The sequence below is a fragment of the Accipiter gentilis genome, chromosome 32 (assembly GCF_929443795.1).
Source record: "Accipiter gentilis chromosome 32, bAccGen1.1, whole genome shotgun sequence".
Lineage (NCBI taxonomy): Eukaryota > Metazoa > Chordata > Aves > Accipitriformes > Accipitridae > Astur > Astur gentilis.
The window spans coordinates 8,611,648-8,755,826 of record NC_064911.1 but is presented as its reverse complement, the minus strand read 5'-3'; the positions used below and the strand labels follow the sequence as shown (position 1 = coordinate 8,755,826).

General features: G+C 42.3%; 2 protein-coding genes across 6 annotated transcripts; one reads left to right on the top strand and one right to left on the bottom strand.

The window, feature by feature from the left end:
- Nucleotides 1–42,982: 42,982 nt before the first annotated feature.
- UMODL1 (uromodulin like 1) lies at nt 42,983–119,845 on the bottom strand. Of its 4 annotated transcripts, XM_049835204.1 has the most exons (23): nt 97,652–97,872; nt 96,375–96,452; nt 92,619–92,861; nt 83,513–83,674; nt 82,997–83,103; nt 80,849–81,041; nt 79,788–79,928; nt 78,876–78,995; nt 76,889–77,143; nt 75,348–75,460; nt 73,161–73,380; nt 70,542–70,679; nt 69,385–70,119; nt 66,118–66,230; nt 59,310–59,523; nt 58,026–58,163; nt 55,933–56,390; nt 55,119–55,261; nt 53,710–53,946; nt 52,680–52,839; nt 49,515–49,599; nt 46,581–46,788; nt 42,983–44,961 (listed from the first exon to the last, which is right to left on the bottom strand). In XM_049835204.1, the coding sequence occupies exons 1-22, from the start codon at nt 97,725–97,727 to the stop codon at nt 46,601–46,603; spliced, it is 4,317 nt and encodes a 1,438-aa protein (XP_049691161.1). In that variant the 5' UTR covers nt 97,728–97,872; the 3' UTR covers nt 42,983–44,961; nt 46,581–46,600. The 4 variants fall into 4 exon arrangements, with proteins under 4 accessions (XP_049691161.1, XP_049691162.1, XP_049691163.1 ...); XM_049835205.1 differs by lacking the exon at nt 82,997–83,103 and having other exon boundaries at nt 83,513–83,664; XM_049835206.1 differs by lacking the exons at nt 96,375–96,452; nt 97,652–97,872 and adding an exon at nt 94,065–94,105.
- On the top strand, nt 119,507–139,758 carry ZBTB21 (zinc finger and BTB domain containing 21). Of its 2 annotated transcripts, XR_007510315.1 has the most exons (3): nt 119,507–119,596; nt 131,017–136,356; nt 137,469–139,757. XR_007510315.1 is itself a non-coding variant. In XM_049835207.1 (2 exons), exon 2 carries the CDS (start codon nt 131,030–131,032, stop codon nt 134,204–134,206), a length of 3,177 nt encoding a protein of 1,058 aa, XP_049691164.1. In that variant the 5' UTR covers nt 119,507–119,596; nt 131,017–131,029; the 3' UTR covers nt 134,207–139,758. The 2 variants fall into 2 exon arrangements, 1 of the variants encoding a protein (XP_049691164.1); XM_049835207.1 differs by having other exon boundaries at nt 131,017–139,758.
- The last annotated feature ends 4,421 nt before the right edge of the window (nt 139,759–144,179 follow it).

Below are 144,179 nucleotides of genomic sequence, written 5' to 3'. Positions count from 1 at the left end.
TAAGATGGCTTCACCCTTCTGCTTAACCAGGGTCCTCAGCAAGGTTCCTCCAGGACCCATACTGTAGCACAGGAAAGGAGGTATAGAAAAAATTAACACTGGCTGCACCCAGAGGACAGCAGAGTTGCTTATGCACCACCACTCTGCTGAGGTCCTTTGTGGGCTGATGTCCCACAACATGCTCCAGTTCTGGACACCTCCTGTGCCAACTAACCGTAACGCAATCCACAAAGAGAAAGGGCCTGAACTGTCTGGGGGGCATGAGCCAGGGCCTCAGCATCACAGGATATTCAGTGCCTCAACACAAATGCTGAGCATAGGCATACAGACAAATTACACAAGCACAGGGAGAACTGGTTTGAGATGAAATACGTAAATCCTATGGAAAATACGCACAGCAATATATTGCCCTTTATCACTTGTTCAACACCATGTTCCAAGCAGAAAAAATACACCACAGGAGAAACAGACTGTAACTTCACCAGGACTGCAGCTAAAAGTGGTGAAAAGAGATAAAGGCCATTTCTCTTCATTGCTCTGAAGCACAAGGTCTGGTCCAATGCTACAGGATCCTTCAGGTTGCTTTTAGCAGACTCTACTCTGGGATTATCAAGAGCAAGGCAAAATGCCGCTATATGACACACCTATGCCCCACTGTGTTGGGCTGACCCTGGCTGGACACCAGTTGCCCACCAAAGCCAATCTCACTCCCCTCCTCAGCTGGACAGGGGAGAGAAAATATAACATAAAGCTCGTGGGTCGAGATAAAGACAGGGGGAGATCACTTGCCAATTACCATCACAGGAAAAACAGACTCGACTTGGGGAAATTAGTTTCCTTTATTACCAATCAAATCAGAGTAATATAACGAGAAATAAAACTAAATGTTAAAACACCTTCTCCCCACCCCTCCCTTCTTCCTGGGCACAACTCCACTCCCGAATTCTCTACCTCCTACCCCCCCAGCAGTGCAGGGGGATGGGGAATGGGGGTTACAGTCCCACGTTGCCTTTGCCGCTTCTCCCTCCTCAGGGCAGGACTCCTCACACTCTTCCTCTGCTCCAGCGTGGGGTCCCTCCCACAGGAGACAGTCCTCCATGAACTGCTCCAGCGTGGGTCCTTTCCACGGTGTGCAGTCCTTTAGGAGCACACTGCTCCAAAGTGGGTCCCCCACAGGGTCACAAGTCCTGCCAGAAAACCTGCTCCAGCATGGGCTCCTCTCTCCATGGGGCCACAGCTCCTGCCAGGAGCCTACTCCAGCGTGGGCTTCCCACGGGGTCACAGCCTCCTTCGGGCATCCACCTGCTCCGGCGTGGGACCCTCCCTGGGCTGCAGGTGGAGATCTGCTCCACCATGGACCTCCCTGGGCTGCAGGGGGACAGCCTGCCTCACCAGGGTCTTCCCCACGGGCTGCAGGGGAATCTCTGCTCTGGCACCTGGAGCATCTCCTCCCCTCCTTCTGCACTGACCTGGGGGTCTGCAGGGTTGTTTCTCTCACATATTCTCACTCCTCTTTTCTCCGGCTGCAGTTGCTGTTGCACAGCAACTTTTTCCCCTGTTATCCCAGAGGCACTACCACCATTACTGATGGACTTGGCCTTGGCCGGCAGCAGGTCTGTCTTGGAGCCGGCTGGCATTAGCTCTGTTGGACACAGGGGAAGCTTCCAGCAGCTTCTCACAGAAGCCGCTCCTGTAACTTCCCCCTGCTACCAAAACCTTGCCATGCAAACCAATCATTTTTCACAGGCAAAAATAGCTGAGTAAAATACTTCGGCCCAAATTTACCTTTTGTCTCCCTTCCCCCATCTAGTAATATGTTACGGCTATGCAATTACTGATTTCCTATTAAACCACACCTGTATTTAGCATGCTATACATTTGTCGCATAAAGGCATAAAGATTTCTTCATAGCCCAACAATTAAAGAAACTAACCTTGAATTCAGAGCCTCCAGATCAAATTCCTGCTCCACCAGAGACTCCTACAGCAAGTCCATATAGCCCAGATCTATCCCACTTCCCTTCAGACTCCTAACCAACCCACATATGCTAGAATACTAATTGCCCTATGCTCACTCTGCAGTCACTGGAGAGAAAGAAGCATCTTCATGTGGTGATAAAAATCTCAGGTGAGGTGAATCACCCTTGGCCAAGTGATAAAGCCCAACAGGATGACCCTGGGCTCAGCTATGTATGCAGGTGACCTGCCATAGGTACTAAGATCAGTCACTCCGTTGGCTTTGTCATCTAAATATGAGAGAGTATTGAGCAGTTTGGATCCTGTCTCTCTTTATAGGCAATGGTTAGGAATCATTGCAATACCTAGAGTGGATAGTCTGAACAGAAGTTTCTCTGTGCCTCACTCTACCACATGTACAATGGGGAAAATTCCCCACTCCATACCTGAGACCAGTGTTAAATGGATGATTCACTGGAGGTTGTTAGAAGCTCAGGAATTTAGTGATGGGGATTGGGAAGGAGAATGTAGAGTTATCTGAATTTAATATAAACAATTAACATAAAGTTTTAAGACAAATATATTAATTTTTCCCCTTACCCAAAATATGTAAATGAAACTGATGGCTTATATTATAAGTCCTTGTAGACAAAATTTTCCAGGAGTCCTTTAGGTTCAACCAAATATTTAGCCCATCTTTTCTTCATATAGATATAAACTAACATTATCAGAAGAATCAGCATAAATGCACTCCAAGTAAAACTCCAAGGACAATCACTGCCACTTTCCAGCTGGAATTTTTTCCAGTTGATGACTGAGCAGGCAGAGCTGGAAATATAAAACACATTTTAGAAATATTAGTTAGAAACAGTAAAAAGTAGGTGTAAGAAAGCTTGGAGCCCTAAGTGACAGCTGCATTTTACTGTTTGCCAGCTTTGAAACTTTTGAATATTATTAAAAATATTTTTGTATGTAGTAAAGATCTGTGAACTAGAAAATTTTATGGACCTCTCTCTCTCTCTGAAGGTCCTTGTGATCTATTGGTGACATCCATAATCAGCAGCTCTGAGGATTTGCTTGGTGGAAAGTATCTGGAAGGTTCTGGGAGGAGAGAACTCCAGTCTGTACCTCAACAAAAGATCACTCCAAGGTGTGAAAAAGGGCCATGAAATGTAGGTGTACGTAATTTAACCCTCACAGTCCTCCTTATACTTCCTCAAGCAACTTTGTGAAGTTAACCAGGACCTGGTCTGTCAGCTCTACTCACACCTACCCATATCTTGCTCCATGAGACAGTCTACTGAACCCAAAATCTCTAAACTGATATGCCAAAACCAGGAGGCTTCCTGATTGACAGATAAGGCAATGAAAGGCCTGTAGCAGATGTAAGCATACCTCATCTCTGTGGTAAAGATGCATGTATTAATGGTAGAAAGGCACATATACTAAATTATGGTGCTAGCCAGCATTTTACAAAGAAAGGGTATTAATTGGGGAATAAGGAGCATCTGTGTTGCATGAAGAGCCCCCAACTCATAGGAGTTCAAGGCAATAAGCACATTATCTCTACCATGAGCATGACAGATGCTGTATTTTGGATTAATATCCTTCTGTACTATTTCTACTTCCCCTCTCAGCCTCTCTGCAGTACTTTATGTTGCTAAATCCACACCACCTCTGGCCATGGAAGCAAGGGCCAAAGGTTTTCAAGGTTTGTCCAGCAGAAGACGTGAACCCTTCCATCACATCTCTATCCAGAGAGAAGTATTGCAGATGCCACTACAGAGGAAACCACCTTATCCCCTTCTCCACTGAAAGCCAATTTTTTAGGATCAGCATGGAGTTTACAAAGGTGATACACACTGCAACAAGAAGCTCACCTAGCCCTCCTTCTATGTGAAGAGAACCCATCTTTTGAGTCTGGCACTGCGTATGTGTTGTGGGTCTTTAAAATAGATCCATAATCTACATGATATCTGGACTATCTGTTCTGTGAATGTTTAAACAGGTTATCTGAAATACTTGAATCTCTTGAAAGAAAGATGTTGATTTATTAGCTTTTGTGAAGAGCAGGAGATCTGACACTTTAATCCTCACACCATCACAAAGAAGCTGTTTCAATATCACTTACTTTGTACAGTTACTTCAGTTTGGTCGCCAAACTTGCTCTTTAATATTTGACTTAAGTATGCCTGCATAACATCCACATCAATGGGCTCTTGTTTTTGCAGTAGAGAAGTAAAATAAGCAATCACACTCCCAGGTCTGAATCCAAGCATAATGATATCAAAGTCGTTATCTTGCAGTTTAATGCGCATTTCTCTAACAACCTGTGTGAATTGAAATTGATACTGGTTCCATGTGTCAGTCAATTGAGGCAGAGCAGGAATGCACTCATCATACACACATCAGCATACACACATCAGGATATTCATGTTCTGCACTTCTCATTCATTCAGGGTAATTGCTTTGGAATAACAAATAAATGAATAATGACAGTAATTTTTGTCTATACCACTAAAAAAACTTACTGAAGGAGGATTCTGGAACAATGCATGGTCTGTGGTTGAAAATATGACATCAAAGTTTGACTTCCCAAGCAGTAATCTGTTTAACTAGTTATCAGTGAATAATGCATTGAAACTAGTTATTCTCTTCCACTGGCTACAAACCCATATGGGACCCCACCTGTGCAAAATTTGGAATCTACAGAGTGCACATAACATTTCTAAAGTTATCTTCAGTGTCCCCTACCTTTTTTAACATGTACAACTAAACTTCAAGCATGGTCATGCACACACTACCAGTGCAGAACTTGGCATTAGAGGTTTAGAACAGATAAAATGTTTTTGTCACCGAATTATCAAAATCATGATGTTACAGAATAACTATGCAAAGAGACAAGGGTCTGATTTGACTCTCAATCATTCTGGCATAAATTAAGTGTAATCTCATTACACCAATTGGAATGATTTCAGGTTTACACTGATGTCTCCAAAAGTACAGGCTTGCCCAGCGCTTTCATGTGGATATAGAGCAAGAACAAGCAGTCCTCCCTTCTAAGTAAAACTGATTGAAACATTTCTGTCAGGACTAATCTTTACAGCAAATTAGGTGTTTGATTCAACCCACTAAGAAAAAGGTATCTTCTTGCTGTGGATAAATACGATATTTTACCTGAAATGTCTGAAAGATTACTTTTTTCATAGATGATAATGTACCTTGTTTGAGTCACTGCTCAGTTGTCTACCTCCATCCTTCTCTGTAGGATAAACCCCCACCCCAAACTACAGGTCGTCTTAAGTTCTCTGGCCATAAACTCCAAAAATGCTTTTCTTTTCCTCACCACAATGAGCAGTCTACATCAGAAACTTGGCCTATGCAGGCAAAAGTGTAAAATTTGAAAACTACGACTACAGTGTGGTAGTACTGTGGAATTTAAAAGAAATAGCTCAACATTCAAATTGTAAAAAAAAAGTCCAACACAGAAATTGACTACGTTTTTAGTCATGTTAGTACACCTTTCTTTGATTTTGCCATTTTTTAAAGAAAAGTATGATAACAGTCATGCTGACATGTTGCACAAGGCCTGAGTAAAAGCTTATTAAAAGACAGTAAAGGGATTCCTGTTGCATTCAGTCAGGTTGGAGGAAGCCTTTTAAATTCACTAAAGTAAATTTTCTATCCATGAAATGGAGATGATAGCAGGCATAAGACAAGGTTACCTCTGTGTTGGCATTGTGAGAACAAATTAATTACTGCTTATGAAATCTGTGCAGATTCTTAGCTAAAAAGTATGATAATCACACTAAAAATAGTTTTCTATGTTAGGTATTTAAAAGCGGTCTACCCCAATCTTGCAGTAGTTTTACCTTTCCAACAGGCTTATATATATCAGGATTCCTGAGAGGTGTGTAAATTATCAGTCCTTTTCTTTAAGTACCTGATAAAGACAGCTGAGCAGCAGGCTGCTGCTTCTGCATTCCAGCCTTACTAGGTTCACCCACTGTCTCTAAGTTTCCACTTTCCCTCTTCAGCTCCACCCTGATATAGACCCCTCAATACTTTCTCCAGTCCTGCAACCGCTGCTGTGGAGCAAATTGGCAATGATCTGGACTAACGGTACACACTTGTAAAGGTACCGTATTTCCAAATGTGTGTTGAAATGTTATTTTTGAGTACTATTCTTTTTCCATCTCCACAGGCATCTGTTTAGCAAGGTGGGAGAAAATAAACAGAATGGGATGTTCCTTGTGCTTATAAAAAGAGAATTTTAAAGTGCCTTCCACTAAATACCTTACATTTGAGGACAACTCAGAAAACATACCCCCCCTTGTTGGACAACATGCTTTCTGTCCTTTGGTCAAGACAGTTCTCGTGCTTCCTATACTGTTTTATTGAGGAGGGATTATCTTCTTCTCCTGTCACAATCTTGATAAAATAATGAATCTAGGAGACTAATGTTGCTAATCACAAAACTTTTCTTAGTTCATTCATGATGACAAAGAAGATTGCAGGAACTTACTTCTGTTTTGATACTTTCTGACATTGTTTTGTAGCCTTCACTATCAGAGTTATAAAGCGTCTGATTAAATGTCTGGCTTTTTAACAAAACACTGCAGGCAAATGCTTGGTAATCTGGGGGGAAAAAAAAAAAAGAAAAAAAAAAAGAAACAATTAGGTGAATTCCAGGATGTCACTCCACAATTTCTTTCTGGACTTTATTATCTCATGTATTTATAATATTCATTGATAAAAACAGAAACTAATCAAATAATAAGAAAGCGTATCATGTGTCTAATGCACTGGCTTCTGAACCTTCAGAGTCGAATCTCTTCCTTTTCAAATTTGTCAGCCATCACAATCCTCACAACTTGTTCGTCATTCCTATATTATTCAGGGTGCACTTTACTCCCTAATTCAAGAGCCACTCTCCCATGGATTTCAGCAGAAGCAAGATCAGTCTATTAGATTTTGCAAGGCACTATGTTTAAACTCTCCTGAGTAGGTGGATGAGCCTGGAGCCAAAAGTATATTTTGCACAGAAAAGTCCAGACTAAAAACAGAGCTGGAAGCTGACGCTGAAGTTTGATGAAGGCAGCTTCCTTATCAAAGTGTGAACTTCAGATGCTATGTGAATTGACATAATAAAGCAGATGGCAAAATACTCATGAAAGATACTCTATTGTAAAATAATACCCCATAGTTATGAATAAACAAATTTTAAAATTCTATAAAACTTACATGAGCATACAATATATTTTAAGTCAGGACAGCCAGTATTTTGTGGCAAGCAAAACTCAGTTCTGTTGAAACAGGAAACAGGATCTGTAAAATAAATTTAAAAAATCAAAATAATTGTGTCTGTGCATGCATGATTGTTGCTAGTAAGAAAATGATGACATAGGTGAAAGTATTTAATCGTGGCCAAGGAATCACCTAAGCAGCAGTTCCTTTTGCCCAGTGAGACTTTAGAACTGCAGATTATAAAAATGAAACGTATCAAAAGAGAGGCAGGTGGTGGGTGTGTAGGTGGTATTTGAGAACTTTACTGAAATAATGTTGAGAATTCTAATTTCTTATGAGAGTTAAAGATATAGGTTGAGCTGTTATGTGCTTGTACAACTTAGGTAAACTAGATAGAGTTTTCAGAAGTAAAAGTCACCTGCAATTTCATTTGAAAACAATATGCATCATGGAGTCTCAAAACCTCAGTAGGCTTGTCTGGACTGGCTAATCTGAATAATTTATAATGGGTTGAAACAGTAGTAAAGGGTGGTACTGAATTTTTATACAGGTAGCTTATTGGGTATAGCTCTAATTCTCACAGAATTGAACGTAATCTTTAACTCCACATAAAATTCAGATGACTTAGTCTTTATTACTCCTTTTAATTAGCTCACAAACACGTTTCTGGTAGGGCAGATGACTTCAGATTACAAAAGGAAACAAAACATCTTTTTTTTTTTTAAATAGGGAAACTAATAAATGAAAGCCAGTGGACTGAAGTATCAAAAGATTTAAATGGAAGTTATGATGAGAATTCCTTGGCTCTGTGGTCCTAAAGCCTGATATAGAGGGTAAGTCCATAAGAAGGAACCCCACATTTAACTTCTAGAATAATTGCTGTACAAGGATTTTGAGAATAATCAGGCAATCCACTAGAGAACTGAAAAAAGGGTTGCAACAAAGAGTTATATTTTAGAGGTCAAGAAAAGCTGACAGAAGGTAACAATTGCCAAAAGTCAAGTTACATCCTTCAAAATATTAAAAGAAATCATGAACATTTTCTCAGCCACTGAGAAAGTATGATAAAGGACAATACAGTTTTATCAGAAGTGGATCATGCCAAAATAACCTAGTAGCTTCCTTCAACAAGCTGACTTTCAGACCTCTTCCAATGATAGAAAAGCAATACTATACACTGCCGAGTAGTAAATTTTTAGTGGTAGAAGATTTGTCTAAAGGAATTGGCTAATGGGGAGATGGCAATGGGTAGCTTTAGAAGAAGAAACCTTGCTTTAGAGGGATATTACCTGTAGTGTTCCTTGAGAATCAGTCCAGGTGTAGAACTTGTTCAACATTTCCATTATAGATCTTGTCAGAAAACGCAGGAGTTTGCTCGTAAAATTTGTTGATGGCACAAAGTTAGTAGGTGTCATTAACACAGGGGAGAATTGAGATATCTTCCAGAAAGAATTGGATGAAACTAAGGCTGGAGCAGCAGCGCTGGGATGACATTCCCTGAAAGTTGTGCCTTTGGGGTTTAATAATAAAAATGTCCTCTCTAACCTGGCAGCACAAGCATTGAAGAAAAAAGGACTTCAGTGCCTGAGCTGATCACAGCTGTGATGCAGCTATGAAAAAAGCATGTGTTGTCATGATGCATAGTTCAATACATTTCCAGTAAAGATGGGAATACTAGTGATACGGTAAGAGCACTGGTACAACCTTGACTGGATGGCTGTGTGTAATCCCAGTTACCCACATTCAAGAAGGGTGACTTCTGTTTCAAAGAAATGAAGAGATGAGTCATGGGGGCCTTCAAAGCAGAGAAGAATTCTTCTTAGGAAAGGAAACTAGAAAAGAATGGCTTGTCCAGTCTAGCAAACTAAAGGGTGAGAGCACTGTCTGCAGAGAAGTTTATAATTATATCAGGGAGGGAGAGCACAATATGAGAAAAGGAAGAAAGGGGAGTATTTAAGCTAGAAGGCAATGTTAGCACATGTGCCGGTTTTGACTGGGATAGAGTTAATTTTCTTCATAGTAGCTAGTATGAGGCTATGTTTTGGATCTGTGCTGAAAACAGTGCTTATAACACAGGGATGTTTTAGTTATTGCTAAGCAATGCTTACACAGAGTCAAAGCCTTTTCTGCTCCGTTCCTCACCCCCCCCCCCCCCCAACCAGCGAGGAGGCTGGGGGGGCACAAGAAGTTGGGTGGGGACCCAGCTGGGACAGCTGACCCCAACTGACCCAAGGGATATTCCAGACCATAGGACGTCATGCTCGGCATATAACACTGGGGGAAGAAGAAGGAAGGGGGGGGGGGGACGTTCAGAGTGATGGTGTTTGTCTTCTCAAGTAACTGTTACACGTGATGAAGCCCTGCTTTCCTGGAGATGGCTGAACACCTGCCTGCCCATGGGAAGTGGGGAATTCATTCCTTGTTTTGCTTTGCTTGTGTGCACGGCTTTTGCTTTACCTATTAAACTGTACCTCAACCGACCAGTTTTCTCACCTTTACCCTTCTGATTCTCTCCCCCATCCCACTGTGAGGAAGGTGAGTCAGCAGCTGTGTGGTGCTTAGTTGCTGGCTGGGGTTAAACCATGACAGCACAAAAAGCAAATGAATATGGGTTTTCCATGGATACTTTTAGGCTGGCAATCTGATATATGTTTTTAGAACATCAGAGCATTGCAGTTCCAGAACTGCTTTTTATTTGAAATAGCAGAGGGAAAATGCACCTAAGGACTCTCAAGATGGCTTAGAAATGAGTTGATGAGAACCCTCTATATTTTTTACCTTATAACTACATAGCTATACTTAACAGACCACTTGTGGTAAACCTTGTTAAGAGGCAGGTATGGATCTCAGGCTCAGTCCTGCTCTAAGGGCACTATATAACTTTTGAGTGGTCAGAGGTGGGCAGAGGAAGATTTCTCAAGAAAAGCAAGTTCCTGTCTGCCTGCAACAATTTTGCAGAGGTACCCATGACGTTATGACTACCAGTGCACAGACATTTAAACTAAGAAGGTCCTGTTGAATGCCCTGGATGCTAAAATGTTTGATCTAGGTTATATGTACAGACCCAAAATGGCTCATAAGGAGGACAACGTCACCTGGGAGGCCCTGTACATGATATGAAAAGTTTAGTCAAAAGCATTTGGCTGAGGGAAAGTATGTAAGCATCCAGGAGTATATACTTCACAAAAGATACTTTGCAGGTGTATCTGAAATTTTGAGAATAAATATGGCATTTGTTCTACTTTTTACGCTTTAGTACAGTGATACAATTAAACAATCTGTCTTAATGTCTATACGCTAGGATGAAATTAAAAAGATAACAGTGGCAATTAAGGACTGCCTGCATTCACAAAAGCATGTACAACTTAAACTTCATATTACTAGAATATTTCCTGTTAAATTTACAACCAAAATACCCTGACGTTTGTATAGAATTACCTGGTTCAACAATACATCAAGGTCAGAAATTTTACAGATTAAGCACTTACCCTTGCAAACTCCTGTTTAATCCAAGTAGTCCTATCCAAGTAAGGGGATGAGTCAGATAAATAAAGACAACTTACAGGAATAATGGTCTATGAAATCAAATCCAAATCATATTGTAAAAAGATATTCTGAGAGTATATTCATTAAAAAGAAATAACAGGATGATCGAGGAAATACCTGTTCGGACACTAGCTGAAGTCCAGCCATTCTCAGCACAAGGTAATACTGCCACAGATATTGTGTATAAATGACTGGGAAGTAAATGTTTAAACACAGTTTTTGTCTCTTTCGTAGTTGTTTTATATATCTCCTGGTTTCCATCCATGAGGAAGACAGTGTAGAGGCTGCCTTTCCTGCCACCAGTCCAGCTGAACTGTATTGCTTCCCTAGTCACATTCTGAACTTTGATGGACACTGGCACTGCAAAGTAAAAAAGTGTCATACAGCTGAGGGCAGTTCATTTCACTTCTGCAATTCTACACATTTAATATTGAAGCAAAAAAATACAAATTAAAGCAATATAATTTTTTTCTACTTTTCTTAGGGCTGATTTTAGCCTTTCACCTCATTCTCCCACAAAAGCAGAAATAAACTGTTTGCTCTATAGATGTTAATCATACATTAATGTACTTTATTTGGTGGCTCCAAAACACAAATGGGTGACATTCTACTTGCTTCTATTCTTTCTCACCGCAGGCAAGACAGCTGCTCTGATGGGTGTTCTGAGGTGGACTGCTATTTGACCCATACTGATATCATCAGGAAGATGGATTACTAAAATGCCACCAGGAAACCATAAGTTCAGAGCAGTAGATAGGCATGTAATAAATGTGCTTCATAATAACATTAAGAAAAATCACCTAACACAGTGGTTTATCACTGGAGGCAGGCACCCAGTGGAACTGTATGGGGTCCAGGAGGGCTTTACTGAGGTGTAGAACATGCCTTGATTGATATTTGTATAATTATGTATTTTCAGTGGTTCTCTCAGGCTTGCCTTTCTGGAATTATATCCAGAGATTCTTGTAGGCCCCCTTTAGGTACTGGAAGGCTGCTATAAGGTCTCCCTGGAGCCTTCTCTTCTCCAGGCTGAACAACCCCAACTCTCTCAGCCTGTCTTCATAGGAGAGGTGCTCCAGCCCTCTGATCATCTTTGTGGCCCTCCTCTGGACTCACTCCCACAGGTCCATGTCCTTCTTATGTTGGGGGCCCCAGAGCTGAATGTAGTACTCCAGGTGGGATCTCACCAGAGTGAAGTAGAGGGGCAGAATCACCTCCCTTGACCACTCCTGGTCACGCTTATTTAGATGCAGCCCAGGATACGGTTGGCTTTCTGGGCTGCAGATGCACATTGCTAGGTCATGTTCGGCTTCTTGTCAACCAACACCCCCAAGTCTTTCTCCTCAGGGCTGCTCTCAAACCACTCATCGCCCAGCCTGTATTTGTGCTTGGGATTGCCCTGACCCATGGGCAGGACCTTGCACTTGGCCTTGTTGAACTTCATGAGGTTTGCATGGGCCCACCTCTCAAGCCTGTCAAGGTCCCTCGGGATGGCATCCCTTCCCTCCAGAGTGTTGATTGCACCACACAGCTTGGTGTCATCAGCAGTCTTGCTGAGGGTGCACTCAATCCCACTGTCCACATCGCTGACAAAGATTTTAAAGAGCGCCAGCCCCAATACTGACCCCTGCCTGAGGAATGCCACTCCTCACTGGTCTCCACTTGGACATTGAGCCATTGTGAAAGACCAAGTTACACCTTATCATGCATGTGCATATCTCCTATTGAATTCTATGAGAGCACTATGACTCCAAATCAGGGTAGGATTAATCCCTTAGATTTCCATTCAAACTAGGAGAATACTATTATGTTCTAAAAATGGAAATCATATCCCCAATTATTATTTTTTTTTGGTGCAGAATAGAAAACGGCTGCATTCTCTTCTTTTCCATCTTTGCTTTTCTTTTTTATCCATTAAAAAATGATGAAAGATTCATTAGTGCGTATTCTTTGAAGTTGGCAGATAGCCACTTGGCCAAAATTGAAGACAGGCTAGAAGAGAATTACAATTGAAACAAGCAAGAACTGAGTTAGCACAAATAAATTTGATGGAATTCTTCCAAGGAAAGAACTGCCTCTAATATTTCATAAAAGGGAATTTTGAAATTCAAATAAACAGCAACAATTAAAGTTCCCACTAACATAACTTTAAGTATGCAACTTAACTACACAGCATTTTGCCTGTGACACTCCACAGTGCATAACCACAAGGTGTGCCATTTCGAATACAACTGCAGATGGGAGCTGCAGCTTTTGAGGAATGTAGGCAGATGCAGTGATTCATATTCTTGGATTAAATTCCCAGCTTAAAAGACATATTGTAAAAAGTTAAAATTCTGACTGAAAATAGCAAAAGTAAATTATACTGAATTCTTCCAACAATAGGGAAAATGAAATTCAGTATCATGTATTAAAATACTCACAGCAAGTTCCAGTAAAAGAGGAATTAACAGATGTCGATTTCCTAAAATTTGTTATGGATTGGGTCACCAACAACGTGGCAGGGTGGAAAAGGGACGTCTTGGCATTAGGCTCAGCCGTCGTGCCGCTCCCCCGGTTCGCGGTGGGACTTTCTCCTTTGCCGGGAGGAGTCGTGGCACGGCCAGCCCCAGAGGCTGTGCCTGTGGCAGGCGAGGGGCTCCCTGTGGAATTCGAAGCGGTCCCCACCACCGTGACCTTCCCCTGCGTGCGGGGTCTGGAGGGGACCCACGCCGCCTGCGTCTCCACACTGCCAGCCAGCGTGGACGAAAGGCTGGCCTCGGTGGTGTCTGAGGCGGGGGACACGCTGGAGGCAGAAGCCGGCGGGTCAGGGCTGGGCACGCCGGGAGCTGGGCCGTGCGTCATGGCCTCTGCCGTCACAGCGCCCGACCCGACGCTCCTAACACCAGGAGTGGAGGATGCAGGAGTCGTAGATGAGGGGGATGTGGAGGCCAACCCCGCCTCAGCAGTGCCGCTGGTGCTGCTTGGCTGGGGGCCGCCAGCGGCAGCTGAGGAGGCCGCAGGAGAGGAGGAGGAGGAGGAGGAGGAGGAGGAGCGGCTCGTCGCTGCCCAGCTGGGCCTGAGAGACGGGGAGTCAGCACTGACACGCGCTGTGCCCACGCCGGTGGCAGTGGCGTCGAGACTCGTCGTTGGGAAGGCGGGTCTCGTCGCCTCACTCCCGGCAGACACGCTGACTGAGCTGCCTTCCCGAGTTGGTGTGGTGGTGGGCGCAGTGTCCGTTCTCCCTTCTCGGCCCGCCATCCCCATCGTGGAGCGCGTCGCCGGTGATGTGGCAGGGAGGGAAAGGGACCTCGTCGCCTCGCTCCCGGCAGACACACCGGTTGAGCTGCCTTCCCAAGTTGGTGTGGTGGTGGGCGCGGTACCCGTCCTCCCTTCTCTACCCGCCATCCCCATCGTGGAGCGCGTCGCCGGTGATGTGGCAGCGAGGGAAATGGATGTCTCGGTGTTGGGCTCAGTCATAAAAGTATTTGAGCTGTGTGCAGTTCTGGTGTCTTGCTCTCTGCTCGTAGACCCTTTTATGGGGTTCTTAGTGTTGGTACTCAGCGTGCTTGTTCTTTTTGTCAATGCCATTACAGGCTCTGTACCAGTTACCATTTTAGAAATGTGGGTTGTGGATATTTGGCCTGTAATTATATAAAGTACTTTAATACTCTACTAAGTATAACTTTGTTATTGTGTGAAGACTTCATTTGTCTTTCTCATCTTATTTTTTCTTCCTTTCCTTCCTCATTTTCAGTTACATACTTTCTTTGACATTCCTTAACTACCACAAGATATCTATGCTACTTCCTCTTTCATTTGCATAGATTTAAGGAGCTATTTACCTTACTGGTTTCCTGATAATAAATTTTTTTCTGTGTCATTTTAGAGATCTAAATTACCTTATTATACGCTTTGCTGTTGCTAGTCCACATAGTCTTCAATTTCCTATGTTCTTTTCTTCCTCTAAATATGATTTCTTGTACACTTAGGGACATGGTTTAGGGGTGGACTTGGCAGTGTTAGGTTTATGGTTCAACTTGATGATCTTAAAGGTTTTTTCCAACCTAAATAATTCCATGATTCTAGGATGTCTCTAAACTAAAAATGTCTAGAGAATTAAAAAGGAAAATTAATAATTTTTTCAGCATCATTTTCTCCAGGGGTGTTTGTGTATATTTTATTGTTTCCATTTCTTTATTTTGCAAGGCAGTTATGTCTTTCTGATTTACTGGCTGTCAGGCAGGAGAGAAAGCCTGTTCTGTGCATGTCTTTATGTCTGTGATGTCCTACATCATAATAACCATGGGAGAAAATACATTGCTTTCCTGTGTATGCCTGTATCTCCAAGAATAAATAAATCATAACTACTTAAGTTCACAAGTATGAAGATGACAACATTTCTAACACTCCCGAAATTTCTTTAAAGGGAAAATCAAATCCTTTTTCCATTGTGATTAAATACTCTGGCTAATTTGGGCTCATTTCATTTACTTGCTCAAGTAATTTAACCTTGATTTTGAGGAGTGGTCTTGTTCTAAGTAAAACCACAGACATAGTCTTCTGCCTCATGTTAATATTACTCCTTAGCAACACATAGTTATTTTCCTGGGTCTTTGGTTTTGGCTGTATAAAACTTAAAGAATTCTCAGAAAGGGTATACTGGAGTAGCTCTATCAAATTCTTAAGAACCACATTAATTAACTTCTTTTGACTCTACTTAGCTGTAAAACCAAGGTGGTATTTTCATATCATTCAGTGTATACATAAAAGCTTATAATGTAACAATACATATTTTACAAAATTCCTCCTACAGACTGATATGTTTTCTGCATCCCAATACAGCTTGAATTGTAAGACGCTGTGCTTATATCCTTTGGATTATTAACAGGAAGCACTGATCACTCAAGAAACTTATACTCATCTGCATTGAATGACATGAAACTAGACAGTAAGAATAAAATAATGCAGCCCTCTGAATTTCTAGCTGTTATTTCAAAAAACTTGCAGTACAGTGAGAACACAGCATAACTAATACAACCTAGTCCATGCCTTCTTATGAGTCTTTTCCTAAAGAGTCTCTCAGGGGGAGAAAAATTGGCAAAATAGATCATTCATTGGTCTCATAACTAAGCTTAAGGCTAAAAAAAGTCATAAAATCTGGTCAGACACTGCACATTTCATCTTTTAGATGAGAGTTTTCCAAGTACTTTTATCCCCTTACAGCTTTATGTCCCTAATAAAATACCTGCTAAAATACTACACATTCAAGAGTAATAAAAAAAAAATTAATTAACTGTAAATATTGCATGTTACTGCATTTTATATTGATTTTTAGCCATCCAGCCCCCCTCCGCCCCCTGCCCCAGATTATAATTTCAAATGTATCTCAAGGACATCCTTTAAATATATAGCAATGGTAAATAATCAAATAGAGTTTAACTTACATAGAAAAAAAAAGAAAATAAAACGCCAAAGGTAGTTCCATGTCCCCATGTTGAGTTTTCACCTCCTTGCAATACTCTTCCCCTTTGTGAAACTGGCATTTTGAATTGAAGACTTCAGTAATTTAAACAGAGGTGGGGCTGCATTGTTACATCTTAGCCTCAGCTAATCCCTCACACAGGTGGGATCACAGCCAATGTAACTAAATTCTCACACCTGACCTGTACTATAATAAATTCCAAAGTTTTCTGTTGAAGTATGCTTGCTTTTGTTGAATGCAACAAAGTCTGAATGTGATCCAAAGGCTAGTGAGTCAAGAGGAAACATAGACAGAATTCAGTGAGCAGTGCATCACACCTGAACATCTTTTTGTTCAGGCTATTCAATAAGCAGAATAATTTAACAATCTTAGGCCTGGATAATGCATGGCTAAGATACAGAACTGAGGAGCCTTGAGTCCAAAAGTCTTGCCCTAATCAGGAGATACAACTTTTTTCCTCCACATTTTCCTGTATTTTTAATTATTTAGAAGTAAATGTTTAAGTATTCAGTTCTAACTTGTATTTTTATTGTATTAGAATTGCAAATTGCTAGAAATTTGCCAAACAGACATCAGCCTTTGGTTCTCCAATACTGTAAACAGGCTGGAGTGGTTGTAAATCTCTGCCACTTCTCCTCTTTGAACTAGCTGGTAAATACTGGATAACCAGGCCTTTCATTCTTCCCTGAGTTTATCCACATTTTCTTTAGCAGGTAAGCTCCTCCTAACTATAGGCAGTTGACACGGACAGTCACTGCTGGTGGCCTGCCTTGGGTCACAGTTTTACCCCAATGATACCATACCCACCTATCTTCTTTTCGGTGATGAATCATTATAGAAATCCCAGGCTTCTGTGTGCCTGTGGGCTCAACAATGACTTAAACATTTACATTATGTCATATTTGTAATAACCTTTCCTGCCTGCGGTTTATGCTGATAAAAGTCTTTATTAAATCATTTTCAATGAGATTTTTTTCAGCCACAATGCGTGCAGAAGAATGCTGCTGAACAGACAGAGCACTTTTCGTCCTTTGCAAAGGGAAAGGGCTCCCTCGTACTCTGCAGCACACTGGGAGTTAATACCTGCCTCGCTGGAGGATGCTACTAGTGCTGGCACAGCAAGAGCAGTGAAAGTACTTAAATTTCCTGCAGTCCCTGTCTGGAGTGGAGTGGGGAAGAGTGGAGCAGAGTAAGGCCAGAAGAAGGAAGACCATTATTGATCTGAACTTTTTTCAAGTTTTTTATAGGTATGCCAAGACCTGGCATATCTATAACTACATAAATTCTAGATTTTGCTCCAGCAGTTATGTCTTCTAAAATAGCTTTCATTTTGGTTTTATTTTGACAGGGAAGTAAGATGAAGGCAAATTGTCCTTGAAATGAACCCAGGAAAGAGTATTGCTGTTCTCTGGTGTGAGGTAGCAGGTTTCAGCTTTGTGCCTTGTTTGATGTAGGAACTCCTGATGCAGTCAGATGTTTTCTTAGTAATCACTCGTTTACAGCTTTAACTGAAATGCTTAAAGAATGTATAAGAGCTATTTCCTCTTGCATAAACCATTGGAAATTCCATCTTCCTTTTACTGAGGAGGCCAGTGTCTTCAGGCTCCTCTCTCTCTTGGACTCCCGTTAGCCTAACACCAGTCTTTCACTCATACTCAGCTTGGGCACTTCTGGTGGTACCGTTCCACAGAGGAGGGTAGTGTTTGGACCTAATCCCCTCCCATGACCTCTGCGGGTCCTACTTATCTGTGAACAATGTATGAGCATCAATGCTCTTGCAAACTAGAGCCTTCTGCCCCTATCAAGGAAAAGGCAGGATATGCCACTCCCTACCTTTCTTAACCAGGATCATCTTCTATGAAATGACCAGCATAGAAAATTGGCTGCAAAGTCTATTAAGTCAGGTCAACTACCTGAGAAGAAGCACCACTGATTTTTAGTGTACAATGACACTCAACTTGTATGAAAGAAGTCCTTTATGAACCAAAAGAACAAACCAAGTTCAGATTTAGTAGTATAAGCCCATTTTTACTAACATACAGCAAAAGACATATTAACGTTAAAAAAACAAAACACAAAACAAACTTCTCTTTTTTTCAGGGGAATAGATACAGCAGAGTGGCTGCTTGTTAAGTTACAGCCTGTTGCTAGAGCTGAGGTTCAGTTAAGCAGCTTTTAGGCAGCCTCAATTCCACAGTGCCTCTTTTTACACCTTTGACAGTTTATGCCCCGAAAGCAAATGAACTTCTAATTCAGCTTGCCATATGTTTTACCATAAAAGTTGTTTTCTAGCAAATGCAGAACAAGTTTTACCACAAGCCTTAAAGATATGAGAGTTCACAGCATGAAACTGGTGACCCTACCCAAATTTTTTAAATGCCTTTTGACTCATCTCACCAACCTATAAACTCAAGATTTGACTGACTACTTACTTCTTGCATATGTCTCTCACAACTTGTGAGGAAACTCAGGTTACACCTAGAGGTAGGAGGTGAAGATACACAAGGAAATAAGAAGACTGAAATGCCATATAGTTCACTTGTTAAAACCTTGGCATTCCTTTGGGTTGCTCAAAGACCCTGGACTTTATATTGCAAAAAAAATCCTTTAAGATACTAAATTCCATCTGCTTAAGAATATGTTGGTAAAAACCTATATTTAGCAAGGCCTTAGCTTCTCCAAAAAAAAAAAGGCAAAGCTAAAAGAAATACAGACGGCAGCTGAACTGGCAAAGGCAGTATCTTCTATTAGGTCAAAGAATACAATGGGGAGGAAAACAAAACTCTTGTGGGCATCTAAGGACCTCAGCCAAATTGAATCACAAGCACCAGATATTGGGGAGAAATGCTAGTTACTTCACAGCTGAAAGATAAACAACGCATTTTGAGGTACTCGATTTTCTAATGCTCCCTTCTGCCAGCCATCACCAAACACTTCCAGGCTCTCACTTTCCCATTTATTAGTCAAAGACAGAATTTCTTGGGGAAATCACAATTGAGGGGAAGAGGATAATTCTGTTTTTAACTTCTTTTATTGTGTTGTAGTACCAAACTAACATATCTAAGAACCTCCAAAAACATAGAAGTACTGTCAGTAAGATGTGTATTGCTCTGTGGGTGCTGGGAGTGAAAGAAAAAGGATTTTTTAGGTAGGAACTGTATTTTCAACATATATAAGAATGTCTGTGAGGCCACATAGCTGTCATTGTTAAAAATAAAAATCTGTTCCACCATCTTCTCAGAATAATACAAAAGGAGCTCTCTAATCCACCTGTTGCCATACAGTAATGCCTGTAAATGAAACAGCCTTAGTTAGAAGCAGGATGTACCTGCACTGTCACAAAGTGCAGCCACAATATGGATTTCAGACATTCAAACCCTCACATCTTCTACAGTCACAAAAGGTTTTTGCTGGAGGGATAGATTTATTTTTTTATTTTTTTTTTTTTTTTAATACTAGCTGTGGATCAGTGACATTCCCAGCTGACATTCTGTATCATTTACAACTACACTTGTGTAAGAAGTGCCCTATCATTGAATTTTCTCTTCAGTTACTTAATGTGTGAACCTCATTTCAGAGAGTTCAGCCCACTTGAACAATGCAAAGCTGCATTATTCAGTGGAAATCTCTGGGTTTGTTCCAATATAAGCCTATCATATATTAACTCAGGACTGTCTCTTAGTTTTTATTTTATGTTTGTTTTCTCATTAATCATGAACAGAAGTGAGGTTCTTCCTTCTCCAAAACTGCTTCCAGAAGAACTACCTGCTCATTTTGTAATATCAGTGTCAGAGAGAATTATTTTTTTTAAAGAACTCTCCTGTTTGCAACTGCTTCAGGCATTTCTAATTCAGCATGATTCCAAAGAGCACAGATATGATATGTATTTTCTACTGGTCACTAAAGTCCAAAAACATTCAAAGCATATGGATTTAAATGTGCACTCAAAACTAACTGGCCATAAGGCTTTAAATTGTTCCAGAGAAAAAATAATGCTGAGGAGCATGAAAAGTTAATCAGATATAAGCAAATTAGATGGTATTAGCATGAGGCATTCAAAGAGGATAAGCTGTCTTGGCCAGAGACCTAAACACTACACCGTGTTCCAACAGGGTCCCTGCTCCCACATCATCCATACTGAAGACCTGATTGAAACAAGCTGAATTTCTCCCTTGCCTCTTCACATTTGGTGAGAAAGCAATCTGAGGGAGTGTCCTGGTTTTGGCTGGGATAGAGTTAATTTTCTTTCTAGTAGCTGGTATAGTGTTATGTTTTGGGTTCAGTATGAGAAGAATGTTGATAACACACTGATGTTTTTAGCTGTTGCTAAGTAGTGTTTAGACTAAGAAGTCAAGGATTTTTCAGCTTCTCATGCCCAGCCAGCAAGAAGGCTGGAGGGGCACAAGAAATTGGGAGGGGACACAGCCAAGACAGCTGACCCAAACTGGCCAAAGGGGTATTCCACACCATGTGGTGTCATGCCCAGTATATAAACTGGGAGGAGCTGGCTGGGGCGGGGGGGAAGCAGATTGCTGCTCGGGAACTGACTGGGCATCTGTCAGTGGGTGGTGAGCAATTGCGTTGTGCATCACTTGTTTTGTATATTCCAATTCTTTTATTATTATTATTATTGTCATTTTATTATTGTTATTATTATCATTATTATTTTCCTCCTTTCTGTCCTATTAAGCTGTTCTTATCTCAGCCCACGAGTTTTACTTTTTTTCCTGATTCTCTCCCCTATCCCACTGGGTGGGGGGGAAATGAGCGAGTGGCTGCGTGGTGTTTAGTTGCTGGCTGGGGTTAAACCATGACAGGGAGGTACAGGAGTATTCCTGTCCCTCACCCCGATAGGAAACCAGTGTACAGGGGGCATTTCATGGAGTATGGGAACCATGTAGCTCCCCCACTATAGATATCATGCACATAGGTACTGAGATAACTGTGAGAAGCTACTTGCTTTTTAGCACACCACGTGAGCTAAACCAAAGTGTTCTGAAAAAAATTTTCAGTCTTAAGGAAACTTTTGATTGCATTAAGGCTGAATGGTCTGGGTTTGACTTTTATCTGAGTTCAAACACTTTGATTTCCTGACTGTATTAAATCACAATGTTATCTAAAATGCAAAATTATAAAGGCAAAATAAAGCCTATTTGATAGTATTTTGGAAAGAAGTGTTCTAATAATTTGTCCCTGGTTATTTCAGTTAAATCAGTGTACATCTCAGGGAGAGTTTCTTTTCACATAAACAGATATTTTTTTTCAACAGTTCTGTTCTCAAGCCAGCAAAAAAGAGTTAAAGACTTCAATGAAGCAGGTTTTTGCCAGGGACTCTTCTATGTTGATTGTTTTCTTTTACATAATTTAGGTAATGACTATGCAAGGAAACCTTGCTCCATCTTAGGTTACCCTTTTTGATACCTACACACCTTTCATTAGAAGGCATTAACTTTGCTACAAAACAGTCAAGAGAATACCACCACAGCCAGGGTCAGGATTCCAGCCTTCCCTCTCCTTTTTCCTCAAGAGCTGTGATTAGCTTCACGTAGCTGTACAGAAGGCACAAGGCCAAGGTTTTACAGAAAAGCAGTCTGTTTTTCTAGAAATGGGAAGTGTAAAAGAAAAGGAAGTGCCAAAAGATCACCATTAACACAAATATTGCTAAATAGAAGCTACGGACTGCTCCTGGACCCCAAGACCAGAGACAACAGCTGGCTCAAAATTACACTGCTTAGAGGTCATCCCTCTAAAGCAGGTTTGTCTTGGAGACAACCAGGGAGTGAACTAACAGAGTACTGTGAAAGATCAGAGGTTTGCTGAGTTGACTCTCTCTGTGGCCCACTTTTATTTAGAAGCATAGGTGTCACTGGTAAGAATGTGCTATCTCTTTTTGTTCAGAGAAGACATTTGTGGAAGCTTTCCTCTGATTTTTGCAGGGAGAAGCCCCAATCATGCTTTTTCCATTGTCTCACTGACATGTGCAAGATCTAGAAGATTTCAGGACCAGAATCAGAAGATGAGACCATCATGAATAAACATACTCATGCTAAGGGTATGTGGGGATCTCTTTTGGCTGAGGACTAACTGCTGTGTTAAATAAGTGATTTCTTTCCAAGAATTCACTCTATACTTTTGGCTTAACCAACTGTGTGTAGCAGCTGAATATTCACTGTTTGAACACCCTTGGAATTCATCTGAGCTCTTACAGTCTGGGTTGGATTCCCCTGTACAAATAGCACAAGGACCATGGAGCTGCTCCCTGCTAAACATTCAGGTGGAGTGACTGACACTGTATTTCTCACTAGTCCAGCCTGTAGAGGAACACACAGGCTGTTAAGTTTAAATTTACTTTCACTAGTTTAATTCTTTTGCAAAGAATTATTACTTTTGCTCAGTAGCAACAAGACAGCTACAGCCTTTTTTTCTAGACAGGTAGCCCTTATATAGAATCATCCCAGAGAAAGTCTGTGCTGCTCTTTCCTCCTTAAATACAGTAAGTAAATGAAGGCATAGATCAGGTAAACGAGCACATAATGAACATCTTCAAAGGAGTGAGCATATACAAAAATGAGATAATGTGATTCATATATATATTATAAATATTATATGCATTATAACATGCGTTACCCTGAAGGTGTGCACAACATCTATATAAATATGCAGTATGACTCTCCCACCCCTCTGCCTATCCTCAGCACCACAACAGAATGTCAATGCCAATTACTACAATTAGTGACAAAGTCAATTCCATGAGTACGTGGATTATTGAATGCTTCCAGTGCTTTTTTACTCCCTATGAAATAACAGTCCCAAGCTTTGTAGATTTTAAAAAAAATTAATTACCTGTAATGACTGCTCAATGTACCTGGCATGGCAGCACAATCCCTTTTTTGTACTCCAGAGCTACACAAAAAATGACCCTATGCAACACAGGTGCGAGAAGAAGAAGTCGATGACATTTGTGAATAGGGTGCAGATAGCTTAGAGCCTTGGCTTGCTACCATCCCAATCAGGATAGCCAATTTTTTAGTGCTCTGCATAAGTTTGTGAAGGAAGATTTAGCTTAAGGAATGACTTTTGATTTGCCTGTGATGTTGCTCTGGGGCAACTCAAAGCCATCATATTCCTTTCTAGGTTAATATAACTGCAAAGCAAGGGCAGTTAGGCTTTAGCTATTCACACCTGTTCCAACATTATTTGTGAGGAACAGTTTGGCAAATCAGATATGGCAACAACAAGGTCTTAGCTGGAATGCAAATTACTCTACAGGGGCCTGCCAGAATGAATGGGAGGAGGATGGGACCCATATCCTTGTTTTGTTCAGTTTCAGGATTGAATATAATGGAAGGCTCTGTTTCCTTGTTATTATCTTCCTCTGTAGACTCCAGCAGGAGATCAATGACTAAGATTTGTCCCCTGCTGTTATTTCTTTGTGTCTCAGTTCTTTAGAATTTCCTTTTCTTTCCTCACTTTCTTTAATTTGGTCTGATTTGCTCTCCAGAGATATATTAATTTAATAAATTTCTAGCCTACCTTCTGACTTTGAAGACCTTCTCCTTCACCAGCCTTATCTGTCCATAGCTTTCAAAATACTTATGTAATAAGCTGGCATCTTTATCTAGCAAGGATATTCCCAGAAATGAAGGAATATTATTCTAAGCAAATTTAGCTAATGATCCTTCTTTAAAGCATCGATTCTTTAAAAAAAAAAAAAACAAACAAACAAAAAAAACCCAAACAAACAAACAAAAAAAAAAACAAAAAAAAAAACCCAAAACAAACTTCAAATTCCTATATAAGCCTTGCAAAGGAAATAAGCCTGAGAACGTGCAAACCAAACATCAGACACAATACCTGAAACTTTTCTTCAGATTGTGTATTTGAATCTATTTATGGCTACAGACCTCCTCTTGAATCCCTATTTAAGTGTTTTGCTGCTTTTTGAAACTTTGGTAGTTTAGCAGAAATACTGAATGCCCTGTGCTCACTGTTATTGCTATGACTTTGAAAAGTCATACCAGTTTACTGATAATGCTATAGCCACTTCAGGGATCTAGATAACCGGCATGGCAACACATAGCTGAAAGTGAGGATCACAGCTTAGCAAGGCCCTGGAGTGACTAAGTACAGAGGAAAGGCCATAAGCACATGTTTACAATCAAGCAGGTACTGCTGGATTACAGTTTAACACAGACATGAGTGAGGAAAACATTTCAGGCGTAGAGTGCACAGGATAACAAGACTATCTATGATCACTAGCAAATAAAAAGAATAAACGTTGGCAAAGTCATTTGACTTCAATGACTAAGGATTGTGAAACACAGCCTTAACGTTTGCATCTCTGTATCACCTGCCATTTGAGATTTTCAGAACATTTTACAAACACGATTTGCCTACATTTCATACTGCATCTGCCCTAAGCGTTTTTCTAAGCTTCATTTCCCTGATTTTAGTAATAGAGAAACTGAGTGGTTAGACATCTGGCTCAAAGTACTTACACAAAAGAGCTCCTGAAGGGTATGAATACAGCTACTTAGAGGCTAGAAATCTGTCCATTTCTGCCCGGGATAGTTTTCAAGTGAATGACTGCAGCAGAGCAATTGGTACTGTGAGAGGTGAGGACCCGGTATATTGAAATGTCAAACACTTGGAAAACTTTCTATTTCCCTGAAGAAAGCTTAAAAGCCAAATAAATTTAAGTGATTAAACAATGTGAGGATATGTTTATTTACTTCTACAATAGGAATGAAAGTTGGGGAAAGCTGTAGGTAGAAATTTTTACTATGTGGTAGGTGAATGGAAATAGAGAAGCTTTAGGAATAATGCTATATTCCTATATTAAGAGAACCCCCTGTTTAGGTTTGTGAAAAAAGCGGCACCACTTCCTTAAGATGTATGTTACAGTCATGGTGTGAAACCAGCCATTCCACTGAATGCATTCAAATTTTGGACATTTCATTAAATGACTGACAACACAGAAACTGTGTTACAGTATGTACTAGAATCTGCCTCTCTCAGGCATTTTATGTAATATGAGGATGGCATTCCTGTTAGTCCTGGTATGAACCTTGGCTTTACAGGCATCTTGTTGCACTGAGTGGACAGAGGAATTCTTTGCAGGACATTGCCTGACATACAAATTTCATTCCAGACCCCATAATTTCTGATCAGATATGGGTAGAGACAAGCCCCTAGACTCCCATTATCAGATTACAATGGATGATACCATAACAAAGCTAGCAGTATGTGAGCTCTGCCCCTGTGCAGGAAGACTGATTACTGAAGTGTCTGACTTCAGTTCGCCCTCAGCAAAGTCATCCCAAAGGGTAGTGGTAAAATGGGATTAAAATGAGAGCTCCTGGCTTTCAGAGAGCGCTTAGCCACTCTTGAATTATTTTTTCTCTTCATGAAGCAGCTTTTCTGGCATTTATTTCTCCAGCAAGGAAAGTAGGGAAAATTCAGATATTGATGGCAGATCCCTCTAACAGTCATCTTTCAAGACAAGGTTTCCTTCAGGATCCCCTTCAAGTTCCAAAAGTTGCACCTGAGCCAGACAGTTCACTGGTTTGCGCATCCAGAGCCAGGGTATCACTGCAGGCCCTGGATGTTAGAAGAGCACTGTCCTTTGGTCACTCAACAGAAACCCGCTTGAGGATCTTCATGGCTGTTTGTGTCCATGCTGATACTGATCTCTATATTCAGACCATCAAACTGGATGATAGACTCACTTGCTATGAAATCACTGAGCTGAATCAATAATCAGCAGTCATGGCACATTGCAGAAGAGGTCAGGATACTTTTGTGGCCTCGTTGTAGAAGCTCGCAACCATGTACAAGTGTAGCACAGACAGTTAAACTTTTAGTTCATCTTACCCAGTAGTGCAACATTTCAGAGCTGTATCAATGTGACTTAATATTTGATAGAAAGTTCTCGCAATTGCCTTTCACTAAAGACTCTGAGATGCACTCCTTCTCTCCAGATGGATTAAAAAGGGAGTGCTGTACCTATAGTGTGAATGAATCCGAAATGCTCCCTCAAGCCCAGAAGCTGCTGAAATAAGAAAGCCTCAGTGCTAAGGTCTTCATGGCGTATGTGTCCTTACAGTATACAAGTACATAGGAAATATATAAATATATGCACACATGAAATATAAACCACAAAGAACACTAGCTGTGGATAAGTAACTTCTTTTTCTATGATATGACATATTACTATATAAGACGTATTACTGTATGTCTTAAAAAATAAACATAAATCATTTTTAGATCAGTGATTGGGTATTTTGCCTAATTCTTATTTCTTCCACTGTCACTTTTTACACTGAAATCTCTTTGGAGAAGGGACAGTCATGTCCTACAAAGTCTCAGCACCAAGCGCAATGATTCCACAGCCAATCTGGCCTCCCTGCTCTACTGTAACACAGATTATTAAAAACATTTGTTTAGCATTTCTATCAAACTTTTTTTCTAGTTACTGTTGAAGATGCAAAAAACCCTGTGAACTCAGTCTCAAGAAGTGAAAACTGGCTGCACAAACCAGATGATTCTGAATTAGTCTTGCAACAAGCTGCTGACAGCTCTCTGTTCAGCTCTGCTAAGACAGGTGGGGAAAATTACACTGATGGGTGAGGTGAAACGGAAGGGTGAGACAAGACCAGGAAGGAGCCTTTCATTCATTGTATAATCCTGAGTGCACACCTCACTTTGCAGTGCTAACAGTGAGGTCAAAACTGCCTTCTAACCTCTGCTTATCCTGTTAGTGACTCAAAGCACGTGAAAAAAATTTACAGGGAAAGGTTTACATCCAAGTGTAAAAGAAAATTACACACCCAGGGTATTTAAAGAAATACAATAGTATCATTGCAGATCAGTGTTTGGTTTTTCTTCAGTACATTCTTTTCTCCTTGCTCCTGGAGCTGAGACATGTGTAAGAGTCTCATGGCATAGCTTGACAGCAGGATTGTTGAGGGCTTTTCCCATCATCCATTACTATGGTGGCGTGTTGTGGCTGACTGCACTTCACGGGCACGAGGTACACACGAGGGAGGAAGGAAAGGACCAGGACTACGCTACCTGAGAGGAAGCTTGAGAAGAAACCACGGCCCAGTCACAGCCCAACTCCTCCAAGCACAAGAGGGTAGATCTCAGCTAGGGACAAAACATGCCCCACTGGCATGTTCAGACGACATGTGTTTTCTAGAAAGTGATAGACAGCAAGTCAAAGTCATTCTCTATCTCCTTCCTCTAAGTGTTAAGATCTTGAGACCAGTCACCAAGCTAAAAGGTATCACAGCACCGTACGAGGACAAAACCCTGGAGCTATGCCTGAGTGCTAAAATTTGTCTTGGCTCTGGTCACATTATAAGCACTTTGTTTTGTACTCTGATGTGCAGCATTGTTTCCCTCTCCAAAATGTTGCTCCTGTAAAACCCCTTCTCATGGCAGCGCATGCAGGAAGTCGGGCTTTGAGTCACTGTCCCAGCTGGTTGCAGGGGACCAGATCAGTTCCCAGGACTAGCAGATCTCTTGGTAGGCAGGCAAAACAATCCCCAGGCTTAGGTAAGCAGCACAGGAGGCCTCCACGAGGTCAGGCTGGCAAAGAGATTCAGTTGACCAAGCATTTAGGCATGAGCTCTGCAACTCCGGAACAGAAGTCTGCACACTAGACATACTGTGTTCTGGGCTGACATACTCACACACAGACTTCAGCACTTGTCTCAGAAGTCTCAGACCTGTATAGCCACCTCTCCTAGTGAGCAGAAACCTCACTGGGGACAGTGAAGGAGTCACAAGTGCACTGGAGTATGCTACGGGTTTGCACAAACCTTTGTTGAACGCTCGTCCCAGGCCCAGCTTCAGTGTCCTGGACCAACTTCATCAATATTTTGTCTCCCTGCCCTCCTGTATCACCAGTCCTTTAGATATGTGTTCTTTGGGAGAGGAGTTACCTGATATTTTGTACCTACACTGTGCCTCTACCTTCCATAACATAATGCTCCTTTGGGAGTGGTGGATTGCAGTGTGCTGTTATCACTGTCCTAGCTCATCCAATTAATTACATAAAGAGGGCAGGTGAAGGGGGAGTTTGTGCAGTCCCAGGTAAGCAGTTTGAACTGCCAAGACTTAAAAACACAAATGTGAGGCTCCTCTTCAAAAAACAGCAACGAAGAGGATCAAGAGAACTTCAGGCTGGTGGGCTGCATTTCAGTTTCTGGGAAGTATATGGAGCAAATCCCCCTGAAAATCTTTTATTCCAGACATATGAAAGTAAAGAAAGTGATTGGGAACAGCCAGCGTGGATTTACTGATCACAAACTGTGATCAGACCTGGCCAGCCTGACCATGCCTTCTATGATGAGATGTCTGGCTCTGCAGACAGGGAGAGAAGAGCAAATGTCATTAACCTGAGCCTCAGCAAGGCTTTTGACAATTTCTTCCACAGCATCATTGTATCCAGCCTGGGGACAGATGGACTAGATGGGTCGAGACAAGCAACTGTTTCCTCTAATTGGAAGTTGTGAGGCAGTGGTAGGAGTCTTGTGTTCAGTTTTGGAACTTGCAAATACAGAAGAGATATTGTGAGACTGAAGCAAGACCAGCAAAGGGTTACCAAGAGAGTTAAAAGGCTGTGCACATGACATTTTAGGGCTTGAGAGTGTCCCTTGTCAATAGGCACAAGAGTCCTCTCAACAGTCTGCCAATAAGTTAGTTCTGAGTATAATACGTTCACACACTGTCCCAGGGTGCTTTCCCCACAGCTCTGTTAGACAGTGCTTTGGTTTGGGTGCTTCAGACGGGGCAAGGGAGATGGAAACTGTCATCTTGTGCTGCTGGAAGACACTGGCCTGGTCCATGCTTTATTCTTGTACTGGCAAATGATGTTATCTCAAGGTGTCCCTTTTTTAACCAAAAGAGGTGTACCCGGATAGCCTACAGTGAAAGTGTGGTTAGATGAACATGAAGGTGGCTTAAGCTGGAAAAGCTTACTGTCCTTTCCTATACAGATCACTAATTCCAGTTTGAGTGCATCCTGGACAGGGCACTTCTGCTTTCACTACTCCAATACAAAGAAAGATGACAGTACTATTATATAGAAAAAGGGCATTTTTGTGTTTAGGGAAGCCTTAGTGGGTGTCTTCACTGACCATCAAAAGTTCTGGGAACTGGGTGATTGCTATTCAGAAACAACTATGTGGCTTCTACTGTTTCCCAGACACTGTTACTCTCCATCTGGACATGTTTTTGTGAGATCCGCTCTCCTTTCCTTCCTCCCTGTTCCCCCAGGTTCACCTGTGACTGACATCAGAGTGGAAGTCATGCCTACTCACACAAAGAGCCTATGAGAAGAGAGGTCAGCAGCACAAAGATCAGGTATGACCTAGCAAAAAAATTGTCTATTTTTCTGGATCAGTCAGTGCATGCGTGAGTTGAACTTATAAATGTGTACTCATATTTCTTCTTTATTTGTACAGTAATTGTCTGTTTGATTTGGTGTGTTAAAACAGATAGTGTTAATCCACAGTGACACTGTTTAGTCCACGCTGATTTGTGTTCCTGTTTACATACAAATTTATTCTTTACAGGACAGTTAGCTGTCTATATCTACAGACATGCTCCTGGTTTTTCTTGTTTGCTGTGTAATAGCACTAGGAAGCAACACTTTCCCAAACCCTATTTGACTCATGTCACCTGAAATTAAGAGTTATTAATACTGCTGCCAATCCAGAAATAGAGGAGGGTGGGAGGGGATGGGGTGATTAGAGGTTCATTTTCTGACTGGAAAAGCATGTTTTCTTTCTTAGGCTGGTCTTCCTTCTGCTAAGTTATTTATGCAAAGACATCCTCTCATAGGATCCCAGAAAGGACCCACTTTTATGCCATGAAGCCTGAGATTTGACTCATTTTGGTTAGCTCCCCAAACTCCCTTAACATCCCAAAGCTTTCCCCCTTTCCTCCAAGTAAGTAAAATCTTCACTTGTCCAAGTGTCTCTCTGTGGATAAGAGAACAAAACCATGGAGAGTTTTGGTAAGACTTACCATCCAAACTGGTTTCTTGCCACCGTGGGTGGGTTCATTTGGCTGGTGTAGTGAATTTACCTGCTACACTCCAGCCTTGCTAGAAGCTCAGTATTCTAGTTTTTCAAAGTATTTTCAGCCAAACTATTGCTGGCTGAAGGGGGAGAGGAGTCTGTCCACCCCCAGAGAAAGGGGGGGGAAGACAGGAAAGGGGAGAGCTTTGAATGAGGAATTAAAAAGCAGTTTTCAATAGTGATGCAATAACACAGCAAGATACCTCAAAAAGGTAGAACTATAAATGCATTCCAGTTTTAATTGAGAAAGTTCCTGCTCACCTTCTAGCTGCTCAAAACTGGAAAAAAATGAACGGGTGTAGGACAGATCTAACAACACACCTAATCTTGATGTTGGCTCACTCATACCTCTCCTTGGTTTGTTCTCCTAACCTGAGGAAATTCCCTGTTACAATGTGAGTAGACAGTTAAGAGCTTTGCCAGATGGTTATCAACAGAGAAGTGGAACTATAAAATGAGTCATTTCATCATCTCTAAAGATCAGTGACAAATAAATGTTTTATTGCATATAAATATGGGAACATGCAAAGTACATGCTCATCCGCATACACGAATGCAGTAGTTCGAAGAGCTAAAATATTGCATACATGCATCAGGCCTCAAACCCTCTTTAAGCCATGAGATGCTTTCCAGAGAGGTCACAGCCAGATGATCAGGAAATACATTCAAGAGCATGGCAGAGGCAAAGTTATATGAAGGAAGGCTCACACTACCCCTGCCCTCCAAAATCTGGGCCTTCATTTCTACTAGAGGTCATACTGTGTGCTACAGAGGGCTGCATTTCCTCTTTGATTTCAACCCATCTGACCATAAATGCTTAAATCATGCCACTGGCTGCAGTAAGAGAAGAGCTATTTGAGTGACTTAAAGCTATAGAATAGGATCTGTATTATAGATGCCGTTTCCACTTGAAGAAGCATAGAAATGATTCAGTATCCAGTTCTGTAAAGAAGATATGGCCTTTGATCTGAATGGCATTGTATAGAATGTGTTATTTGCCACAGGACAAAAAAAAAAAAGAGAAAGCCATAATAGGCATTGTGCATTTATCAGGTGAAAGTACACAGCTAGCAGTAACAAACTGCTAACAACTAAATTATGATATCTGTTGCTATTTTAACAGGAGAGGTTGCGAAACATGAGTGAGAAAATTCTTTCCTGAGGTCAGAACCACCAGCACAGACTTAAGAGGCAGTTACAGATCAGGCAGCTAGGGAAAAAAGCTCTTTACATGTTTTGTGTGTGAGCTCTGTATCACACATGGATTATCAATAATGAGTTTCTTGTGCATGGCTCTGCAAATTTCTTTGACAGCTAAAACCACACATTGAGAATTTACATATATCTGTAGTACAAAAGAATATGACATATATTGTGCACTAATAAATGCACCCTGCCAAGACATGCTAAGTCATTAAGTTTTAAAGTATTATATTTTCTGGCAGATTTTAAGTAGTTTGTATTGAAAATATTAAACATATTCACAACAGAAAAAACAATTTTTTGTTCACCTGTAAAGAATGTCGTAACCTGTGGTTTTCTTAGCATCTATGTCTAGCACCTGTTCAGCAATACAGGAATATATATGCAGGGGCTAAGCACCTCCTGGGTTCTGAGTTAATGTAAAGCTTGTCAGAACACTCACTGTTTCCCTGTCAGCAATTACCAAGTGAGCTTTAGAGGCAACTGGCACTGGTTTTGACAGTCTTCTTCCATGTCTTTTTAGGATTAATTAGCAAACATCTCATTAAGAGTGTGCCCCATTTTTCCAGGCCATACAAAGGCAGAGCAGATAGTGCCTTTCTAATAAGTATACATGTATCTAGCAGACAGAGATTTTAGTAGGTGTGCAGCTTTCTCACAAGTAGAAGTTTGATGATCTTTAAGGTCCCTTCCAACCCAAACCATTCTATGATTCTATGAAGTACAATTCTTCCATACTCAGCCTTGGTGACTGTTAAGTTTAATGCAAAAAGTGGCTCAGTTAGAAATGGGAAGATCAACTTCTCCAACAAAGGTCTGCTTTGCTTAGTATTAAATGTTACAATATTTATATTAATTAATTTATCCACCATCCATATCCTATAGTCAGGAAATAAAATTAAAACATGCATTGATGAATATATTTGGGGCATGGTTTCAAACTACTTTGAACAGTTAGTTAGATTTTGTCTTCTGCTTAGCAGATAAACAGGAATAAAGCACCAGATCACTAGAAAGTTCTCACTACAGAATGACTACTGCAGTGAGAATGAAACAATACTTTCATTTCAGATACTGAACAGCTTCCACCTTCTGCTGGGAAGGAAAATTTATCAGTGCAAAATCACATGACAAGGAAGTAATGTGACAAAACCACTTTCTCCACACATAACTCATCGCTGGCTTAGCTTAGCATGTGTAGTACAGTTGTGTCCCCCTTGATTTTGTAATTATGAAATCTGGAAAAGAAAAGGAAGCAAATGACTTTGCAATGTTACACAGTACGGCAAGAATTAAACATAAGGGTAAGAAAGATATGAGCTTTAGAGCTTGTTTATGCTCCTGCTGATATAAAGGGGAAATTTAAATGCTTTCCACACCAGCCTTTCTCAGCTGAAGAGATTTATGTTGCTAATGCAAGGTTACTACTTTAACAGCCCCACCAATCTTTAACTACAACTTTGGGTCAATGCAGCCTCAGAGATGTCCCCTTACTAACTTCTTTTAAACATGGTTGTTAGCGTACCCTGCAAGTGGGATTAGTCACAGGTGATTAAGAACCATAATCACTGTCTCGTCCTCGTCTGGCCACTTTCTATGAAAAACAGCACAATCAGCTGCAATTAGAGACCCCAGGGCCTGCATGCTGAGTGGATGTGGGATCCTCATACTAAGTGCTAATGCAGATAATCAAACTGCAAGAAGGGCAGGACCTCATACCAGTTTGTTCATATTACTTGGCTGCAGGCTCTCAGCCCGGCTCAGCATATCAGCTCCTCGCATTTTCCTCTGAAGGGACTGCAGAGGGTACTTAAGACCTGCCAGAGGTAGTACAGTGAGATTTACCCTGTCAGCGATGCATACGTATATTTTAGGACTTGTGGCTATAATGCCAAACAGCTGGGCAGTCTACATCTGCTACTTCATAACGAGCACTGGTAAAATCTGTCCCTGGAATGAAGAAGTTGTTGTCGAAGTAAGGGGACGTAAGGTACAAAATCCCACGTAGAATCCCATACTGTAAATTTCACGTTTCTGTGGGCAAGCGCCTGGCAAGGTGCAGCATTCCTGGTGGAGCAGATGGTTGAAAAGAGAAACCCTTGAGTCCAGGGGGAACCTCACAGACCTCCAAGGCTTCCCCTGCCCTGCCTGCGGTCTCGGGCCTCTCCCCATCCCTGCCTCTCCACGAGCTGAGCGATTCCTGCTACAAAACCCTCACCACGCTTCTCCTCCATTGGCCCTGCTTCCTGCAAGGGGGGAGATCCCCCAAAATGTCTCCCAGGTCCTCAGAGGGGAGACAAAAAAGACCCCTTTGAGTTCGTCCTGCCCCAGGCCAGCAGCCCCTTGCATCTCGTACTCTGGACCTCCACAGGCAGTTCCCATCCACCTCCCCACCCCGGGGAGCAGACACCCTCCAAGCAGGCTGGCAGAGCCACCCGGCCAGGCCTCAGCCTCCCCAGCCGCTCGCCCACCCTCTCCGCCCACCTTGGGTTCTCCCCCACCACTGGCACCAGCCCGCGGTAAAGCGATGGCAGGACTCCGGTAGAAAAAAAACAAACCCCAACACTGCTGGTGGGAGGAAAACCAACATCCGTGTGGGAAGGCAGAGGAGGGGTTGCTCTCGCCCTTCAGCAGGAGGACCTGCTCACTGCCGGCCGAGCGTGGGCAGGGGTCGGGGACTGAACGCGTGACCCTCGGCGGGGGGATCTCCAGGAGGGCTGGAGCAGACCCTGGGTCCTGGGCTAGGAAGGAGACAACGGTCCCAGCCCCTGCAGCAGGCCCGGCGGCCCGGCCGGTCGCTGCAGGAACAGCCCGAGGGCAGAGCTCAGCAGGGACACCGACCTCTGTCGGGGTGAGGCACCTCCGGCGCCATCTGAGGAGGACAGGCCACCCTGGGCTCAGGGCTTGGACCCCAAGGCCATGGACAGCCATCAGCGCTCAGGGCAGGGCTGGAAGGCAGGTAGGGGCCGAGGAGGCAGGAGGGCAGCTGTGCCACTGCTGGGGTTGGCTTTGGGGTGGGCAGCAGGTTGGGGTATGGCCACGGGCAGGGACGCCGGTGTGGTGTGAATCATCTGCCAGCGCCAGTCCCTGGCTTTCATCCAGACACAGACAAGCTCCCGTCAGCCGGTCTCCCTGTCCTTCTGCTACGCGCCCGGTGATTCGTAGCAAACCACCCAGCTTGTCTGGCAAGGCACTGCTCTGTAAAGCGAATGGGGGGTTTCTCCCTCTGTTTTCAGAGCAAGATGTTGTACCAGCTGCCCGACACTTCGTCTATGCCCATTCAAATCCCTCTGTGTATCTTATGTTCAAAACAGGTGCATACAACTGTACAGCTGTGAGGAGCTGCTTCTCTCAACTGTGAAATTGTCCCCTAGCAAAGCAGAGGCCAAAGGCACCACCATGCGTCCCCGGGAGAGAGCACAGAGAAAGGGGAAACAGGTACAAAACATTAACTGACCTGGCGCTGCAGAGTGTATTGGTCAAGGCTGGGAAAATGCAGTAAAACTTTCCATGAGATTTTACTTAGACATATCATTAATGTAAGGTTCGTTTCCTAGGGCACCACGAAGCGCTTTTAAGTACAGCAGCTGTAATCACAGATTTTGTGTGTAGCTAGATACATGCAAGTAACTAAACCTACGTCACCAAATGTGCAGAGCGTGGCTAAGTGATTCTGTCAGAAGTAGGTTAGCAGGGTCCATCTTACTCCCTGAGGAAGCTCTAAAAGAAAAGGCAGTTCTGTTTGTATCTTTATGGGGTCTGGGGAATAAAACAACCTCCTAGCAAGTGTGCTTAGAGCACAGATACATTTTGTTCAGCTGACAGTCACCAACAGGGGTTGTTTAACAAAGGAAAATTAAGCCATACAATCACAGAAAGAATTTAAGGGCTTGTTCCATCCTTTATCAGATCTCCTGCTTCATCCATCATCTGCCAAATGCAACAGGAACACCACTAAGAAGCTGACATGCAGACTTACCTCAGATATTGGGAACTTGCACAAAGGGAGGTTGTATTTTTACTCAGCATCTCATTTTCAAAAAGCCCAGGCACCATCACATTAAGTTCAACTGCATTTCTTACTCTTAATTTCAAATTTCATTTGCCCCCATGAAATAATTAAGCAGATGCCTGCAAAGGCCTGAATGAAGGCTTCAGTGAGGCGATGTATGTCACATTTTGCTCTCAGTGACAACTGGCTGAGGTAGTCACAGGAGCTGAATGAATAAGAATGGCACGGGTGCTTTGCTTGGGAGTTGAAAGCAGTAAAAGCAAAGATGCACTATACCAAGACATAGTACAAATACCAGTTGCTCATATCAATGGGAAGACACTATCATTTGTTGTTACAACAAAGAAAGGCAGTAAGTCAATAGCATAGGCCGTCTCAGGTGTTCCTTTCTCTGACGTGCATGGCTTTACTCCATGAAAACACCAATATCAGTTTAAGAAACAAATTCTGGGGGAAGTGCTAGAAATAACAAACCTGGAAGTTACTAAACATGTCTCTTCCCAGGGAGGCCATGCAGCTTCCAACGGTGTGTATTAGGGAGTACCAGAAGAGGGATTGTATGTTATCTTCAGTAGTATGTCTCATAAGAGAAGTCCGGGATATAGGACATCCAGGTTATAAGACAAGGACTGCGGCCTGGACATCCTGGCATACTGACTTAGGCTTTCATATAAGTCGGGTGAGAGTTAGATGTCATTTCAGGGGAGAGACTTAACTTTACAAGATGGTGCTTCTCATACACCTGTAAGACAACAACAGTGTCTTCCTCCTGTTTAAGGATCAGATGTCACAGCTGTAGCCAAACAAGTGAAAAGGAAGAGAACAGGTAGTCAAATAAATGCTGAGAAACTCAGGAAATTGGCAGCAGTATTTGGTATCTCCTGAGAATAAGTCAGCTGATCTTTAAATGGACTGCAAAACATAGCCTCAAACAACCTATCAGCTGAAAATCTTTCTGGGACATAAAGAAAACACCTCCAGAAGTCAATAGCGTCTTGTTCAACTGTTACTCCTGACATGCCTTACTGACATAGACAAGAGCTGTGGCATTCAGTTTGGTCCTGTGCTCTGCAAAAGCTGTTCTGTAAAATTCAAGTTGGATTCAATAAACATCCCATTCCAATTTCCAGTTCAGCCATATTTTCACATTCTTTGTTGAGTAACTCAGTGGACAACATTACATTATCACTGAGCAGGTGTGATACAGTCCACAATTAAATATGCTAGACTAGGCTTAAGAAACCTATTCCTATATAACAGTAATTAGTCTCTCAAGGTTGGCACTAGAACAAACACAAGACCCTTCTATCTCCACATACTAGTAATAGCCATATTTGTTCAAAATACTGATGTGAAGCACTTCCTTCTCCTTTCAAATTGCCAGATGCTGAAGGAGCTAATAAATGGGAGCATTGTTTGTGTCCGACATTTCACATCAAAGCTCTAGGCAGCACAAGAGGCAAAGCCAGACATTTCCTGAGTAGATTTGAAGAGTTTAAGTATTACTGAATATAAGCCATGAAGAACCCAGGCTGTCAGTAGTGTTATTAGCTGCCAGCACATAATACTGTTTGCTAGAAATATTTTACCTAAATGAAAATTCCCCCCAAATGTCTCTGTCAGAAAGGCAGTCTCTTCTTGGAATTCAGAATCACCTTCACAATACTGGAGCAAGCAAGGTTTCTTGGTGCTCTGGGATGGATTTGCGTCAGCCTGTTGAGAATACTGCTACCCCATAACCTACTGCAGCACACCTGATCCACTTCCAAATACCAGTGAAAGTAGCTCCGTAATGCCACCATACTTGGAGTTCCCCAGCACTCCTCAATGCTTACATCAAGCTTTCCTATTTTCCCTTGCATTTTCCCAAAGGCTTCATCCAGGTGAGGAAAGACTAAAATGTCCCATGTAGCAAGGTGCCAAATATTCACTACACCATCAGTAAACTAACCGGGGCATATTTTCTCTCCTCAGTATCCTTAGGTTCTGACCCTCCTCAAAATTATCTGTAGCAAGAGGAGACATAAAACAGTCAAAGAAAAGCAACTGTCACGAGATGGTGTTCTTTACAGGATTAAACAGAAAGTTTGTGGAAGAGAAATGCCACTTTTCTTTTGAAATTGTTTACTTCCATAGTAAAGCAAGAAAAGGAGAAAAATCACTATTTAAATTAAGGTTTATTATTTCTTCTCTGCCTACAGATACTTGCAATTTCCCAGAAGTTATCAAATATTTTTATATGTGAGATAATTTTATAAGAAAAAACACTTCCATTAATACTTTCTCTGAAAGGACAGGGAGAGAAAAAGGAAGAACAGTGGGATCAAATCAAGCTCTCTGCGCTGTATAATTGCAGTATTCCTAAACATACCGAATTTCGTCTAACACACACCCAAACACACACAAAGGTAGGTTGATAAAACTACTGTGGTTTTTTATTCCTTACAGTTATTATTTGAACAAATCCAGTTTCTAGGCAGAAACACACATTTACCCTAACCATCCCAATACTTTTTATAGTCTTCATTATAGGTAGGGCTGAGCACCAGCTGATTTAAAGACAGTAGCGTGAGTGGACATTTCGGGATCCATTGCAAGAACTACAACAGTGATTTATTACTGACACTTCCATACACCATTTGAACTTAATTGTTTTGGTCCTTCACTGCTCTTTTCCTTGCCATCTCCAAATGTTCTGGTTTTTTTCTCGATTCCTCTTTATACTTGTGTTATGATTGGTTTTAGCATACAAATATTTGTGTCTGTGCTAAGTCTCTGAAACCCTTCTGCCTGAGTTTTTCAGAGACAAAATCTCTGTTTTGGGAAAGAAGGGCAGGAGAGGCAGAGAGCACTTTCAGGGGAATTTGCTGCATGGGGAAAGGTGCTGCATTGACAAGTCTCCGATGTTATCCCCTGGCAGACCTTGTCACATCCAGACTATGTACCCAAGAGTGTCTTTAGCACAAGGTGGTAGCTGTCCACACAGCCAGAGGGAGGTGAGTTGAAGAAACAGGCAGAGATTCCCTAAAAACTCTAGGCTGAAGTATTGTCTGCAGTGAGCCTGCTAGGATCAAGAGATAACAAGGAGAGAAGAGAAACCTGCAAAAAACCCAGAAGGGTCTTGAAGAAAGTTAGTACCTTTACAGAGAGGATACTACTCGGTTGTAGGTTTGCCACAAGCCCTGCAGGACAGAATCCCAGGCAGAGCAGATGTTACGGAGCAAATCAAAGAAGCCATTAGGTGGCTCTGTGCTCTAGGCTTTCTACCAGATTGTAGCCAACATCATGTTTTTAGATCAATTGCAGTTAAACATTTTCAGTTACTTTAATTTGTTTCCTTCCGCAGCCTACAAGAAAACTTTCCAAACAGGCATTAAAAAGTCAGCTTCTTTTTATTTTAATGGACAAGGAAATTTTCCAATTATGTCAGCTTTTTCCCAACTCTGCTGGGACCAGACTTTGGCAACACTATAATATGGGAAAAATGAATAACCATAAGTGTTTTGCATCAGGTGTCAGCAGTGTTGTGTTCTCAGTGAACAATAGGGACATTAGGCGCGCATACCACTGGATAAAGTGCTTCTTAGGAAACAATGAAAACAGTCAAAACTAAATTTTCATTTCTACATATTTTTCATCCATTCTCTCATAATAGTTATCTAGACCCAGGGCTTCATTAACAGAACAAAAGGTGGGCAACACCAGACTGGAAAGGGGAGATGGTCAGTGCTGCTCCTCTACAAGATTCCTCCTTGGTCTCAGAACTACTTGTTTGGTGAAATTGCCTGATCACTGTTGTGGGAAACTGACCATAGCAGTCTAAAGTGAGTCCTCCAAAGCCATCGGAATTTGTCTGAACAGCAGATGGCATGAAATGGTGGAGACAGGGGGATCCTACTGCACCTCATATATTTCCTCCGTCACAGGAAACACCTGTGAAATGCCTCAAAGGAATTAGGGGGTGTTCCTCTAAAAAGGTGACATGGTCAATAGCCCAACTTACTGTGCCTCTATACCAATGCACACAGGGTGGGTAACAAAGAGGAGGAGTACAAAGCTACTGTGCAGCTTGCAAGCTACAATCTAATCACTGTCATTGAAATGTGGTGGAACGAATCTCGTGACTGGAGCAGTGCAATTGACGGCTATAAAATGTTCAGAAGGGATCAGCAAAGAAGGAGGGGTGAGGGAGCTGCCCTCTGTAAATAATTGATTGACTGCACAGAGCTGCCTTTGAAAAACAGCAATGAACAGGTTGAGAGCTTATGGGTTAAAAACTAGGGGCCAAGCCAACAAAGGAAACCTTGTGGTTGGTGTTTACCACAGGCCGCCCAATCAAGTGGAGTCTGTTGACAGAATGTTCTTACTTCATACTTGGAGGCTCTCATCCTGCCGGGAGACTTCAATCACCCTGATATCTGCTGGAAAAGCAGCACAGCAAGGTGTAAGCAATCCAGGAGACTCCTGGAGTGCACAGAGAATAATTTCTTAATCTAGGGGATAGACAGCCCAACCAGAAGAGAAGCGTTACTAGACGTGTTGCTTACCAACATGGATGAATTAAATAGAGATGTCAAGACTGGCAGCAGCCTGGGCTGCAATGATCATGCCCTGGTGGAATTCACAATCTTGAAATATATGGGCCAGGTGAAGAGTAGAGTCAGGACACTGAATTTTAGGAGACCAAACTTTCAGTTGTTTAAGGAATTAGTGGATGGGACCCCCTGGGCAACTGCTCTCAGGGATAACGATGCTGAACACAGCTGGCTGCTCTTCAAGGACATATTTCTTAGAGCTCAAGAGCTCTAAATTCCCATACATAAGAAATCGGGAAAGGAAAGAAGGAGACCAGCATGGCTGAGTAAGGACCTCCTGGTCAAACTAAAGTGTAAGAAGGAAATGCACAGGCAGTGGAACCAGGGATGCTGCCCAGATGTGTAGGTATGGAATCAGGAAAACTAAGGCACAGTTGGAGCTGAATTTGGCAAGAGATGCAACTAATAATAAGAGCTTCTACAGGTTCGTTGGTCAGAAAAGGAAGATTAAAGAAAATGTCCCCCTGATAAATAAGACAGGAGAACTAGTGACAACTATCATGGAGAAGGTTGAGATACTCAACAAATTTTTTGCCTCAATTTTCAATGGTAATCTCTCTTCCCACATCTCTTAGGCCCCTAAACCTCAAGGCAGGGACTGGGGGAATGAAATCCCTCCCTTCAAAAGTGAAAATCAGGTTTGATACCACCTGAGGAACCTGAATATACGTAAGTCCGTGGGACCTGACAAGATGCATCCCAGGGTCCTGAGAGGATTGCCTGATGTAATTGCCAAGCCACTCTCCATCATATTTTAAAAGTCATGGCAGTCAGGTGAAGTCCCCAGTGACTGGAGAAAGAGAAACATCACACCCATTTTAAAAAGGGTCAAAAGGAGGACCCTAGGAACTACTGACCAGTCAGCCTCCCCTCTGTGCTCAGTAAGATCATGGAACAGATCCTCCTGGAAGATATGTCAAAACACAGGGAAGACAGGGAGGTGATTAGAGACAGCCAACATGGCTTGACCAAGGGCAAATCATGCCTGACTAATCTCATGGCCTTCTATGATGGAGTGACTGCATCAGTGTACAAGGGAAGAGCAATGGATGTCTTCTACCTGGACTTACGTAAGGCCTTTGATACAGTCCCCCACAATATTTGCTGCTAAATTGGCAAGATAGGGGTTTGATAAATGGACTGTTAGATGGATAAGGAATTGCCTAGACGGTCATGTCCAACGAGTTACAGTCAATAGCTCAATGTGTGAATGGAAATCAGTAACAAGTGGTGCCTCCCAAGGGTCTGTACTGGGACCAATACTGTTTATATCTTCATCAATTACATAGACAGTGGGATTGAGGGCACCCTCAGCAAGTTTGCAGATGACACCAAGCTGAGTGGTGCAGTTGATTCAGGGAAGGTTTGCCATCCGGGCTTGAGAAGTGGGCCCATGTGAACCTCATGAAGTCCAACAAGGCCAAGTGCAAGCTCCTACACCTGTGTTGGGAGAATACCCAGTATCAATACAGATGGGGGTATGAATGGATTGAGACCAGCCCTGCAGAGAATGACATGGGGATGAAAAATTGGATGTGAGCTGGCAATGCGCGCTTGCAGCCTAGAAAGACAATTGTATCCTCACCTGTATAAAAAGAAGTGTGGCCAGCAGGTCGAGGGAGGTGATTCTCGCCCTCTACTCCACTCTCATGAGATCCCCCCTGGAGTACTGCATCCTGTTCTGGGGTCCCCAGTACAAGACAGACATGAACCTGTTAGAGCAAGTCCAGAGGAGGGCCGCAAAAATGATCAGAGGACTGGAGCAGCTCTTCTATAAAGGAAGGCTGAGAGAGTTGGGGTTGCTCAGCCTGAAGAGAAGGCTCCGGGGACACCTTATTGTAACTTTTCAATTTATTAAAGGGGCTTATAAGAAAGACGGAGAGAGACTTTTTAACAAAGCCTGTAGTGACAGGACAAGGCACAATGATTTTAAACTGAAAGAGGGTTGATTTAGTTTGCATATAAGGAAGAAATTTTTTACGATGAGGGTGGTGAACCACTAGAACAGGTTTTGCAAAGAAGTTGTGGATACCTCATTATCGGAAGTCTTTAAAGTCAGGTTGGACGGGGCTTTGAGCAACCTGATCTAATGAAATATGTCCCTGCCCATGGCAGGGGGGTGGACTAAATGATCTTTAAATATCCCTTCCAACTCAAACTACTCTGTGATTCTTTGATACCTCAACTGAACAATCCGCCCTGTGCCTCAGCATGAAAAGGAGACAAAAAGGGACACAGTCCTGAGAAGATAATGACTACTAGCCACTGAAACATAGCACAGAAAAAAAATTACAAATAAAGAAAATGGGTGGCAGCTGTGCAACAGTTTTGCACAGGGTTAGAAAGGAAGCATTTGGAGCAAGTGCTGGTGCTCTTCCCTGCTTTTCACACTGGGGTCCAGACAAGTCCACTAATGCCCTCAGGGTAAGCTTCATTGAGGGTAAGCTCTGAATATGCTGCTTTTGGACCAGCTGTCAGAACTGTATAAATCAAATGCACAGGGAGGCTGGTGTGATATTAGTTTAAGATTGGATCACTACGTTGCTGCAGTACTATTATTGGACTGGGAATGTTGAATACTCTTTTGGTTGTCTTTGCTGCAAAGCATGAAACTAAAAATATATTTGCCCTTTGTAATGGGGAAGAAAGAGACCCATAGTAAGTGTACTTATGCAGTTCTTGGTAATTGCAGTCCCTTGGTGTTTAGATAAGGTCATGTATTGTGTTTTGAGTGATGTTTGAACATTATACTGATACTTGAACAGTTCTTGAACAGAAGCTGCCACATCCATACAATGCACATCTTGATACCTGTGACTAAATCATAAAAGGAAAATATAGCAGTACAAAAGTCAACGGTTATAAGAGTGCTTTTATTAAGACACCAAAACTCCACTAAACAGACTCAGTCACAATAGCAGTTTCTGCTGAGCATGCAAGATACCAAATAGAAGCTTTGCATTTCATCCTGAAGACTAGTGCTCTGTTCTTGTAAATGGCATAGCTCCACTGAAATCAATAGGTAAATCTCTAGTCTTGTTATTTTCGAGCAGTTCAGAATTATAAGTACTAAAAACTAGAAAAATGTTTATAGTGAAATAGCTTATCCTTTCACTGTGTGCAGAAGGCAAACATATTATATATTTGAGAGCAAACTGAGCAAAAGTTAAGAGACTCCTACATAACAAAAAGCTAATGGTTATGTTCATTGGACTCTAAGATTGCAAAGATAATTTGCAGTTTCACTAATGAATTGCAACCAAATGGATCTTTTTTTATGTCAGGATCTGGTAACTGATATTTCAGCAAGGAAAAGACAAGTCAAAGATTTTTACTCCTTATAGATTCACTTGAATCAAAAGCAGAATGCAAATGATTATTCTGAAATTTACTGACATATTTAAAAGGTGTATATATAACCTCTAAGATCAATCAGTATGACCTTTTGCAAAATGTAGAAGTCCTTTACCCAGTAATCTTATTACCTAACAGAAATTGGACTGGGGGGATAGAAAAGCAGCTTTCCAATGCTATTCTGTACCAAAAAATCAGTACCTAAATGTTATGGTTACTAACAGTATTTGTGAGTTCAGGTTAATGACCAGTTTCCACTAACTTATTTATAATGGTGTCCGTTGAGCTTAAAGAGGAATTAGCTCATTCACTGTAAATTACTGAATTACATGTGACCCAGACACAGCAGACTATCACTGTAGGAGGAGTGCTTGCAGCAATCAGAACCAAGGGGTGGTGGGGACAAGTCACCACACCGCTTTACTCTCCATCTTCTGACACACTCACTGAAGTGGAGGTTTGGGGCAGCAGAGTGAAGAAGAGCGCACTGGGAAAGAGTCCTGCAGGAGAAGTTTACTGCATCAAAAGATTTTTGTTCCAGTTTATCCAGCTGAAAAGACTGCTGTTGTATCCAATGTAGCATGTAAACTAAACCTTTGCTGCTGCACTGACGGTAGGGTCTTGCAGCGAGATAAAATTCAGCTCACATTTGTAACTATTCTGTTGCTCTCACTTAGGTGGGCAGCATACTCTGTGGCTTGACTGCACAATCATTGTGGTCTAATTAAACAGAATACGTAGGTACCAATTGACTTATCTGGAAAAATATGAGCTGCCAGTAGCAAAAATAGTTTATTTCTTTCTTTTTTTTTTCCACTAAGTCCTTGTCAATTAAAGAATTTACAATCAAATCTCAAAAACTCATGCTGAAGAACATTCTTGAATAGGTTGAGCCCCATATTCATAGTGCCTTTTATTTATTTGGTGGAGAATCCAAGACTTGCTCTTCAGCTTCTGTATACTTAAGGCATTGTACAATTAGGTCTTCAACATTGCTGTAGCTCAAAGTTTCAACCTCACCTTAAGTAAATAGTGAATTACAAACTGAAAAGGAGATCTCTCTAAGGCTTTGCTGATTTACTTTCTGGAATATTTATAGAAACATGCAGCTTGTCAATAGTAATGGCACAAGTGTTGCTAAGATGGGCACATAGCAACATGGCACAGTGGGAGAGCCAAATCTTTGAACTTGAATAGAGAACCATGAAGTCTTTCTTTTTTCCCTTCTATTCTATCCATGGAAAAAAACCTGCCAAAATTCACTTCAACCTGGAGCTGCAGTCACAAATAGTTCTTAGGACACCAGGGAAATGCCAGATTGCTAAAATAAATAAATAAATAAATAAAAATGAGGGGGGATAGAAGGCTTTTATATGTGACATTAATTCGGAAGTCAGTGCTCCAACCAGTCATGACCACCATTGTGAAGAGTAATGAAAGCCAAATGCTAAGTGAAGACAAGCTTCAGTTCTCCTTGTGATGAGACATGATCCAACTAGAGAAAATAAAAAAAAAAAATAATCACGATTGAGAAAGGTAATTGACTACCTTCCGAAGACAGTAAAGTACATAGGAAAGAAGAGCTGAGTATTTCCAGCATCTAAAAGGAGCCATTAGCTGAGGCTCCAAAATGATGTATAAGTGTTGTGAGCCTGACAATATCCTTTATGCTACAACCTCATTGCACAACTCCAGAATTCCCATTACTATCAAGTATTGCAACCACCTGTGGCCACTCATGAGAGCAGAATGATGAATGAAGACAAGCCATTCTTCTCTCTGTGGAGAGACTGAGAGGCTTCACATATAGGTTTTAATTCAATGGACCTAGATATGCCCTTTATACTGGATTATGGCTCCCTAGTGGGACCTGTATCACTGATGGAACTGTACAGCTGCTGGAGCTGTACCAAGGAGCCCCAGGTACCTTCCCTTTGTGCTCCCGACAGGCAGCCCTGCCCAGCCTTTGGGAAGCAATCAGAGCATCACTCTCACCTACAACCGTCTCCTAGGAGCTGCCCATAGATGACTACAGAGGGTAGTCTCCGTAATGTAAGACTAGGGGAAATAGAGCTAATAGTGACTATTCAAGACTTTGGAAGCAGATAGCTGGGATACAGTCTTCCCTGTCCTTTCTCTGTGATAAATATTAAGCATTATTGTACTTACTGAAGCAAACTAAATTATCTGTAAATACCATCATGATGAGTCTAGTGAATTTACTGTGGTCATAGCAGCTGCACTGTCATGTATGAGGCCTCCATCAGGAAAGAGTTACTGACTAACTCTGGTAACAATGTAAAATAACCCTGTTTCCAGGATCAGAATTGGATCTGCAGTAAACATCCTTGAGTTGTGAAGCAGTATTAGATGTTCTTTTTCAGCAAGCCAGGTTTCTCACCTCTCTCTCCTCCTCTTAAAGGGACAAACATACAAACGGTGGTGAGCAGCTAGAACACACTCATTTTACAGAAAAAGTGCTGAATCCTATGGTATTTTGGAAAGGTGTTAAATTCCCAAGTTGCAGAGGCAGAACGTGTCGTAGTGGTTAACACTCCTCAGAGCTGTCTTTTCAGACTCTCTGTAGGCACTTGTAAGCACTGCTTATGGATTATCAATATTTCAAGCTCTTTCTTTACGTCTAACATTCCACTATTTTCTTGAAAAGCACACCCTCCAAAAAAAAAAAAAAAAATTAAACCCAAGCTTTTGCAGAAAGGGATAACTTTTGAAGCGTATTAGAGATTTATAAAGAGAATGGTATTGGTCTCCTTTATTATACCAATCCATGATCCAAAACCAGAAGTGATACACTTTTAATGGAAATGTTTATTGGTGTTCTTCTAAAGTGGTGTGTCATTTACTCTGACTGAGACTGAAGCCATGAAGGAAGATGAAGAAGAGAAGGCTGTCTTCCTCCTCTGTAGTTTGCAGCATTTGAAAACAGGCAAGAATAGTAGGAATTTCATTCTTAGTTCTGTGACCTTCACCCACAGCAAACAGGACGAGAGGTTCAAATACCCTTAGACAGAGGATACTCATCTGCAAGTATTTAACCATTTCAGGAAGAGATAAACACCTAAAAAAAGTAACTGATCATAATTCAGTACTTACATCTGGTAACCTGGAAATCGCTAATCGTAGAACACTTGGTAGCTGAAGTTGTCAGACTTGATTCTGAAGTTGTATCTTCCCATCTTTCGCTGGTACTGGAAAATGAGAAGGCTCACAACTCCCAGCACAAAACCAAACACAGCAAAGGCAATGAGGATGATGTATCCAACTCCCATCCCAGCCTCCTTCTTTCTCTTCAAATCAGATGCTAAAAAAAACCAAGAGGTGAAAAAAAAAAAAAGCTTTGAAATTCCTAAATCTTTTCCTGGGATAAGAAAAAAGCCTTGCTTACAAATTAGCCAACATGCATGTTGAAGCACAGAGCTGTGATACAGAAGCTAATCAGCCTTTTGGGGAGGGTGATTCTCATGGAAAGGTCTGTGAGCCACAATCCAAGTTCTCTTTTTACATACAAGTATAGAGTCCCTGAAGACATGAGTGTGATGTGTCTTTGGAATTTGACTCTAAAATTTTCTGTTAAAATAAGAATTAAAGGATCAGCACTGGTGACTTTTTGAAATGCTGCCTTACTTTCAGAATGACCCTAGAGGTGAAGCATTCTCCCATCTTAATCCTGCATCTGTCCATCTATGATTATTAAAAACCACTTGATGTGCTTTTATCTCATATGTAATGCTTCTGTAAACACAAAGTTTTAGGGAAGGATTCTCCATGTGTGCTGGGTCTCTAAGCTCCCATTCTAGTCAGCAGAGATCTGTCTGGGACAGTCCATGGAGGCAGGTAAGTGAATCACACTGAAGTGGTCACCGTGGGCTCAATTCTGTAGCCTGCGCATAGGCGTCTAGTGCCACCTGAGAAGCCCAAGGGTGTCTACACTGTCTGCACAGGTCTGGTAGACATGGCATGGGACCTGCAGGAGACCTATAGCCTTTTGGAATAGCACCCAGACACTGAGGGGAAGGAAAGAATAGGGCACTATGAGTCAGGAGCATTAAATGCCTATGTGTGGGCAAGAGTCAAGTCCCCTGTTGCCAGCTGTCTCCCTAGGCTCCATTGGCCATTGACAGAATGTGTTTGCCTGGTTCACATGCAGACACTTCCACGTATTTGTTCAAATCTGCAAGCAGAATCCCCTCTCCCTTTAACGTTATGCTTCTATTGATGTTTGTACATGTACTCTTGCACACTTCTAATTCATTCTTGTAAATGCTTGATGCACCTACAAAAACATATCTTTGTCTGCATACATTTTCAGGACAGCACTTATTTAGCCAAGCACTTGTGCAGTACCTGAGGTGCACAGAAGACAAATACTAATGCATACATGCCTGTAATTAGAGACAAGATCTTTGGCCAAAGGGCACTGTTGGCCAGCCACAGGGGTATGCAATAGCAGTGTCCAAGCTACGTAACATCCAGGGCATCATTACATAATATATTTAGGATTATTTCTGAATTTCAGTATGAAACAAAGGAATAAAAAAGAAGATGTACAGTGGAAATGGCAGCCTGTAGCCAGACACAGACAGGACAGGCTTTTCTGAGGACATGTATCAGTGGTCTTACCTATAGCGTGTGGCCAAGCAGTATAGGCAGAGCAGTTAAAGATTTTTTCATGTTTCACTGCAGCAGCTTACCTGACATCATAATTCATGATGTCTCCTTCAACACAGAGATGCATATCGCTGTCTTGGTCTAGCCTCACACTTAAAATGTGATGTGAGTATCCAAACTGGAAATAGGAGACAACATCTAATAGTGCCACCTATGCCTAGGAATCGATGTAGTACAACCCAAATAAAGCTCCCCTCACCAGAGTGCCTTTTGTGTAATGACCATTTTTCAGCATTAGAAACGCATTGGGGTCTCCAGAGAAAATGGGAGTGAGATCTACTTAATGTAAGTGCTGTACAAAGAAAGGTATATTGATTGCTAAGTTTTAAAAAAAGAACTAATTCAGAAATGAACAATGAAGGCCTATTCTAACAAATACTTGCATTAAGGGAAGAAAAATACAGTATGCTAAGTCAGAGCCAGTTTCTAGGTCCAAAAGAACATTGTGACAATCACAGCAGAGCAGAAAAAAATACCCTGAACCCACTAACAGTCCAGCATTAACTCATCTCCACAGTCAGCAGAGCGTTAAGTGACTGGCAAAACAGGCAACCAGCAGGAGGGAAGGGGTTGACTTCTGTCTGTTCACAGTAGCCATGTGTTAAAACTCTGAGATTGGTGTGTACTCTCGATGAGTGTTTTACACTAATAAGATATGAACACAAATGGCTGGAGGAGGCCAAATGACTGAAAACGTTAGAGGCCACAAGTGCCCTTGAAAACATCACTCGGGGTAAATGCAGAAGAGGCAGATGCATAACAAATTAGACCTTGCTTGTACACAGTGCTGGTGTTCGCTTTCTATCAACCTGTACTGTACCACTCCACCAGATTAACCAACGTGCTGTGCATCAGCTGTGCTCTGCCACTTTCCCTCATGGTAGTAATGAAGTCAATACCAGGGAGTCTAAGGAAACACAACAACACAATCTCTTACCTCCTCTGATTTTGGACTTCAGTGCTCAATATAATTGTGGTCTAACAACAGTGTGGAGTAAACACTTGAAAAACTGATTGCAATCTAAAAGATTCAAGCTGCTTTCACACTTTACAATTGTAATAACTGTTTGATTTTGTGGCCCTTGTACTTGCTACCCTGTGCAAATAGCTCCATGAAGCACTTTATCCTATTCCTTTCTACATTCCATTGACAATCTGACAGTCACTTCACCAAGGAGGGTGCATGCATTTCCACACTGCCACATGGTTTCAGTAAGAACACCTGCTCCTCAGAAGAATATGCAGACGGGCATGAAAACCTCATATTACAGGTCTTCAGGTTCCTTTGCCAGTGAAAAAGAATCTTGAAAGGATAGTTACTCTGTGTCCCCTTTTTGTAAGCATCTGTTCATAACTCACCAGCAGATTTACATAGGGGTCCCCAGGATGTTCTGTGCGTAGCGATGGTTTCACCAGTCTTCAGGGATCGAACCCCATGGCATCTCTGCAACAGTCAATTCAAACTCCAACAAGTAATATGGCTTACTAATTAAAAATACAAAGCCTTCTGATGACTATGTGAAAGCCCAGTGCTATTCTCACTCATTGGCTTTTTTTTTCTTCATGTTATGCTTTGTTAAACTGAAATGAGCACCAAATGGGAATTCAAAAGAAATGGCATTCAGGAAACAACAGTATAAAAATCTGTAACTAGTCATACTGGAAGACACTGCTGTGAACAGATATTTCACACAATCTCTTTTCATTAACTTTCTGTTTGTTTTAGAGAAACCTTACAGGAGAATAAACTTCTCACTATTCCTATATGCCAGGGTTTTGCAAACATTTTTGTTTGAATGTTTCTACTTCCCATGGCATGCACAGCAGATACTACAACCAACACCAGCAAAAGCAGAGGCAACTTTCAGCCCCTGCCAAGCTGTGTGTCATTTTGAAGCAATGCACAACTTTTCAGTGACATGTGAACTACTAATCCAGGAACTACTAGTTTGAAAGCCCTGCCCTGTGAAATGTTCGGGATTAGCTGCTTTAGATTTGTGTGAGCAGCCCTTGCAGAATTCACAGCACACTCCTCTTCTGCACGTTTCCTTAGTAGCACTGTTCAGTTTGTCTGATACCTTTTCGTTTTAAGTTGCAACCTAAAGGTCTCTGATGGGAACCACAGCCTGTTGAGGTTATTCAAAAGATACTGTGGCTTTCCTGGAAGTCCACAAAAACCAGAGAAACTGCAGTACCATATTATAATCAGCAAAAGAAAGCATGGAAGTGCAAGGGTATCTTACCAGCTTGTCTAGAGAAGAATTTCTCACCAGCGTTACCAGCCTGGTTACACTGAAAACCCTCTACAATCCACTGTCAGCAACAGTGTCTTTAGCTGGGTCAGCTGCCAGAAAAATACCCATGTAGCTACCACTTTGGCCCACCCTCGAATAGCTTTCCCAGCTAGGCATATCCATTAGAGAACACAGTTACATACCTGCTCCCTGATGTCAATGATTTTTTGGTTCCACGTGGCCATGGAGCAGCCATGTTCTACCAAACGCATGGTGGTGGTACATTGCTCCTCTTCCCATTCCAAGTCATGTTTCTTACTAATTTCGTACTACATTGGTTCCCAGCCTGTCTATTTTTTCTACTCTAAACTTTAAAACACCTTACTCTCTTCCACCAAGAAAACAAGGAATAAAAAGACTGGGTAAGAAGAAATAATACAAGATGTAAGTCTCAATTTTGTGGACAAAGAGCTGAAGCAAATCTGCCCTGAAGCAAGTCAGTATTCTCCAGATTAGCAGACAGATCAGAGGATCAGATCCCAGACCCTGTGCACTTTCCCAGCCATCTCATATTATTTCCAGATATACTCTGTTCTTGCTCCAATTTTCCTTGATCTTTGCACCTCCTGCAGCTCCCCCTCCCTTCTTTGTAAAAGCCATTGTCATCCTGTGTAGATATGCCTAGTACTTGTCTTCTCTGCATAACATTTTAATCTCATTCTAAGATACTGAATTCACTAACTTTTCATAGGGTGTAAATTTTGGATAGGAGAAAGAACAATAGATCTCACATATATATATACAAATAATATAGAAATTAATAATATAGAATATATGAAAGAAGAGGGCCTCACTGATTAACTCTCCTGTGCCTTGTTTACTGCAGATGTCAATCTCAATCAAACCTCATCCTGGGCTAGCAGAATTACCCCATCACAGACCCCTGTAATTCAGATCAAAGCCAGTCCTTTAGTCAACCGTGTTCCCAAACACTAATCCATACAGCTAAAGCCTGCTCTAATGGCAAATCCAGCAGCTCCTAGCAAGGCAACTGTTTGTTTCCTTACAGCAGCCATACCAGCCCACACAGTGCCTGTCCTGCCCATCCCTCTTATTCCCCTGCCTTGCACCCACCACCATGTTCCTCCTCAGCTGTGCAGGACACGCAGAGAACTTCGGCAGGGCACCCCCTCCTCCAAAGGAGGGCATAGGCTGGGGGTTGCGGAAGCGCTGATTTTTAACATGCAAATTCAGCTGTGAAAACTGGTGCCATCTTTCCATCTGTCAGCCGTGTTTCCTGTCCCTACGTTATTATATTTTTTTTAATCTAGAGGAAGCTTTATACTTTGGGAAAGGAAACAAGTATGTTCTGCTAGCCATTTTTAATCCTTTAGGAAGAGATCGTTTGCTTTATAATGGGCTTAAACTGAGTTATTTAGAGCCAGAGGAAAGTGTTAAACAATGGAGGAACACCAAACTGCTAATGAAAACATCCTTAACAGAAAAAGAGCCAGGAAGGTTGGCAGAGGGAGAGGAGAATTCCTGTGTATCTGCGATAAAGCAAGCCATCAGCAAAACCTATTTTTCCTTCTTTCTATGGTTGCAACATATTTTTAGATGAAGCAATGTGTATCAGTTAGAAGCAAAATGAAACAAAGCAATGCTTTGGAGCACAGACAATTAGAAACTGAAGTTGTTACCAGAACATTGCTCGGTTTATTGCTTTAAAAAGCAATAGGGCTTTAAAAGCCTTAATAAACTCTATTAGAATCACGGCCCTAGAAACTTAATGCCACCGGGCTTCCTTTCCTGGCACCTGAACTCTCACCTGGGGAAGCAAATCTCTAGGGGAAAAAAAAAGGACAGAAAAACGTTCCAAATCAATTTACTCAGACTTGCTGCTGACACTGCCAATATCTCTTTTTTTGTGAGATGTCCATCCAAGTTGACGTGCTTCTGAACAGCCTATCTCATTATGACTTCTGCTCATTCCCTTCTAGCCACCCCTAAGCAGAGATGAAAGGTTCCGTTCTCAGGTTCCCCAACTTCGATTTCCGCGTTTCTGTGCAAGCTCTGTGCTTTTTAACCACGAGGATGAGGAACAGGAAGAAAGGTGGACACTTCCAAATGGTTGTAGTTCTTCCCCACTCCTCTCTGCTCTCAGCAGACAATGAAGGAAAACTTCAAGAGCTATTTTAAACCCTGTTTGGAAACATTACTCCTTCAATTCCATAGCAGGACTGCATATGGCATGTCAGAGAAAACCAGCATATTGGAGCAAAACACTTACTGTCCTGCAGGTTCTTCCTGGTGTCTCCATACAAATACAAATTTTGCAGTGTAAGTAAACCACAGAATTGTTGACAAAGGAAAAAATTTTCATCTTAAACTGTGCTTTGCTTGAATTCCCATTCTCTAGCAGTGTGGTATATGTATTTGGGATGGGACAACTGAAAAAGAAGAGAAAAAACATACATAGCAGCTAGGTCTATAGAAGGCATGTTGTGGTTATAGCACATAACTCGGGTTTTAAGACTCCTTTAGAAAGTCACAGCCAGACCCTCCGTGAAGCAACTCTCCCCCAGTGCAGGGGTGATAAAGGGCCATTTTCCGCTTTATTCTCACAGTAACCAAATAAAATAGGAGATTCAAGAAGTGGTTGGAGAGTTGGAAAAGAAGGGAAACAGTGACGGAAAGAAGGATTTAAACTTGGCTTCACTAAACGCAAATTGAAAGAACACCATATTGGAAGGAATAGCTTTTCTTACTGAGCAAAAGGACTATCCTGTATTTTAAGGTGGTAGGTGACCCCAAGGAATATGACATGAGGGAGAATATGAGATTAGTGATCCAGACAGGAGCAAACCTCCTCTTTTACCAGAGGCTGCATTAATATTGTGTGTGAGTCACAACACATAGGAATCAACTAACCTATGTCTTCATTGATGAGAGGCACATAAGCTCTTGGTAAAGCTGAACCATGGAGAAATAGATAAACCACACACTTTTCAAATGTTCTTTCACTACTGACTGCCAAACCCACCTATCTCTTCACATCAAAAGTACAATTCCTTTACAAAACTATGGGGAAGACAACCAAACTCAAACAACTACCATATTACCCTTTGAAAACATTTTCTTTTCATACTTACCTTTCTTGTTCAAAGAAGGTGTGACCAGTCAGTCCCAATGCTAAGTGACTGTGTATATGAATGATGAGAACATACATAAAAGGCATTTAAAATATAACACATTAGTAATCAGCACCACTGGAAGATCTAAGGTATGGCACATGCTATTTGCAAGTGGCATTGCTGTACCTGTTGCTGATAAAAACAAATGAGAGGGGATCCACTGAATTATTAGTTGGAGTTGCCCAGCAGTCAGTCAGGACCACCTTGAGCTTGCTGTCTGCTCTCTGGATCCCCACTTCAATCAGTACATCATCACTGGCAGAGATGCTGAAATTTTTTGGTATTGGGGAGTTTCCAATAAACAACTGCATTTCTGTTCTGAAGTGTCCAGATCCATGCAAATCCTCAAAGATCGTGTAAAGTCTGAAACATCAATTAACCTCCTTTAAAGACCACAAATTTGACTGTGTGTTTCTATAAGTCATAAACCAGTGCCTGTTTCTTCACCTCTTGTGCATTTTAGTAGTGAAGAGTTATCCGCAGTCCAGGATGTTAGGACACTGTTCAAGAGGAAAGGGTGAAAATGCATCAAGTTTTTAGTTGGGAAGGTAGGGAGCAGGGAAATGCAAGTGGGAAAACCCAAAGGGTGGAATGTCTTGGCAATACAAATAGAGCAGAGAGAGAGATTTAAGTGGAGCTGAAGGGGAACAAGACTATGAGCTGTCTTAAAGTTGAAAATAAGGAGAGCAAAAGCTTAGTGAAGAAGGGAAGAGCCAAAAAAATTAAGAAGAGACAAATCTGAACACTAAGTGAGGGACATGAGAAAATTATAACGCTAGAGAGAAGGGGCCTGACAAAGACTTTGTGGGGGGATAGAAAGGAAAATACAATGTCTGGAGGGTTAGGAAACAGAAAGTGGATTTGGTGATGATAACTTAAAGCATGGTGCTAGGCAAAAGAGACGAGGTGCAGTTGTACGATGGGAGAACCTTCACCAACAGACCAAAGCTTGTGCTGCCACTTTTTCTGTGAACATGGTTTTGATTTTCTATGAACTGTGGATTTGATTCCATCTTACTTGAAGATGGGGTCTTTCATTAAAAAGTATTTGCATTATATATCTTCTCTTTTTTCCAAGTTGGTCAAATAAGGATTTGTGGGGGTTAAAAACTGCCATCCTCAGCACCCACATAGCAGTCTGCATGCCTACATCAGTTGAAAATGATGTATCCATCATCGCTATGTTCCAAAAGCAGGAAAATAACTGTTATTGCTAAAGGTGATTGCCGAGGAAGGCAAAGAGGAGTCAGGAATTCTAGCTCCCAAACCTGCACCAGTAGCTCCCAAAGGTTTTTCATCTACGGTTTAGCCAGGCAATTGCCAGTCTTGTTGGCTGTTGGATCTATTGACATATTAGATGGAGTAGGAAAGAAGCCCATAGCAGGGATCACCTGAGCACAGGATTCGCAGGATGGCAGACTACTTGGCATAGCAAGTACTGTCACTGGATGCAGCTCAGGTCCCTGGGGATTTTTCTGATGCAGCAGCGCTCAGCCACACAACAGTGTTTGAAAGCAGAGAGACCTGTTACTTACCCTTCTGCAGTGTATCCAGAAGAAGTCAAGAGATCATTTTGAAACACACAGTGAATGGGACTGGCAACTTTTAAATTGTGGATTACTTCCTGAGCAGAAACGTCATTCCGAAGGATGGTTTTCACTACCGTATTAGTCATGTTCTGGAACACAGAAAGAAGAAAGCACAACTTGTGAACTTCAGTCTATCTAGGGACATTACAGAGCTACAGGCTTACCAGCTTCAAGTGCTTAGGAATTCTCCATTCTCCTAGCTGCAAAAATCAGATTAAACCTCTAGTATCTTATTTGCTGTACAATGAGACAAGGAAAACCCACCAGCCTTCCTCCTCTTCCTCAGTCTCTTCCAAAAGGGAATTTCTGTACTTTGGCATGGCCTGAGCATAGTGTTTGGTTTGGGATCCAAAGAGATAGCCATCACCCTTTGTCCCCATTGCTGGTAGCAACTGGGATACTTGTCTAAATATGATAATGAAATTGCTTTTAAGAAAGAGAAGCTTCTGACATCTGCAGAGGGAACCCAGAGAGACATGGGAAGTGGCTCTCAGTTTGGAGAAGCCCTTGAGTTTTGCTGCATGAACCCCAAAGATTCCCCTTCTCTTTCTGGCTTGCCCTCCTCCCCAAACAGTGAGGTAACTTTCTACTCACAGGAAGAGGTTTTCTTTCTCCAAAGAAATTTCTTGAACATTTCAGCAACTAGTAGACTTTACTCCTAACTAAGGATCTGCCATTGTCCCCCTTCTCACCTCACCCCCAAGACAAAAAAAAAAAAAGCTCTGGTGCTTCTTTGCATTTATGGGCTCAGGGGACTTACAGTCTCAACCTCAGTGCCACAGTCGTTCCAGCCTGCCTGCAGCACAACATGAGTGCCGTTGCTGATGCTCACGTTGCAGTGAGGCTCCCCCAGGTACAGGGAGGTTTCTGGGATAGACTCCTGCTGTAAAAATCTCTTCTGGATAGCAAGGACAATCTTCTCGATTTCACAGAACACTCTCACCGCATCTTTAATGGAAACCTCCTGGGCAGGTTTAATGAGGGGGACAGGAGATGCTTGAGGAAAAACGTCGGGAGTTGACACAGGATCCGTGGTGAGAGGTAGCAGCACCGTGCTGGAGAATGTAGTGTCCTCCAGAGCTTTGTGCTCAGCAGTAGAGAAGTCCAGTGAAGCAGGGAAGGAAACATGAGCTGAAGTTTGCAAAGATGTTGCAGGTAAAACTGTGCTGTGTACAGGTTTCTTATCCGTCAGTGTTGCCTCCTGGCTGATAGGAAATGCTGAAGAGTGCCAAAAATAAAGGTACTGTTGTAATTTACAGATTCAAATTGATTTTATAAGGTAAGAGCAAACCCATAGGAAGAAGCTCACAGTTACTGGCAGGAAACCAGCATCTGTTTTTTTAACCCTCTCTACTTACTGCCAAAGCTGTGGCTTTTTTTAACAAAGAGTGCAAGAGATACATAAAGTGCCTGTGAGTAAATCCGAAGTCTTTTATTTCCTGAGAGCTGCAATAATTAGTGTACTCAAGTAAAACACATATATACAGCTTTTGGAAAATCAGTGCTTGCAAGGGATACCCAGCTGTAAGCTGCTCAGCAAGTGTTCGTATTTTTTTGCCTAGTACTGTAGGAGACTGCCCACTTCTGGTTGTGGGGTATAAACAGGAGCAGAGTTTATTAAACCTGGCCCCATTGGTGACCAGTTGGTACCCAAAAGGTATGACCCTCAGCGCTTTGGAAAACCCTTTTTGGGGGAAGTGCAGGACAAACCTCATGTAGCAGACCCACATTGCACATGTGTGTCCTGAGGGATACAGTGAGGAGTTGAGAAATCTTTAATGGTTTCAAGAAGAAAGCATGCAGGGGGAAAGGGGAAGCACAGGTTGAGATCACTGTTTATGTCGACCACCCAACATAAAACCCAGGTTCTGGGGATACCCCATGGCACTTTGCTGGTAGAAAAAACCTAAGTATTCATCCACCACTGGCTTAGAGAGCACTAAGATAATAAATTCCATTTGCAGTAAAACACAAAAGATGTGTCTCATCACACAAAAGTTCTCTTGAATAATTTTAATGGGTTGTACATACAAAGAACATCTATTTCCCAAGCAACATATGAAATCTGTACAGATATAGATATAGATATCCTTTTGGAACTCCCCAGCTTTCGGAAAAGCCCCTAATTAAGAAGTTGCTGATTTGAACATAAGAGGAAGAAAAAGAAAAGCCTGAGCTCTTTCAGCACTGAATGTTCCAAAAGCTTATCATCATAATGCTAAATATCTTGGTTAAACAAAACTGAGGAAAGGTTGGTATCAGTTGACAAATCCTTGTGACTTCAGCCAAAGAGTAGCTTATCACCGTGGTTACAAAAACAAATATAAATTACTGAAGAAGCCTAAAAGAACTTAGGAGCTTAAAGGCCCTTCATATGTCAGCTAACAAATGATTTAAGGAAAGACAGAAGCTAGATGAACTGACTCATACAAAAAAGTAGTTTGTAATACCAACATTTCATCCCTGCTGCCATACAGAGGTCAAACCACCTGCCCAGTGCTTTCTGTTACCTTCTCTATTATCTCTGCTGTCCCCTCTGCTACTGCTAGTAAAAATAAGTAACAATCTTGACAATCCTATCTCATTTTAATGGCAAACATGAGAAAAGAGAATTGTTAAAAGAACCTTACAAAGACAACATTAAATATTAATATAGTAAACTCTCATAGAGTATTACAGTCAGAAATACTTGAAGTAGGCTGCAAGATTTTTCCCATTAGGATCCAGCTGAAAACAACAAACTAAATTCATCCCTGGCAAAATTTCAAGACCTCTGGCAAGTGTGACCATGATCTAGTAACGATTAGAACACCAAGTGTTCCATTAGACATTAGATAATATTTTCTTTTTTACCTTCACAGCTTCTTCCAGGCCTTTCTGGATGCACATCAGCAAATCCTTCATTGCAGCTGCACTGATAAAACCCCAGTGTGTTATGGCATGATGCATCTGGGGAGCAGTCATCTTCTTCGCTTTTGCACTCATCATAATCTGTTGGGTATATTTGAGCAAAAGGCAAAGGTGGAGAGTGTATAAATGAAAATGTGGTGGTTCTGAAACTAGAGCACGGTTGTATCATCATGGTGGGATTACATCTCTCAGGTGTGATACTCTATGTGTCAGACAGCTGCTGGGTCTAGAAGAGCATAAGGATGTACAGCCATAAGTGGGACTCAAAAAGCAGGACTAACCACCTGCTATATGGGGACCTGTCCCTGAAACAAACCATTTTGTTTTAGCACAGGTTCAAAGAGGGCAGGCACTCTACAAAGCACTACCATGAGACAGCCATGATCTTACTAAATAATGGGATATGTAACTTTCCAGATTCACAGCTGTGAGGGTAACAGGCAAAAAGAATGTACAGGACAGACCCTATACATGTTTCTGGAGTCATTTTGCATGAGATTCTAATTGACAGCTTATAACAATATTCTTTGGACAAATATATCCTGTTAAGGATATAGAAATTGTTTTTTTTTTTCAGAGATGACTCATCAACTTGTGAAACAGCATTCAATAGCAGTTAGTCAGGACACTAATGTTTCTTGTTACCAACTAAAATTACATATAAAGGAAAAGAAGTTGCACAATCAGCCGTTGTGCTGGTCTTGGTAAAGTGACAACTTTCATCTGAACTTTCGACACACAGGTATGTGAGGAAAACACATACTCCCAGGCAGAAGAACTCACATGTTCATTTATTTGTTTCTTGGGGTTTCTATCTCATGAAAAATTATCAGTGCAAAGCAGAGGGTAATGTGGTTCAAAATTATTTTAAACAAAGCTAGCTATGTCTGTGTACAGGGACCTGTTTCCACTGGTAGCTTATAAAACCCTCAATTTGTGACCACTGTTTCTAATGTACCTTCTTCTCTATAAAATTAATGCTAGCTATAGACAAAAAGACCAGTTGGTTTTGTCCTATTGGATCAGGAGTACCTCACTTCTTATTTCATCTTTTGATGTTCTCTGAAAAAGTTTATTGGATGGATAAGCAGGAGCAATATAAGGAGAGAGAATGGTTTTTCATCCCTCTGCTTTGCAGATACTTTCACCTCAAAAAATACAGATTAATAAAAGGCTCTATCATCTTTCTAGTTCTGAAGAACTATCGGGATACAAGCTGCTTCTTACCCTTTATGGAGAGACTGCTTTTGTCAATTGTGAAATAGGAGCTGTGTTCAAAGGCATCACGAAAAGTGGTGATGATGTAGTAGATATCCACATCTTCTGCAATCAGTAAATTGAAACTTACCACCGTGCTCCCATTAGTAATACCCGTTATCAACACTTTAATCAGGCTAGCATCCATCTGCTGAAGAACCTCAAGGGGCAGAGATTTATGTACCTGGAGTAAAAACAAAATGCATGTGGAGATGGACAGCTAGAAGCAATTACATTTTAGACTTTGTACACTGTCCAGGAGAGAGCATATGCATTACAATTGTGCTTCATACTCTGGAGGGAAGCAGCAGAAAAATGACCTTTTGCTTTATAACATTTCCACTCTACAGCAGCTGAAGGATGTGGTATATATTTAACCATGAATATTAAACAAGCTAAGCGATTAAGATACCTCGTCTGTCATTTGGCACAGGTCCTTGCCTCTGGTAACAGCAAGGGAGGGAGGAGACTGCAGGGAAGCTCCCATGTTCTGCCTCTCAAAATGCTTCCAGGGAGAGGGGGCAACCCAATTCGAGGAGGAGCTGCCAGTGGAAGTGGAGATGCCTCCTGGCACCCCACACTGCATAGATGTCTCAGAGGGCTCCCTCAGCTCAGGTATGTTACAGCTTAGAGCAGACCACCCTCAAGCCTTTCTTCACAGGTGATTTCGCACCAGAGCCAAACAAATAATACCTCTTTTTAAATGCCCAGACCAGGGTAGGGAAAACAGAAAGGTGTTTCTTTTCATCAGCACTGCCACACAGTTCAACCTCCTGTCAAGCTAGTCTTCAGTTTGATTTCAGAAATATTTCATTAAAATCTTCCCTGAGGAGTATCGTATTATTTTTGCAAATTCTGACTGTCATCAGGGCACACAGCCCTGGCTTATGGTCCCCTTCAAGAGTCCAAGAGCCAGGCTAGGAAGTGGCTCCACACTATTTTGAATAGGAACAGTCACCCTCAAAGTATTGCAGCACCAAATTGCAGCTGAACTTAGGTCAGTCTAGAGAAATCAATAAAATAAACATTCACAGTCTGTACGCAGTAACCTTGGACTTCACTAGTGGCCTAAGAAAGAAAATGCCACCTTTTTCAAAGCACGCTGACCCTTAGTCATGATAGCCCCAGAAGCTGCCTCCTTTACCACACTGGAGAGCAGGACGGTCAGGTTTCTGTGGGATGGGAAAACACAGCCCTGTGTGGGGCTTGGCATCAGCTGGGCTGCTCAGTCTCTCCACTGCCCAGCTCAGATGGAGCCACCAACCCCTCTCAAAGAGATAAACAGACTGGAGCTGTATGTTTGACCTCTTCCCTTTCCACCATCCAAGGCTGGGTACCTCTGGAGGGCAGCCACCCATGGGAACATCTCCTCCTCCTCCCACAGGAGAGCAGTCCACGGGGTAGGGCACCTGGACATACGCAGGAGCCCTGGGGGGGACATACAACAGCATTTGTGTTTCCAGCACCATTCTCCTTCATCTCCAGGCCCATCACCAGCCACAGGAGGAGCAGACACAGGTCAGATGGTATCATTTCACGGGACCAACCCCAGACAAGACACAAGGCTAATATTAATTCAGCTTTAAAGGACATGTTGAGAAAATATTATACACAGAAATACAGCCTTTTTCTGAGAAACTAGCCACAAAGAGAGACCAGTAAACATCCACAAGTTCTCCCTTTAGTCCTTCTCCTCTAGTCACCTAGATAAGGGGCCCGATAAGACAGCACTGGACTCCCTGCCTACCTGCATGTCCCAAGGGAAAGCAAGGCACACACATGCACAGAGCTTTGCATGCCAGGTCTTCCCCCAGCGTATAACCACAATGCAGGTAGAGTGCATACCTGAAGACCAGATGCCAGGGTAAACCCAGGCTGTGTGATACCATCCATCAATGTCCTGAATTTTTCCATTAGAATTGTATATTTTCTTCTCTCCCTTTCTCCAGGAGACGCTCACAGATCCTCTGTGTCTCCTAATATCTCTTACCTATGTCTGGGAAATCTTTTTACTTTCTTCCACACTTACTTACAAATAGAAAGTACAGCAACAGAAAGCACGGGACATAACTTTCAAGCCTGCATCAGGCAGGTAGTACAGGTTGTTCTGAGCTATTGATGTTAAAATTGCACTTAAAAACTGCCAGCAACAGTACAACAGGAGACTGTCCACAGTAGAAGAGCAGCTCCCAGCAGCACGTGAAGGACAAACCCCATGCCATCTATGTCAACCCTCCTGAGCCTGGGATACACAGAGCTGCCTTGTACTTAGCAGCCACTAGCTTCAATGCAGGACACAGAGAGACGGAAACACCTAAATTTTTGTGATTTCTCTACATACTTGCTCTTTGCCTTTACCGTTCTATGGCTGTCAGGCTCCCAGGAGGTGCCAGCAGAGAGAAAGGCACAGAGCAGCAGAGCAATCACATCGTAAAGGCCAGATGAGCCACACTTGGCCCAGGAGAGAGCTGGCACGTAGCTGCCCTGCACAGGAGAGTCACTTCTCTTTCCCAGCACCTTGCTTTGCTTTAGGCCCTCTCTTTAGTGTACATCACTCACTTCCTTCCCTAGCTCAAATTTCCAGAGAATTAAGGGGGCAGGTGGAGGCTACGCTGCAGTCACCTCCAACCCTTTCTTCCCCTACACGTCTTCTGCAGGAAATATCTGGAGCAGCAGAGCTGGATTTCAGCCATGAGTTTAAGGCAGAGCTTATGTCTGTGGTGTAATGCTCAGGGCTGCAGGCAGTGACTCCTACCAGAGAAAGCCTAGGGAAGAGGCAAGGCAAGGGTCAGCGGTGGGAGCCAACAGGAGAAGCAGCCTTGTTTCTCTTGCACCCACACACAGAGCTGGTGTATTTTGTGCTGGGTTCTCCCAGGTGATCACAGCTTTTGCACAGCTGTGTGCCAAGCCTGACTTACCTGTCTGCTGTGTGTTATCCAGCCCTGACTGACTTGCCTGCTATGTAGTATCCAGCCCTGCAGACAGCCCCAGATTTTGCAGGCACGCTGCAGCCTTTTTCTGAGTCGTCAGAGCTGATGTGTGTTGCATGCACTCCGTGGCAAGGTAACATTGCACGGAGCAAAACCCCTGCGTGCAGCTGGAAAGCGCTCCCACATGCCTGGAAGTCCCACACAGCAAACCTTGCAGTGCCTCATGGGGCACGCAGGCAGAGCCGGGAGGATGGAAAGAGCTAACTTCCCTACAAAAGCCTGGGCAGACCGTAGGCTGTCTTTGTCAGCCCCCAAATCTCCCGTTTCACCAAGCCAGGGGGATTTTGGGCCCCTTCTCCTCTCTCTTTCTGCTGTTTCGCAAGCATGTACTGAAAAGTTGGAGGTTAGCCCTAAGTCCTCATCTTTCATAGTTTCTGACTGAACTTCTGGACGTTAAATATGCACACCTGGGACATCCTTTTAGCCCATCTCTGATTTCACCTGTATTTCCTTCTCATCTAACCTGAAGATTTTATTTTATAGGTGCTTCTTTTTACCTAAGGCTTGGGAAATTTTTTTTGTCTGTTTTTTGTTTGTTGATTTTGTTTCCATCCTTATTCGTATTTTTCCTTGCAAAGCAGGTCTCGGAGCTTGAAAAGTGTCAAGGGACATTCATGGTATTTGTATTTAGCCACTAGGTGACACTAAAAAACCCTTTATCCAGAAGGCTACATGATTTCACAACAGGTACCACACCCTAGGTTACCAAAATAATGGTTGATGAACTGGGGCTAGAAAAAAAGGAAAAGAAAGACTGAATTTTTCAGAAGGAAATATTCAATATATAATACCCTTGAGTATAAGGTTTTCTTACTAGGCAAATAAATTATCTTGGGATCCATCATTGTATCTACAATTTCTGTTGCACACAAAGGAAACAGGAGCAATGCCAGACCAGGAGAAATCAGTATGCCAGAAGAAGAGTCATGAGAAAAAGAGAGAACATGAGCAAAATTAACACCAGCAACGAGGGAAAGTAATTTCCTTTGCTCAGGCAAGAAAAACAGGAGGCAGATAAAGTCACAGCCAGATGGAAGCCACACTAAAACCAATTTAACAGGATGGAAAAGACCAATAGGTTTTTTGAGCAATAGGAAAGTGGCAGACCCAGGCAGCCAGGCTCACCCCACGGATGGCTGTGGCATGTTTGGTGGGTTTTCTGGGACCACCCATCCATAGGTCCTAGGCAAAATGTCAGCAGCTCTTTGGAGATATTGTGGGTACCTGCACAGGAGCCTGCACAGCCGGCAGAGCAGGGAATGCACTGGCGGTCTGGAAACTGGGCAATAAGTAAGTAAAAGGTACATTAAATTGAACAATCCTGCATGAAGCCTGTTTTTTCACTCAAAGAGAAAAAAACCCTCCTCACTGTCCGTGCTTTGGCTGCACGTTCAGAGAGAAGGTACTAGAGCACATATCTGCCCAGCCACCACGACCAGCAGCTTTAAGCATGTCCCAAATTGCGGATAAACTCAAATTACCAAAAGGGGTAAAATTACACTGGAATAAGAAACTGCCTTAATCCCTGTATCAAGACTCATTCCACATTCTGATAGCTTTAACTGCTATCATTTTAAGTGCATTAAGCTACATCAAACAAAGGCTATGTCACTTCCAAATGAGGGGGTCACCTTGATAAGGCAGTATCATTTATCAGTTTCACACTTTTTGTCACTCAGTTAAGTTTAAGACACCCAAATTCAAAACAACCTTTCCACTCAGAAATTTAATGCACCTCAGTGAATGCATTTTCAATTCAAACCTTTTGTTTTCCTGATTCATTTTCTTGAGGACAAGCCCTAGCTGCCATGATATTCTTATTGGCTCTTGCAAAAGACAGGCTGAGCAAAACCCAAGAAGACCAAAATACTCTCTTGCCCTTAGCTGTGTTGGTTTTCAGTTGCATTGCAAGGAGGATGGTGAAATGAGTCTGGACAATGACAATGCAAGTTGACACATCAAGTTTTTACTTCATTCTTATCTACATATTATTTAATGGAGAGTATTTCCATTTGCTGTGCTGCCAATTTAACCACATGGCATTTAAGTGCTGGGGCAGCTCTATGCTAAAGAGCATTATACATATTAGGATTTTTAAATCCTCTGAATTGTAGATGGTGACTCCAAAGAGGTTTAAAACAAAATCTCTGGCAAAGTTTATTTAACTGGAAGCTGGTAGTGGTTTTAAAGTCCATGAAACTTCCTTCACTTACTTTAAAGCATCAATTTCTAGCCCTTATAACCTGAAAAGAATATATGCAGATCTTTCTATTTTCCTAAACTTCCTTTTCTTTGGCATCTAGAAACACAACGCTTATATTAAAAGACAATATATTTTGCCATATGCAGTAGCCTATATACAGTGGCTCAGCGGCAGATGGAATCAACACTAACACATCTCGCCAGCTGATCCACAAAACCAGTGCGCTGGAAAAAGGAGTTAGTTCCTTATAATCATAAGTGACTGTTTTCTGCCTGAAACTTTGAGAACCGGGTAAAACTGACACAAAACTTACTGTAGTTCCTTTATGCAATCGTTTTATAAATTTTCCAAATATATTTGTATCCATGATTTTCTGAACTAAGGTATCTGACTGAATGAAGAAAATATATTCATTTTAGTCCATTTTAATAGAATGCTATTCCAAAATAGCCTCAGGCAGAGAGTGATGCTGAATGAGTGTGAGGTCAGTGGAGAATTGCTCCCCTTTCACTTTGCTAACCACGTCACTCTCATTTTGTGACTGTTTTTCTGATGTGACAGCTTGGAGCCAAAACAAGTCTAAGGAAGCTGTGCTCTGCTAACACATCCAGAAAGGTGCAAACCGGTAACAACCAGTGGGAAACTTATTCGATATCCAAGAAAACGTCATGCACAGCTAAAGGGATCACGCTTTTCCGTCCTTGCAGTCGTCTCTAACCCCACGCTGGCCTGACCTCTGCCCAAACACACGCTGCTGTCACTGCATCTGCTGCGGACAGCTGTATTTCGTGACAGGTTGTAACTCTGTACATGGTGAGAGTCTGGGGAGGCCTCTGCAGGATTTGAAAATTCATACGATTGTCAGCAATGGATTTATCGTCATAGTTTTCAAGGCCTCTAACAACACGGACAGTTAAGGGGAGATAAGAAAGGCAATAACGCAGCCCAGCATAACCAGCCTTTTTCCAAGCACAGGTGTGTTTGAGGAAACACCAGCAGGAACAAACTTCTGATAAATCAACTAAGAAATTAGCAGAGTGATACGGTCAAAGGCAATGCCTGAGAATTATGAGAGCATTAAAGGCGCAACTGATATTACAGTGTGCTTTGATACCCTGTGCTCTAATTAGAAGTAAGGGCAGAGGTGACTTATCAAGAAACTACTCCCTTTCCAGATACAGGGCTACAAAACCAAGGATAACTATAAGAAATGTCAGCCATAAGGTACTATCACAAAGGGTAATAACAATCATGGTTTATTAATATACTGCTGTGCAGGACAAGGATATGAGAGCACTTTGCAAATATCTATTAACTTTCCACCGCACCGTTGGAGGAGAACAATAAGCCAGTATAACCATGTATGAGAAGCAGAGGAAATGGAGGCACCAGAGAATCCCCAAATCCTGATCTCCCTCTAAATCACAGCTGCACCCTCATCCTGCAGTCTCAGACAGCCAGGGGATCTCAGACCTTACGGATGGGTCAAGGGACGCACATGTGGCATACAGCCTTCATGGGAAAAAGATCGTATGCGCGATTTCATTGAGACTGGTAACAGGTCATGTCCTTCTTAGCCACTTACTTCATCAAGAAAGAGCTGTGCAAAGGTTTGGTATTCCTCACTGCTCGTATTGCTAAAGCCCAGGGAGTATTTCACATTTGTTATCCGTACTGTGCCACTAAGTTTCTGGACAGCTGCAAAGTAAGAAAAAGACAATTTAAATGTGTGTTCCGTGGACTGTAATCCATGGACAAGTGTGTGACAGTCACTGGCATGCCTGGCCACATGGAGTATGCATCAACTCATAACAGCAGAAAGCCAGACCTCTGAAATGTAGCCAAAACCCCAAATGCCTAAACATAGGCATCCAGCACCTTAGTCTGCCCTCTCTGACCCCCAGATGACTCTCATAAGGGCACTGACCTCCTGTAGGTCTTATATCTGCCAGCTCTGTCTTGGATGCTCCGGGGCATCTGAAATATTGCTCCATGGCTATGTTCAGGCACCTGAATTGCTCTCCTAGACTCAGCTAGCTGTCCCAGCTCCCTCTACACGCAATGAGGTGACAGCAGTCCCTCCAGAGGGCAAATCACTGCAGCACCAAGGTCCTCCCTCCACCCTCAGAGGAAGGCTAGACAGCTGCCTGAGATTAAACATCTACATTTTAGACAGCTATTGTAAGATAAGATGAACCCCAACAGAGTGTATGCTTCCTCCCTGAAGTTGTATCTGCTGAATCACATTAAGGTAGTCTCAAATGTCTTCTTAGGTTATTTCTCAATATCACTGGTTTTGACATTGTTACTACAGACACTGAAGGTGATCACAAGCAGGAGAGAAAGGGCTTCTCAAGACATGATTCATACCCCTAGCATCCTTTTACTGACTTGCCAGGCAAGCTGACTGCCATCACCCTATACTGTGACCATTGCCAGCCAGTTGTCTTCATGCTGCCTTCCAGCTGCTAACAGAACATCACTCCTAGCATACCAAGATCTAGTGTTTCAACATTTTATATAAATATAGGATAGCCTTCACCAAAGACTTCAAGAACTCTCTCATCTGGCTAAGGCTTCAGTTTAAAATTGTTTCTGAATCAAGTTACCAGTCTTTACTTTCTGATGTACCAGCTTGCTTTCTTCCTTACACACATCTGTCCTGATTTCAACAGTATATAAGGCACCAGGTTCCAGCTCTGAGACTGTCAGACTCCTATACTGAGTTTTAGCCTCCCACATTAGCTTCTTTTTCTGAAGCAGCAAGAATTGAAAAGCAGGGCTCTACATAAACTCTGTGGACCATGTTACATCAAAGTTGGTTCTAGTCATATTGGGGATAATAATCTTTTGAACTGGGACAGATAATAGAGGAAAAGAAATAGTCATCAAGTAAAGCTTTGGAAGGGAATGGAGAAAGTCGTGCCCACTTAAAGCAAGCCACCAAAGCAGGCTTCCTTTATCCCAGCATACTTTTGATCCCAAAGGAACTCTCACCACCAGACAGATCAAAGGATTTGGGCTTGCTTTTTGCTATGGGCTCTCCTGTCACGTGAGCCTAGGTACTTAGGAGATAAACCCCATTCAGTTATCTGATGGTGAGAAGGGAAAATGTTCTGAACAATTTTCAAGCAAACAAAAAAAAATCAGTATTTAAAAGACATGACAGGCGATGAAGCGTTGGCTGAGGCTGACCCTCCGGGTCAGAGACGTTGCCACAAGGAGGAGCTATATATTAAACTTCACCAAACACGGATTTTTGCCCTCTGAATTTCCTGCCCCGGGCTAGTGAGTTACCACTTTGGTGGCTCTTCCTCTTGTTCCCCAGGCATAATCCCTTCACAAGCTTCTTTCCCAGCAAAAGCACTTGGCTGAATATTTGATTCATCAGGAGAAAAAAACAAGCTTTTATAAACCGAACTTGTTTGTGTAGAATTCTTCAATTTGTTTTCCAGCTGGAAGAAAACGACCTTTGCTATTTTTGTCAGTTAAAATTAGCTATTTTGATATTTTTTTAAAAATGAACATTTTTTGTTTTAATTTAAAAGAAAAAAAAAACCAAACCCCACATTTTTTTAACTCTTCCCTGCATTGAAAGGGGGTATGGGGAACACAAAGCAAAGCAGTAAATGGAGCTTTTCCATTCAGGTCAACATGTTGTTTGGTCCAAAGTTATTTGTTTCCTCCATTTGGCCACCGAGGTCCCAAATCAGTTATTTGCCCAGCTCTGTTCCCAGGTCTCACCCATGCCAGAAAGAGCGAAGGACACAACATGAAGATGAGAGAAGACAAAAGCTGAACAAGGGCATCAGCATGGCAGCCCAGAGCTTAGCAGGAGTGGAGAAGTGGACACTGTGGCACTGGTGATCAGGACTGGTGGTACAAGAGAGGCTGGAGAAGCAGCAGAGCTGGCCTTACACAGCTGAAAAAGAGGTTTACCAGGGAGAAAGGAATGAGGGAGAACAAGAAGTAGGGCTGGATGAGAGGAGACCCCCCAGGAACGGGAGACCATAGGGGAGGGGAAGAGAAAACAGCAGAGGGGAGCGCAGTTTGGGATTGGAGAGATACGGACGGCATGAGAGGCACAATAAAGACAAGCAGAAACAAAACTGAAATAGGTATCACTTCCTAACACACTAAAGAAAAATACATTTAGTGATGGGCAGAGACAGTAGCATTCATATCCCAAACAAAACTGTAATTTAAAGACCAAATCTGACTCTAACCTTGAAATATGATTCAGCTCCAATTAATAGAAAAATCCCCCAATTAGCTCCAATACATCTGCCCAAACCCAAGTAGATTAAGCCCTCCCTGCCAGCCTAGTTACTCTCAATTACAGCTCTTGAAAAAGTGGCTTACAGGTTTCCATACAGCTCCTGCCCCACAGGGGATTTGCAGGGCTGTGCCTAATCCATCCTCCGCTGAGAGGAAGAGGAAGGCAGGTCGTTTGCCTTCCCAGGTCTCTCAGGTGATTCCATAGGCGACCGCTGCTGCTGCAGTACCCTGGTGCCAGAGCATGCAGGAGAAACCAAGATGTGCGGCAAAGGGACAAGCAGCATATGTTTTGATGAGCCACACTCAGTGCACTGCATGATTTGAGATGAAGAAATGTAACATCGACAAAGCTAACTGCCAAATTACCAGGAAAAGAAATTATTTTGACATGCTGATTTAGGAAAAAAGTGCCAATTCCTGCAAGAAAATAATTTTGACACAGAAAAACTAGTTTCAGATGCCTTCATCCCAGACCACTGATTCCAACTGTGTATCTTTCCCAACTCTGAGTGAGGTTTGCTTCTCGTGCAGCCAAATTACCACGCGTGCAGGCCCCCGCCGAACGCATACTCACTGCGGTCCATGGCTGGGCCTGGCGTCAGGCTGGGAGCTGGAGAGACTCCTGGCGAAGCTGGTGATCCCAGGCCTCCAGCGTATTTCTCAGACCAAGAGCTGTTCTCTCTTCTCATCGCTACGTGCTCTCTAAGAGTGACATTGAGAGGAGGAACGCCAGCATCCCCTGTGGCCAGCAGAGCTCTGCCGGGGCCACCTTGAGAGTTGGCTTCAGGCACACCAAAAGCTGTGTGACTTCTGGTGGCAGCAGAGGCTGTTTGGTTTGGAAACACCAGCAATGGCGAACTGAGTTGCTCTTGCCCGGCTGTGCCCGTGGGCCCACTTGTGAGAGCAGCCGCTGGCTGCTGTGCACCGGGGGAAGCCTCTGCCACGGAGCTTTGCTGCGATGGATTTACGGCCGCCTGCCGCTCTGCGCTGATGGCCAGTTCCTTGCTGGCTGAGACCCCCGTGGCCGTGGGGCTGTGGTCCCTGAGGAAGCCTGTCTGTGGTGCCAGGCCTTTTTTCCAAGGGGCTGGAGGAGCGCTGGTGGGAGAATGACTGTGGGGTGCTTGCTGGTCACCCAGGGTCAGTGCAGCAGGGAGGTGATCGGCGGTGCTCATCTTGGAGCCTACAGCAGCCGCCATCTTGGTGGTGGCTGGGGAAGCAGGGCCTGCAGGGCTTACTTCTTCAGCAGGAAACTCTGTGCTGTTCGTTATTTCAGGAGCCACCGTTTCGGTGAGAGGGTCCACAATCTCACCTGCAACACAGCAAACACACGTTGAAATGGGACCTCAAAGTGGGTGAGGAGGCACCAGGGTCTGGCCTGAAAATGGGACTGAGACCACTCAGCCACGCGTAATAGCATTACAGAAACATGTCTTGGATATTTCATTAACACATGATTTTTGTGGTGCTGAATCTGGTTTACGCCTATACAAAGAAGCATATTTGATTCCTGGGTCTCCTTTTCTGGTTCTCAGGCCGTGGATCATTACAGTGGGAGGAAATTAGCCCCAGACATACCAAAAGAGGAGAAAGTACGCCTCACGTACTACAAAGGTGCATCTATATATACATTGTTTGCTATAAAAACAGGTGCAATAAAAGCAGAGGTGAAAACCCACACCCTATTCCAACCTTTCATGGCAACAGGAAACTACATGCCAGTCTTTTGCTCACCCTCACAGTTTCTTCCAGGTCGGGATGGATTGGTATCCATGGTTGTCTTGCATCTGCACAGGTAGGAGCCCATCAAATTGATACACTCAGCAAACACAGAGCAGTCATTCTCGGCATGAGAAGCACATTCATCCCAGTCTGTAAGACCAAAACCAGAACATCCGTCAGATAGCCTCCCTTCTGGCTGCATTAAACTAGAAACAATCATAAAGTAGTCCTTTCTTCAGTTTTTGAACTTATGAATGTGGTCTTTTTTCATCATTTATCTGACAGCCAAGCTCTGAGTGATGCAGAACGCTATCTGTGTTGTTATTCTCTCACATAAAAATCAACCTTTGCCCTTGTACTCTGAAAAGTATTTTCTCCAGGTAAAGATTTTTTTAACAATTTTTTTTAGAAGTAAACACTTGAAGTGAAAAAAATATTGTATGTCTGTACTATAGCTATATCAAAAGCATATATTATACCAAATTCTGCATACAGTACCTCCAGATACATCAGGTAATGAATAGATCTGTTACCACTAGCTACCAGTAGATAGAATATTAAATAGAGACTTAATCCAAATAATCTTCTGCTTCAAATAAAAGGTAAATGCAAGTAACTCCCACGGGAAGCACTCTTCAGTTCTTAACAGAGGAAGTGCTAAGGGCAAAAACTCTTTTTATGAAAGATTTCTTCTCAAAGGTAATACTGTAAAACTATGCCCCCCTTTCTGGTAGTGTCAGAAAAGAGATCCTGGTTCATCAATGCATTAATATGCTCTAAGGGTGTTCCTTCTGTCTAATTTCAGCTCCTCTGAATCAATTAGAGATGCTTCTTTCATGGAGTTACAGACCTATTTTATTGCCAAGTCTCTTCACTCTTGAGGGATTTAGATCTGGTGTCTTATATTACCGTTCACACCCTGTTCCAGCAAACATGCAAAGGCCGAGTTAATGCTTTGGACACGAATAATCTTGGTGAATCCCATGTGATCCCTCCCTGTGTGCACTCCCTTGTGCATACACCTTCACTGCCTCAGGGCCGTAAGTGTGGGAGAGCTGAAAACTAGACTGAAAACTGCGTCTCGGGACAAATAATTCTGATCAGAGGCTAGAAAATTGTTTTGAACAATGCATTATCGTAAGTGCTTGTTCTGCAAACATGCAGACATTAATCACTGTGATTATTTCTCTGAAACAAAGTCCCATTCTAGAACTTAATAATTTATGAATCTTCAAAGAGAGATGCAATTGTTCCACCCCCTTCAGTTGTGCTATCCCTTCTGACTCGTCACTGTTGCTGTTTCAAAGTTGAATTCCCTGCTCTGCCACTGTCATTAAACCAGGCATCTAGCCTTTTGGTGGCCAGGCTCCACAGAGGATCCAGGTGGCATTGCTCCACTGGTGCAAGAGGATCTGTGCGGGCTTACTGTCAAAGGGCATGTCCCAGGTCTCTTGGGGGCCAGGAAGCAAAACAGCCCATTATAGAAATCTTTTCTTCGTGTGCTTCACTCCTCTGCCTTATTTTCCACATTTGACTCTAGGAAATTTGTGTCAAACAAATGCTTGTTTGGGCAGAGCTAAGAAATAGACCCCTTTGCTCTACTCCTAAAGAGGAGTTGGCTAATGCTCCTGGCTAAGAGTGGTGCTACTGGAAGCCACCTGGTTTTCTGCTATTAAAGTAACAGTCCAGAGCTATTGCCTTCTTCCTTCCCACCCTTTCGGTCCCAGGATCAATAACATTTGTAAAGTATTTGTAAAGTATTTTGGCAAGACACATCAGCATCTTGCAAGTCAGTATCTGCTACCACTGTGACATTTGTAGACTTCAGGTGCAATTTGTCTTTCCTGGTTTTTTTCCTGTCCTGTTCTCCTTAACCTCCATATGCTTCACAACTCCAAAGGGAATTTTCCCTGATCACAGCAAATGAGCTTTTAAGGGCTCAATACACTGGAAGAGAATAACCCATTCTGTCGGCTTTGGCAACTTTCTGAACACTAACTGGCTCTGCCAGCTGGGAAACCTGAAGCCAGAACTTAGCCCTTTGAAGACAAAAATGGTGATTACTGAAGATCAAACAAAGGCCTGGTTTAACATAAATTCCATGCGTGTTTCTTTAGTCCTTTTCACTGACAGGACCCTTGGGAACTTCTCTGGCTGGATTTCTGTAGTGAAGATGCTAGATTTCTTTTCTTAAACCCTGGGCCAAATGCAGCCCCAGCAGCCTTGAAGCACAAAACTGTTTAGAGGGCATGTGTATCCAAAGGCTACAAATATTCCACAGTAACCCCATCTGCAATTCAATTCAAGAAAGATATTGCAAACTTCCAAATTCTCACAAAGAGGAGACGGAGGAAAATTAATAGGGAAACCAAGGGCTCCACTCCTCCTTAAACACAGTGGAGGGAAGCTGTACCTGTAGGTACCTGGGGACAGCCAATGCTCCTTCGTCCAGTCCCTTCTGGGCTTATGGATAAAAGCCCATGGAAGAGTTCTTAAGTCATGGTTTTCCCTCCAACAAACCACATACTTGGTCTCTCTATAAAGTACCTTTTGTGAAGAATGCTGGTAATACTGTGTGTCATCAGAACACAAATGCTGTATTCTTGTTTGAAAAAAAATAATAAAAATTACCTTCCACTGCAGTGTTTTGCTGATCCACCAAAAGCACAGAGCCATTGTGCAGGTAAGAAAGCACTGGGGCAAATGTAGAGGCATCAACTGGAAACTCGGGATCCTGCACAGTGATTCTGAGCCTCACAATGATGCTTCCAGCTTGCAGGGATTCAGTCTGCACTTTCAGCTTCCCAGATTTGTATAAAGCAGAAATGTTGGGTGGAAATGAATTTTCAAGCTGAGCGAAGGGACAGAAGCATCGACAGTTAGGAACCCAACAGGAACAGTTCCTTTTAAAACTGAACTATGGCAGTACCATTTTAAAGATTTATATATGCACAACATAGAAAATGTTGTAAAAAGAAAAGTTTCAAAGTGTTTCAGGAATCTTACTTTTCAGAGATTACTGAGGCACAGAGAAGTGTGAGTCTCCTTGGTGCAGCTAGGTACCCGTACAAATGGTACCCATCTGACCACTGGTCCTACAAACCAAATTTAATTTTGGCTCAAGAGATCAAAATTCCTTCTGCCCCTGTTTGATTTTTGACTACTAGCAGCTAGCAGTCCCCCAGGCAGTACCCAGGCAGACTTAGCATCAGCCAGAGGCCAGTCCCAAGAGGCAATCTGAATGTGACCACCGTACTTTGGAAGACCCAACCACATGGGTACAGGATGGTTTGTGCCAGTTGGTGTCAGTGCCAGAGAATGGTTCAGGAAATGTTTCATTTACAAGTATGGGCATAGCTTTAGCTCCCAGCAATTATTTGAAACTCACCAGTCCAAGTCCAGCCTGCAGCTGAGTCCAATGACAAAGAAATCTCAGGATGAGACAAGAAAAATGGGGATGGGTGACTTCAAGAAAATGTGTTTGAGACAGCCCAGTTTCAAGGCAGTATCACAATTGCGCCATGGTTGATTACCAATCCGGTAAGTAGACACATCAGTTGAACAAACGGTGTTACTCTGAACATTAAAGCTGGCATACTGATGTTCAATATTTGAGCTGTGCAGGAGTTGGCAGTTTCACCTTACATCTATAGAAGGCATCTCCATGCTCGAGCCTTTTGTTCCTACATCCACCTCAAAGTATGCCTCTGAGCACACAGTGCAGCACCATAAATCAACACAGCTTTCCTCCTGTTCAGCCAGAGTTTGCTCCAAAAATTCCTACAAACAAGCTGTTTAACTAGTCTAAGTTCAGATCAGGGTGAGGAGGCAAGAAAAAGAGAGGAGAGAGGAAGTGAGAGGGGGATGTCGTGCTCCCAAACACCCAAGGATGCAGAAGCAACACAGATGGGCAATGCTCCTTTTCCTTCCCAACCTCATGATGCCAGTTAGGTCTGCATTAGTCTCAGAGAAGATTCACTGACAAAAGTCCTCCTGCACAGCAGAAGCAAACAATTTGCACCTATTGGAAATAAAACCATGTCAGGAAGTTTAACTTGCTGTTTCTCATGAGCAAATGCCTCTTCTGTGCTGCCTTTGAAGGTATAGCTCCATATTTATTTTTTTTCCTTGGCTTTATATTCACATATGTTTATGAGTCCCCCCTTGTTTTGGGAAAGTCTCGTTTTGGATGGAGATCCCAATTCTTTTTTATGGGCCCTGCTCTCTTACAGCAAAACTATGAGATATTGCGGCATCTGAAATGTTCCCCCTGTTTGGGAAGCTGAGAGCTAGTAATAGACTTCATGACTCAAGTTTTGTTTATGGCTGATTACACCTGAGCATGGACAGTGGCTATATGTGTGCATCATGCAATGAATGGGGCTGGAGAAGAAAGCCTCACCCAGTCACTTTTCCTTAAAGAAGAGCGAGCTCTGAGAGCAGTCAGACATTTATTGGGAAGACAGTGCTGAAATGAATGCCAGCAATGTCATTTCAATAATCCATTAAAAAGCCTGAAGTCAATTCAGTGTGAGTTTATTGCCAAACTAAAGATCCAAGGAATGAAGTCCCTGTTGCATGCCTGCATTTTTAATTCCTTTACTCTTCTGTAGGGGAAAATTCTCATTGGCTCCATTGCTAATAAGGCCAAGGGCTTGATGTGTCTAGTCAATTGAATTTTGTTTTAATTATTAAGAAAGGTCACAGGAAACAGTATGATGATTTTCAAGGGTTATTTCAGCCAGGCATAAAATCCTCTATTACATTAAATAAATCTTAATTAAAAAAAAATATTACCCACAGATATTTTAGCATTACCTCTGTAAGCAACAGTCTTGAAAATTCTTCATAAGCTGAGCTGCTGGCATTATGGAAATCATCAGTGAAGTTGTAGTTGAGAATCCTTACAGTAACACCAAATATCTTGGCCTCTGTAGGATACAATATTAAAATACACAGTGACAAAGTGGAAGAGGAAAGGATTCAGTCAAAAATGACGTACCCAGACCAAAATCTCAGATGATGGAGGGAAAAGGAGGAGAAGGTTGAGAGAGTTTGTTATTAAACCAAGAAAATAAAGCCAATATTCTGCTACAAGCTTCCTATACACTGAGGAGATGCACTGACATCAGGACAATAAAGATATTTCAGTGCTTGATTACAACTGCATGAGAACTGGGTATACACATATCCTTGTGGACCTGACCCTACATAACTCCTGCATTTGAGTTACACCAGGGTTGAATCACCTGTGAGCTCATCTCTGGTCCACCAGTCACAATTATTATTTTTTTTCCTGATCTTGGTAGCATGGATAGTAAATATATTCTTAAACTGAAAATAATAACAAAAAAACAGTGCATGCCACTTCTGTGTCTGGTAAGCCCTGACAGATAATGTACAGAGCATGTGAGCCAAAACCAAGAGCTAAAGAATCTATAACCACTTTAACCTGTATAAACAATCTGAGGCTGTTACTCTTTGGACTGACCTTTGGAAAACTTTTCTTTTTCTCAAGGGCTGCAACTTTATAATCTGAAGTTCAGCCCCCTCTTTCCATAACCACTAGACCTCCTACTTTCCTGCTACAAAGGGAGTAATTTCCTTCTGACCCAAACTGGAGTCATCCTTCGTCTGATCAAAGGGAAGGCTCTTACGGATAAACATAAACAGCAGCATTCTCACTGTGGCCAGTATTACATAGTTCACTGCCTGCTTTTTGAAGAAAATGGGGAGACATTGATTTCTTTATTTGCATGAAGGCTTAGGAAATAATTTAAGGATAATGGAAAAGCAAAATTATCTTTGATCAACCTACTAGGGTCACAGGGAGCTAGCATCCCTAGCTAATTGAACAAAATTATGCAGGTATTCTGCAAGCTTTCTTACACAGCCCTTGTTATTCCCTTTAATCCTGGTCACTCACAAATATTCAGCTGAATCTGGCCTTCCCCTGGGAACTCTTGTTAGCTCAGCTGAGCCCTTGACAAACCAGTTGACTGGATTTCTCAATGGCCACAGCCATCAACCAGGAAAAATGGGGCCTAATGGGAGATGGGCAGCAGCAGAATGCAGTGCCAGGCACAAAAAAAACCCAAACAAAACAGTATTCTAGCTTAGCCTGATATCTGTGATAGTCTGAGTCAGCTCCAGCACTGCTTTATCAGCTAAGGCCAGAGCTCTGCTGCCTGATAATCTGGGTTGCATAAATGCTGGGGTAGAGGAAAGAAAAAGTGCTGAAGGAGGTGGGAAATGGAGTTCAGGGAGGACCAAATGGATCACTGGTGAACTGTGAGTGAACGGAGAGAGAGTGAGGAGAGAGAAAGAGAATGTATATATATTTTAAAGTGGCTATTTACCTGTTTTGACATTTTGACGGGAGATGCTGGTTTTTCCACAGGTTTCATAGCTGATCTCTACTGAATACAGCACACCTGCCTCCAGCTGAGACACATCCATTTTCATTTCCTCTGTCTTCAGGTTTTGTACAATCTCTTTGCCCTTGAACACTTGGACTTGGAAAGTATGGTTCAGAGTAGAAGCGACATGCCAGGACATTTCAAAACTGTTGCTGGTAACACTGAAGATTCGGTGATTTCTAACCGCAGAGGGATCTATTGCAGTCCCAGGAAGAGTCATCACAGAAAAAGCAACATTACGTCTGTAAAGCATTGTGCTATTCTAAGTCTATTATAGACAAGCACTTTGACAATCAATAGGGGAAGCTCCTCTTTATATTATGTCAGGACAGACTCTGCCCCTCTCACACTATCAGGTCCCCCCATCCATGAACCATTCCACTAGACTGATTAATTGGGTGCTTACTCTTCTTATTTCCTTTTACTATAGATATTTGTGTTGAATGCCTAGTAAGACTAATAATCATACAGTGAGCTACAGGTTCGAGCAACAGGAGTAATTTGGAATAGTGGATCTGTGTACTCTACATACATTGACACCTGCTTTGCCACTTGTCACTTTAATCATCAAAATGCACCTCTTCATGCAAAGGCTGCCTTGATTTCTGCCTGGAAAAAACCCACAGACCCCAGCTTATAGAGGCTGGGGGCAGAGTGGTAGGCAGCATTTCACCTACTTATGCCACTCTACTCCAGTGCAATCATTGTCATGTCAATGGGAAAAGACAGGACCCTTCAGAGATGATTTCTTTCCCCAAAGGAGGAGGAGGAGGAGGTGTCTAAACTGGGTAGGATGAATTGCCCTCCAGCAGAGCCTGTCTGTCTCCACTGACTAGAGAGAGAGCCCAGACTAGACAACTCTCCTGTAGATAGCTGGGGTCAGGTGAGATGAACATCAACCCCCACGCTAACCTAGAGACCATGGCATGCCGCTGCCACAACTTCAATTCTTTCATGCTAATGGTTAGCCTGAGAAAAAAGTTTGTCTTCTTAAATTGTTTCAATAGGACATAATTGTTTCCAGGACTCTGAGCCAGGTGGCTGCCAAACACCCCCAAAGCCAAACCGCCCCCTGCACTAGAGGGACTGCAGTTTAATTCCTCTAGCTTCAGCTTGGATCAGCAGCTGTGGATGAAGATGAAGAATATCCAGTCTGTCTCTCTGAGCTAGGCAAAGAACTACTTAAAGCTATTTCCTCCCACAAGGAGAGCAGGATGTTGTTAAAAGGATTGTGGTAACTCTTGTCTGAAAGTCACCCATATCAAGACAAATGGGTTTGTTCCCATCATGGTCCCTCAGACAGCTCTAATGTATTGCAGGGAGAGTATTCACAAAGGCTAACTCCAGCGCAGGGTAGCTGTGGCCAGCCTCCCTGACTCATGTCTCCCACCAACAAACATCTTCATGGACTCGAAAGCATCCCCCAGTGGCTGTGGCCAGGAGGAGCTCCGGTGGTTGGTAGCAGATCCTCTCATATCTTGTTCCAGGACAAGCCTAGGACATGCAGTGAGCTGAGTCCAGGGCGAGTGAGTGGTGCTGGCCTCACACAGTGCTCACTGGCATGTTTCTTGTGCTGGAGGACTATCCAGCACAAGCCGTGTGATGGGACCTGCACTTGAATGGCTCACAAGTGGCTCAAGAAGCCCAGTGTGGCCACCTCCACTTCCAGAAGGCCAGTTCCCTTCAGTAGCCATGGGGATAACAGTGGGGTTTCTCCAGTGGTCACTTCACAGCACCACAGCACCCAGTCTGAATGTCCCATTGGGGAAGCCTCTCTCTTTCATTTCCATAGGTGGAGATTCACTCCAAAACTATTAACAGCTTCTGTGAACACCCTCCTGTCACTCAACCAGCCCCAGGAAAAAGGGATCAAAGAGGGGCTGAATTAAAAGTAAGACAATATTCGTTCAAATCCAAGGTTACTTACAGCACCCAGCATCTGTAGATTGGTTAGTTATGGACAAGAGACTTGAATTGCTTATAGACGGAGAGCTATTGCTAGTGTTAATGGGATCTAATGCTGAACTTGGAGTAGCTGCTGCCATGCCTAGGGGAAAAATAGTATTATCAAAGAGTTAAAGTATTCCTAACAAAGAAAATCCAAAATAATACCATTTATGTTTTCTGCAGCTGAAAAGCAGCAGTAGAAGTAATATAAATAGGAATGAAAATAAACATGTTATCCTATCACAAAAGCATAAAGTAATACATTATCTCAAGTTTTGAGATTAAAGGATTGCAAAATTGTGTTTTAACTAAAGCATAGAATCTGCAAGCACTTATCTATCTCATTAACTTAAAGCCTATTAGCAGGCCCATTGATGTCTGTGGGCTGTAAGTGCATGCCTCTATCTTTTGCTGAGCTAGTACCACAAAGTATTATTTCACCCATTGCCAAACTCAGTCCAGCAGAGGACTCAGCGGCAGCGCAGCCGCTCAGGGTAGGATTACACAACTACTGAGTCCTGGCTGCAGTCACACAGTCAAAATTGGAAGACTTTGTATACAAATAGTGTCATTAACTGCACCTTCCCAGGAGGCTGGGGAGGTGTACTGACAATGAATGACTTGCTCTGAGAAGCAGTCAGGGTCTGAAGCTAGAGATTTTGGCAGGTGAGTGAGGACAGCTGAGGGTCAGATAGGAGAAACAGCAAGGAAGTGTGAAATAAATACACTGCATTTCAGTCAGAAATAGCTAAGAGCTGGCTTATGTGGCATCTTCTCCCAACAGGAGGAGAAGGGGCACTGTGCATTCCAGAAATCTTTGCCTTGCGGGAGACTCCTGTGATAGACCACAAACATTCTTGGTATTTCCCAAGGTGAGACCTATGTCTCTTACCTTCCTTTCTTTGGCTCAGCTGGTGAGAGATGACATCTGCATGTTCATGCTGAGGGTCACAGCTGTAATAACCCTCCAGATTTACACAGGTATTTTTCTCAGGACAAGCATTGAATTCAGCATAGGAACATTCATTGACATCTAAGAAGAGGAACACAACTTGTACAGATATTGATAGCAGCATCACGCTTGATCTGCAATATGTGTAGACCAGGCTCTGGATATGATAAATTCAGTGTAAATCTGCAGTAATTCTGCTGAAGTAATTCTGGATGTATAGAGGTGCAATGAAATCAGAATGCTGCCCTTCCCCAAAACAGTTAAAACCCTATCACTTTTTACTCCAGTTCTTTGGATAAGAGAACAGGCAGCTCCTGCTTAGGGTTGGAGGATGCCATCCAAACCTGAGAGATGTCAGTGGCAGGAGAAAGGAGATGTACTCAGTGATTTCACTGAAAGTTGGACTAAGGACTGAGTTTTCAAAAGTAAACACAGAATAAGAAGTGATGACAACAGTGCTTATGGATGCATTTCAGGAGTGAAAATGTTCAGGTAACCACACAGTAGTAAGTAGATTAAAATAATTTAAACCAAATATATTTAAATATTTACCTAACATTTAAAAAGTAGGTGGTAATGCGCTATAGTAATTAACAGACTATAAATACGACTTGTTTTCTGCAAGCTACTGTAACACGTCTATAAAAACAGAGTATATCTGCTTCCCAAGAAAACACTTTTTTTAAGAACCTGTTTAATACAACTAATGATTGTGCTACATATATGGACATCTTTGCTTTTTCATCTGAAGATGGGCAATGTTATTATGAGAAAATAAATTTAACTGAGGAATCAGGAGTATTCCCCTCCAAACTATTCACTCGTTATGATCTACAAACCTCTCCATCCTATAATGGAAAGTTTAGGGCTATATTTGCAAACTTTACAAGATCCACTATGTTATTTTTGAAAGCAAATTGACAGCCATATAGATGAAATCCCAAGTGAAGAGCGATGAAACCCCCTAAAAATGTTTCCCCCTGTGACAGGATTATAATAACCTTGCACTTCTGTGTCAATCACTTCATATGTGCGCTTGACAATGTCCTTCAAGGAAGAAGAAACCTCTGCTAGTGGAGCTGGCTGATGCAGTCCAATAAGAACCCAAGAGGCCACTGTCCCGGCATATACTTCTGCACGGTTACTCTGGATATGGTGCACGGAGGCATTCAAGGGCTGTAACGCACCAGTAATCTGGAAAACAGGGGAAAAAACACTTCAGTATCTCATTCCTTTCTCAGGACACCTGTATGCCAAAGAGGCATAACTTATGCAAGGATTATCATCATAACCTGAGTGCAGAAAGCACCAATTCAGAAACCATAGCAAAGTGGCAACATTTAAGTCTGTATTTATGCAAGGTGAGTTCTTATTATTATCACATTTCACACTGGAGTTACGATATAGTCATGGCAAGCTAAGATACGTGTGGAGCTGCGTGTCAGATCTCAAATTCTTGGGCAGGACGATGCAACCCAGGAAGATACGGGAAAAGTCTCTTTGGCTTGTAATGCTTAAACACCAAAATCTCAATAGACAGAATATACAAGAGACATGCTATTACAGGGCATCTGTAATAAAGCTGTCCAACACTTCTTACTTTAAGCAACTAAAAAGACTGCTGGCAAAGGGAATAAGAAAGAAAAAGAAGAAAAGCAATAGACTGACGAAGAAAGCTGGGACTAAGAGCCACAGAGAGACCCCAGGACTGATCAAGTCATCACAACTGCGAGTCAGGAATGAGAGAAGGGACATGGTGGTAGGCTGAGCATTATGAGTCAGTGAAGCAGACAGGGCCTGGAAGACATTCCTCTGAGTAGCAGCTTATTGCAAAGCTTCAGTTTGTATTTCCTATTTCTTGAGTGTTTGACTTTGCCATAGCTTGTTTTAGACCAAGATATAAAAGTCTTGGTAGATCCTTGCACTCTACTCCTTACTACACAGCAACAGGACCAGGGTTTCTCGCTTTTTTTAGGGTATAAGAAGAGGGAATTCAGGTAGGAGGAAGGACACTCATGCAACATCCCCATGCTACTGCTACCATTTCTGTTCTCGGGCCCATCAGTGCCAGTTGACGATGGCAGAAGGGTTTCCTTTGCTACTTGCCCACTCCCCGCTGGAAACTGGGGAGGAGCAGAAATAAAAATGGAGGGAAATAGGGACCTGCCCTCTCGGGTACCTTTCAAAGGCCACTTCCAAGCCTGGTTTTCTCCATGGCATGGTGATATGTACTAGGGAACTGCTTCGGGTTTATGACCTGGAGGCTCTTCATCGTAGTTCATCAATCCATTATCCTACCTACCACTGAAGAGGACAGAGAGAGCCGCCCTGTCTGGGCACGGCTTTAGTTTGTAGCCTGGTTCTTCCTGCAGACCTTCCTTTCAGGAAACGTGCCTCACGCCTCTGCGAGGGCTGTGTTCTTCTTGGGACTTTTCCTGCCTGCCATGTCGGGGACAGGGAGAGATGTGCCGCGCTGCTGTCGCATGGCCCTGCATGCATTGGTGCCCTGGCCGCTGCTAATCCACGCACAAGGCAGAGCCTCGGTCCTACAGCAAAAGCAATGCTCTGCTGTCTCTCCCAGCCCTGCTTCTGGGGCAAGAATGACAACGAAACGTCCTTGACCCAGACACGGTCCCCCTGCCATAAGCCTGGGTTCTCACAGCAAAACTTCTGGCACTGCTGAGTCCACCCGCCGTGTAGGTCCCAGCACCACAGATCAGGCTTGTCTCTTGAAAGGTTTAACTCAAAGCTCCTTATCAGAAAACATCACGCTTTGCAGGTCTTGAAATCCGGACCCAGTCAGTCATAGACCCAAAACTGAACTGAGCCAGAGCTGGAGCAAGCATCACTTAAGTAGGAAAACCCCCTATATTTCAGAATGTCTTTAAATTGCCCTTGGAAGAGAGCTGAAAAATTTACTAAAGAAGCTGATAAATCAATGTTACTTGAGCTGCTTGAGGATGCAGCTGACATTCAGTAATTAGGAATAAATTAGGGCCAAAAAAATCAATCTGGCAGAACAAACCGGGGAGCAACGGGCTGGCCAGGTTATGCCCAGCACAGAGGACTATGAAGCAAGTGGTGGTTCCTGAGTAACAGAAACAGAGACACAACAAGCAACACAGGGGAGCGTTCGTGTTTGTACATACCACGGAGTGCAAAAGGCGTGAATGATTCAGAAGGTGGGAATCCACTCTGATTAATTCATTAAAATCCATTTTCACAAGCACTGTCACATTGTACCAGAACATTCTTCCTGAAGCGTACAAAATAAAACAGCCAAGTCACCTGAGGTCTGATGCTATGGAAAGCGACAGAGCTATAGGAAGGCTCTGAGCAACCGAAGCAAGCTTTAACTTGGCAAATATGAAGGGCCCATGTACAGCCATCAGCTATGGCCTCGCTCGCCATATGCCGCTGTCAGTGGTGCCAGCAAAGAAGAAAAAGAAGCCAAGGGAGATCCGCTGGACCCACAGCACCCACGCACCATTCAGTGCTCACGGGTGCGAGTACTGAAGCTGAATATCCTGGAATTGATCCAAAGCAGATTCCCATATTTGTTTTATGAAGAGCTATGGTAACAGTTTTCCTGCCCCCTCCACCCTCAGAAGGAAAAATTAAGCATATTTCTATTAGAAGCAGCCTTGAATTTATCAGTAACATACCCTCTGGCATTGGATCCACACAGCCTGCTCCTTTGGATGAGCTGCAGCATTTTTTAAGCCCTGGACATTCAGTATCGAACGTGCAAGGATAATCAGATGTTTCCATATTCTCCGTTGGACAAATACCAGGTCTTGAGGCAAATACACTGGATCTATTGAGTGCTAAGTAACAAAAACATTTCTGAGAACAAAAATATAGAAAATTGTTTCCATAAAATCGTGCTAGTTAATTTATAGCAAACACCTCCTCCTCGTTTTAGAAGCGTGTCTGTTCTGAGGTTTTCATGGGGAGAAAATAGCAGCCTAAAATACCATTATTTCATTTCAAGAGTGTAAATGTTCTCAGATTTTTCTCTTTTTCATGACATTTCTGTTACAGAAATTTTGAATTGAAAATTTTCCATTAATAATACGGATGGATAGATAGATAGATAGTTTCTAAATGAAAGCACTGCAAAACAGAAAATGTGCCTGATGTCAGCTAGGACTAATCCAAATAAAATATAATGATCAAAGGAAACAGGTAATGTCTAAGCTAGAAAATGGGAGTTTTCATTTAACCTTCTTCTGTGACAAAGTTAACCTTTAGTTATAGGAACTGAAGATGTTACATGAGAGCGGAGACACAAGGCTGTTCTCAGGTACAGTTCAGTGGGTTACACAGAGGGACTGGGGAGCAGAACTGAGCCCATGGTCCACTCCGTATCAGCTAGCCACCCTGGGAGGTCACTAGCCCACGCCGGACAGCCCTGCAGAGAGGGCAGCTAAGGCAGAAGGTTACTGCTTCCCAAGCCAAGGGCAGACAGTGGTCCTGGCTCAATGCCAGCACATAACTCTTCTCTGGAGGAAAAGAGAAAATATTTCTAAGCTCTACGAACATTGCTTTTACCCACGGTCTCAAACATAGGTCCAAGTAATGCTCAGCTCTGGTCTTTCCAATCATCCTAAAAGATTTCTCTTTTCCATTCATTTTGGACCTACGGGGTTTTGGTCCTACAAACTCTTGATCTGGGCAATGAAAGTAAGACAGCAGAAAAATGAAAATTATTCTTGCAACAGAAACAGGTTGTAGTGCAAGAAAACCACATGCAATATAATAAAATCCATAGCAAATGAAAGGTCCATAGCAAACTATAAATCTCTCATGAACCCTCATTTCTGTGGGGTTTCTCTTATCCCAAGGCTCTGAATAATAGTAAACCTGAGGTTTCTGAGAAGCAGAAGGGAATATCGAATCTAGGACTTTTGGCCTCAGCAAAGTAACCTTCTTAAACAGGTAAATGATTGTGATTAATCAAGATTTAAACTAAATCTATGTAACTTGCCGCTACATGCACATTCTAGTTCCCTCTCTTTGCCAGTCCATGGGAGACTGGAGGCTATTGCAAGCAGAGAACCTCAGCTTTTTAGCACACTCCATAACAGATCTCATTTCTAGTACTCCAGATCCCCAGCTCAATCTACAGTTCAGGGATTGAGCTCAAAATGGGGCATGGAAAATTCAGCATGTAAAATTCTCAGCCACTTCTGCAACTGTACATACAGTCATATTTGCACAAAGAAATAGACTATTAAGACCAGTGGTTTTAAGACTATGGCCTGTGTCTCTTTGGGAGCCCACAGTATCCTTGTCAAGGGTCTCTGAAAGGTAATTAAGAAGAGTAATCATGATTTAATGATGGGATTCCACACCTTTACTGAAAAACATGCCAAAACCCACAAGCTAGAAAACAGGGAAAGCACCGAGTTGAGACCTCTCAGCAGTATGCAGGTTACTTGCACGTGTATTTTTAAAGATTTTCATGCAGAATACATGAGGCAGCACTTTCCCACAGTTTTATATTGTATTTGATACACTGTGTGTGTACACTTTCTGTGTACACAGTCAATGAGCACATGCTTTAACAGGGCTGTGAGCATCTTTCAAGTAGAGCTGGTGTTAGACCCACAAGAGCTCTGGGCAGCAAATTAGGAAACCCTACCTCTGCTCCCAATCCCAACGAAAGGCTGGCTGTCCTACAGGGAGCAGGATTTGTCCTGCTACCTAATGCAGCCTAGTATGGGCCCTTTCGTGCCTGCAAACCAAGAGCCCTTACACTCCTTAGTCTTCCCCACCCAGGACCAACTCTGCCTCCAAAGTTCATTTTGAGTCATAGGTTTGCAGCGGGAGAATGAGGCCCCCCAAAAAAAAAAAAATCAATCCTGTGCAATCTGACTCAAGTTACTTCTGGGTCCAGCAAGCCCCAGTGGTCCTATTCTGCTTCCAGCATGGACCAAGAACCCCTGCTTCTGGCTCCGGGGCTGGCACTATGGGTCGCTCCCCCAAATGCGCCCTCCTGCTAGAAAGCTTCTTCCCGATTTCTAGTCTAAAGCCACAATAAGGTGTGATACGGCCTCAGTTGCCCTTAGACGAGTCTCCCAAACATTCCCAGTCTCATGTGATTGCTCTGTCCCAGCCTCCCGTGCAGGGAGGCTAAGCAGCCTTTCGCACTGGGAGCTTGCACAGACACAAGCACCAAGGGATTTCCCTGTGTTAGTACATCACCAGTGCTCCTTACTATTCAAACCAGGTGGATCTTGGTAAGCTGGACTCAAAAATGTCCAGAGCCTCTAGCTCTAGTTCTGAGATTCAGGCGCAGTTCAAGCAGTTTTGAGGTTCAAAGCAGCTTTTTTCCACCTAGGTCTTATTTTGGCATGTTTAACTGCAGTGTAAAAGATTTAATGAGTCACATGCAATCTCAGAAAACTCTATTGAATCCTGGCCGAGTGCCACACTAGCCATTTATCTAAAATCAGAAGGTCATCATTTTCAGATCAGCGGAAACAGAGATGGATTCACATCACATTTCTGCCCCATTGTACCAGACACACTTTGAAAATTCGATTTATGCTCTCCACTTCAATCACTTTGGGGACAGTCACCTACCAAGCAACACTGCCAGCACTGGGGAGCAAGCCAGCTAACTCCTCTGTCAGTTGGATAAAGTATAGGCTTTTCTCCTCCGCTATTTGCATAAACTTACAGAAGCAGAAATGCGGCACCCAGTGCTTAGCAACGAAAGCTCAGTTACCAGCCTGCCCACACGAGAACTGCCGGGTCTGCCGTGACTGTAGAAGAGGGGGATCTCCCAGGAGATAAATGCTGAGGGACACCATTAGCTCATAACCATAACCCCCTTCCTCTCCCTCCATCCACCTGGAGGGGACGGGTTTCATCCAGAGGGTGCAGCAGAGCCAGGGACCAAACCCCTGCATTCGTCTCAGGCATCAGAAGGTGGAGACAAATCTATGAGATTATAGAAGGAGCCCCTGGCAAAGCCTGTTACAAAGGCAGACTGGCAGTTTTCATCATACGACCCTGTTTTGGGGGTCTTTGGGCACTGCTAGACTTTACTTGCTCAGATGGATGTTTTCCACCCTGATTGCCTGTCTGGAGGTTAATCGGGATGGAGGGCAGTGTCAGGGTGTGCTGGTTCAGCATCTGACAAATATTTAACACCCCTCCATATGAAAAGCCATATCATTCACTAGAACATATTCAGGAGCCATGGGTTGAAATTTCGGCAAGGACACAGCTTTTGGACAATGGAGGAGCATGGCCTTTGAAGCACAAAACCAGTCTGTGCGTGCTGAGAAGAAATTTAATGAAATTGAGCCACTGCCACCTCCAGCGGGTTCATCCTGCCAGCAGCACTGCGATGTGGCCATGCCCGCGCCAGCAATCGCTGGAGAGCTGGCAGGGACCCGTGGGGAACCCGCAGCTCGGATGCGACTCCGGGTACCCCTGCTCCCCCTGGGGTTAACGTGGTCGGGAAAGGCATGAGGTGAGTAACTGAATGGAGCAGATAAATTGCAAGGAAAGACTACTAAAAAGGCCGGGACTTTTTGGTGTGGGGAGGAGAAGGCTGGGGGTCAAGGTTTACGAAATCGCAAAGGCAGGGGGTAAGGTGAAAGCGGAGCTGGTATTCACCAGAGCCCACAATAATAAAATGGGTAAAAGCACACACTTCTTCACCCAAATGGAAGTGAACTTCTGCAATTTGTTGGCACAGGGGGCGTGGAGGCAGACAGCTTCGGTGGGCTCAAAAAGGGTCAAGACAGTTCCCAGATAGGAGGTCCATAAGCCGACACCACGGGGAACAGGCAGAGACATACCCTCTGACACCCGTCATCCCATTTCTGCAGCAGCTGAGGGCACTCAAGGGACCCAAACCACAGGGCAGCCAGAGACACCTGCTTCTGGGTGAGGTCCCGTAGGGCATTTTGGCATTTTCCCACCCCAGGGGGATGTTGCAGTGCTGCCCAGGTGCCCCTGGTGACACCGATGTCCCACGGCTTTCTGGTGACACCGATGTCCCACGGCTTTCTGGTGACAGCCCAGGCAGGGGGAACAGCTGTGCCGCAGCTCCCCGCTGCTCCGGTTAGACTCCGCATGCAGATGTCTGCATGCACGCTCTGGAAGGTCCCAGCCCTGCTGAGGAGCTACCTGGGCACCTAAAATGAATATTTTTTTTACTTTACAGTTCTTTTTCTGACAACCTTAGGAAGTTATGCAAAGCATTCTCTGATTAAAGCATGGCCTAAATCAAGTGTTCTCAAGTTAAGAAACTCCAGGATTAAAGTAACCCGGACCTTCTTATTTCAAGGAATTTTTGTATATGTGTGCTTAAAAAACAGCCTTCATCGCATGCTGATGCACTCTTCTGCTCCCTAGCTGGGTATCAAGCAGGGTTAGATGGCAGATAAAGAAGCTCTCTGGTTTCATCTTATGCAGTAAGGTGGAAGGTGGGCAGCAAACTACTCGCCAGGAGAAGTAACCATACCATTGATTCAAGCAGCTGGAAACTAGCCTGGAGAATTGGACTCTCTACCTAAAAAAAAGTCCTGTAAGATGCTGGGAAAGTTTCATACAGCAAATTCGTAACAACCTTTCAGAACCGTGGGTTTTGCAGGTCCAGGAACCAGACCTGCCAGCCCTGGGACCTGCTTAGCAATCAGGGGACTGCTCACAGTCACCATCGAGGACACGAGGCTCTGCCTGCCAACCATGCAAGTTGTTACAGGCAGCACTAAGCACTCTGAAAATCAAAATCAAAATAAATTTAAGAAAAAATTAAACCTGCACCCTAGGTGTCCGAGAGTGGGCACACAAAATGGTTTGATGTCAGTGTCTCTGCGGCTCAGTTGCCCAGCTGTCAAGGACAGAGAACCTCGCTCCCTTCCCGCAGGCTTTGTGAAGACAAATTGCTATCTGTTTATCACCTTAAGGTGATAAATAATTCTCTATTCAGAGACAGGGTCAGCAGAGCTCTGCACCACGCACCGAATGCGGAGGCCAAGATGCCGCACTGCTGGGGAGCTCCGTAGAGGGGCTCCGTCGTCCCTGAGCACCTCAGGGAAACGTGGTCCTCGGGGCAAGGCAGCGCCGGATCAGGTAATTAAAAGACTTTATTAATCTGCATGCACAGGCACAAGGAGAGGAAACAAAGGTTGTTTTATTTAATTCTACCTCTAGAATTAATTCTAGCACTTCCTAACTTTTAGATACTTACTTTTCAATTTTTATTTAAAAAAAGTTAAAGTAGTTTGTGTGTGCGTAATACTGTCCTAATGGACTGATGGGCAACTATTGAGAACTACCAGAGTAACTTGGCTAATGATCTAGACATTTTTTCCAACAGTAAAGAATTAAGAAAAGCGGGGCCTGCCACATTCCAGGCAAGGGTAAATGTTTTCTTCTAGGAAGAAAAGGTAGGGAGCGGCCAGGAGCAGGTTGCTGTGAAAGGTCATGGAGACCTTTCCGCTCCTAGTCGGATGGAGAGCATGCCAGCATGGATAACATCAAGAAGAAAATAACAGTAGTTCAACAGCATGCCGTGCAGTAATTTCAGCAGTTCCAGTTTCCCTTCTCATCATTTATTTAAGACTGTGTCTAGACAGTGCATTACCATTCACAGAATTTATGACTAATGCCCTGAAAATCAAAGATACCAGAATAATGTAAACACAGAAATCACCTAGAAGCCATACAAATCCTTTTATGGTTTAAAATATTCCCAAATTAACTTTGACAGGAAAAAGAGTCAAGGTGACCACAGTATTTCATGGACAAACCTGCCCAGTGTGCCCATCAACAACGTGGCAAGGGCAGAGCGGAAATTCTGCAGCTAAGCTTTTCAAGAGATTTACAGATTTGTTAATGCTAGATGAAATCAGCTCATCAACAGCTCTCAAGCCTAAAATATCCCTAGAGATGCTTTAAAAGGCATAGAATTATACTGGGAAAAATACCAGGATGCCTTTTTTTTTTTCTACCCAAGAAGATGTTCTTGATTTTCAGAGGTTCTGAAACACCTTGAAAATCAAGATTACTTGTGCAAATAGAGACAAACCGTAGCTAGCTAGTGACTCTTCAACATTTAGCTAACTGCTTTGGGTTTGTGTGGCAGGGTTTTGGTAGCGGGGGAGGGGCTGTGGGGGTGGCTCCAGTGAGAGGCTGCTGGAAGCTTCCCCAGCTCCAAGTGGGATGGGGCCAAGCCAAGGCCGAGTCCATCAGTGACGGTGGTAGAACCTCTGGGAGAACAGGTTTAAGAAGGGGAACCTGCAGCGGGGGAGAAGATTGGAATGTGAGAGAAACTCCTCTGCAGACACCAAGGTCAGTGAAGAAGGAGGAGGAGGAGGTGTGCCAGAGGAGGGGATGCCCCCGCAGCCCGTGGAGGTTAAGAGTGGAGCAGATGCCCACCTGCAGCCTGTGGAGGACCCCACACCAGAGCAGGTGGGTGCCCCTGAAGATGGCCGTGACTCCATGGGAAAGCCCGTGCTGGAGCAGTCTGTGCCTGAAGGACTGCAGCCCATGGCAGGGACCCACACTGCAGCAGTTCGTGAAGAACTGCAGCCCCTGGGAAGGACCCACGTTGGAGAAGTTCATGGAGGACTGTCTCCCGTGGGAGGGACCCCACGCTGGAGCAGGGAAAGAGCGTGAGGAGTCCTGCCCTGAGGGGGAAGGAGCGGCAGAGACAACATGGGATGAACTGACCCCAACCCCCATTCCCTGTCCCCCTGTGCTGCTGGAGGGGAGGAGATAGAGAATTCGGGAGTGAAGTTAAGCCTGGGAAGGAGGGAGGGGTGGCGGGAAGGTGTTTTAAGATTTGGGGTTTTGATTTGATTGGTAGTAAATTAAATTAATTTTGTTTTTTCCCCAAGTTGAGCCTGTCTTTTGCCCGTGACCATAAGTGGTGAGTTATCCCTCCCTCTCCTTGTCTCAACCCATGAGCATTCCTCTGTATTTTCTCCTCCTCATGACACTGGGGACGGGGGGTGGGAGGAGAGAAAGAGTGGATTCATGGTGCTTTCCTGCCGGTTGAGTTTAAACAACAACGCTAACAGCTATTTCCTTGTACTACAGAATTAAAAAGCAATTTTCGCCACTTGCTTCTCAGTCTTGTCATTTGATACATAGGTGCACGCATGTATGCACATGTATGTATATCAGAAAGACCTTACTGAAGTAACTTTTAAACAATACTGGAGATTTTCCTCAGCATGGAACTGATGCTTGGAAAATACACATGATCAACAGTGGGTCCTTTACCAGTCTGACAAGATTACCTGGACACACCATAACCTGCAGGTCAAATTTTGCCCTGGCTGACACTCCGCAGCAGCCACAGAGCCAAACAATAGCAGAATACAATAAATATAAGAATGATGTGTTTCTAATTATGCTTTCATTTCTCTTCTCTAGCAAATCATTTTAAGAACAAGTAAAACACAACGACCACTTCCGTGTTCCCATCTTTCTGTTAAAAGCATTTTCCTGGTAGACACAATATTCTACTAGTAACTGTTGAGAAAACACATGGCAAAAATTGTTTGGAGGTTCATTTTCCAGTGTTATGAAGCAACTTACAAGTAGGATGAACACATTGTTCTTGACAGATCCCATGACAAGACATATGGCTCATACCCTGTCAGGTCACATTATATGATCTGATGCAGGAGCCAGTTCGGGGACATTCCCATAGATCTGAGTCACCCAAGTCTTATGACCCAAAGCAAGAGCCAGGGCTGCAACAGGACCTTTCCTTTTCAATCTTCTGTGACAGTGTTGTGACTACATAAATTCCCAGGACCATAACTTGAAAAGGGGAAATGGAGACAATACAACATCATACTGAAAAGAGGAGACAAAATTATGTTCTGCAGAAGTTTTCTGGATGCTGGAACAGTCCAATGCTAGCCTAGCTAATCCAAGATGCCTGTTCAGCTTAAAAGCATGTGGCTTTATGCGTTAAAAAAAAAAAGTTCCTTTTCCCCAAGAAATTCTTTCCGTTTACATCTCAAGTTCTGCTAAAGTTGGGAATGTAGTGTTGACAACTGGTAGCCCTGATGTGGGAAGGGGAAAAAGCTTCCATCTTGAGGCAAAGATGATTAAGTCTTCCTGAGTAGAGTTTTATTAAAACTCAGAAGTTAGATCAGATCCATCAAAAGGTCCACCAGTTTTTCCAGACCTCCAACATAGCCCCAGGTAACCAAGGAAGCCCTGAGAAAATGGGCCCTAATGTACTTTTGATTGGAAAGCAGTTGGTACCAACTTGCCCAGAGGCCACAGGTTGTTTTAAATTAACACCAAAATTGGGTTTGCATCCTGAGAACTGACTCTGCTCCAAATCAAAGGAGATGTTATCCTAAGTGCATCCTGAATTATTTTTGAGAAGAAAGCTCCTACTGTAAATGCAAGCACACTCAGAGCAGACACAGCACCAAGCAAGGCTATGTGAGTTATTGCCCTTGGCCACGGATATTGGACTGAACCAGGACAAGTAATGAGCCCTTGTAGGGGTAGCAAGCAGGTGCCTTCTTCATGCTCACCTGGAACTTTAGTGATTTTGTGACTAGGGGTGGCCAAGTGCAAGAATCAGGAGCGTTAGTCTTTCACAACTACTCCTTACCATGTTGGACCAAGGCAACTGTAGATTTTTGCAGACTCACTGATTTCAGTGAACAGGAACCTATTGCCCAGAACTGAATTAAGCCTTTGCACATTCAGTTTAAATGAACCCTCTTCCACCAGAAGCATTTAACTATTAATCTGACTAAAACTTACCTAAAGAGCAGTAGAGTCCAACTTGTTCATATCCTTCACAGCAATCTGTAACAGTGATGGTTTCAGGGACTTCAACAGTATGATACTGTGTTTTATAGTACGTCCGGGGACACACCATCCACGGTATCCATCCTCCGCAGGATGTGCTCTTCTCATAGGACTTTTGGTAGGCAACCGTTTTAAACACATTTTTGGTCAGGCTATAGTTGCACAGATGGTACCCTAGCAAAGAGAGGCCTTTTTCTAGGGAGGGAAAAAAAAAAACCACAGGAAAGAAAGGGATCAGCACTAACTTGTCACCACAGAGCTCAAGTTCCCTGCAGTAGCTAGTTAAAAATACTGTTATGAGAAAGCAGTGACAGAACAAACACAGAGGAATGATTTCCAGGAAGGCTGATGTTAGGAAGAATGTCACTTCAGAAAACAGACAGAAGAAAGAATTAGTAGTGACTGCTTGTCATAGGCAGCACTTCAGCCATAAAAGGATGCAGACTGGCAGAAAATTCAAAAAGCTCTCAGTGCCTTCAGGTGCAAAGAAGAAAAAGGGCAATTTAACTCAAGTAAGCATAAAGGAAATTAATATACATTAATAGAAATTAACAGTAGAGCAGAATAGGCACTTCCAGGGCAGACTCATCCAAGTACTTTAGATGTCCACTCCAGGCTCATGCTGCCAAAGTGTTCATCTTTCTCGGTTGACTACAAAGGGAACAAAGGGCGACGAATTCACGGGCAGATGAGTCACAGTAGATGTCTGGAATAAGACATCCTTCAGACATCACCCTAGGCTAAAACTGGGTACTCATACGTCGCTGGGAAGGACTTTCAGGTATCTGACACAAAACATATTCCTGAAGCTCTTATGCTGCCTATCTGCATTTGTAGCAGGCCATATTAGACCAGGCCCTTTGAGAGCTGCAGTGGTTCATTGACTTCAGTATAAACGAAGTCAGTGATAAGTTCATTAACTACATAATTTCACACAGGTCTGGGAATGGGACTCAGTTGCTGGATCTCTGAAACCAGTCATGATGTGAAGCGAGCTTGTTACATGCTTTACTTAAAACTGAAATATTTGAGAAGGAGCAGAAAAAGAAACCCAAACAACAACAGCAACAAAACCAGATGGAGTTTAAGAATTAGCAGTAAGCAACCTACAACCATGTCACAGACATCAGGCTGTCTCCTAATGAGATGTTTTAGAAGCCAGAGGGGCTGAGTCACCCTGTGTCCCCTTTGGGAAATAGATGGGATAGAATTAAAACACCTATATCATCCTTCAGACAAAGCAAAAAAAACTTCAATAAGGATAAACATGAATTAGCTGCAGAGATTCAAGTATGGCAGGATTGTTATTTCTGAGAGCTCTGAGGGAACCAGAGCCAGTCAACAGACAGACTGAAGCTAACATGGTATACACAACAGGCATACAATTAAAATACTTACAGCTTGGCTTATTTGTACAACTTATCTCCTGCCTGAAAAAATGAAACATGTAAAAACAATTTAAGAAAAAAAGAATTGTCAGGTTCTTAGGAATCATGTGCTTTAGCTTCCAGCTAAACAGAAGAGATACATGCAATTTGAACAGGACTGGTAAAAGAGCTTTGAACAGGATGATCCATTTGTAGTGCAAGGACAGTCCAGAAGAAAGCATGGGATAGATACCATAGGCCACAGTACATCCCTCAAGCTGGCTCAACCGAGTCACCCAGAAGGTCTTCCTCCAGCCCTGACCCTAGCCACTGCTCGAATAATAACAGCCTGAAAGATGTCCCCTGCCTTAGACGTTCAAAAGGCCGTGAAGAAAAATGGATTTGCTTGGTGCAATTCCCAAACAGAGGCACAGACACCTCCCTGCGGACAAGGGCACTGTGGAAGAGCAGAAGGATGGAGAGAGGGCTGGGACTGACCATAGACCACCCCCAGCCTACAAATACCTTGCATCTGACCAGACCCAGGGAGAGCATCGGGCCCCTGGGAGCCCAGCCCCGCTCTGCCTTTACCCAGCTGTGCCTTCCTCCCGCACAAAAGGCAGAGTTCGATGTCAGGGCATGCTACAGAGAGGACGTGTGAGGGCAAGAGACCTGTCAGCGGGCTCCAGGGAGCCCTGTGCTGCTGCTTAGAGCAGGTCAGCAGGAAAATAATGAGAAATATCTGGCATATCTGGAAATCCTACTCCCCGCTTCTTCTTCCTCCCCAGCCTCAAGCAGGGCACCACTGTGTCCAGTCCGTGAAGCTAGCTCCAGAGACAGCAGCTGAAAAGTCTGAAAAGCACCAGGAATGTCGTCCTTAGGAAGAGAGTGCAAGGAGATGGTCGTGAGGGACAGGAGGGAAGACACGCAGCCTGTCTCAAGCCGAGAGGCTGAAACCCACACCCTGCCTGGCCCAGGAGAGGACCCCAACGGCCAGGACAGAGGTCTGACCGGGACCACGAAAGCCCATACCTAGCTGCGGCACGTAGGTGGCTGTGCAGGAGGGAGCTGAAGGTGAAGCGAGCCAGAGAAAGTAAGGTGGTCTCCCTCCTCTGGTTAACTTTAGGACATCCCTCTGTGGGTTCTGGAGCAGAAAACAGAGATCAAGGGCTGCTTTTTACCCAACGCATTCGATCAGCTATCACTCCACATCAGGCGCAAGTGCCTTACAAGAAACAGGTAGCTCTCATTGCATTTTGTAAAGCATTCCCTTGCCACTTGTTAAGAGTGCTCCAAGAATACCCACCCCAGCAAACGCTTCTAGGCATGTAGGCATGGGAAAAAAAGAGAAAAAAAAATCTTGTTTCAGCTTTTTTTGTTTTTTCATTAGTTTGGGACCTGAATGGCTAAATGCCCAAAGTGGAATGGAAAAACACCTAACGCATTGTGGATCTAGCCTTTATCGGGAGAAAGTGCACAAACATCTGTTGGTGATCAGGGAAGGTGGGAGAGGCAGGACAAATTTTGTTCTATGAAAACAAGAAAAAGAAACCATTGTATTAAGGAATCATACTGTTATAGTATAAAATTTTGTTGGAGGAGGGTAGGGCAGGTAAGGAAGAAGAGTTGAGCCTGGTTCCTCATCACCATGATCCCTCTGTTTCTCCAGAGCTCACGTATTAGCACGGCTAGAGCAAAGCAAGGACTGGAAGAGAACAACCAAGTAAGGAGAGCACTGAAGACTCGTGTTGTCCGTGCAGAGCTAAGGCTAGAGCGAGGACATAGCACTGGAAAGCTAAAAATTCCAGAGTCAGCTGAGCTGGCTTAGGCTCTACAGCAACGTGCAACATAAATACAGGTATGAAACTGAGAATAAAACAGTGTAGAATTAGACACAGTTTATTATTAGAAGCTACAGCTGTCAGCGCAGATCTGAAATCATATTTCATACTTAAACATTGATACTAGGTATAGAATGAGGCTGCCAAAGCCAAAGAGAAGGTCTGAGATATGGCTATGGTGGTACAAAGAGATACCCTTGCTGGAAGAGGTTAGACCAAAGGTGGCAGGGAGGGTGCAGCACCACCAACCTCGCCATCATCCATCACTTCCATACAGTTTAAAACAAGCTTTGACAGTCACAGTGTTCAATTATTTGCTGACAGCAGTTTCCTGCTGAGCAACGTGGCTTAGATCAATTTGGGCTCTTTAGCAAATTGGCTTTCTGTTCTCATTACCCCCATCTACGGGATTATGGCACTATCAAATGGAATTAAAATGCACTGGCTGTTCTTTCCAGCAATATAAAGCTGAAGTTAATTGCAAAGCAGAAGGCAGTCACCTGACATGAGTAGGGCTATGTTACACCTATCATCTCTGGACTTCAGGTTTTTATCTTGGCAAGCACCAGCTTTCAGGACTGTCAGGGAAAGTATAAATTTTATTATGTTAAGTAAGACCAGAAACAATTAAAGCAAATACTTTATTAATAGAAACAAATACTGAGAGGAAAGTCTGAAAGGAAAGTCTGTAGGAGCAGGCTGCTTATAACTCAAGGTCAAACCCAGATCAGAACTGAGAGCATGATCAAAAAATCAACAATAAAAAATGCTTGATAGCATTTATGCCACAGCCTTAGCTGCAATTCTGGAAACTTCACTGCTCAAGTGCCAGAAAAACCACTGTGAGCTGGGATCTGCAAAATCTTTTCTCGCTGGAGAACAGCAAGAGCCAAAGACAAGCTCCTTTCTTGTCTTGACGTAACCTTAAAAGTAATGTCGGAACAGGTTCACAGAGGGCAGATTCAAACTCAGCTTTAAGAGGTGAAGGCTCTGAAACATGAAGAAAAATGGATTAAGGGCTCAATTTTTCTGGGTATTCCAAATTCTTTTTAAAGTCAACACCATTGACTTTAAATGGCACTAAAATGGGGGTTCTGCTGACCCCCAATCTGTAGAAACCTCTTTTTCAGCTGTGACTTTGACAGAATAACAGAAAAGTCTTCAAGGCTTTAAGAAATATAGTTTGTATTTTAACTGAGACTTGCAAAACCACTTAAGTAAAAAAATGCAACAAAAAGCAGCCAAAAATCACAATCTTTTCTCATCTAAATAAATCAAACCAGGAATTAAGAGCAAATTAGGATTTAATTTAGCAGTTACATCCTAGCAATTGGGTTAGGTTTTTTTCCAAATTACAGCCCATACCATAGATGAAAGTTAAACATGTCTTTTACAGCTTAATTTTATGCATCTCTAGGAATTTGTCAGGTACATTACTACATTCCTCCAAAAGCTTATTTTAAAGACAATTTTCATAAAAATTTGCACATTACTGAACACAAAGCAGAAATCCTATTCATTCATTTCTGGCACAAAGAAAATGACAAGGCTTTTGCCTAGGGATGAAGAGTTGGGGACAAAGGTTGTATTTTGGTTTGGTTAGATTTTCTTTGTTAAATTATCAACAGAGGATTCTTAAAGGGTCCCCGAGACATTGCCAGTTCTCTGGAGAGTTGCCGCCTTGGCTGGTTTATTTCAAATAAAGAGATATCTCACATCCAAACTAAGCTGTCCTACATAAAAACCGTGGTCCTCTGACCAAGTTTGCATCACTCACCTGTAATTTCATTTCCCCTCCCCTGCTGTGTGGCTGCCCAGAGGATGAGAACAAAAAAAAGAGTGATTCTGGCCATTGTATCACCCGTCCTGGATAAGCCCTTCTTACTGCTTCGTTTCCAAGGTGGTAGAGCTTGATCGTCCTTACATGTAGGCTTTTGGATTAGGGGAAAAGGTGCTCCGGTTTTTTTTACCTTTCGCAGGTGGGTGATAACTACTGGCAACAGAAACAAAGAAGCTCCAGTGGGAATTTTGCCAGTTCTCTCTCCTTCGCACTCTCCCTGGGGAACCTGCGTCTTCTGCCTGCTCAGCTTGGCTTCCCACCAGCCTGACTTTGAGAAAAAGGCATTTCAAATTGCTGGTTTAGTCCATGTTTATCCTTCTGAGCACTTATTCCCTCTCGCACCTTGAATACCTGACAGCTAGGAGCCAGATTTACATACCTGGAGTGTCAGGTATATGTATCTTGAATTTTGTTTCTGTCCACACATCAAGTGACACCATTTTGTAGGTCTTTAATTCTGTACCTCGGAAAAAACCTAAGAGTATAAGCAAATGTCTATGTCAATGTTTTTTTCCTGAATTTAAGCTGTTTCACTAGCTGCTTTCATTGTGCTCCTCATTTCCTTGCAATTTCAGCATCACACAAACCAGAGCAAAACAAGACCCTTACTAGGCAGGGCATGAATCAGGAGATTTGAGAAACCAAAATCCCTTTCTTTTCATTGTGCAAATCATGAAGGCATGTTCCCAAGATAGACGTGCCTGCAGCTTTACAACACAGGACAAAAACTTCAGTGCAATATCACTTGGCTCATGCAAAGAAAAGGAGCAAACACAGTATGATATTTTACAAGGAGCTGACACTAAAGTATGGAAAATCACAGGTACAGTTCTTGGAGCTGAGGCAATATGTTCAGACCAGCACTTAAATACATGTTACATTATTGTAGACAATTTCACGTGGACAAAAGAGCCAGATGTAAGGGAGCTGGAAGCACAAACTCTCATTTGTGTATGTTCAGAAAAATCAGTAATACTGCTTCTGTAAAACACTGCCAGGCAATCACCATGTTGGCACTCACAAGGTGGGAGAGCTGGGGGCCTGGAGAACATGCGGGGCCAACAGGGGAGTCGCAGGGTGGTTCAGATCCTCTGGCAGAGGGCAGAGCCAGAGCTCTGTGTAGTGTCGAGGCACTTGTGAGCTTTTTTTCTGGCTTGGAAAAGAAAATATCAAGCTCATCAGGGAAAAAAAAAAGGAAGAAGAAGAAGAAAAAAAGGAAAATTAAGGCTTGCCCAGACTTCAATTGAAAAATATTTTTGTAGAAAATGGGAAAATGGGTAGCGGAGAACATTTCAACAAAAAAAAAACAAACCACAACCAAAACCAAAAACCAAAATATATTTTTGTTTGAAAACCTTTCTGCTGTGTCTAAGCAGAATGTGTGCCTTAGCACCCCTTCTCTGGCACACACCAGGATATCTAGTCAGGCTGTATCCCCCAGGTGCACCATCTCCTGTCAGCACAGGGAGGCAACAGGGAGACCCTGGCTGTAGGCTGTACAAAGGATGCCCATCTGACTTAAACCTCCCAGTAATAAATAAACAAATAGAAAAGAGGACTTGAGTCAGTGAAATTCAATTTGCAAATAGAAATATTTCTCTTTGTGATCTATTTTTTTTCAGCCGTCTAAATTTTCCGGAAAAAATATCTTGATTGAAATTTTTCAGCTAGCTCTCACAAAAAAAGATCTTTAGCCCTTAGAAATTACTTGGCACCTTCTGTAAGAAGCGTATGTCCTGGCCAAATTCAAAGGTAGGTAATGCCGGACTGGCATCTGGATTGGATTGCATCTGGGATGCAATCCTAAATTGCTGGATAGGGTTGCTGTATGTCTTAAACTGTTGCTGCTTTCCAGAGTTAGCTATAAAACAAAAGTCATCATCTTCACCACTCAGGACCTCTGTGACTGAAGTATGATCCTCCAAATTGCAGTAAAGGACTAACATCCCCATTCCAAAAGACTTAAGTATACACACTCATCTTTAGGACTATGAAAAAACATGGATAAAACTTCGCACACTTACAGCGCAGTCTTATGGCTGGCAGCTGCACCGGGCTTACGTTCAGGGTGAGGCAACTAACAGCGAGTTGCAATTTTATTGCCGTAGTGAATGAAACGGTTCCTAAATACAGAATATGCAGAACCCCCTTTTCAAACAAAAGTCAAGTCAGTGGGTGTTTAATCTAAACAAGAAATGGTCACAGAAGTCATGTGTATTTAAGGATTTACAAATGTAAATTGTAATTTGCAAATTCTTTGAGGTTCTGATTCATATCTGCATTATTTCTTCAGTTACAATCTTTTAGGCACACAGCAACCTACTTTTTAGCAATGCAGATACTGGAAGAGACCACTCAGGCAATTAAGTATGCATCCCATGTCCTGTACAACCATTTTCACATCTTCCAGACATACTATTGCACTGAGTTAACTGCAGTAAGTTGAAGATGATGCCCTGCCTCCCAGGCAGTAGCATGCGCTCTTCATATTGCTGCAGTTGCTGTAATGAGTTGCACTTACTCAGCACAAGTCAATACGGTCTCCTGCAGGGAAACTAGATAGACTTAATGATCATTTTGGAAAAATGACCACCTGTACATGCATGGCTGATTACATATAATTATATTTTTAGTAACCATTGATGTATTTTATAGATAAATTTTTCGTCTTTTTTCCCTTATTCCTTTCAACTAGGTGTTATCTTAGGACCCCGGTAGAAAATTTGCTCACTCTTGCTTTGGTGGTGAGGAAGGTCAATGGAGAGAGGAACGGAGAGGGAGATGTTAGTGGAATAAAAGCCCTGGCTGTGCGGTGCTGGTAGTGAACTGGACTCCGCTCTGGAGGGAACTCATCACAGTCTTCCTGGCCCAGTCACCTGGAGCGGATCAGTGCTCCCGGCTCTGTTGTTTGTATTTTCTGCAGTTACATTTGTAATGTCTGAACTGACCTAAAGTATGCAATTTATAGAAAGAAGGGCTGTGCCAATAAAAGCTATGTCAAAATCCATCCATGGATAATTTTTCAGGATCAAGAAGCAGATTTTTAGAGGTGGGATTTGACTCTCCTAGACTCTAGTATCAGTAATTGGAATATCGTGGCTGACAGCAAGCTTTTTTTAGCCATTTATTTCTTTAGATGGATTCACTTTTTTTTTTTTACTTAGTCACTTAGAAGATCCTGATGTTCTTTCGGCTAGGAGTTTGACACAGAAAGTTCAGTTGCTGGAACATTTCTTTTTGCTTCGTATTATTTTGTCTATGAAGTAATCACTACGTCAGACGCCCAAAGTGCTCATGACGTTTCAAGACAGACTGGTTTGCATGCAGGAAACAGGACTATGGATTTGGGCTCCATGGGAATCTAACAAAAGCCGTTTCGTGCTCCAGAAGCCAGCAAGCCTTCCCATAGATGTATAGGACCTAAAGCTTGAGAAACATTAAATCATTTAACCTGACCTCTCATGATCGGCTGTCAGTAAATTTCTCCCAGATACCTCTTCCAGACCCCCACCATTTCAACCTGATTACAGTCTGTCAGTCTGAGAAAGCCCAGACTACGGCCACAGCAGACTGTGGGAATGGATGGAGGTGACACCAGTCCTGAGGATCTCACAGTGGAAATAAACTGATCCAGGTCAGGAACGCAAAGGCAAGACCATGCTGCTAGCTGCCAGTGAAGTTGACAAGAAGCTCAGATGAGACCTGATTTCCATCTGATTTCTGCCCCATGACTGCATCCCCTAGTGCCCGTGACTCCCAGTGATTTTTTTCTCACCATCAGGGCAGTCTTAAAAACTGCCCCTGCTGTGATATTTCAGACATTTGGTATAGGGCTGAGCTCAAACCAGTCTTTCCCTTGGTGGGGCATTGCTAAGGTTTCTTTCCTCTTCTCCACTCCTGATCTTTGCAAAGCCTGCAGAAACTTAATTGCCTTTGAGCCTGCAGCTGATCTGTCAAAACTGGCTTAAATAGGTCAGCAAGGCCAAAAGGTGTTAGAAGAGAGGAACAGGCTGACTTGGCCAGAAGTAACCTTTTTGTGGCTAAAGACAAAACAAAATAAATCGCTCCTGCCATCAAGATACAAACTTATTCCAGCTTCTGAAAATCAATACGTATAATGGACACCTTAATGTCCGCTCCCTGCAGAGAACTGAACTTCTCAGAAACTTTAACTATTCAGTTCTCAGAGTTAAAATGCTGGTCTGCAATTCCAGGGATTTGAAGTCGCTGCCCATGCCACGGAGCTCTTGTGCAGCCACAAGCAAGTCACGCAGGTCAAATGTGCCACTGCAGTGAAGTCATGGGGGGGCAGAAAGGCCAGTATTTCAGACCTCGTGAAAGCCACAGCTACAACACTGTAAATATGCTTTTGCTTATGTTACCTGAGAAAAAAGTAGAGCAGAAAAAGCACTGTTTTGTCTGCATATGCTAGACCTATGTTAGCATGGACAACAGCTAAACTTGTGATTTTTTGAAGGGGTACATATCCAAACAGTGGAATAATAACACTTGCTTAATTTGCTGATGTGTTTCAGAGAAAAATGCATTCAAGATGAAAGGACATATACAAATGAGAGTAAAAAACCATTCACTTAAAGCCCCAGGAGTTAATTAGCTCAACTGTGCGGGCAGAACCGCCTCTGACTGTACTCGGTGATTTCTTCTGTCTCACCAACAAACTGTTCCTCAGGAAAATCTTTGCGTTTTGGTTTTTTTCCCTGAACACGCACAAACTGTTTTAAAGTGACTCATGAGGAAAAAGTTCTTACTGGTAACAGGAGGAAAAAATATGAGTCAGGCGGAGGTCATGCTGAACCTCTGCCTGGCCTTGCTCCTCCAAGCGAGCGCCGGTTGTGCAATCTCAGCACAGAGAAGCTCTTGTTTGCTCCAGTGCTTTGATGGCACGGTCCCACTCCCAACACCGAGTTTGGTACCAGATGAGACTGATGATCACACCTCATACGTGATTTAGCAGCGCTGCAGGGAAGTAAATCCCATCTAAGACATTTTGTGGTGTACTTCTTGCTTTTAACTCTCAAGCCAGGCGGTTTTGTAAGCAAGCAGTCTGGGCAGCGGGTATTGCCCTTTGCTATGAAGGCTTACTTGGAAAGAGGCTCCCTGGCTCAGCATCCCCCCATGGGGTACGAGGGCCAAGTCCACCTGAAGGTCCCATACAGCAAAGAGTATCGTGTCTGGCCCGTATCAGCACTTGGTGATGGAACCGGGGCCCCCTCCCCGCTCTGGCTGGCTGGACCATCAGCTCCCAGCAGAAAAGGGCTGGGAACACAGCACCGACACCGGTCTCACACCTCCGTGCTGAGCCGATACCACAGGGCTCCAGAATGGCAATGTCTTGCAAAAAACACCAGCGACCAGCCCACGAATGTGGCCAGGCTTCACTGGTTTGTGCCAGTGCCGCTGCCTGTAAACCATTTTTGACCGAAGGCCCCTGCTGCTCCTCTTGGAAGAAGGATGACTCCCCGTTTCTTATTCCTCCTAAACCCATCTGACATACAGCCAGAATATGGATGGGAAGGACAAAGGACTGTGTATGCAACTGGCAAGTCGCTTTGTGAATCCGCCTCTTGCATACACATGAAAAACCTGCCTCTGCTAAGCAGATTTGAAGCACAAAATAAACCAACCAAAATATACAATCTGCTTTTCGCTGTTAGTCAGCATAAGATTTGCCCCTTACTTCCAGCTAAGAGATACAGAGATATACACACACCCCCAAGTACACCTTTCTGGTCAGAGATCTTTCTAAATTGTTGCAGATGCTAATCTATAGCCCAAACCCCAGAAAATGTTTCACAATTTGTAGAAGATCTTTTATTGATGCATTAGATTTAAATGCCTATAGGAAGCTCCTCACTTTGAAGGACCTGAAGGAAAATTGTTTCGGTGTGTTCCTGAGCCAGCTCAATTAAAAGCACAGAAGCTCATAAGGAAGAGAAGCCTTTCAAAGCAGAAACACTGAACTGAGGAAACCTACTATACAGACAAGGCAATGATCTATGTGAATACTGAGTGAAGAATTCAGGAAAGGTTTGCAAAAAACCAGCACATTTTAACTTGGTTAGAAGATACAAACACTTGAATAGATTTGCTTAGAAGGAGGAATGCAGTAAGTTGTTTTGGGGAGGTGTATTGTTTCTTTTTTTTCTCCCCATTAATACCAGCAATTGTGATCAACCCAGACAAACACTGGATTACTAAGTACAAAGGAGGCAGGGAGCTTTTTAAGTGGGCAGAAAAATACCATCTGACTAAAACACCAAATGATTAAAAAACATACGGAGTCATGTTTGGGGTAAAGGGAAGCTTGGGCTGCAAGAAAAGAATAAGAGTTTTAATCTTTCTGCCAAAATGTAATGACCAGACAAGTTATGAACCCAAATCTGTGTCTCTGAGGGAATCTAAACAGAAAATTCACCAGTAGTTTCAGAGATCTCACTGTATACAGTGAGGAAACGCTTTTCTCTTTCTTCCTTTTTTTTTAAAAAGAAAATCCTGGCCTGCTGTCAAGTGTAACTGTTGTTTTGAAATTATTTCTGTTTTGAGATTGATAGTAAATCATCAGTGTGATTAAAATCAAAGGATCTATGGGTCTTCCATGCCCTTGGTCACACCCTTCCCCCAAATAAAGACTACAAACTACTTTTAAGAACCCCTGCACCAGGTGTCTGTCAGAACCAAGCCAAGTCCGAACAAATATTCAGACTTGCCCAGAAGGCACTACATGGCTAAACCGCCCTCGGAATTACTCAGCAGGAGGCTGTTAGCATCCTCCTCTGACTCTGCATTTTGACAAGTATACATTCACCATGGTTTCACCCACCAAGTGACTTCTGCCATCTGAAGCATCTGTTGAGTTCAAGCTTTTGCTTCAACAGAGGAGAGCACAGCTCCAGCTTGCAGAGCGTTTTCCAGCACACTAGCAGAATTTATTCCATCAGTACCCATGAATTAAGTAATGGAAGAGTGGAAGTCTAGTATTAGCCTACAGGTCTCTTGCAAGGGCGGCACTTTGCAGGACTGTGCAGCCCGAAGGAAGCCTCCATCCTCGGAGCATGAGTTTTACATTATACTGGGGAAGAACCACACTCGGCAGAGTTTCTCAGCACTGGTATTTCCACCTCTGATGCCAGGAAAACTGCTGCTTTTTCTACACCCTCTCCCACGTGCAGCCCCTGCCTCAGTTAGATAGCACCGTCTGCTTCTCCAGGTACTCAGGAAAAGAAAATCATTCCTACCTCCTAACAGCATCAACTGCTGACACAAACAGTGGCAGTTTCTCTATGATACCCTAGTGCTGAAAGGGGATGTAGAAATCTAAACGCTTAGTTTGGAATAAAGATTATACTGCACCACTGGCTTGGCAATCTATAAAAGAAGCAATCGATCACCTTCTTTGCAAACATAATCAGGAAAAAGGAGACATGCCTAGCAAGGAGGTTTGCTGTTTGGAGCGCAAAGAGACTTCACACCAGGTTTTGGCATTCTAAGGTGAAGAGAAGTATGTGGTCATGCACTGTAAAACAGGAGGAAAAGAATTTTCTTGATTTTTCTCTCCTTCCAGTTTTCAGACCACAAAAACCCCAGCTAAAATGATCTCTCTTTATTTAACTAAAAATAAATAAATAAATAAATAAATAAAATCACATTTTTCCAGATATTGAGAGCTGGTACTTAAAGCTCAAAAGGAGATGTTTTTCAAAATGTTTATTGGCTTGTGAAAACAGTGGGTTATTTACTGAATCTTTGCTGCACCCTTAATTAGCACAAATGCCAGTAGGGAAACTTCCTGCGTGCTTTCTCCCATGCTGACCTTCCACATGAGAAAAATTCCCTGGTGAAAATAGATTTTAATTCCCTCCCTGAAATCAAACATCTGGCTTTGGTTAAGGATGCACATAACCCTGTCCTTTGTGATATTTGGACTGCAAGTGCTCTGGGTCAGGGAGTATTTTCTTTGTTATTTGCTGCTGAAAATGATAGGGCCTTCAGTTTATAGATATAATAATGATAATGCTACCACTGAAGGATAATGAGAACATGATTGTTATCATGACTAACATTCATTTCCCATTCAAATGCCAAGTATAAATATCAGCACGCATATTCCGTCACTCTTCATTTTTGCAATTAATTTCTATCATATTCTAAAAACTACTGAATATCGTCCTATTCGAGAGATGGAGCTCATGAACCGATCTAATGCCTCAAATTCTCATTGAAAGGTGAGTCAAGGGTGTGTCAGTCTCCTCCAAAAGATAGTACTGCTGATATAATTATGTGCATCAGTTACATCAGTTTAATGAGAGATATGAGAATGTGATGCACTTCTTAAAAAGTGGGAGGCAAATGAGATAGGATTGCATCTAGCACATTTTCATTTAGTTCACTGTTCTTCTCTTCTCAGAGATCTGATGGGATGGATGGACCAGGGCCCACTGGCAAAGTCAGAAAAGGCTTTAGGACAGTCTACAAAACTTCCATGCCTTAGCTGCAATGGATTTAAGAAAGCAAAAGCTTAGCTGATGACAAGAGTAAATGAATGTTTTGCCTATATGCCCGATTCTAAGCGATCATGCACCTAAGAGGAAAAACACTGAGGGGCAACGTCATTCCCTGCTTGCTAAAGATCAGGTTTTGACAGACCTTGTACTTCCAGAAGCAAGAAGGACAAGACGACTTAACACAACTTTAGGCACTGGAAAAGCTCACATGATGAGCCCCGAGGGCTTATAAACAGCAGCAGATGGGTAGACCCTTAATCATCAGTCTGAGAAAATCACCCCGATGTCAGTGCTGGAATTTGATGCTTCCTCCAGGACGTGGTGAGCACGTTTCCTTACCAGCAAGGTGGAAGCCTCATGCTGTGGAAGGACACAGGAAAGTATCCTCATGGTAACAAGTATATCTTTATGGTAAAAAGGGTCCAGTAAGAAAGCATTCATCATGTGGTCAACAACTAAAGCAATATTTCCATGTCAAAAATGGCATGGCTGGGGCGGTTTGGCACTCTGAAGACTGGCAGTGAGTGACAGAAAGCAGCCAAAACCTCAGCAAATCACCTGGAGTTTCATTTGGCACAAGGGCGATGCAGACCCGGAAAAATGGGCTCTGTGTAATTCTCTGGTCCGTGGGGCAGAGAAAGGGAATAGTCAGAACATTTTTGCCTTTAAGATGCTGCTGAAACACTCTATCTCCAAGGGAGATAAGATAAAGAGGAGGCAAAGGCAAATTCCAACAATACTGGTTGGTATTCCCTTTCCTTTTGCTGTACCAAGTACAAAAATGGAAGGTCTAGCTTCTTTTTTTAAAAGCAAACATCTGAATTTTGAGGAGTCATGTGCTACGTTATGCAACTACCTAGTCCCTGACAAAATGGGCTGATTTTCAATCTGGAGTTGTCTAAAAATAAATTTGGGAGGACCGTTTTCCCAAAAGGGCAAGGGTTATGCACATAACTCAATGTCCACTTGTGAAAATCTTTTCTGCGTTCCTACAAACGGCACTAATAATTATCCAAGCAGAAAGGTCTTTTTAATCTAATTTACTTTTAGGTCCTCTTCTGTCTTTCCCCTTTTACATTTCTATCAGTCTGAATAGTAAATGCAGATGAATGTTTTGCCTAGGTTTTTTCTTATTAAGTCTCTGCCATTATATACATTTATTTTTATACACATGTATGTTTATATTCACACAGAAACATATGCACTTGTATATATAAACAGATACATACAGGTACAGGCATACATATATATGTGTATATACACATGTGTACAAAGATACAACCATTGCAAGAGGAATTCTATTTGATTCAACACTGTTAATATTCAAATTAAAAATGATGGAACTATTGGCCTGTTGAAACTTGTTCTTACAAAACTCATTTCTCAGCCATGATTATTACACTCTTCAAGCATCGCAATTTATACAGAAAGGAGTCGTGACAAGGAAGGACCAGTTCTGGCACAGGTAGATGAGACAAAGGAGAAAAAAAAGTAGAAACGGTGGCTTGCGTTACAGTCTCTGGCATCTGTGTACAATCAGTGAGGAGGGAAATGGCTCTCTGCTCACTGGATGCTTGAGCTGGATGTTGTAAACACCCTCTAGAAGCTTTTATCTATCAGTTTAGTTTAAGCTTTTATCCTTAACAAGTCTTTACATGAGCACCATAAAGACAAGTCCCATAGCACCTTATTAACTTGTTTATTCTTTCCAGCTCTCTGCATTCACACTAAATCACATTATGCAATTAGCTGCTATGAAAACAAATGAAACCTATTTTGGTTTTGTGTGTTTAAGGATCAGTTAAAAATCTGTTCTCTTAAAAAAGTATTTGACTTAGGATCAGTTTGATGTCTGAATTATTTTCCTGTACTATGAAAAGAAGCTCCTGCTGATGTTATGTTTAAAACCATTGAGATGGTGCAAAAAAATCTGTGACTCAAACAGTCAATGTTAATGATTTGGACAACTTCATCACCTTTCCTACAGGAATAAAAGAATTCATTATTTTTAGGAGGTAGGTATGACAGGGTTGTCTTGACATGCCACAAAGTTCATCTTATAGCATATTAATTTTTTTTCCCGTTGAAAAGTCTTGCTTCTAAATTTCAGTGTTCAAGTGATTCAATTATTAGCAGCTTCTTCTGGCAAATAAAAGGCAGCACGACTCAGCTATGCTACATGACATTTATTTGTATGGGAAAAGGAAAGAGACAGTTACCATGTAAACAAAAGAAAAACAAGAACAAAATCTCACTCGCTCAGTTGAGCTCATCACCAGCTAAGCTTAATTTTGATTAGCTATCCCATCAACAGCAGGATCCACTCTAATAGAATTTACCATAAAAGGAGATTGGGGGGTTTACTGTTATCAGAGGGATTGACCACATGCTAAAATACCAACGGCAAGAAGAAACTCAAACTATTTGAAACTGTTGATTTTAGCATGCATTTCTTTTCTAAATGTGTAATAGGCCCACTGTGGCTGTCATCGGAATGGCTCTGCATGATTTATTTCATGACCTTCTTCATGCAGTCAGTTCATACAAGCCTATTTCCAGTGTTAATGTATTCCCCCCAAAATGCAGATTGAAGGCATACACTGGGTGAATCCCAGGTCATAGGAAAAACTTATCCCTTACTTGCCTGAAGCATACTACGAAATTAGGGTCTCCACATTCTTCTCTCAAGTGCAGGACATTGTGGGTGTATGAGGTCCCCTTTAAACCAAATCATGCACACTGTATGGGTATATAAAATGTCATCTAGAGATGCAACAGAAAAATTCTTAGTCTCCTTAAAGAAAAGGGAAAAGATTTTTGCATGCCATGTGAAGACAGGATTATTAAAAAAGGATACTTAAAAAAACCCTAAAATTTAAATTATGCTATAATAAGCTATTTAGAGTAAGTTCAAGCTAATCACCACTGAAAATAAGTGGGATGAATTTGAAAAAACACAAGGGTGTCTTTCAGTAAATATGTATGGAAATATAGAAAGAGGAACAGAAACTTGGTCATATATTTGCCAAGATGAAAAGAAGGTGTCATTAACGTTTGCTCTCTCTGTATGAGCCATGGGTTCTTCCTCCTGGGGAATCACAGTGCAAAACTGTAAACAAATTTTTCTGCACAGCATCATGAAATAAATTCCCAGCTCTGTATTCAGTGCCAGGGGTATTGCCAGGCAACAGGAAATGATTGCTATATCTTGAGAGAATGCCCCGAATTTATTATTTTTAGGTCATCCGTTAGTGACACAATGCAAAGTTTCGCCTAGGTTTTACTCCAATGAGCCCATACTTGAAGCTAAGCAAATGTCCAGAAACTTCAGTAGATCAAAAACCACAAACAAATCTCTTCAGTTCACTGAAATCTGTAGCTATGAAGGGGCAACAATCAGTATGCAGTTTAGCAGGAATTAAGACTTTTGCTATGGCCACTCAACATTACTCTTAAGGCTGCCCCATTCAGAGCTTCAAGAAGACCTGTGAGGTCCAGCTCCCTGCTGAAGCTCTCCCACGGGCTCCGGATACACCACCACACCTGCGGGAATGCACCGGGCATATGCACGGGCTGTGGCACAACCTCGGGACAGGAACCTGGTCTTGATGACAGAGAAGCCACCATAACCCTCAGCAAATTTTTCCAGTGGTTAATAATCCTCACTGTTAAAATAACCCTGCCTTTTTCTTCTTTCTTGAAGTTACGGCTTCCAGTCCTGGAAACTTGTCAGGGTTTTGCTATAACATTAATTACCTTTTTTGCTTAAAACATTTTCAGCGAAAATGCTCCTTGCTTTCCTCATGTTTTTTTTTCATTGGAGAGGAGATGATTTTGAAAGGTTAAAGTCATTCAAGCAAGCAGAAAAGGTAAAGCTTTACCAGAAGCTATAAATTCAGTGCAGGGTTAATGAAGGGCTTTGTGGACTATTTACATGCAGAGGTGTATTCCATGATTGTAATAGCCCTCTTTAACTTCAGAATTTTAAAATCCCAGAGTTCTGTGTAAGTAGTAATGACAAATTACTTCATTTTCAAATGCCTTCTTTAAAATGCAAATGCACACATCATCTTTGAACACAAATCTATTAACAACCTGGCATCATAGATGGCATTTTTAAATATTAAATACTTTGATGTTCACCACTCTTAGTGGTATTTTATTTTGTTCACCACTGGTTAAAAACACTTTTTCAGACAGATTTTTCAGCTTAGGTGGCAAGCACTAATCTGTTAAACCGTGGTTAACTACAACACTTGCATCTGCCTCTCCATAACCACCAGATGCCCCCAACTGACATATGGAGATGCAATTAGGTTGAGCCCAGTTTTTAATCACTGTACACAGAAGCAACTGCTGTTCCTGTGTTGGTACGCACTCGGGTGGAAGGCTGTTCTTGGTGGCTGAGGGCACACCTTGGTGGGAAAAGGTCAGAGTGGGATGAAAGCCAACCACGTCACCCTCTGTGTGCTGGGACCTGCTGCTAAAAAATGAGTAGCAATAACTGCAGACACAGTGTCTGAAATACACAGCAACGTGGTGGTCCAGGACATCTCCTGACATCCTCTGCCTGCAAAGGTTTTTGTAGATACCTGGCTGTAACTTAAAACTGCACGAAAAGTCATGAGAACTCTCCTCTGAACCAACTCATGGCTAAAGAAAAAAAGTCACATTTTAGCAGCAGAGAGCAAAACCCTCCAGCTCACTCCCTGAAAAGCTGTGGTGCAGTAAGGGCAAGAAGAAAGAAACCACCTGGGACTAAGGAAGGTGACGAGAGGGAACCAGGGAAAGCAGAGAGGAGGGAGGGAGGGAGGGAAGGAAGGAAGGGAAGAAAGAAGGAAGGGATGAAGGGAGGAAGGAAGGGGACAAATCTGTATCTTGTTAGAAATAGCATTTGTCAATTCCATATAGACCATAACTCCAAAAGACCCAATTAAGGCAATGGAAATGCAGAAGCAGTAATGCAGAGATGAATCATCTGACTTAAAATAGAGGGAATGATGAAACATATAAGGGAAGAAAGTGTGTCATTTTAGCTTTAACAGCAAAATAATTCCAGATATAATCTTTATATAATCTTTCAAAAATGTTTGGCCAACAGAAACCACAAGACAGTGTTGGTTACTACAGCTTTATCCAGGTACAGTGGAGAATTTATCTGTTAAAAGCTATAGTCTAAAATGGACAGGTCTGCCCTTCTGCAGGTCTCATACACAAAAGCTAGGCAACACCCAAAGTACCACACATGCCAGCCAGTCTCCAAGAGTGACGCCGCCAATTAAGGATACAAAATAATCTAAAGATCAATTTATCAACTTTTTTAAATAGGATGTCAAGTATGTCATGAATTACGGAATCCCCTCTCACTTTCTCTCTTCCAGGTCAGTGTTGTACTAATAAATAAAACGAGACCACAAACTAACTGTCATCGCAATGTAGGTCTGCAGCAGTTCTGAAGCAATGGAGAAAAAGTTTCCAATGCAGACAGCCTGCACATAATCCCAGAGCTTTTACAACCCTAATTTAAATGAAAAAATGTTCAGCTGAAGGGGGAAAAAAACATATCCAGGCAGCTGAGCAGCCTGCCAGAGAGGAGAGGACAGAACTTCTGTTCCACATCACACGTTTCTGCAGATTCCTGGGAACAAATACACCCCTTCAGTAATTCCAGAGTCCATTGACAAGACTGCAGGGGTCAGATTCCTCAACCATGGATGTCAGGATTTAAGACTAGCTCTAAATCATTCAAACCTACCCTGTCCTCTAGCCTGGAAAACGCTGAACTAATCTCCCCTGCAAGTGTGTCAGGTTCCAGCAGCAATTCCCCCATATGCCATCCTGGCAGCACGGCACTCCCTGCCTTTCCCCACTTGGACCACCTCCATCGTTCACATATAAAGGGAAATTTGTATTTTCACCAGGTTGTCTCCAACAGGGAACCTCCCTTTTGTATTTAAAGACAACTTTAATACTACTCTGTACTACTTTGGATTTAGGAGGAGACCTCAGGAGGAGAAAGAACGGCCACATACACTGAAACGCAATAGCTAGGTCCTTCTACGCCACTCTGAGACTCTCACTATTTTCTGTGCTTTAATTAGCCATCTGGTAAGCGCCACCATCTTCTAATCCAGTGTCAAAATACACCTGCATAAACTTAAAGCCAATTTCAACCCAGGGGCCAACGTCGAGCTAGCATTTCTCTAGTCCTGAACCATCAGATATCACAGCTAGTGAAACGTCTTCACATATGTGCAGTGCAAACAGTAATGCTTCACACATACAAACATCACAAAGTACAAAAATAAAAAAGTTTAAAGACAGATTTGTCTGCATATCTTTATCCTTTTTGCTATGATTCTGTTTAGCTTCACAATTTGTGCAGAAAAATGTCAATACTCGGTGTCTTGTGGCAATGCATGTCATATGCACTATAATGCTGAGGCTTCACTGCAGTCTGCCCAAAACGACACTAATTGCAAGGTGGAAGTCCACAGTTTCAGCAAAATTGACGCTTAGATGCTGTGCGCTGAGACACAGGCAGTCCACGTGCATTTGCACCACCATACTACCCTAGCTCAGACTGAAGAACTGAGCTACACTGCCCGAGGTCCTCCTTTCTCCCATTTCCATCTCACTGACCCCGGCTCTTTCTAACTCTGACACCAAGTGAGGATCCTTGGTGAGAGACCTGCTGCTTAGCTAGCTGTGTAGGGACCTCCCTTAGGTCTTCAAACTTGATTAAAACTCTAGGTAGTCTGCCCATTAAAAAACCTTTTTCAAAAAAAGTTGTGGGGGTTTTTTCCGCCCAAGAAGGCCCATGACACCACCAAGGGAGATGCTGTAAGATGTCATCAGATTGCAGAGTCTGGCAAACAAAACAGCGCAGCTCACGTGTGTGATTTTACCATCGGAGTTTTTTCAAGCAGAAACTCTTGTCCTGTGGTTCTCCAGGATATATATTCTAGTTGTTCTCCAGGATATATTCTAGTTGTTCTCCAGGATATATCCTAGTTGTACTGGTCACCTGCAGTCTAGAGCTATGATCTCTGCCAACGTAACTAAGAGGATGACGTTGGAGAGAGCAATGTTTGTATAATTGAGGGAGAGGAAGCCAACTGTACAATGGCATGGCCAAATTTTGCCTCTTCACATTCAGCATTCAAAATGACACGTATACATAGTGCTGTGTAAACGCATGTACCTACCAAATCCCTAGAACAGAACACGCTACAGCCAGTTAGGCCCCAAGCAAGATGCTTGTACTGGAGAGGCAACCAGCCTCTCTGTCGTCCATATATAATTGGCTCATATATAATGAACTGCCACAGGGAACGGGGCGGGGGGGAAGAGCGCCAAGTTGACAGAAAAGCAGGTCAGGCGAAAAGGCCTCCTCCAGAGCACTGTTTCTGTACTTCAGAACTGTAAAGCAACATTCACTAAATAAACCTCCATTCCATTTTGGGTCTGAATTCATCATGCAAAGAATGGCATTTGACAGTACAGAAATGACAATAATAAATTCAGCCAGTAGCCTGAATGTAAAGACATCAATAATTCAGTATCCTGGTTATTTCTGCTATGCCACTTGAACTTTCTACTCAGTAATGAATAAATTGGTACGGAGATGACATCAGTAAGACTGCACAGGCCATAGAAATGCAAAAGTTGACCCACAGTTGTTACAGGGCAGTATTTCTGTATTCACGGCCTGAAAGCAAGTTTCAGTTCCTCTTCTAAAATCATGGTCGTGTCTTTATAGTGCACAGAAAGGCACAAGAGTAAGTTTAAAGTTGTTATAAATTGCAACCTCTCCTTGAAATACACATTTTTTAGTTTTAGAACCAGCATGTTAACATCATATATGAAATTACTTAGTGACACTACAGCACCCTTGGGTATAGTACATGCACAAAGCAAAAAAATAGCTTTTTGGCTGCACAAACCAAAAAATACCATCTAGAAATAACATTTCTGGCACTATTTGATGACACAAAGAAACGTAGACACAATTTTTCATCCATTTACTTCCTAACTTGCACTTTTTCCCTGATGAGAATTTACCACAAATTACCTCTAACATTTGGATACAATCTTCTGAAAAGAAAAATTATGTACTCAACACACCACATTTTTCCAGCATCTGAGCAACGTACAAACAGAAATGCACTTGCTGCAACTCTGAAAATTGCTATCCATTTCTCTGTAATCTCTAACCCTGAAGACCGTTGTTTGAGGCCAAACTGTCTGACTGATACTGAGGAACTAAGCATCAAGGTGACTTTTAAGAAATACCATAGCACTAATAGCTCTTTGGTGCTCTCTCTGATTCACTTATATAAACCTTCTAGAGAACTGAGGCTACAGTCACAGTGCTTTCTGCCAAGAAACTGGATCCCTAAAGCCACATTTACAGGAAAACAGGACAATAAACATAATTACAGTACTAATGCAAAATTTTGCACTATTATTCCATTTATTCTTCCTGAAAATAAACTTTGCTAAACATGAACAAAAGCATAAGCATAAGCCTTCCTTTTTTTTATAACAAGCACAAGACGCTTCATTTTTCTTTGCTTGGAGTTAGTGTATGGACAGAATTATAGAATATGCTTGCCATATCATCTGTCTTTCCATTTGCTTTTTCCTGAATGTCTTTACATACAGCTTGTCTGAAATAAAGAGCCAGGATGCACACACTTGTAACTAGGACATCAAAGCCACTTTTTAATATTGTCTTACAGACTTCCACTGTAATCAGAACACTCAGGATTTTATTTTTAGACGACTCAGACACTGAACTCCAGCTGAAGTTAATCAGAGCTGTGAAAACTGATAACATGAAATTGCACCCTATCTGCTGCACCGTGACAGATTCTGTATTTCAGTTGCTCCTGCAGCTTTTTATCAAATGTGTTTTTTAAAGCACCCACAAATGGCTTACTAGTTGCAAATGAAGATACATTATTCTTTTAAACAACAATCATAGTACCATAACCATCTGCCTGCTTATAGAACGCATGCCTTAATATTTGTAGCGTATTTTGATCTGAATCATTGTCTGACCTGTGGAGCTATCGCCTTTTTAAGTAGGTATGTGTTTACTACTACTTAGCCGTTTTCTTGTCATTGTCTGGCAGCATTTATCTGAAACTGTCCAAGCCACTAAGCACGCAGATTCTGAGTGGAAAATATTAACTAGATTGTGCTATTTGCAGAAGAATGAGGGTAACAGCTAAAAAAGCTCAAGACTTGGCACTCAGAAACAGCCATACCAGGAATGAAAAGAGTTTTACGTTATACTGGATTATAGTTATTTTCCTGGTAAGAAATTTAAATCTTCAGGAGCAGTCTTGTCCGTGTACCTTGCTCCACACCGGTTACGGTAACTCTGCGGTTTTTGTAATATTCTCATTGTGTACCTTACTGCCTGGTTGTCTCTCTGAATACTGGTAAGTGTCCATACTTTTGTGACAAGACAAGTGACAGGTTTTAACTAGAAGAAGTAAGATTTCTTTTTACCTGCTAGCATTCATTATGGGAGGTTCCATATGAACATATCAGAAAAAGAAAAAAATAAAAATCTAGGCACCCTTTTCCATGCACAGCTGTTAGCAATCAGAAACTGGTAGAAAATTGTGTGTCTGTATTTTGGCAAGTCATTAATTTACCTGTGTTTTGGCAGACTATTTGGAATCGATAAAAGCTAGACCTCTAGTGTTTCCAGAAACATTTTCTGCATTCTATAGTGGCTGAAAGGAACTGGTTCATTCAAGTGTCTTCTGTGATCACAAGTAACAGCGCATCACTTCCTCAGAAGTTCTGGGATAGAAGGTGGCACCTGAAGGAACATGGTAACAGCCATAGCATGTTCTGCAGCAATAGCATTTGCTCCACTGATAAGATTTTAAGGGCCAACTGAGAGAGGAGGCAGCTTCTTAGAGATTAATTGTCTCCCTCTGCAATATGTCCTTGGCAATAGTAATTCCAGAGGTTTTGGTGGGAAACAAGAAAGACGCAACACTGTCCCTCAAGTACTGCATTTCTGCTATTACAGCAGGTACGGGAGAACCTTAGCGTTTGAAAAGCCCTGCAGCCTAGGAGGATGGGATGCACAGCAGCATATACTCCTGAAGTTATCGAAGTACAGGAGGGACCTCTCTATACGGACAAAAGACTCAAAGAAAATTTACCAAGATGAAAAATCTTAGCATCTATATTTAGTCAAGGTTCCCCCACTGAAATGAAGCAAAACTAGACTGCATGACATTCCTTCTGAGGTGTGTTCTTCTTTGGTTAACCTCTCTCCTTCTCTTCCCCCAAACTGAGCTTTTCTACAAAACTCTTTCTCAGCTGCTAATATAGGAGTGCCTAAGGGTATCTGAGATACTTCGAAAGCTCTCTAAAAGAAAATAACCTGATGTCATTAGTTTTAAATTAATCACATCAGGTCCAAACTGCCACTGAAAAATTTTTAGGGGTCTATAAATCAAAAAATGGATGAGACTACAGATCTAGAAAAAGACAGCCTAGCTCCAGGATATGACTTTATTCCAAATATTTTTATACTGAAAAAACAAGTGTAGCATTAAAAAACCCAAACTATTCAGAGTACACAACTTAGCCATATAGTACAACATTTGCATCACAAAAAATAGTTAACTTCTCATACTTACACATACAACCAATGCAAGTGTTTCAGTTTTTACATGTAAATTTTCTTACAAAGTCCATGTATAATCTTCCATATTTTCAAAATAGTTTGCTTTACATTCTGTGTTTTGCAGGGGTTGTTTTTGAGAAAAATTGCAGTGATTAAGGTTGCTGGCAAGTATGATCAAAAGTTAATCTGAGCAGCTATTGGATACTCTGAATGAAAAACAAACCTTACACTCAACAAGCATGCATCTGGTAATAACAGCTGCAACCACACGCATGTAGATGAAAAATATATCAAACTAAGCGCTCCATCAAAGCATTTAAAATTAGAAATGTTTGAAAAAAATGTTCATAAACAAGCTATTCTTGAAGAACGAGAAAGTATTCAAATAATTGTGAATGGTATCCTTGACAAAATTAACCTACTTAGAGACAACTTAAACCCCAAATAATTCTACAGCACGAATTCCTTGCCTAGATTTCATTAGAACCAAGAAAAATCTGATTTGCAGGGAATTAAGGCATCCACACAACTTTAATAACCTCAAGTCAATCAGACTCAATCATGAAGTACAGTCAGACTGTCTTATGTCCCTTTAAACCACAAAATCTTTGAGAATTACGTTCAAAATTTTCTCCAATCATCTGCTTAAGGCAAGAACTACAGAGAATAACAGCTGTCTGGTGCCAATATTATACAAGCCACTACATGGGCTCTACTCTAATGGCTGCACTTTCACTAGGGAAACTGACAAATTAAAAATACTGATAATAAATACCTGCACAGTAAGACATACACCTGTGTGTACACCTTAAAGAACACAATTTTTTCAGCAGGGTAATTCCAGCATGAAGGCTCTCCATCTGTGTGTGACACAGGCACTTTTGGAGAAGGGTGGACAAGAAAATCATTATGCAAGACCAGTTTGTTTCTGCTTGGCTGAGAAACATCCCAGTACATGTGAAAAAAGTCATCAGGGCCTTGCTGGATTTACGAGCTCAGGTTAGTTTCCCAAACGCTTCACTGGCAGCACAGCCAGTGTCGCTGCATAAACTGGTTTATGCGAACAGATCCAACTGCTTTCCTAGTTGTTTGTTCCCATTACCACGACAGTAGGCCCCATTGTGCCAGAGCAGTTGTCTGCATACCCACGCAACAAACCCGATCGGGGAACCGTTCCAGATGAAACCGAGCAGCTTGCTTGGGTTTTGTGCCGGTTCATCACGCAGCCGCACTCGTGTCAGGACAGAAGCAGCAGGGGCACAAGTCCATGAACGAAGAAACCCACTGCTTTTACAGGCAGCTTAGCAAGTTTGCAAAACCACCAGAAAAGCCAGCAATGACAAAAAATACATCTGGAGAGAGGAGCTGGACCCGGTGAGGTACATCACATTTTTCTTACACGGGGTTTAGCCCATTTGCAACAAAACCTTGGCAAAAAGGTTTAAATGCAGCACTAAACGCATTACAGAGATTCTAGCAGCTGCTTCAGAGTATTTGTGACTCGAGCGGAATATCTAAAAGCAGACAGTTTGAAAACGTGTACGCGGATTAGATGTTAATCTCTAGAATTTGAGCTGTCCTTAATGAAAAGATAATGGGCCAGATTAGCTTTCAAAAAACCACAAGAGAAACCTTGTAATTCTGATTTCTGTTTTAATACTTGTATTTTGACACACAAAGCCCTATTCAGGTATTCAATTCAAAGTGGATAACTTCAACGAGAAGCAAGCCTAAAGCAACGATAACGTCCCTTATGATTTTTCAAATCACATCAAGATGAACGAGTACAGCAGTTACAAAGGGTCGGAGCCAAAATCCACCGGGGCCCTGCCATGCGCCTCCCTGTTAATACCGGGCCACGGTGGACTCGCTCGCGAGGCCGCCACGTGCGTGCCGCTAGACACCGAGCTCCTTCGCAAACCGCGCCGCACCTTCCCCCCTACATTTCAGAAAACCGTGGGTTAAAATAAAATAATTTAAAAAAAAAAAACCCACAACGAAACAGACTGTTATATTAGGTGAACCGCAAATTAACGCTGCCCGCAGAGGGTCGTCCCCCCTCTCCCCTCCACTCCCCAGACCCCCGTCCGCAGTACGCGGTGCCCAGGCTAGGGAAGGGGTGCGGGTTAACCACAGCGGCACCCCACCAAACCCCACCGGTGACACCGGCCCCACAACGGCGGCAGGGGCCGACGGGGACCTGCCTCTCCGCGTCCGTGCCCCCTCCCCCCTCCCGGGAGCCTCGGCGCCCCCCGCGGCTGCCTCAGTTTCCCTCCTCGCGCGCGCCCAGCCGTTAGCGGGCCGGGGGCGGGGGGGGGGAACGACTCCGGCGTTTGGCGCCGTCCCCGCCACGCGGCGCCGGGCGCGGGAAGGCCCCCCTCGCGCTCGCGCTCGCGTGAGGGCTCCCGCCCGCCGCGCTACCTGTGGGGGAGGGGCGGCGGGTGGGGGATCCCCCGTAACCGTCTCCAACCGCTACCCTCCCCGCCGCGCCAGCGCCTCGCCCCCCGCTCCCCCGCCGGCCAATCGGAGCGCTGCGCACGTGACGAGCGTTCCCTTCGATGACCTCATCCCTGGTGTGGGATGACGTCAAATTCAAGATGGATGGAATCACGGCGGTGGCAGCAGCGCGCGCGGGCGAACCGTGAAAGGAGGCGCCGAGGGGGGCAGCAGGGGGGGGCGCGGCCGGCGGCGGAGAGGGTGAGTAACGGCCGCGTCTCGCGCCCGTTTCGGGGGCTGCCCGCGCCGTATGGGTCTCCCCGTGTACAAAGGCGTCTTTTCCTGACGTAACTCTGAGGTGGTTTTTTTTTTTTTTTTCCCCCCACCGAGCGGGGCTGCGGTCCCCGAGCAGCGCACTGCGCCTGCGCCGGTTACGAAACTCGTCTCCCTCGCCTCCGCGCATGCTCCCTTTGCTTGGAGGAAACGGCTGGTGCTCGCTGCGCCGGCACACGCCCGCCACATAGACCTGCCGGCCTGCCTTCTGCGCATGCTCCGCGCCCGCACGCCGCTTCAGCGCCCTCCCTCCGCCGCACCCCCCCCCCCCTTCCCTCCTCGCGGCCGGAACTCCGCGGAATTGCGCCTGCGCGGCGGCCGGGCCGGGGAGGGGGCGGGCGGGCGGGCAGGGCTTGTCGTCGTTCTGCCTCACGGCGCATGCGGAGCGGCGCCGTTGCCGGGCGGGCGGGGCAGGAGCGGCGCCGCGTGAACAGCAGAGGGGAGCGGCGCGGGGGGCTGGGTGGGGTGTCGGGAAGGAGCGCGGGACCCCCCGCCCGCGTGCTCGTGCTCCCACCCACCTGCCCGGCGGGAGGGCGGCGCCGCCGCCGCCGCCGCCTCAGGAGGCGGTTACCCCGCCCCGCCCCTCCGGAACGGCCGCGGGAGGAGCGGGGGGGACGGGGCGCCCTGGTGGTACCGGCGCTTCACCCCCTCCCTCCCGGCTCCTCACCTGCGGGGCGGCGGGTCACGGCTCTCCGCCGGTAGATCCCGGCTCTGATCTGAACGGTAAAACACGACAGAGGATGCGGGAGGGCTGCGCCTCAGTGCCATGCGTCCTCCCCGGTGTGTCTCGGCGGGAGAGCCGCGCTAGCCTGCAAATTTCAGGGCGGAAAGCAGTCCAGCAAGGTTCCTGCGACTATAAGTACGTGCAGGTATTAAAGTGTAGCTTTACTAGTCCAGGCGCTCTGTGGCTGTATTATTCATGAGAAACAAAAAGCACATCGTAGTCTAGTGGAAAAATCCTGTGCCAGCCTGTGCTGTGCATTTGCAGAAACCTGTGTAAGGTGTCTTACCTGATCTCGGCTGTCGGAGAGAATTTTACCTTAATGCTCTTTGAAGTCCAAACTGTCATATGTGTCCAGACTGGATGCGGCTCACGCAAAGTATGGAACGGCAGGAAAAGCGAATCTAAGGGAGTTATTACGAGACAGGAAATACTGTGGAATTTCATTGTGTACAGAGTAAGCTCTTAATAATTAAATGGCACTTGTTTTAAAAGCTCTTCAGTTTTTTTTGTTGTTGGACTCGCAGTGGAAGTAAGAGGTAGGTAGGCAGGCAGGCTGTAAGCGTAAGAAGAGATTGCGATGAATTACATAATCACACAACTTTTTGTGAATACAATGAAGATCTTGTAGCTAAGTTATAGTTAGTATTTTTCTCCTTAGATAAATGTTAATATCAAAACAGATTTTTTTAAATGTATTTTTGTGTAACAAGGCTTTCACTATTAAATCAGGAGTAGTTAATATGTATTACAGGGTAAGTCTAGTACTACTTTATGCTTGTATTGCCTGAACAGTGCCAATTATAGTGTTCTGTTCTGACTTTGCTCAAACCGACAAACAAACTGCTTTGACTAAAATTTTCCACCAGGGTGACGCTGATGTTCTTGAGGGGAAGTTTTGAGCAAACTTTAGCAACTGTTTTTATAAACCTTGTTTGCAAAATAACAAATTATGAGGCCATCTCATGGGTGGAAGGGGATCTGACATTCCTTTCGGAAATTTTATTACCCACGTGCTATACAGTTGTAATCTCATAAGAACATTTGGTTTACTCTACCTGTAGAAAATCCACCCAACCTGACTGGATTGTGAACGTTTAAAGAACTGTCATTCACATGTTCTCAGTAGGGACTTGCAGGGAGATGTCACAAATTACAGCCTCTGCAGTTTTCTGCTACAACAGCGTGTGCCACACCAGGATTTATCAGGGGTTTCTCAGGCTGTGAGCGCCCCTGAGCCTGCTGGAGCCAAGGTAACCCCTGGGGATCGGAACTGAGAGTGAGTGACCATGCCTCTTGCTCTCAGTGGAGCTCTTGCTCTTCCACTAATTTCAACATTGCCCTGCGATCCAAAACATGATTAAAGTCATAATGAGTTGGGTGCTTTTTTTAACGCTTAAGGTAACTTATCCTTTAGTATGTATTAGCACTCTTATTTGATATAAAAAGAGGCAATAGCTTGTAAGAAGTTCCTGAAGTCCTCTTTGTGCTGTACATTTAATAGTACACAAGTATGATAAATGTGAACGTTCGTGCTTCCTTTTCCTACTGTGTAGGTTCCAAGTGGCAGGGTGATACTCTGTCAGCTGACTCAAATTCAACACACCTCTCAGACTGACAACCCTCCAGATCACTAGAAGCTTGATATCACTAAGAGATTGGGGTTTGTGAGCTCATGTTTTTTGTGTGTTGATGTGAGAGAATACTGATACACAGAGAATTAAATAGTTGGTGCTCTGATCACCTTCGTAGTAATGGCTGACTATGCTTTCCTTAAAATTACTTGGAAGCATGCCAACATTTGGGTTTAAAAGGACAACTTTACAGAAAGCCACGAGCTTTCATACTGTATTGAAGTTGTTTCTTTTGAACTTCAGTAGTTGTGAAGCAGTTCCTGTAAAAAACATCAAGTAATTTCCCATTATAATTTTCAAGGTTTTGAAAGCTGTTTTATCTGCAAAACTGATAACTACGGTCTATAAACAATCGTAGACTTACAGGGTAGAGGAAGGAGGAGCTGGGGAGAGGAAGCTGGGCTGTAACCACCGTATGGTTTGTACTGCACTGGGAGGTGCTACACTGTGAGTCACACACTACAGTTGCAGATATTTCCAGCTGTCATTAAAAGAAACTCTCAACCTTTGAGCAAGTGAGCTGTTTCATAATGAACTCTGCTGCATTAATGATCTGAGATCCTCAGAAGGGACGAAAAAAATCTTTAGAGGCAGCAAAATCATTTGTTGCAAGTGGAAAGACTGCAATATGCCCTGCTTTAAAAATAGATATTCTGTGCAGAGGGAGTTGCTTTCCCCAAATATTTATTGTGTAGATTTTAATATTAGTCTATGTACTGTAATCTTTTTTCCAATTTTTTTCCTTAATGATAGTATTTAAGACAGCAGTTCTCTTATATTTTCTTTCATTCAGCAGTGCAATAAAAAAAAAAATCATCTGTTGTCTTTGCTTATTGGCTACTTCATGTATTATGTTGTTCTAGAATAGTCAGGCATATTTTATGAAGAAGAAAAAGCGCTGAACAACTTTTCTACCTTCCTAAACTCATTTTACCACCACCCCTACCACCATCAGTTCAGCAGTCTTGCAGCCCATCAAGAATAAGAAAGTTTTAAAGTCACCTAGTGCTGATTGTTGAGTGAGTTTTCCCTCTGAGATTTAGTGAAACACCACATCTTTGTTGTGCAAAATCTTTCCATACAATCTGTGATGAAAAGGCATGAAAAATCCTTTGGCCAAATAATTAAAAAAAAAAAAAATGTTGTGAAACTTGTCCTTTCATAGTAGTTTGTATAAATTAAATTGCATTGTTCGGAAGAAGTATTTTCCCCTTTTTTTGTCTTGGAGCATTTATTTCCTTATCTGTGGTTTATCCTACATCAGCGCTTAACAGTGTGAGTAATCTTTAGGTTGCAATTCATTCTCAGTAATCTCTTTGATAAGTTGTGGTTAGAGCAGGGACAGTTCTTACACGAGGGACAGTGAGTGTCCCTACTACCCCCTCGCTCCCCATCCCTCTGACTCCCTGACTTCCTACCAGCACTGTGTGGCGTGTGCCTAGGCCAGCACTGGGCCTGACACCACAATACACTGGAACTGGGAGTGTACCAGTAGTCCCAGGAGGGTGGGTGCCCATCAGCAAAAAAACATGAGAGCTGCTTTGGGGTGAATTATTTGGCATTCTGGTCTGAATACATTCATGAGTATCTTCAGATAATTTTTCAAAAACAGTGTACTTGGTACGGTAAATACACGTAACAAAAATCCTTTTAAAGTGAATTAAGAAACATGGAAGGAAAAGCAGCAGAATCACAGTGATTTCTAATCACTGTTTGCCACAACTTAATCTACCTGTCACAACCAAAAGGAATTAGTTTATTTTGTGCCAGGAACATAACTCTTGAGTACAGTCCTTCAGCTATTGAGGTCAATGGCCAAATTCCCTGGAAGTTCAGTAAGAATAGGACCAGCTCCTTTCTCATAAATACTTCTGAGGAATAAAGAAAAAATACATAGTGGTTTTGTTCTTTTTTAGAAGTATGAGAGACGTCACCTACCTCCAAATACACATGGACTTTGAGTAAGCTGGAAATCTTCCACATGCTCTTCATGACCTTGTAAATCTCCTGCATAAAACTCATGTAAAATTGCTGTTGTCTTTGCCCTTTTACAGTATCCTGTATTGTCTTCCCAGTATCTTGGCCATGGTTAACAATGGCTGAATGGCATTTCTTTGGATACTTCAGTGGGTGGAGGATACCTGTGTTCCCTGAATCATAAGTGTCTCACTTGGCAATTTTTTAGGCTCAGCTTTTATTTTAGTTCTGCATGTTTCAGATTAAGTGCATGACTTTTTCTCCCATCTCTTGTTTTCTTACAGAAACCTCAGTGTAAACACAATCCTGTTCATAGAAAAGTACCTTATATGGGTATAATTGGCTTGTCTTCCCATCTGAAATATATTATGCCTGTAAAAAGCACCTTTATATTAATAGAAATATGCTCACATTTGGGGTTTGTCATTTTCACTATACCAGCAAAATGAAAAGCAGTATGTAGACAAGATTTTATTGTGAATTGGGCCAGTTAAAGAAAGAGTGGCTCATCTATTAAAGCAGATGACTGAATATTATTCTATTTGGTAAGTATATTTCAGCATTACCAATAAAATAATAAAGTCAACCTGTAGAAAGAGTACAAGTGTACACATTTGGTGTGTGTCTCCCCTTCTTCAAATTCTTGATTTTGTGCATCTCTTACCAAAAAAATCATACAAAATATTTCCGGGGATGAGGTTTTTGTAGCTGTTTAAGTTGTATGGCCATCAAGCCTTTCGGTCTTGTCCCATCAGAGAGTGTAATGGCAACGTTACAAAACTCAGGAGACTGAAAACTGAAGAACTCCTTAGGGAAAGGTATTTTTAAAATTTCTAGTCTCTTGATTTAGTTTACAGGAATTTGGATGATGAGTTACACACCTTTCAGTCGAGACATTGAGGCCAGGACAAATATTTTGTTAAACTGAGCTTGGTGTGTTTTAATCTTCATGAACTCTCGATCAGAAAAGCTCACAGCCAGCACCCATTCCTGCCCTTTCTCCCTTAGATCCAGGAGTTGTGCAATCCCATGGTCGGCTGGATCAGTTTACTGATCTGACAGCAATAGTCCTTCCTTGGTGGGGGAGGAGACATGGACTGCTCCTTGCAGGAGCAATCCCTAGTTAGATTGGACTGAGAGTAAGATGAAATTGCACCCTTAGCTGCTCCTTGTTTGTAAACAAGAATGAGATTGACAAGTGGAGCTTTGTGGTGTTACTCTGACATTTTGTAGTTGCTGCAAGTCGGGAGGAGCTATTTTGAGTGTCAATTGGTGAAACTATGGGTATGACCTGAATGTGGGAAGTAGCCTCTAATTTCTAAGAGAACTTCTAGTCTGTATCAGGATAACTTAATTATTTTTCTCTAGTGGAGGGCAAAATACAGAGACTGCACAATATTATGGAATTTTTTCTTTTCCTCCCTGTATTTCTGCTTCTGAGTGTGTGGAAGATAAATAGTTGGAAATTAATACATCAGTTTCACACACTAGTAAATATATTCTTTATCTGATTTTATGCCTGTCTTCACACTAGTGAGTCTCTCCTTGCTGCTGACCTATTGGCAATGAAAAACCTTTGTCTTCTTGGAGAAAGTTCGGAGTATTGTCTGCAGTGGAGAACAGCAGTAGCAGTTGAAATCTCATTTCGTTAAATTGAGGAAGACAGAATCCCCGAACTTGCAGCAAGAGATCACTCAAATACTTAGTTAGAAAAAGATTATAGAAGTGCAAACAGTCTTGCTCTGCAGGTTTGGAGCTTTTACATACAGCTTGGGGGGGGGGGGGCGGGGGGTGTAAATATATATGGACTGTAGGAGAGTATCTATATTGCAAAGGCTATTGATGGGAGAAGAGGGATTCGATAAACTGTTGTCAAATTCAAATAATAAAATCCAGCATAGGATCCTTGAGTAAAAGTTTAAGCAGTGTAGGTTTCTTTTGCACCTGGACTTCTGATGGGTAATGGGACTTTTTCCCCCCTTGTGTCTGAAACAGCACATGAATTATCAGAGCCATCAAATCCTCTGCAAAGCGCTCGCAACTGAGTGCAACATTCCTGCATTTACCTGGGAATACCCTGGGAAGTCACTTGCATTTCTTGGCTGAGTCTTATAATCCATGTTTCTTTGGGTTTTTTAGTGGGTTTGCCCCCACCACACTTCTTATGTATATTTTCCCTGTTGAAACCCCCTGTTCCGTCTCCCTTGTTGTCTCTCTCTGTGTTTCCTCCTCCTTCCTTGTATTCTCTGCTTCCAACTGCAGTTTCTCACAGCCCTGGCGCCGCCTTGCTGCAGCATTGCTTCTCATTAAGTGTTTCAGAACATCGTCTTTCCCACCGCCACCCTCCACATGCTATTAGTATAGCTTTTAGCTGACAGCTATGTCGTCGTAAGGGAAGTCAGCAGGCAACATCAACATCTTACTTTAGTTGCTTGTGTATTTGCAAGTTATGCTGAAATTGTTCACACAAATATCTGCCTGATTCCATTTGTAAAGTTTCAGCATCGGTGATTATGTTGTTTCTGAAGGTGAAGTTTCAGGTGGGCAAAGCTGATGGAACAACTTGCTGACAAAGAATGGGTAGTTTCTTGGCTTCTCTTGCTGCAACTCTGATGCTCATCTGACCTCTCAGTGAGCTGGTTAAGCTCCTAACTATAAAAATAGCAAACATATAAAAAGATGGATTGATTTTTTTTGTTTTCTGCTTCATATGAGGGAGCTGAATCAACTTACTGGGGGATGAAATGAGCAGCAGAGCCAGTGAAAGGAAGAGGAGGGTACCACAGGGCTGGGAGGAGGAGATGTGAGAGTAAGGGACAGAGGAAAGGAAGGGGAACTACCACTTCAAAGGCAGGTAGCTGTTGAAGATCAATAAACGGCTGGGCCAAAGATTAAACTTTTTCACCATTTCCTTGTGAAGAGCTTTCCCAGGTAGAGATTTCATTTTTATAGAAAGTAATTTTGAAATAGTAGAGGTGTCTTTTTCTATCCTTGTTCAAAAAATAAAATAAAATAAATCTTGTACCTAATATGGTACTTAGGTTTCTGAAGTCTAGTTTGCTGAGATCAGTAGAGGGCTTGAAGTTTGACACTAAAATCTCTTCTTTGCCTCCTGAAGGAAGGCTGCAGGTGCTTCTGCTGCACTTGCCCTTCCTGGGTCTGGAGTCTTGCTGTCACTGTTCCTCCTGAGGACCAGCAGGTGCTATAGCATGTGGCACCTGAACACGGACAATGGGAGATTTTCTCATATGCTCCTACTGTTGCCTTGATGTCGCCTGAACATCATGGAAGAAAAGACGAAAGAGCTTTGTTTCCAGTCAGTAGTGAAGATGGCTGGAGAAATGGTTGGAGGGAATAGAAGCAGATGATCTGCAGGAAAGAGCTTAGGTAGTCAATGGCAAAATAATCTTCAGCTGAGGAAGTATACCTGGAATCAAATCTAGTATTACAAGAGACTGCCATAATTCTGTTATCTACACAATAGCTAGGCACACCTTTTGTGTCAGGGCTGAGCGCAGTCAGCCAAGCATTGGCTTTGATCACAAGCTGTTGCATAGTCCTATAGCTGCTTTGCTGCCTCTTCAGTTATGCCAATGCAATTGTTTTTGAGATTGTGGTTTAATATAAAAATTGACCAGCATTTGAAAAGAAATAATTGGTTTTTATTTATTGTCTGATCTGCTGTGTAATACAGGCCTGCAAATATTTGTACTGGCACAGCTGAAGGAGGAGTGAACTGCAGTGTGCAGATAAGATGAACAGAAGAGAGCAGGAATGTCTTGGAAAAGTGTTTATGTAGTGAAATTTTAATACACTGTACATTTACTTCAGTAATCTTTGGGGATTTTTTACATCTAAGTATTTCAGGCTTTCAGATGATCTGTGTAAATGTCTTCAAATGATTCTGCAAACCAGTTCTGGTTTCTTTCTTAAAGTATCATAGCTTGTTTTATTTCTGACTGTTGTGTTTAAAGGCTGTTAAGCTGAAAGTCAAGCACTTGAATTAGGAAATACCAGGATTAAAGCTGCCTTTGCAGGATTAATTTGGTCCCTTGCCATTTGTGTACATTGCAGCCTTGGTTACTGTTAAAGTGACAGAGTTACATTGCACCAAAGAACTCTGCCTCCTTCACTGCACAGAAGAGACTGTGCTTTGAGACTGAAAGGGAAGATTGTAGTGGGATGCTTATCTCTGTCTTGTTTAATGTAATAAATTGAAGGTGTTCTATGAATAAAAAAGGAGAATGGAAAGAAGGATGGATGACTATTGGATTCTGCTTCAGGTGTCTGGATTTTTACACCCATCTCTACTAATAGAATTACTGTGCTACAGTGGACAAAGGAACACATAGTAATTACATGGTGTTTATTCTGCAATGTCTTACACAAAACACAAGGCCTGGGTAAAGCAGATTAAAATGAAAGATTTGAAAATATTTCAAAACATTTAACTAACATACTCCTTTCCCACTGTGTCCTTTAAGTATGGGTTCTGCAGCAACATCTATTGGGTGTCTCTACAATACTGGTTTAGTTCAAGTTTCCTTCCTAAGACCACTGTTGATCTGTTACCTCCATATACCATGCTGCAACTTGCATCCCAGATGAATCACTTGAGTTTGCAAACTCAATTTGTTTCAGATGAAGCTAAAGGAAAAGATGCATTCCTGGAACACTTGTTCTAATAACACTCCAAGTGTTAATGAGTGCTCAGACCACGAGACTGGATTAGAACCAGTCATACTCCACCACTTTAAACTGCAGTGACATTCACAAAGGAGATTGGTAGTGCACACACACCCAGACAGTACTTTTGAGCAAAACATAGAAACCAAACCAAAACAGGTTGGTTTCTCAAATTCATAGTAGCTTGACTGCTCTGCTCTTTTTAGATGGAGATGTGGGGGGATGATGCATTATAACTATCTGAGGTGAGTTATGGATAAATTAGTGTATATGAACACTGCAAGACACTGAAACACTCAGTAAAGACAGATCTGGTGAGGAAACAGAATTCTGCTTTTGCTGTTGTCGTGACCCTATTAACTCATTCAGTATTTTCAGATGCAGAAGTGGTAGCTGAGTCCTATGATATGATCAATGCCTTCAGACACTTTATGCAGCACCCTTTAAGTCATTTCTCAATCATACCAATTTAGACTTTGATCACTTATTTATATCCATTAGTTGTAAGATTTACCACCCTCATTTATTAATCATGGGGTTACAGCTTCTTAATAGTGTTCTTTATTTTGATAAACTTTTCAGTTTTGCTTGTAAGCTGATGAATAGTGAAACCTTTTTGTTGTAATAACATACATCAGGTAGAAGTTATAAACTGTCCTGGGTTTGGCTGGGATAGAGTTAATTTTCACAAGAAGCTGCGAGGGGACACAGACAGGATAGCTGACTTGAACTAGCTGAGGGGATATTCGATACCATATGACGTCATGCTCAATACATAAATTGGGGGACCCAGCTTGGGGGGGAGGGATCACAGCTCAGTAACGGGCTGGGCATTGGGTTCTGGGTGGTGAGCAATTGCATTGTGCATCACTCATTTCGTATATTCTTTTATTAGTATATTGTTATTATTATTTCTTCTGTCCTTGTGTTGTCCTATTAAACTGTCGTTACTTCAACCCACGAGTTTTTAATGTTTTCTACTGATTCTCCTCCCCATCCCACCGGGGGCAGGGAGCAGCGAGCAAGCACCTTTGTGGTGCTTAGTTACTGGCTGGGCCTAAACCATGATATAAACTAAAGAGTAGTTTCTCAGATCAGCTGTAAAAAGAAGATAATTGCTTTTAACAGACACATCATTGACCTGTTTTACTACCACGATGGAGGAAGGTAGTGTAAAATTCTTACAGGTTAACTTGAACAGAATTGTAAAAGTGTCCATGAAAAAAAAGCAAATTGGATATTGCTGATTTCTCCCTGTGTGTGCATGTGCACAGATACATAAATTTCAATTCATGCCACAGAAGTTCTTTGTTTAAACTAACTTAAAACCTGATGCTCTTCTTTTGTTAAGATCTAATCAGGAGCAGTCTATTGAGTTATTGAGCCATCCTGCAGTACAGAGTGGGCTGTGTTTTGAAGCATGGAGATTTCTGCACTGCAGTTTAATTTGTCCTTATTGTATTCTTGGATGCATTCATGGGTAAATTCCTCAAGTATATGGCCTGTGGGCATAAAGTGCTCTTATGCTAATGAAGAAAATGGGGAGTTCAGTTCTCTGCTTTTAAGCTAGAACAAAGCAATGCAGGGAAACTTCAATTACAGTTGTGACGTTTCCAAGAAACCAGATCCTGTCAGTGCAGTTATAAGTGACACATATTTGATAGCTAGAAGTATATATTAACAACACTTACTAAACATAAGCAAACATGATGAATTAATCTAGATTACAGACAATAATCGTGCTTCCTCCTTCCTTCCCAGTATTAATGCCCTTTCCGTCATCCTATTAAAAATGACAACAAAACCCCATTAATTTGTTTAGTCAGCAGAAGACTGTCAGGGTTGCTTAGCCTCAGAAAGGTGACTTGGCATAACTAAGCTTTAGATATCTGATGCAAGAGTTTATCAATGCAGTTGTCAAGATAGATCTTCATAAAGCTAAAGCTGAGAACAAGATGATCAAGAGTGAAATGATTGAACTGTTCCTTCACACGGACAGGTGTTTTACAGGAAGAGAGCACTGCCCCCCTCTCCCCACCCCCCCTCCCCGAGTTAGTTAGGTGTAATAAATATTCTTCGTGTAAGACCAGCAATTAACAGTGTGTTTGAAAATGAGCACAAGCTGGTTCTTCTTGTGCCCGTGCATCTATTGGCGCCAACAGTGTTGTTTTAATTCCCATACCTTTCCTCCAAACAAGCTGTTTTCTTCAGCACTGTTGATGGTGGTTTAGCCAGTTTACGAAGTGCAGAGGGGTTAGATGTGTTTACTTTATCTCTAACAACAGTTCACCTAAGGCAACCTACAACTTCTTGTTGTTGTTCTTTTTCAGAAACATCAGAATCATGGAGGGGCTCTTGCATTACATAAATCCAGCGCATGCCATTTCACTTCTAAGCGCACTGAATGAGGAGCGTCTAAAGGGACAGCTGTGTGATGTTGTTCTTATAGTAGGAGATCAGAAATTTCGAGCTCATAAAAACGTTCTGGCTGCCAGCAGTGAGTACTTCCAGACTCTGTTCACGAATAAGGAGAATGAGTCTCAGTCAGTGTTTCAACTCGACTTCTGTGAGCCAGATGCTTTTGATAATGTGTTAAACTACATTTATTCTTCATCCTTGTTCATTGAGAAAGGCAGTCTTGCAGCTGTGCAAGAACTGGGCTACAGTCTTGGAATATCCTTTCTTACAAACATTGTTTCTAAGAGTCCTCAAGCTCCTTTTCCAGCTTGCCCTGTTAAGAAAATACTGTATCAAGATGAAGATGAAAGTAATTCTCAGAAGAGAAGTGTCATTGTCTGTCAGAACAGAATTGAAGCACAAGCGAAAAGTGTAAATCAAACACAACATGATTTAAGCCATACTTCTAAACCTTCACCCTCTGTTGCTGTCAAAACTAGCAGTAGGCCACAAGTAACAAAACCAACTGAAACCCTTCACAACTTATCACTGACTGAAAGGAGATGGCTGAAAGAAAGCCCTGTGAGCTATACCAAGGTTCATGAAACTTCTGGAACTGTGGAGGATCAGAGCAGAGGTGGTTTAGTGAAAAGGAACACAGTACTGCCTCAGATGCCTTTAGCAGAGAAAGAAATTGCAAGCGATGAACCAGGAAGCAGTGGTCAGCTTTTAAGAGGAAAGGCCGCAGAGATGTCATTAAAAAGACCGCGTCCACCAGTCTTATCTCTGCGTGGCGCATCAGAATCTACATTTTTGTTGCGAGAGGCAGGAAAGGGAAATAGTCAAGGTGAAGACAGAAATTTGCTATACTACTCAAAGTTAGGGCTAGTAATCCCATCTAGTGGATCTGGTCCAGAAAACCAAAGTATTGACAGAAGTGGGCCACTTGTAAAAAGTCTCCTTCGAAGGTCACTGTCCATGGACAGCCAGGTTCCTATTTACTCACCTTCTGTTGATCTAAAACCTTCACAGGTATCATCCTCCTCCTCACCGGGAACTAATGATTCCCAGAAGACATTTAATGTTGTATCTCAAAAGTCATCCTTGAAAGAGTCATCAGAGAAGGTAGTCATAGATGAAAAACCACAGGTAATACACCCACATCGCCTTAGGTCTTTCAGTGCCTCTCAGTCAACTGATAGGGAGGTTGCTTCCCCTCTCACAGAGGTGCGAATAAAAACTGAACCTAGCAGTCCACTTTCAGATCCTGCTGAAATAATAAGAGTTACAGTGGGTGATGCTTCAGCATCGGCAAATAAAGACTTTCCTTTTAAAACTGAGGATGATCATAAGGAACCAAGTAGACTTCCAGCAAAAAGGAGATTTCAAGCTGATAGAAGACTACCATTTAAGAAACTGAAGGCAGATGAGCAGGGTTCTCCTGGGTCAGAAGATAACTGCGAGGAAGGCTCAAGCCCTACGCACCTTGATACTGATTTTCCTGATTCTGATGTCAGTAAAGATGAATACAGCGAGATGGAAGAAGCAAGACCAAATAAGAAATTTAAATGCAAGCACTGCCTTAAAATTTTCAGATCAACAGCAGGTCTTCATCGTCATGTTAACATGTATCATAATCCAGAGAAGCCCTATGCTTGTGACATATGCCACAAGAGATTCCACACAAATTTCAAAGTGTGGACGCACTGCCAGACACAACATGGAATTGTGAAGAATCCCTCACCAGCTTCCAGTTCGCATGCTGTTTTGGATGAAAAATTCCAAAGAAAACTGATCGATATAGTGAGAGAGAGAGAAATTAAAAAAGCTCTAATTGTTAAACTAAGACGTGGCAAGCAAGGTTTTCAGGGACAGACTGCTTCACAAGCACAACAAGTCATCAAAAGGAATTTAAGATCGAGAACCAAAGGAGCCTATATTTGTACCTACTGTGGGAAGGCTTATCGTTTCCTCTCGCAATTTAAACAGCACATAAAAATGCACCCAGGGGAGAAACCAGTTGGAGGCAATAAGGCTCCTAAGCAGAAAGATCATATTCATATTGAAACTCCAGTAGAAAACAAAGAGGTTTATCAGTGCCGTCTCTGCAATGCTAAGCTCTCTTCACTTATTGAACAGGGAAATCATGAGCGACTCTGTAGAAATGCTACTGTCTGTCCTTACTGCAGCCTTAGATTTTCTTCTCCAGAGCTGACGCATGAGCACGAAAGCAAGTGTGAATACAAGAAACTTACTTGTCTTGAGTGTATGCGTAGCTTTAAATCATCCTTTAGTATTTGGCGTCATCAAGTTGAAGTTCACAATCAAAACACAATGGCTCCATCAGAGAACTTTTCTTTACCTATCCTGGATCACAATGGAGAAATAACTAGTTCATCAAGATTGCCTCCTCAGTCAGAATCCAATAAAATGAACAATTTTGTTGCTGCAAAGGAAGATGGTGTATTCAGTGATTCGTCAGAACAAATAAATTTTGATTCTGAAGATTCCTCATGCCTACCTGAAGACTTAAGTGTTTCCAAGCAGTTTAAAATTCAGATCAAAGAAGAGCCTGCAGATGATATAGAGGATGAGGTCACTGAAACGAGCAGGGAACCTAAGGAAGTAGTCTCCAACAAAGATGCTGGTTTGTGGCCCTGTGAAAAGTGTGGAAAGATTTTCACTGTACGCAAACAGCTGGAGCGTCACCAAGAGCTCTTATGCTCTGTGAAGCCATTTATTTGTCACGTGTGTAACAAGGCCTTCCGAACCAATTTCCGGCTGTGGAGTCACTTCCAGTCTCATATGTCACAGGCTGCAGAGGAGTCCACAAATAAGGAGCCTGAGATATGTCCACCAGCTAATTCCCCATCACCACCACCCTTACCTCCACCCCCACCCCTCCCCAAAATCCAGCCTTTGGAGCCTGATAGTCCGACAGGCTTGTCTGAAAGCTCCACTACTACTGAAAAATTATTTGTACCACAGGAGTCAGATACACTCTTCTATCATGCTCCACCACTCTCAGCTATCACATTCAAAAGACAATACATGTGTAAACTCTGTCACAGGACTTTCAAGACAGCTTTTAGTCTTTGGAGCCATGAACAGACACACAATTAGCTTTAACAGATACCTTAAAAAGCTGGTTCAGTGGAGGCTGTGTTCAGGATCTCAGATGTATGCCGTATAAACTAGAAATCTTAAGAGGATCAAAACAATGACAATGATGATGAAAAATGTGGAATTTGTGATGCTGCTTGGATTTGAAGATTAAGGTAAACTAACTTGGTTATTAGGTAGAAAGCAGAGGAATTTATAATACTGTGGTCTGGGATCTAATAGTAACAGAATAATTTTTATTTCCTTTAACACTGAAATACGATCACATCTGGATTGTATGCATGGATCTTCATCCTGTGATGTTGGCGTGTGCGTGTGTATTATATAAAAAGTTATATATTAAATGAAAGAGCAACAACAATTTGGATTCTAACTGTGAGTTTATAGTAGTGAAATACTGTAACCAACTTCATTAGTTGTTTTTTTAAAAGAAACCAACACACAAGCTCCATATAAATAGTTGCCATGCACTTGCAGTTAGGGAGGAAGTGGATGGAGTGTCTTGCTGTATTGACTTAGGTCTTAGAAACCTTTAGCAATAACAAATAAACCTCAAGTTTGAGTAATCCTGATGTTATTGGATACGAATGTTTGGTATTTTAAGGCAACATAGGATTGTTTTGTTGCTATATGGAACTTGTGCAAATTAAAATAGACTCTAAAGTCAGCAATATTATTACTAAGATTTTATATAAAAAGTAGCAGCAAGCCTGCTTTCAGCCATTTAATTATAAGTTTCTAAGGAAAATTGGGGGAGGGGGTACTTTGCTTTATATAATGTCCCAAAGACTAATTTACTATAGATACTTCGGTAGCTAAAGTCGTTGTATTAACAGCCATCATAATGCAAATGGTACTGTTTATAATATGAACTAAGATTGAATGGATGTCAGACAAGTTTCATAATTTTGTTCCGCTATTTGTACAACTGTTTGTATTTCTAACTACAAAGGAATGTATAACTATTAAATCAAAAAAAGAGAACTCATTAAGGGACGGAAGATGAATTGTGTTCCTACACACAGTAATAAGCTTGGCCATGAGTACAAATATATGTTTTAACAAAAACTAAAAATGTAAATATTTATATAGACACCTGTATAAATGAAGATGTATTTGAAATTTGTATTAAGCATACATATCCAGCTCAAAGCAGAGGAAAAAACATCACACTACAATCACTGTATTTTATGAATACAATGCATAGAGTATTTCTTTCTGCCGCTTTCTATCATATGTGATACTGTGTTGCAGTTTTCTAATTTGTTGAAAATCGTGGTAATAATGGGCTGCAGATATTCTGTGTAGTTCCATTATTTTACCTCAAATCACAACTGGAGCATTTAATGTAAGTAGGATCATAGATATTTACCAGAAGCTATAGTACGGGTCCAAAATTATTCTGCAAGTAAAAGAAATATTTACCCAGAAGTAGGTGGAAAACTTACACTGAAAAATTCTTCTGCTAGAATTTAAACTTAATGGAGTGGTGATGGATTAAAGTGAATATAAATGATGCAAACAGTATTTATGATCCTGACCAACTTTACCCCGTCCACCTTGGGAGAGGGGGATTGCATTCCACACTACATAGTCAGAGCCCAGTCTGTGTTCGCTGAAAGCAACAGGAGTTTGGTCACCAGTTTCAGGGGGAGCAGGAGCAAGGCTTTAATTCTGTATGTAACCTTGAATTTTTTTTCAGCATCCCAAACTCAAAAGTAAGAAGAATTGCAAGCTGACACCAAGATTTAGCAAAATTAAGCACAAGTGTAACTCCTAAGAATCTGAGGATGGGCATCCTTAGTTAGGCACACATAGAAGTAGATTTTTCTCAGTGAAAGCCCAAGTGTGCCACCATTTTTTTTCCAACAGATTTTTTTTTTTAATTATTTTTCCTGTAAGTTAAGTTTAAAAGAATTGGCTCAGGATGGACCCATGACTTTTTATCATCTACCAAAAAAAATCACAATGTTAGTTTCAAGCCTCTTCTGTTTAATTTTTTATTAAAACCTAAAATTGTTACTAAACACTTCTAATAGTAATGTGTTGTTCTTTTTTGTCCTCTTTCAGGCAAATTGTAGCTGAATATGATTGCGCTAATTTGTTAGGATATCAGTTAAACTCTTTCGGTGCCATTGCAATAAAACAAGGTACTAGTTTAATAGTGACATTTCTAGTTACTCACTTTTTTATTCCACCTAATAAGACTAAATTTCTTTCTTACCAGAAACAATTTCAAAATAAAATGGTTATTGCACTTAACCTGGTGTAACAAAATCAGAAAAACATAAAGCTTTGCTAAGTGTCCTTTAAATATGTTTAACAAACCTGCGCATATAAAATATGAACATGTTTTTGTAAAAATGTTCCTAAGTTTTCGCCAATGATTCCTCTACACAACAGTCTGAAAGTTTATATGTAGCCTTTTAAAAATCAGCGTGCTTTCTAAAGGAAGATGGCAACTAGTTCAGCTATGTCATAGTCATCTAACTTCCAACTGGGATTCTGCTATGTGATATGATGATAAATTCCACACACTTTAAATCAAAAGCTTGTGCAACATCTTTGAAGAAACCTTGACCTTTTTCCTAGTATACTATGTATTATAAAAAAAATCCATAAAATATTTTTGGTCTAAATAGCCTCCTTCTAAGCTTTTCTTTAGTTGTTTTGTTTGGGGGTTTGGTTTTGGGTTTTTTTGGTTGTTTTTTTTTTTTTTTTAAGTTTTGTTTTTAACTTTGAGCGTGTTTTGTGTGTTTTTTGTGGTTTTTTTTTTTTAATTTGGTTCCTATTGTTTAGTAAAGGAATTCAGGATCTCTGAAGTTTAAATATGAGATGTTTATATAGCAGTTCTGGTTTTCTATTAGCTTTTATACAGTATCTTAAAAAGCCCTTGATAGAAGTGTTTATTTTGGAGGATATGGAATAAATATGCTTCCACTTATATAACTTTAATATATGTTTAAAAGTTAAATTATGGAAAAAATGTTAGTTGCTTGTTTATAAATAAAGGTCTTTTCAAGAGTGTCTAGTTTGGCAACAGCCAAAATAAAAGGCAAATTTATTGATACAAAAGCCTGTCTTCATCATATATTGTTTAATTTTGTAGCTGTGTACTAAAGTGACACAAAGTTAGAGGTCTTGTTAAATATAAAAAGTGTTTTGCTTTTTTTCTTAAAATTTGTGGCAGGAATGTGCAGATGTTTTAATATATAGATTAGAATCTTTAATTCTTTTTTTTTCTATTTTTATAATCTGTCAGATAAATCTCAGAGAACTATCCTGCCTCATTGGAAGTACAGTGGAAACTTCTTTTGCATTTAAGAGGAGCAGGGTTGAGCCATGAAATGTATTTTGTTTGGGGACTTTTTTCCTTTCAGGCACTGTGTTGGCAAAGCATCTAAGCCTATGGTTAAGTTCCATTAAGATCAGTCTTAATTTTTTTTAAACGTGCTTAAGTTCGTTGCTAAATTGGGACCATGATCAACCTTGAAAGTGAGCAATGGCAGAAAAATACGTTCAGATTTTTTTTTAAGTCCTAGAACCAAAAGTTAAAATGTATTCTCCTTTACATAAAAACTGCATATAAAAGTAGGGTATAGTTCTGTAGTTTTACAAAAAAACAAAGAACATGAACTAGTAATAATGCTGTCTCTACTTTTTTTTTTTTTTTTTTTGGTAAGGGAGGGTGAAACACCCTGTGGCAGTTAATAGAGCAGATAACCGGCTGAAGCAGTGGGTGACACTAGAGTTTGCCTTGCGTATTTCAGAACAGAGATGTAGCCTTATCCCTGAACCAAAACACAGCTGTAAGAGACTTGTTCCTGCATTTCCTATTTAAGCAGGCCTTCTAGTGACATCCAGTAGGTTTTTTTATCTGATGTTGTTTGTTTGTTTTCCCCCAAGTAGGACATGCGGGTTTGGTCTGAAGCTACATGTGCTCTGTTTTTGTTCCAAGCTTCCAGTGATAAAACTAGAAGTTCCTCACATGGGATAAGGACAGACTATGCCTAACTTCTTGGCACTAACAGTGAGGGTGCAAGTATCTGGCATGAGCCTGTAATCTGGCATGTGCCTATACTGTTCAATAAAATTGTTTACATTTTCCTACCAGAAGATTTAGATAAAAATCAAAGCAAGCTTAGGGTTTTGATTTGTTTTTGTTGTTGGTTTTTTTTTTAATGTTGCTGTTAATGAATCAGTGTTACAATCTTTTTTGTTGTTGTTGAACACAGCCTGATAGTATTTTTTAATGTCATTGATTCTTGTTTATTTAAAATGACTTGTGAAAAACTGTACTATAACTGTTGTACATGAAGGGACACTATCAAGAGAAAAGTTGTGTACAGTAAATGTACTTATCTGTATTAAGAATACTTGATATTCATAAAATCAAAGAATTTAAAAACATGAATTGAGTCATAACGCTTGAGCTGCTTGGGCATGTTAAGCCTATTAAGGGCATCCTCAATTGTTGCAAGGATGTCTGAAAAATGTATCTGAATTCTGTGGGTTGAGCTTATTTTTCATGTTGCTTTTTCTCTCACTATTCCAGAATAAAGGACTCAATCCATTTTTCCTTCTCCAGTTTCTCAGTGATACACATTACCTTTTAAAAACACAAGCTTCCCACTACTGCAGCAGCATCTTTAATTAAATTATGTACCTAAAACCAGAACAAACTATATTTTGCAATGTAACATGCAAAATACATATAAAGTACACATTTTAAGGATTATTCTTGACAGTGTCCCTTTTTAAAAAGCAGGAAAATGGGAACACTTTTTGTGCTTGGGTACAGGGGAATAGTTTCCTACAGTTTCTAAAAATAGGAATTATCCAATATATTTGCTATAGAATTTTCCAATTAGTTACACAAAATCACTTGTCATTTTAAAGGATTATAGAGATAAGACAAAAGAAGCTGTTTTTATAATCCTGTATACCTTATAGTCATTCTATATCAGTTCAATACGCCAGGATGGGTTTTTACTTTTTTTAGGACTGAGACTTAATAGCTTAGGGTAACTTTAATGTAATGTAAATCCATTGCTGCTTTGTACAACTTTTTCTACTGTGTGTTTTCTTTACTTAGATCTTAACTAAGAAATGTTGGCGTCTAATAAACTTACACTTTGTTTCTTTTGAATTACTGTGTCTTATACTGGAATCTCTTGGCAAAGTGTGATGTTATTGTACATACCATTGTGTCTGTGGGATGGGAATTTTGTTTATAAAAGAGCATCTTTTGATCTATTTGTTGGATGTAAATGATAGTTTTTACATTACTAAAATAATGGCTTTTTGTTTGTTTTAGTAAGTGCCCCACTGAACCTTTTACTGGAAAATACAAGAAAACCAACTGCTCTAGACAATCTCTTAAAAACTTGAACACAGCCCAAATTCTGCTTCCTATGCAATCAGTGATTAAAATGGGACTTTTTGGAAGAAAGGTTACATCAACTGAGTATATCTTTAATCTAAAACTGGATCGAACCAGACGTTTGAAAATACACAGTCAGGAATGTTTATGGTATTTTGCAGTGCTCTCATCGAAAGCAGTTTTGCTGTGTGTATTTTCCCTCTTCAAAAACCCCTGTGTGGGAATGTAGTGTGTAGATTCCCATGATACAGAAAATGATCTCTCTGTCTTTTGGGAACAGTGTTTGCTTGGCTCCACTCTTCAAAGTGGATGAGACCTATTTTTGAAAACTCTTAGGCCAGTTTTCTCAACTTCTTGGACTCCACATTTGCTGTCCTTTTCCATTTTTAATTTGTGCAGTTTGGTTGAACTCATTGACCAATTCCACTCACATTTAATAGAGGAGACAAGTTCTCAAGAGTTAATCTCCAACAAGTTGTATAAAAATCACTTGACTAGGTAGCAAAGAATGGCCTTAGTTGGGAAGGATGAGATTTGCAGTCATAGCACGTGCTGAACAGTTAACTGCGCTTCTTACCCCAGTGCTTGTCACTGTGTGCATGTGTACTGCCTCGTCAGCGTAAGCGAGGCGATAGGTCTGGTGAAACATACGGCAGAGCTAAAGTACCAGGTCTGCCACATGGTCAGAATCAAGGGTTGAAAGGGCACTCCAAGCTCAAGAGGATTTGGGCCTTTGATGCTCTTTAAATCTCTTTGAAAACAGGGACAAAGGGCTCCTGGCCTGCCCCTCCATGGAGTATCCCTGCACGTCAGAAGTTAAGTGAGCTGTGGAAAAGGCAAAGAGAGGGTGGAGAGCAGCTTTCTGACTTGTTCATAAATCACCAAAGATTTGGCTCCCTCTTTCTCCTTGCAGTGTAAGGAACTCCTCCAGCCTTTTCTGCACCCAGTTAAGATCTACACACAGTCCTCTTACTGTTTCAGAGCAGTCTAACATCCATTTAAATGCTTCACAGAAAATGTCTGCCCTAGAGAACATACAACCTATATTTGACATAAAAGTCAAGAAGCAAACCAAAATGATAAAAAGTTGCTGATAATGCTATGAGCATTGCACCTGTTTTCATGGTTATTTTTTGGTCTAATTCCAGCCATCCACTTCTAAGATAGTTGCCCTGCAAGCAAATCCAGTGACATTTACTTACTTTTCTGTTCATACGATGTTTCCAGTTATCACTTCTTTTAATACACAGACACTAACAGGGTAATTTTTACTATTAGACCTACATGGATGATATTTCTGTTTCCAGTCCTGAAATACTCTGGCAATAAAAATTTTCAAGGTGTTGACTGCAATCAAGCAACATACACAACTTTTTATTTCCCCTTTATTTTAAATGTGTTGAAAGAATTCATCGAAAGCAAAGCCAGTTTCTGCTAACAAAGAATTTGCTTTAAATTGCCTCTGCAGTTTTGATACAACCCTTAACGATTTCTTAATGTCTTGTCAGTCCAGGATCTAGGATGGATACAGCTCTTTGATGTCATGGAGCCCTGGCTGTAGTCGTTAGCTTAAGCTGTTATTTGAGGGCACAGGCTCTCATCCAGCAACATGCATCTCTCCAATGAAGTCCACTGGTGTTCAAAACGAGGCAGTGATGAGGCTGGGATTACTAGCATCCAGGGATGCTTCTGCTGGAGGGAAGAGACCATGCTGTAGTTTGCAGGTTCCATGGGCAGGTGTCTGAAGGAAAAAAGGGGCAACAACCCAGAAGAAGAGGTGGGAGAAAGTAGGATGACAACAGAAGAACATAAGATACATAAGACGAGACCACACTGTGTCCCTGACAAAAACAAGAAAAAAAAATCAGCCTTTGTTTTAAGGTGTCATTTGTGATGAATACAGCTCTTTGGTTCCTGCTTTTTCCTTTCTTCCCTAATGAACAGCTAGGCATTCCTGGGGTTTGACACCTTCTAACCACTTTTGGCTGACAGAAACTGCATTCATTACTCTATGCTATAAAGTCTATGAAAGAGCTTAAGGGAAGAAAAACTTCCCAAAAGATTGTTTAATAATATTTCCCCTACATCTTGCATTGGGGGAAGTTTGGGTCCTGTTGGAACAGGCTTTGAAAACTGCACGTCCTGAGAACTTCACCAGGTGTGGCAACTATACCTGTGGAGATACATTCACAGTTTTTCCACCGTGCCACCTGCATCTGTGGTTCCTAAAAAGAGAGGGATCTAAAACCAGGAGGAAAATCTATAATATGGTAAATACAGCTCTGTTGACTGCCATCCTACTTACTCCTTCCACAGCTAGCTAGTCCTTGGCTTCATGCACAACTCTTGCTCCGTGGGGCACACTGTGTGGAGTCCAGTTAATGTCAGAGCTGACACAGCTGTTCCCACCCATAGAGAGAAAGGTAAAGACTTCCTCTCTGCACGGCAGCCCAGGGCTGTGATTAACAGAGAGCTGCTGTTTGCTGCTGCCTCTTCTTCGCTCATCAATCAGCTGAGCAGCCAAATGCCACAAGAAGGAAACTTAGCTTTGTTAGCTTGCAGTCAGATTACTTGTTTCAGGAGAAATTTGATGGAGGCACGTGAAGGCATGTACATGCATTTTTTAAAAGCATGAGAGAAAAAAACCTGTAAAAATACCAAACTGTCACTCTTGAATAAGTCTGGAGGAGAATCACAGATATTAAAAATGAGATTTGAAATTGGGTAGTTTTTTAGCAAGTATTACTACAAGGCTCAAGAGGAGGAGAGCCACATAGAACCTTCATTTTATGGAGATGATCCTATAATCTATTATGTACCTCTAACACTGTGTACAGGCACTAGGAGGAGCCAGAAACAAAAGACTGCACCATCGCATCCACCTGAAGAGCCACACTCAAAAGCATCACATTGAAGGTGACCCCCTCTCTCTATATGTATGTATGTATGTATGTATATAAAAATGCATGTGAGTGTGTTTAAATACGGCTCAATTACGCAGCAGTTGCTGAATTTGGAGAAACTTCCCTGTTAGGTCAAAGGCATTTTACAATACACTTTTGTCTAAAAGCTGTCATCTTTGCTATTTCCTTTATTTCGCAGTCTTGCTATTGATTTCCTACAACATTGCTTGAAATGCCTTTGCTCTTAGTCTAAAACTTGAAGATCTCTTTTACTACTTACTAAGTCATACCTTCTTTATGATGCCCAACATTCCCAAAGCCAGTTGGTCTTAGTGTCCTCACGCACGTGTCTGAGGGGCATAGGTGGGAGAAGCACACATCCCTGGGAAGTCAGCATCTCCTGGGCTGGAGCCCAAGATGCAGAAGGAGCGGCAGGAATCTCTCCAGTACTTGCTTGTCAGGAGATTCTTCAGCTCTATCTTGTACATGGGAAGCCTTAACTATTTGGGCACATTGTGAACTCTGAGCCTACATTAGCCCATAGGCAAGAAACTTCGTATAGCTGTAATCACCCATCATGTCTAGAGAGCCGTCCTTGGGGAAGGCAGCTCACAATACTGCTTACGGGTACAGCAATCCCTCCATCCCAGCACCATCACCTCTGGTGATACTTGCGCTCTCTGGTGGAAAGAACGTAACTGGCTCCAGCAGGCGAAAATACAGAAAAAAATAAAAGCGTGCCTGTCACGGTTTAGTTTCTGAAAACTCATGGTATTTTACTGAAGTCTAGTAAATATGTAAGAGTCATCATCATAGAGAAAATAATACTCTAGAAAATATTTTTCTTTCTTCCATTGCAGTGCCAGATACAAGTAGTAAAATAAATGATCAGCAATTCCAGACAAAATGTCTGTTGTTAGCGTTTTGCAGAGTCATAACCACTTAGGAACAGATTATTTACAGGATATTGGAAAGAGCAAAAAGTGTGATCCTACAGAGAAAAGCAGAATAGTTATAATATGGCAAAATTATAAGAGACTTCTAAAATTAATGGGTGGAATATTGATGTACTGTGATGAATACAAACACCATGGTGCCATTATTTGCCTGCTTTCTCATGTTGGGTTTTTTTTTTCCTTGATAGGCTCTATTTCTGGTGCATGAATGGCATCAAAAGAAAGTACAAGTATCCAAGGTGTACCAACTCGGGTCCATGGTTGCTCTAATAGAATTGAAACATGGCTTTGCAGTTTTGCATTATATCACAACACATAATTCGAAATTATGATTGGTCAAAATAAAACATTGTGACCCATTTGTCTTGAAACTTAGCCAATTTGTCAACAACTATATTTATGAGGCATGGTTTGTTTTTTCAAGATTTTTTTTTAGGACACGGCCTGTATATTAATAACATATATAATAACAAACCTATAAGAGCAATTTTCTGATCTAAAGAAAAACTCAGCTCCTGGCAGTATGCCCTCTTAAGCACTTACAAGATGTAGGCATTTGGGCATAGAAGAACTAAATTACCTAAATGAATCTGAAGTTTTTCTACTACAAGGTGCTGGCAGACATACTACTTTTTCTTCAATAGGGACTGGTGTTTGGATAGATCAGAGATCTCCTGTTCTTGCAAAAGAACCAAAAATAAGAGCAATGAGCCAAAGTGAAGTTCTAATGA

Coding starts and splice junctions, on each gene's coding strand:
- UMODL1 (XM_049835203.1), bottom strand. CDS start 119,798: ATGCGCGGAGGCGAGGGAGACGAGTTTCGTAACCGGCGCAGGCGCAGT. Junction 81,042..82,996: donor CACGCCTTTTGCACTCCGTG/GTATGTACAAAC, acceptor CCTGTTTTCCAG/ATTACTGGTGCGTTACAGCC. Junction 52,840..53,709: donor TTTGTTTTTATCAGCAACAG/GTACAGCAATGC, acceptor CTTCTTTTTCAG/TTGTCCCATCCCAAATACAT.
- ZBTB21 (XM_049835207.1), top strand. CDS start 131,030: ATGGAGGGGCTCTTGCATTACATAAATCCAGCGCATGCCATTTCACTT.